The sequence below is a fragment of the Brienomyrus brachyistius genome, chromosome 7, assembly GCF_023856365.1.
Source record: "Brienomyrus brachyistius isolate T26 chromosome 7, BBRACH_0.4, whole genome shotgun sequence".
Taxonomy (NCBI): domain Eukaryota; kingdom Metazoa; phylum Chordata; class Actinopteri; order Osteoglossiformes; family Mormyridae; genus Brienomyrus; species Brienomyrus brachyistius.
In genome coordinates this window covers 21816072-21955171 of record NC_064539.1, presented here as the reverse complement: position 1 = coordinate 21955171, position 139100 = coordinate 21816072, and the positions used below count along the sequence as shown (strand labels likewise).

Here is a 139100-nt window from a genome sequence, read left to right as displayed (position 1 = left end):
AGTAATTTAAAGTGCCCTTTTCACGGCTTGATGGTCAGAATTAATCTACCGAGTCAGTGTGTCTGTTGGTAATGAAGAGCTTTGGCTCTCGGGCACTAATGGTGGAGTGTCAACGGAGGATGTGCACGCACACACACACACGCACGCACACACACACGCACACACACACAGGCCTGAGCATGGCCCAGAAGCCCCTCTGCTCATCATGATGACAGGCAGCCCCCTCACCCCCCCAATCACTCACTCACCTGTGTGAGGTACATTTATTGTAGCCTGGTCTGTGCTGGAATCAGTGAGTGCAGAGACCTGCCTGATCCCAGGAGGCGTCTTGCTTTAATGGCCTGCTCTGGTCTCCCCCATTATCAGGCAGTAAAATCATAAAGGATATGAGCGGAGGATTTACTGAGACAAGGTCCCAGAAGCACAATTAAGAGCCGTGATTGTGCAGAAAAGTGTCCCCAGGTGGGTATTTCCAGTCACATGACCAAGATGGCCGCCCAACACAGAAACAGAGCCTGCCCTTTACTTGCACAGCTACCATTGTTCGTCCCCATCAGCTTTGCCCAGATGGGGCTGAACTGCGAGGAGAGGGGCAGGGCCCCACCAGCCACGCCCGACCGTAGAGGCTGTGACAGTTGACAGATGGCTTTCTGTAAGGATTTGTTCCTGTAGAGGACCCGGTCGTGCCGCTCCGCTCCCCTGGGAAACGGGCCGAAGCTCTGAACAGCCCCTTCACGGCACAACGGGCTGCGTTAACCAAACAGTGTGGGCCTGGCACAGGCAAGGGATGGCAGTGAGAGCGCCCCAGCCTGATGAGTCTACAGACCGCGCTGGCATGTGAATAGACGGCTGGACCGTGATTTTCTACAATGCCATACCTGTGCACTCAAACACTGGGGTGCCACTAGAGATTTTGAGTTTATCATATCCAACCCAGACTAATCCAATTATGTTCCAAAGTTTTACTTGCCCCTGTCGCTCATTCTAACCCCCCCCCACCTCCCCTCTTATGCTGCCTGTGCTCAAAAAAACTCATCAGAGCAGTGCAGTCATACATAGCTTCAGGTTTGGGGAAGAAAGTCACTGGGCTTGCGTGGTGGAACCTGGGATAAATGCGGACACTCCTGGCAGAGGACGTCGTCCGCCGGTCCGACAGGAAGACCAAGACCAGCCAAAGTAAAGAGAGCATCTCATCAATATATGATTAATAGCTGCAGGCAAAGTGATTAATTAGTGTTTGTGACAGTAAACTTTTAACGAGCCAGAATGTCTTCCCCTATAATGCCTGCTCTCTCTCTCTCTCTCTCGCTATTTTTTTTCAGCCAGACCCCCCCCCCCCCCCCCCCCACACACACACACACCCTTCCTACATCTCGTTTCTAGGAGCCGACAACTTTGCATATTCTAGTCTTGTCTGATTCCATTCCCCCACTCCCTGAGCGCTGGGCAGGACAGACGGCCCTCCAGCATGATTGATTGCTTTGCTTTTTATTTGCAAGTTGAAAATCCGGAGCAGTTCTTCCTTCCTTTTTACCCTCTACTTGTTTTTTTTTTTCTCCGCCTCGTCTCCTCACCCCTTTCCTGTTTGTCCTCATCTGGCTGGGGTCTCTCCCGGTCTGCCCCGGCACAGCGGTGCCCCCGACGTTGACGACGGATCGTTGTGTGTCTGTGTTTTTCTCGCTGCCTCTCGCCCCCCATACACACACGCTCACAGGAACACGCAAGGCGACTCTCATCACTGATACAGGAGTGCTGCGTATCTCTGCAATGGATGCTTTGAACAGGGTTTTGCAGTAGACGCTAGCTTTTATGGCTGATTGTAGCGGGTGCCTTGGTCAGTATACTATAAAGGCTAATGTTTCCCGTAACCATGGTCATAATGCTAACGTTTACCCTAACCATAGCCATAATGTGAAGCCTAACTACAGGCACAATGCTAACACTTTACCTAGCCACTATAGCTGGCGGCATTGGAGGGGCAGAGGGCCCAGAATTTCTAGCTATGCCCCTGATCATGGCAATAATGCTAACGTTTACGCTAACACTACAACTAATCATAACCATAATACTAATGCTAACCCTAACCATAGCAATAATGCTAAAGCTTACCGTAATCTTATACCTAATCATATACATAATGCTAATGCTAACCCCAACTGCAACATAATGCTAATGATAAGCCTAAGCCTAACTATAGCTGGGAGTGTTGGTGAGGTGAGGGCAGAGGGCCCAGAAATTCTAGCTACGCCCTTGACCATAGCCAAAAATGCTAACACTTACCCTACATCTAATCATAGCCATAATGCCAAACCTAACCCTAGACCTAACCATAGGTATAATGTACATTTTCAGTCAGAATAATTAAAAAGCAAGATGAGTTTATGTCAGGATTTACTTTCGGTGGCCTTCTTATGTCTTGCAAATGTTGCAGTCTGCCACTCGTGAGGCCTGCTGTAGCCCTGGAAAGGACCTCCTGGGCTGCCTGGGTGGGAGTGGGGGTGCTTCAGCATGGCTGCCGGGGCGGCAGACGGCCGTTAGCACTAACGGTTTCGCAGGGCTGTCCCTTTAACAGATGGGCCTGCCGGTGCAGGACGCTTGTAAGGCCTCCGCTCCCCACGCTCTTCATAAAGCGCCCGCATTCGCAGGGCTCTCTGCTGCACAGTAAAGCCGGCACGGTAAATCAGCCCTTTAATAGCTACGTCTGCTCCATTAAGAGCTGCCCGTTAATCGTCGCCTCCGCGTCAGAGGACCAGCTGGGATCTCTGTCTCCGTAGAGCTGCGGCTGAATCCTCGGAGGGGCTCAGAATCTTCCGGTACGCCGGGTCTTAAAGGGGACGGGTCACGTCTCCGTGGCGGACAGCGTTGATAACGGGCTGAACGCTGCTGGGCACCGTGACAACTGAACATCTTATCAAGTTGTTACTGAGATAACAGGAGCCCTGGCGACCAAACCCGGCACAGCGGAGCCATCTCAACAATCGGCTACTTGCTTGGACAACAGCTTCAATAAAAGCTGATGCAGTCTGGAATGGGGGTTCTGCTCCATGCTTGCCTGCTGAGATGACCTCCCTACCCACTATAAAAACTGAGGGGAGGGGTCCTCTTTTCCATCTGTATGTGCCCTGGGAGAGGCCAACCCCCCCCCCACTCCTGCCACCGTCCTTTACCCAGGACTCTGGCTAGAATGTCAACTTTAAGAAAAACTAGAATTAATCAGAATATATGTGGTCTAATGGCAGAGCCCATCCTCCATGATATCCCTGTTATTGAGTTTGCTGCATGATGGCGCTGGCCAGGGGTCGGGGGTCAATGCAGGGCCACTCATACAGAGCGGCCAGCTCACGCTTGCTTATATAATAAAAAGCCTTTTCTGGGAATTTGTTCAAAAAGGCGGGAAGTGTTTCCATTGTGCTCTGGCCCAGACTAACTTTTCCTTACAATGTCCTTAGAGTCGATAATCTCTTTAACTGTCATGCTGAGTCTCTACGGCTGAATCACCCAAACGATGGCTGCCATTGCTGCCCCACACGGAACGCTAATCCCATCATTCCTCTGTATATGCTCGGTGCCCAGTGCCATCCCACCTGGTCTCTCAGCCAATCGCCTGTGCCACCGGGAGCATGGTGGGCGGAGGGCACGTTTACAGATGCACTCTTCCACTGCAGTGCGCTGGTTCACCTCTGGTTTTGAACTGAGGAGTAGGAGACCATTAAGGAAGCAGAGCGTCCAATGCATGGGAGAAGAGAGACTGCTGTCATGAGAAAGAAGGGTTTACCCATAATGCAACGTGGTAATCAATATGTTTGGTTAGTGTTACAAATGAACATAAACAATTACTTTTTTTTAATTCACACAGAATGGCCCAGCAGCGGCTGACAGGGGACAGAAGGGAACCAAAGTAAGACAGAAGCACAGGTGAGCCTGCGTCAGAGTCAGCGGGGCAGGGCTAGGCGACTGTGTTTGGCTGAAAGGGGAAACACGCAGGGGGGGGCAGCATCCTTCCTCATCATGTATTCTAAATAGGGCCCGCGGAAAATAATGGGGAGTTAATCAGATCAGCGGCGCTCTAATTCACTTGATATCGATCCGGGCTCGGATTCTAATGGGACTGCCGACCCATTCGAAATTACAGTAAACCCAACTGGTGCTGGAATACCAATGACGGGCGGGGGATGGGCATGGGAGAGGGGCTTAGCATGAATATGTAATGGCAGGCAGTCGTTAGCTAATTAATAGAAAAAGGCTGAGTGCGGCACTTCTGCTGGGGGTGCCGGCCGGACCTGCGCTCTGTCTCGCTGTCAATATTGTGTCCTTATTATTGCCATCATTATCATATAAACAAAACTGCAGCTGGAGCAGCCCTGCCGGCTTTACGGCCGCAAATGGCCCCCCCATCCGGGGGAGGGGGGGGGCACGGCTATTAATATGGCCTTTACGGCACGGCAGAGCGTGCCCGTTTAAACTCTCTGACAGCAATATCCTTTCATTGCTCTCTAATGCAGCACCCCCCCACCCACCCATGCCCCCACTGAACACAGACACACAGTCAGGCTAGCATGGGGAAGGCTCCCCCCCCCCAGCCACTGCAGATCGATGACACTGGACAGAGGCGGGACAGCGTGGCATGGGCCACAGACACATTGGGGGGGCATGCATATGAGCTGTTGCACCCCCCCATCCCCATTCTAGACCCTAATAGGCAGAGTATATCACTCTCAAGGACAGCAGGGGGCATCGCGGTTAAGGTACAGGATCTGCATTGCATGTGTGGGCACGTGTGTCCATTGGGCCAAGTTGGGGGGGGGGGCAATAGGAGTGTTTCAAAGGATGATTTGTTATAACGATCATGAGAAGCAAATGATAAGTACTGTGAGTCTGCATCTGTTCTGATTAGTGAGAGAAGAGAGCTTTCATTCCATCAGAATACTGGGGTGGGGGGAGGCAGGGTTTAAGCCTCACCCGCTATGGTAATTAAACGTAACAGGACACAGCTGTTTTTGGGAGCTGGGGGTGCCCAGAGACTCTCACCCAGTGGCTGGCTCCCAGTACAGCCTCTTCCCGTGTGTCTGCTGGCAGGTCAGCTCCACGCCGAACAACTTCATCAGGCAGACGTCTTCAGGTTCAGCCGTCTGCAGACGACTCAATATCACAAAAAAAGATTAATGAGCATCTCCGTCAGCGACGGGGCCCCACGTGTGACTAAGTATGAGGATTTCCATATATATTGTGGAATACATTTATTTCATGCAGACCCGGTGTAGTCCGATGACTTGGTCCCTTGGTTTAGCCTGCAGAACACTGAGGACACAGGGGCCTGGGGTTCAAGGGTAATCGAGGAGAACAGGGTAACTCAGTTTAATCAGGCCCTTCGGCTAAACGGGATGGCGGCGAGGTGTGGGATGAGGCGGGGGGCGAGCGGCTATCGGCAGCAGGTGTGTCGCTTCTGGAGAAACTATTCATTTAGCCCGTTTACTGGGGCAGAATTAAACACACACACACAGCCAGGGAAGTTTGAAATGGGCTCCTTTCCTCAAATGAAAGGAAGGGGAGGGAGCTGGATTTTTAATAATAAACTTGACATCAGAGCCACGTAATTCCGGCCGGAATGCGACGCTGAGGCTTTTACCAGGGGGCCTCAGATTGCATCGTTCCCACTCCGAGATCATATTCAGGCCTCGGCATGCGTCTGAGTGGGACAGGCCCGGCTGGCATGCTCCATGCAAATCGAAAGGCTTGATTTATGCACCTTTCCTGCGGGCGGGCGGAACATTAAATTTAATTTTGGCGCCAGAGCCGGTGCCGGCCCGCTCGCGGCTGACATGTTGAACCCGGGACTGACGAAGCCGGGGGAATTCATTACTTCTCCCACAATATGCGAGAGCAACATTTGAATGAAACATTTGTCTTTTGTCAGAAAAGCACAGCATCTACTCTCTTTATAGGGATATATTAAAAACGGGGGGGGGGTGTCAATGAGGGAGGGGGGTGGGGGGTTTGCACACACCTGGCAGATCTTTATACGGCTTGCTGTATGCGAGTCTGGGGACAATCTGATTCCCGCAGCAAAGTCGCATTGCTGTAGCCGATGCAAAAGGGGGCGGAGACCAGGGGAATGAGACGTATAAGGATACAGTTTTTTTCAGCTTGCCCCCCCCCCCCCTTAGGAATTTGCGAGGCAGGAGCTGTAGCTGGTAATGGGGTCGCGGTGCCATTGAAGGAAGCAGCACGCCAATGATGCACTTTATGTTAATGAAGATGCAGGCCGGCCGGGCGGCACCTTCAACCACTCGGATGTTCCTGCAAAGTCCGGGAAGTTTCCTAAGAAACTAATCAAAGCTAATGCTATGGGTTCAGAGGCCTGCCCAGAATATGGGGAATAACTATGTCATCATGGCTTGTTCGAGTACTGAACCCAAATTAAAATGTGAAAATGCAATGATTCTGTTTTCTCTGGTTTTCATTTAAGCCAAAAGGTTATAAACCCCTGCCCCTACTGGGGAAACTGGAATATCCCTCCTGACGGCCAGCCTCTTGCTTTCTTCTTGTGATCACTGTCTTCGTCCCCCAACAGCCAGGATGAGGTGATACCTGTTTCTGATTGGTCGGTCCTCAGGAGCCATCCAAACCCTAATCTTTACGATCTTTGCATCCAACTGGCGGAGGTCTCTTAGCCGCCGTGACATCCTGCTGACAGCTGCCTCATCAGCCTGCACGTTAGGGAAGCCATCGGGCAGATGGGCGAGAGGAACTCCCAGTGCCTCGTGGGAAATGTAGTTCTTGCACAGCTTTCGCCTTTCAGGTGTTGCTTTTGTCTGGGCTAGTGGCATTGCTAAACTATGATCAAGCTATTCTCCCCAACAGCATTGTAAAAGCCATTGAATTACTTTGGCACCTTTTAATTCTGCAAAATGATGATCCTGGATTGGGAGTGGAGAAAACCTCACAGTCTGTCAATACTCCTAATGGCTCTTATTAATATTAATATCCATAAATACTGGTGCCAGTAGGAGCTAACAAATTTTATTATTGGCAGAAGGACAATGTTCTGAAAATGATGCTGGAATCCCCCTGGTCTGCTGAGGAGGTCTGTCTGAAGGTCTCGTGTTTTTGTATTGAAAAGCTGCTCAGCCTTGCAGGCTGGTTCCGCACTCCACTGCACCAGTGCGGCAGAACCGGCACTAATCTGCCTAAACATGTTCCAGGGCACCAAGGCTCGTGGCCGTCGTGTTAAGGAGGTGACTGATGGTGTTCATACAGGGAGGCCGATTGGGGTGCGGGACATACTCCGCTGGTAGTCCAGGGCCAGTGGGTGGTCTTACGGTAACATAGGTGCGGTCTGCGTTGATTAGATGCATCTAGAACAGCCATGCATAGCGAATATCGATGTCACCAGAAAGGAATGGGCGGTGACTCAGGGATTTGTTCCCAGTGGCTTGACTCAGGCTGCGGCTGCGTTCCCCGGTGACAGTGGGATGCGTGCCGGGTCGGGTCGGACCGCAGCCAGAGCCCAGCGGAGGGCTGAGCCCAGGGCAGGCGGTGCTGTCCCCGTGCTAATGCCTTTCCAAGGTCCTTGTGGCTCCTCATTAGGTTTCCACGGGCAGAAGTCCTAACTTTATTATTGACTTCACAGAATACACAATACACTGACCTCTGCCACATGCAACTAAATCTCTCCCTGCCGATCTATCGCTCTCCGCTCTGTAGCCGCCTGCTGTGCCGCAGCCAGTAACACGGTCACCTTCGGCGTTTAGGCCACACCCCCTGACCCTGCCGCCCTGTCCTCTGCACGCCAATCAACACCCCTACTGACCTCCCCCCCAGTCGCTTAGCCAGAAAGCGGCTGTTCAATTTGCTGCACTCCATTGCTGTGTCATTCACAGCAACCAGAGTTAAGAGTTAAGCGAGTTAAGAGAAACACTGTAAAGAAAGATGATGGAGGACATGGATGTGATGGACAATGAATGTCCAGCCAGGCTCTGGTGAGCAAGCAGGGTGTCCTCACAGCTTCACAGGCGCATGAGATGGAGGAAAGGTCACAGGTCAGTAAGTGTATTAACAGCTGAGAAAGGCTCCATTGCCTAAAAATTGGAGATGGGTTATGTTTTTTTCAGTTATTTAATTTTCTTTGAAGTGCTGTAAATGCCAAGCTGCTTTCCAGGTGAGTGTTTATGAATTTAAGACGTTAGAAGCACTTTTCGGGAGGTGTCGGGTGACTGTGTGTGCTGCTAAATGCACCCTGCCCCAGACGGCGCCGATGCTGATCTTGCACGCTCCTCTATCGCCCGATTCTACGCCCGCGCCTGTCCTGAGAGACCCCGTCCCATTGGGCAGGGGCAGGCCAGGTCTCACTGAGCTAATGCAGATTACAGATGGTGATCCACATATTAAAAGCGCCTGACATTTGTCCTGATATATTGAATCATTAATGTGACAGAATCACTTAGGCGGGATCTGCTAACATCAGGTTTCCTTCCGTTATTGACCCCTGCAGGCCGACCCTGACAAGTGGCAGCGCGGCAAAGTTCATTAATAACGTGGAATAAATCAATTGGTTGGAATAAAGGCTGTTGCAGTGGGGTCTCTAAGTGCCCCGAACGGTTCCAGGCCACTATGCTTAAGTTCAGGGCCTAGTCCATGTGTGTCAGCTCATATGATTGTATTAAATACAAGAACATGCATGTAAACACACCTGATTAAGGGACCCTTCTTTGCAACCTCTGTTGGTCAGTGCTTGCCACAATGCTGGTTGCACACTCATATTTGACCATCTGGGATTTGTAGTCCAGTCCTGGTGGATTGTAGTTTTTTTTTCCCTCATAAGGAATTGAGGAGCCATAATCATTAATCTGCTTAGGACAAAACAAACAAACTAAAAAAATTAGAAAGAAGAACCAGACAGTTGTGGCAGATGCCAAAGGGGAAAGCAATGGTGAGGATATCCAATCCATAACGTGGTAAACGGATGGCGAGTCAATGTGTGTGAAGTCAATGTGGAATAAATTGAATAGCGAGGAATGGTGAGGTAGATGGAGGGACTGGTCTTTAGAAATGTGGAGCTGTCAGAAGGGAGAGTTTTCTGCAGTGGAAGAGCAGAGTCTTCCAGGGAGTAGAGATGGAGGGACCACGCTGAACTGGAGCCAGGCCAAAGAGCAGCTTAGCGTCGAGCAGATTCATCAGTCAGCTCTCCTGCACGCAAGCTAACAGCATTATTGTGATGTTTCTCCACTGGAAAAATATCAGTCATTTGTAAATAACATTGATCTGATGATCCACGAAGCACAACTGCAGGTTACGCGTTCGGCACCCCCCCACCCCAGCAAAAAAAAAAAACAAACAAACCACAGAGAGTCAGAATAGAAAGGGGCACCCATCAGAGTCAAATCAGGAAAAATGGAAGCAGCTGAGATGTTTATTCAGCAGCACCCAAAGAGAGGGGGCCCCTGGGTAATCTGATTAACAAATGGAGATCATTATTCACAGCGATTACAAATCTGGTAACGTTATTGCACATAAAGAGAGAGCTTCAGATAGCATTCCTCTGATTACAAAAGAAAATCAATGGCCAGTATTTCAAGTCACAGTAATGACAATGGTGTGTAATTAAGGGGGCTGTATTAAACTGTTAATGTCAACGTTAAATGAATGTCCTACACAGGGCTCCAAAACAGGGTCAGAGACATAAAAGTTAAGCAGAAAAGACGGATTTCTCTAGGATTGGAAACAAAAATCAAATTCATCCTGTTCTAGAGCATAATCATTAATTGGAAACCAGATAACTGTGTTACATTCCAAATGCACCTTGGGTAATAAACTCTGAATTTTATTCCCTTGTCTTTTGGATAAGAACCTTCCAGACAGCAGAACCTTGTTAATATCCATCCAGGACAGGCCTTTAGAAGCCATATGGGTGTTTTCTTACGTGATCCTGCAGCCAGTTCCAAACTTTAGACAGAAATGAAGAGATGATTTAGCCTCTCGGGTAAAAATGAGTTTTCTTGCTGCCCCCCGGTGCTGGCGGGCCTTGTGGGACCTGCCGTCGGGCTAATGAGGCCTGCCTGCTGCTTTGTTTAGTGGCAGCGTTTTCGCCATCGATCCGGCCCGCTTTTCCTCCCCTCCGCATTTTAATTCGGCCCTTTCTCCTCGCCGGCATTTGCTTTCCGGGCCGCTCCTCTGCCTCCTTCTCTTCTTCATCATTCCTCGCTCCATCGATTCTGTTTCTTCATCAAGGGCCGCGTGCCGGCCGACCGCTCAGACCTTGGCGGCGGGAGCGGAGGCACGGTGTCAGCTGGCCGGGGCAGGGCGGGGCGGGGCGGTGGTGAAGGGGAGGGATCTGGGGTACAGCAGGCGCCAAAGTCAGATCTGCTGACGGGAAACGCGGTGAAAGGAAAAGGACACGGCAGGCGGTAGAGGGGCAGATCATGTGACACAGCAAACAGGCCCTGGGCCTCACGGAGAGAGAGTACCATACAGGGAACATTATTAAGTGCGGAAGAATGCTATGGGTTTAGCGAGTTTTAGCAATTTAATTGCCATCGGTAGTAACGCATGGCTCAACACTTCACGAGCCAGCAGACGCATCTTCCTGAGAGTGATTTTCAGGGGTGATCTGGACAGGAGGCCGGGCCGTGTGTATGTGTCAGTGCAGCCCTTGGGGTGATGAATGACAAATCTCCATCCTAACAGCACCTGGCCACGCTGGTGATGCTGACGTCCCCACAGAGTCTGGTCCCCAACCCACTGCCCCCCCCCCCCACGTCCGTCAGGGATGTTCCAGCAATCGACTCAGACGAGTTCTGTGACAGCTCAGCAGAGACCAGTCCCAGGTGGGCTGGGGGGGGCACAGACCATCGCGAGTGCCCTCTAATAGGTAGCTCCACTCGATTAAGGAGAGCGGATCCTTAACCCAAAAAAAGCCACAAGTAATCAGAGGCCCTATGCACTCAAGGCTGATCGCACAGCAGGGGCTTATGGGAAGGGACAGGGGTAGAACGTTCCGGAGCACCCTGATACTCTCGTGGCTTCCTGGAGGAGTCAGTAGACAGAATGAGTTGTGAAGGAGGTGAGCGGGAGCAGTGATGGCTTCAGGGAGGAGGTCCTCACTGCCTGTCTGTTCAGCACAGGGCAACTATTGTAAGTGTTGCTTCTCCATGGAGTGGTAGCCCATTGTTTCTGCATTATCATTACTGAGAAAAACTCACATTTTGTAAAATGCTGCTTGGGCACCACATTCATATGTACTAAATTAATCTGCACTACATTCATATGTACTAAATTAATCTATACTACATTCATCCATCCATTCATCTCCCTACCACACACACCATATGGCCAAAAGCATGTGGACACTAATTCAACATCTCATTCTGAAACCAAGAGTATTAATATGACATTGGCCCACCCATTGTTGCTATAATTGTCTGTGGTCTTCTGAGAAGTCTTTCCATTAGATGTTTGAATGTCGCTTGTGGGATTTTCTGCCATTCTGGTAGGTTATTGATGTCGGCTATCACAGTAGGTCACTTTTCCCTTATGATACCCTTTGTAACCCCCCCCCCCCCCACCCCCCCACCACCTATATAACTGGCCACCCGATCAGCCAAACAACCTGCCCTCATGTTTTTAACTTATTGACATAACATCACAAACATTGTAAAAATGTGCATTGTGAAAATAAGAATTCTCCACATATTATAAGTAAATAGTGTAAACTGAGCAGGATTGTGGATGCACAACATTCATTAGTACGGCAATCAGCAACATCAAATTCCCCATGCTAACCTAATCTGTACTACATTCACATATTTTACATTCATCAGTACTACAATCATCTGCGAGAAGTTCATGTGTACTAACTTAATCTGTACTACATTAACATGTTCTACGTTCATCTGCACTACATTCATTTCTGCTACTTTTCTCCATTGACAGACAACACAAATGTGACCTCAGATGTAAATGTCCCTCTCCAAAGGCACGGTCAGGCTTTGCTGATGGTGAAAGCGGGGGAGTATGAACAGATGCCCTGGAGGTGTATGTAAGAACAGAGATAACCATTATTGCCACCCCCACTCCCCCTCGCCACACACACACCCACACCCACACACATACACTGCTGGAGTTGACTCAGAAGGAAAGACAGCAGTGATGAATAAGGGAGTGCTATCTGACAAGCGTACGGGCTGTTCCCGCACACCCCCATGCCCCCCTCCCCCACCACTATTAATTAATCTTGATTGTTGCCACGGCGGCAGAGACCGCCACCCGTGTGAATGGGGCTGTTTACGGTCCATTTAGCTGGCCCTCTCTTATCAGGTGACTTCTGACACCGCCCTGGTTTTCAGAGACCTAATTAGCTGTAAAATACATGACAAGTCAATTGTGGCTGGGAAGGGGGAGCAGGATGAGGCAGCTGAGGATGAGTGGGGGGTGACTGTCTGCCTGAAAGAGGGACCTTCGTGGGGGCCTAGATTGGCCTCGGTGACTCTGGATACCAAGCAGCTGTTGGGTTTGGAAGAGCTAGTTTCTGGATGCTGTGGTGGAGGAGTCAAGGCCTGCTTCTCCTTACGGTGTTTCTCAATTGGCACTACTGAACGTTTCCTTGTAATTTTGAGTATTTCAGAGTTTATTCAGCTATTTCTAAACTGTTTGATGGTTCGGTTGAATGCACGACCTCCATAATGTGTTGTGGGGGGCAGCGGCTAATCTTCCTCAGCTCTCTCGCCTCTCGGGTCCTCGTGGGGGTCACACAGTATAAACTCCATCTGCAGATTTCAGACTGAAAACACGGGGCAACTTGGCCGAACCTTCAAAGTGGCTTCGGGGGTCCTGGGATATTGAGACCCACCGCAGACGGCTTTTACGGGGGCCAAGGGCACTACCGCTGCTGGGCTGCCCCAAGGTGCCGGTGGAAACAAAACAGGAAAGGCCGAGGCTTGGGTAGGCCCCTGTTTGCTCCAGCAGGTGCGGTAGGCCCCCTAGTCCTTGCTACATCTGTCAGCCATATAAAACACCGGGACTCTATCAACCATTTACGCACATCAGTGAGGTGGAAAGGCAAACATCTGACCGAGAAGCCAACGCGGGACTGATTCTGACACTATGTTAAGCCTCGCAGAAACTTTGAAGATGTCTGACAACGAAGGATACCCGGCTAGAGGAACTCGGCTGTCATGCCTGATGTTCTTGACCGCCTGGAGGTGTCTCGTGCCCGCCGTTGTCCAGCGAGCCCGCTGGCGGCTCTGCCGAGCATTCAGCAGAATTCCGTGCCTCGTCGGTATCACTGGGTGGGTGCAGCTGGCATCAATCGCGGTCGGCTCACAAATAAAAGCTTTACTGCCCTTATTGAAGCACGTTGGCAATGCCAGAGCGGAAATGCGGGGCGCGGCTCCATCCGTCACGGTGCTGAATAGGGGGCAAGCGAGCGCGCTGCGGGACCGTGGACTGTAGACCGGTGGTCTTGCTTTGTCCTGCCGCCTGGTCTGGCAGCCGGCGCAGATTTATGTGGCAGCGGATGTGTGCAGTGGCCCAGCCCATCTGCGCAAAATGGCTGCCGCTGGCAGCCGGCTCAGCCAGCCGCAGACTGTTAATGTGACACCAAACAATAAATGGAGAAATAGTATTTCATCAGCGAGCACATGGCCGCCAGCGGGACGCCTCTCCTGGTTTGTGGGAGACTTCTCTGGGTCTCCCCGCCAGAAATACCACAACTGCATACATCTGGGTAGACAACAAAGGAGAGCTTTACATTTGAGGTTATTTTAAGAGATGGGTGGGCATCTTACCTGGGGGAGCAGGTCTGCACCACGTCACTTGTGAGGGCAGGTCCGCATATGCAGAATAAGTGCAACCCAAATGTGAATATTTCCCCCATCCTGGCTGACAGCCCCCCGCTTCCCAGATACTCTGGGGTAAGAGAATGTGGGGCCGGTTGGCCCGGTGCTGATGCCCCGCTGGGGAGCATATTATCTCACCCCCTACCCCACCTAGAACGTCTGCTGGATCGACATATGCTTACTGTCCCGGGTTTATTTGTATTACACCGTGTGCAGCTGTGTCGAGTCCAGACCGGCACCAACATGGCTGCCCCCTCACTCTCCACAACCGTCTCCTGGGGAAATTCGTTTAGGTCTTTAACAAGTTCCCCTCTCTCGAGCCGTGTCGGTGTATGACAGATGGCAGCTAGGGTTTGTATATTTGCATTGGAAGGACGGGACATAGAGTTGGGGGTCAGGGTCTGTAGTAGATGGACCAACTCTCCAATGAAGTTACCTAAAACAGTGTCACGGAAATTGACTTTGACCAAGTGGTGTGTGAGCAAGATCCCAGATCCTTCTGCTGTTCATTAAGACTTGCTGGTGCTCATTATGGCCTCCGGCTTGCAGATCCAACCAGTGGGGAAGTTCTACAGGTCCCCTGGACCTGCCTGGCCTCTTACATAGGGGCAATGTAAACACAAGGACTTGGAACTGGGTGAGGTCCCCACCCATATCGCTGTTGCAGAATCATCATGGAAGAGCTCCTCATGACTGAAGCTCAGGAAAGGGTCAGGTCCTGCAGAAGATCCATCTGAAACCTTCAGGGGCAGCGAAGATGGAGGCAGTGACTGGGTCCCCTTCCAGCAGACCTGGAGTAGTAAAGCCAGGTGTGATAATGTCTGTTACCTCCTGACCCCCTCCAGGCTATACACTGCTCCAGGAAGGTCCTGTTAAGTGGAGAGCCTCACTCCAGCAAGCGCCGGCTGAGTAATCCTATTAATAGGTGTTCTCTCTCCACCGGGATGACGGGTGACATAATGAGGGCAGAGTCTCTATTTCAACCTTGGGCAAAATTCCAGTAATGAAGACGGATGAAACCTTAATGTAGCTTAATGTAGCAGGTGCCATATACATAATGTACAGAAGCTCTTTCTTACGCATTATATTCATTTCTACTACCTTAAAAGCTACTAAATCTTGTGGGCTAAGTTAGTCCAGCCGTGATTCTGCTCATGAATCGATAGTGAAATAGTTCACACACCGAAGCGGGATCCATTAGCTCGATCCTGGGCTATAAACGTCCCGGTGGTGCCCGTCGGGGGCTGTGAGCGGACAGCCGCTCTCAGGTTAATGGCTGAAGTTGGGCTGAACGACCACTAAATCTCCAAGGACGGCTCCTCTGCTCTCCTCCATCACCGCCGCGGCTCGTCACGCGCTCCCAGAAACGAGGGACAGAGAGGACGCAGGAAGTTCTCTGGTCATCGCGGGGCACTGGGCCTATCTCCGTGGTGATACTGTTGCCATGGGTACCTGTCCATTCTGCGTTTGAGCACCTGAAGTCCAAGGGTCTCAGGATTGGAGATTCTGAAAACTTCCAAATAACTTCCTCAGAAGCCCATACCCCTCCTTACTCAATCCCGACTGGCTGCTGGGCAGCGTGCATAACCTGACAGTCATGAGTCAGCGGTGATGCGTCACGGACCGCGAGACCGCCCCCCCCCCCCCCCCCCCAACCCCGCCCCCGGGACGCCACACTGTGCTCAATCGGAGCCCGTGCACCGAATCAGCACCAAAATTAGATCAGGAGAAAAGTGTATCTGACGAGAGGTGATTAAGTCATGTCAGGCAGCCGGAGCTGACGGTGAGGAGAGTGAAAACGTCCACGCTAATTGCATTTACTTCATCTTGTAACGTGGCCCTCATAAGCGCTAATTCAATTGTACAATTCTTTCTGCCAACTCCTGCCCATTAAGCTCACACTTAATTGCTTCCATAAAGCATTTAATATGCATGCCGCAACACGAAGACGTGACACCCTCACCGTTAAAGCGTCACGGACCCGTCCGCCCACCCCCCACGCCGATACCTTATTATCAGATGAACCTCTCCCTTGGTTGCAATTGGACACGGCCAGAGAAGGAGCGTGTTGAACCCTGGCCGAAATGGGCGTGACACCCCCCCCTCTCCCACCGGGCCCTCATCTCTTGTGAGAAGCACCTTATCTTGTACTTGGGAGGAGTCTCAGAATCACTCCACTCGGCTGGATCTCCTGATAAGGGGCCAGAGCGAGCGAGCGAGCGAGAGAGAGGGAGTGGGGGTGGATCCCCTCTGGGCTCCATGCGTGACGGGTCCGGTACACGTATGAGCGCCACAAGGCCGTCATGGACACAGACCATCAATTTCAGAGACGTACACAGTCGTTATTGTGGTGAAACAAAAGGCGTGTCAGTCGGGCCGCCAGCGCCACGCAGTCTCTCAAATTAAAGCCGTGTCCCACACAGCCCGCCGCGGCGCCCCTATTTAGCGGCCATATTTTACAGGCAGCCAATGAAAAGCAATAACTGTTTTATTTAATGTATCTGCTCCAGGCAGCTGCTCTGGAGGGACCTTAATAGAGGCTGTCCATCAACGTCAGGCCCGGCCAATGGCAGAGGCCCCCCGCAATAAACATGAAGAGGCGATAAGGGACGCCACGCCTGATCAGGTCTCGTTAACCCCCCCCCACCCCACCCCCCCCACGGCTCCGCCGCCTGCTTGTCATTTTATTTTGTTACGCTCATAATTTGTCACGGTGGATGGTTATCAGAGGGCTGTTCCTGTCGTGTTCCTGTCTTCCCCCCGCCTTGTCGTTTCACATCCAACCCTGAAAAGGAGAGGTGAAAAACGGAGAAAGGCTGGGGGAGGGGGGCTGTAAATAATGTGTATAGTGGATCGGGGCCATGATCAGGACTGGTGAAAGGTATGGGGGGGGGGGGGAACAGGAGGGTATCTGTTGATCCAGGAGCAGGAGAAATTGTTTACATCCCTGAGGACAGCAAGAGGAACGCAGTGTCCGGTCATGAATACTGAATGGAGGAGCGTGTCTCTCCTTTAAAACTCTGATGCGTCAGAATGGGGGGTTTGGGAGAGGACAGCCTGGGTGGATGAGGACAGCTTGGGGGGGGGGGGGCAGGGGACAGGATGGCCTGAAGGGAAGTGAGGACACCCTGGGCGGAACAGGTCAGCCTGAGGGGGATAGAGGACAGTCCTCCCTCACTCAGTGTGTGTGTATGGGGGGTCATATTTAATCGGTCATAATGTCTTATGCAGCTTTAGATAGTGTTTGTTTTTTGAAGGGAGGTTAAGACCGAAGAGATGACCGTACTGTTAATTCACCCCCGGGCCATCTGAAAATTCAATACTTACACCATTAGGCAATGGTGGCCTGATGGTTCCGGAAGTGTGCTTGTGATTGGAAGGTTGTTGGTTTCAACCCCTGACCCTCAGCAGGTACCGCCTCATGCACTGCCCTGTGGGCGCTGAATGGGTTAAATGCTTTGTTGTTGTGTGCCAACAATGACAGTTTTCACTATTCATTCAGTGTATCAGAACTTACAGACACGCAGACACTGCATTTCACAGTATTAATAGTGCAGTATTGATAATGATGTCTGTCATTATTGGCTTTACCCTGCAACTCCGATTCCTTGCAAACACTTGTGTTTTTGCACTTCGTCTAAACTGCATTTTTGCATCCTGAATATTGCAGTATCCTATTCAGTATTTTATCATTTTATTCCAATTTATTTAATTTCATCTTATATTATTCTGTTATCGTATTGTATTGTAATTGTGTTGTTTAGTTTAAGTGTACCTGGCTGATATGACAACTTTATCTATCTATCTATCTATCTATCTATCTATCTATCTATCTATCTATCTATCTATCGTGATCTACAGCAACTCACTACTGCCCCCTAGGATTTCAGATCCATGAATCACACCCGTCCTCTTGCATCCGAATGGCCTTTGTAAGAGCAGCAGTGATTTCAGTATTCAGTCGTGATGATGCGTGGTCTTTCTGCAGATGGTTACTCTGTATTTTAGCCTTTATCAGCAGCCCTCTGAAAGTCCAAACACATGGTGCACCTTTTCACGCTCTGCTCCCAAGGTTCAGGTCAGAGCCGCCTTATTGTCTCAAAGTCGATCTGCACTTTGGAGATAATTTGTACCCCAGACCTGTTAGTCCAGTATCACCCTGCAGGTTTGACCAGATGTAGTGTGGTGGCGAATCGGGCCCAGCTCCCGGAGGGGGGGGCGATGTCTCACCTACCCGCAGGCTGACGGGACCTGGGGGGGCTGGGGGGGGCAGATCCTCCAGCTTCGATTTGGACGCAGAGCTCCGGCCGAGCACGGCGGCAGGGAGATTAAGCGCTTCTGCACATTAGTGATGTCAGCACAAAATGATTATCTCCGCTGAATAATTTATCCAGGCATGGTACAGCCTCCCAGGTTTGGCCCCTCAAGTGTGGGGGGGGAGGGGGGAACAGAAAGGGACCAGCAGTTTTCACAAAACCCATGGATTGTCTGGTCCATCAATCAATTAAAAAACACTTACCTCACACTCAACATGATTTATATCTCGTTAATAGAATTGTCCCACGATATCCCTATATTATTGTACCCTTAATTCCATTAGCTGTTTGCTTGATGCTATTTTTAAGTCTGACCTCGAAGGGGAGAAAGAGAGAGAGATAGGGGTATTAGACTAACAACGACAGACTGGACTGGACTGGACTGGACTGGGCTGCATGGGCCAGGCCTTTCTCGGAATGGGTTGAGGCCGGGGCTCAGGTGATTGGTCAAAACACACGTCAATCAGAAAACAACATCCTATGAGTGGACAGGTAACATAAGTGACTAGAACAGGAGAAAAAGAAGGCAGCTTGCCAATTGCTGTGAAGAAAGATGAGATGAGAGTTTGACAGCGAAGCACTCTTTGGATAGGAGGGGATCACGCCAGTCTGAGAAATGTCTAGTGAAAAATGTCCTTAAGGTTCTTGTCTGTCTGCCCTGGCTACCGGTCAGCCTGTCCGGCAGTAGACCCATTGGCCCCTTGCAGCTCCCCATGCTCGGTGGGAGTCCGCCCATCGCTTGCTCCAGGCTGTGGCCTCCAGCCGTGCTCATACATCCCAACACAGGATGCCTTTGCTGAGGTTTTGTGCTGCCTGTGTTTAAGTACTCATCGGATGGGACCTTGAGGAAGCCCATGCGATTGGCTGGCTAGCACTCCAGAGGCCTGAAAAGGATGGCTTAAACATGGCCAAAATGTCCTCAAATAATCAATCTCGCGCCTCGGCCCTGATCGCGTTCAGCTGCGTCAAGGGAGCCACACGGAGGGCTGCAGCGGGCAGGTGTCATCGACGGGTCTCTCTGGGATGCCACGACAACGAGGAGCTCTGCCAGTGCTGATGCCTGAGCTCCCGGAAGGGGAAACGGCCCCCCCCCTCCCGCGCCCCCCAACCCCCACCTCGCACAATAAGGAAATAAGAATGTCTGAGGTGGAGAGAATAAATGAATTCTGCAGGGTCAGGGTGACATGTAAGCACATGGAGATGACAACAGGAGGAAATCAACGGATGCAAATATCTCAGGGCGAGGGGGGGGGGGGGGGGTCACTGGCAGACAAGCCCAACCCTCCCTGATAATTAAAGGTGGCTACAATGAAAAAGCAGGGCTCAGTTAGTACTTGTGTTACCAGCGCAGGTGTCCTCAAACCTGCTGGAGGATTCTGGGTGGGGATGCTGTCACAGACATTACGCCATCCATCCATCCATCTATCCATCCATCCATCCATCAATCCATCCATCCATCTCCCGTACTGCTCATCCAGTACTGAGCAACAGTGTATTTCCCGACTTTTAGACGATAAAGGAGCCCAGCTGTCAGGGTTTCTAACGTGACCCTTGAATCACAAGCAGAGTTTTTCCCACATTTTTTCAGGGTCCCGCTATCCTCCGTGTCCATGAAAGTTAATGATTCAAAGGGCAGAATATGGCAAAATGAGCCGCGTGCGTCAGAGTGACGGTGACACCGTCTGTTTACAGGTGGATCGAGACTCTGATGACCTTTTAAAGAGTCGTGTCAAGCCACCATAATGGGAATCACCCTGGGATGTGAAGGACGTTTTATCTAACACATTCATGCCGGCGGGAGGGGGGGATATAATCTGTTTATCACAGACATCTACACACAGGGCTCTTTGGGAACCTGACCTTCCTTTCGGTCTTCTTATTAGCCCCCTCCGCCCCACCCAAACACAAAGTAAGTGAGCCATAAAGCGACACATCTGTGCACATCACTGTGAGTTTTTAACGTCGTGCTTCCTGGACACTGAGCCGTTGTATACTGCATGCCATTGTCTGCTTTACATCGACGCAAATGGACCTCGGTGTACTTTTGAATTTCATCCGACGAGCAGGACTAAAGACTCCTGGGGGGATTATACACCCCCTGAATAATAAACACAGCAGGAGGGGGGGTAGGGGGTCGAACGGGGCCTCCTGACGCCACCCCCTCACAGGTGGCTGTCGGCTGTCACATGCCATTGCTGTCATTCTCAGTCCCCTCGTCCCGCCCGTGTGAGCGCTGCGCTTCCCCCAAAACGCCAGAAGGAGGAGCCATCACAATAACTCACCGCTGCCATGACGCGCTGCTCGCTATTCATCCAGACTTTAGTTCCACTGAAACGTGCATCATTTGTCTTCCTTACTGTTCTTCTGCTCTCTTGCGGGGGGGGGGGGGGGGGGGAGAATATTTGGCAATAGATAAAACCACAAATGTCCAGGAACAAGGAAATTAGTGCCATCAGTTAAAAGAAAGTGAGTCCTTTGCTGCAGCAATCTGTTTACGAATAAGCCGAAGAACTATTTACAAAAAAACCTGGAAATGTCATTTGTGATCAGTGATCTGTCGGAGGTGCTTCTCTGAGTGGGATGTGTCGACAAGCATAAGCGCCCTCCAGATAAACATGTTTAGTGCATTATGCCACAAGAACACACCTAAACAGGCCCTAAAATCCCACCAGCAGAGACAGGAATCAGTGTGGACTTCACCCGCCAGACGATCGGCGCTTCTAGGGAGGGTGGGGCGCAGGCTTCCAAGGCCCGCTGGACTGATTATTACATTAGCCCTCGAGTCTCTATGGCCTGATCAATGTCAATGTGTTTATTTACCGCACACTGTTATTCATTAGGCGCTCAGGCGGCCCTAAAGAGCCTCATTAGGCCTCGGCTTGCTGTGACTCCCAAAGACATATAGGTTCATCGCACAATGGCGGAGAAAGGCCAGCGTGGCTGGGGAGGGGGCGAAATACCACCCCCCAGTCTGAGGGTCTGACGGGGGCATAACTGTGTGTGGGGACATGTCTGAGAGGGTGGAAGGCACAGGCCACACACACACACACACACACACACACAGGTTTGTGGGGACTCTCCATTCATTTCCATGGGCATAACCCTAATCCTGGCTATGATGGCCTTAACCCCCAGCCAGCCCTAATCTTAACCATAAGTAACCAAACAAAAAAATGAGACGTTTGGCGTTTTTAGGGCCAGGCTATCAATCAAAAAATGGTCCCCACAATGTCAAAAAAATCAGGTTTGTATTACACTGTGGGGAACATTTATTGTGGGGGACCTATCTATGTGGGGACTGCTCATTAATTTCTATGGGGAAAAATGCTAACGCTAACTACGGCAACCATAACCAAAAGTAACCAGCAAAATACAAGAGTTTTTGCATCTTTAGTTTTAGATTGAGGTCACAGATTTTTAGAAAATTGAGGAAACTGGTCCCCATAAGGTAAAAAATTGGGTATTTATAACATTGTAGGGACATTTGGTCCACACGAGATAAGGTATATATATTTCTCTCTCTCTCTCTCTCTCTCTCTCTCTCTCTCTCTCTCTCACACACACACACACACACACAGACACACTCACAGGTAATGTCGACTCTGGGACTGAAGCACACTAGGAAAAAACAAACAGGCCTCAGCTTTGGTAAATCCCCCTTTTAGGATGGGGGGGGGGGGGGTGAAACACATGATCAAAACATGAAAAAAGACAAACAAGCAGAAAAAGACTTACTTTGGGGGCAGGGTGTGGGGGGGCAGCAGAGGTAGCACAGGGATATTCTGACTGACCTTCCTGGGACGGACAGCCAAGCGGAGGCACCCAGAGCTGATGGGACGGAGCCTACAGCAACACCTCACGGTTTATTCTCCGTGTTGGGGGGGGGGCTGTATTCTGAGGTTTGGGGATGTCTGCGATCCCCAACCTCCGATCCTTCAGTATGTGAATGTCCCAGTTTAGAGCGCACCTTGTCCTCATTTACAACGTTAATGCCTGCTCTCTGAGCCAGCTGGTGGCAATGAACACCCTGGAGGAGGGGCTTGTCCCTGCCTCTCCCACCCCAGCCACACCATTGGCTAGCCTCACTGTCTGTCAGCTGCTTTTAAAGAGAGCCTAGTGGGAGGAGGGCTTACACTGGTAAAAAGGCTGTTTACTAAGCCTGACACATCGGGCGGGGAGGGGGGCTTTATCTTCCTCCTTTCCATTTCAGTACACCTCAGTGAATTGATGGAATGACCTGGACTTGATCTCCGGGGGCATGGGGGGCTGATGGGGCCTGCAGATTGATAAATTGATTCAAAACTATTACCATGGTAAAAAAGCAATAAGGTCATAAAAATTGCATTGGTCCAAACTAAGTAAATCCCAGTGTTTGGACCAGGGAGCATCCCAGGCAGAGCGGCCTGGGTGGGGGGGCCCCGGGGAAGGGGCCGGGGCATGAGTCGGAATGAAAGAGCAAGAAATGACTTTGAAGAGCTCATCATTTCCAATCTATTCTTCCTGCCTGAGCTCCATGTCTCCGCATAGAGGTACTTCATTACAGGGCAATAACTGTACACATGCTGGGGGTCCAGCCTGCCCCCCGGCCAGGGACCCGCCGCCCCCGGGGGTTCAGCTGGTTAATACCTCATCATGGGCTTCATTGAACGCTTTAATCTGCTCTCTCGTGATCAATAGGATACCGCTGTAAATTAAAAGGGGGCCATTTCGTGTAATCAAGCCTGCTAATGCTCGTTGTGAAAACCATTATTTGTGGAAGGCGTTTGTGTGTGTGTGGGGGGGGGGGGGGCATGCCGACAAGCCTTCACGCTCACGGAGATTATCAGGGGACGAGGATTTGGAGGAGAGTGCAGAAGAGCCTCATGTGGAGGGACTGAGGAGGGGTAGGAGAAGTGCGACGAGGAAGAGAAAAAAGAATGGATGAAAGAGAGAGTGAGGACACACACACGCGCGCGCGCGCACACACACACACACACACACACACACACACACACACACACACACACACACACACACACACAAGCTGCAGGAGAAAATGAAATTTTCCAGGCTGCTATTTCTGCGGCAAATTCAATTACTGCAGCCGCTCTCACAAAGAGCTTCCCGGTTCTGAAATTGGAAAAAGCTGACGGCAGATGAGCTGCTGAGTGACTGGGGACAGGCAGAGAGCCCCCACTGCAGCGGCCCCTTCCTGGGGGGGGCTCCCTGTCTGACCTCATCCCAACTTTAGGGGCAAGAGGCCACATTTACTCAGTGCTTGATATGATACGTTAGGATGCACTCTGGCACCTGACGGGCTGCTCAGTGGCTGGTACTCTTCCCAGCTGTTTCAGGGTGTACAGGTACCATACTGGATGTGTACAGGTACCGTACTGGGCGTGTACAGGTACCGTACTGGGCGTGTACAGGTACCGTACTGGATGTATACAGGTACCGTACTGGGCGTGTACAGGTACCGTACTGGGCGTGTACAGGTACCGTACTGGATGTGTACAGGTACCGTACTGGGCGTTTATATAAAGGCATAGGTTGACACCTATGCCGTACTGCGTTTATATATGTGATGGCTGCGCCATACTGTGTGTGTGCAGGTGATGCCTGTACTGTATTGTGTGTGTACAAAGCACACCGGTGCCATTCTGTGTGTACAGGTAACTTCTGTGCAAAACGTACGGGTGACGACTATGCCATACTGTGCTTATACAGGTGATGCCTGTGTTGTACTGTGTTGCACAGGTTATGCCTGTGCCAGTGGTGAAACAAATGTACACTTGGCCCTGGGATAAAAATGGACCACAGCCCCCCCCCCTTTCCAAATTCACACCTAGGGCCTACTTATGGCAATCGCAGCAGTTGTGGATGATGAAATTTAAATAGCCTCCAAATATCATACCCATCATGCACTGCAGTAGTTAGCAAATTCCACAAACATGCTTTTTTCCTTAAATACATACTTCAACAACATAGTTTGACTACAAAACTATTACATTTAAAAATTGTAATGTTTTAAGTATAGCAAAATATATTTTTTTATGACTTCCACAATAATACATAAAATGAGAGATATAAAAGTAGCATGTCAGGAAATTATACAAGATGCATGACATCAGTGCCTTAATCCACTCCAATATTTTGCATATTTGCATAGGGTTGTGGTACTCAAGACCGGCCTTGGTCTTCACACCACTTTTTGTGGGCAATTGGAATTGACTTTATTTCGACTCAATATTGTCTTGGTCTTGGACACAGAGGACTCAAGGTTTTATTTCAAGACCAGTTAAGACCACTCATCAAACCACCTCAATATTTATCACAATGGTTTAATATTCATCTGTTTAACACAGTACTGTGTGGGACGAAACATCCTGCTTCAAAGTTCAAATGCAACCAATAAGGTCTTATTTGAAAAAACATTACTTTTGTACAGAAACATTTATATTGAAATTTTAAGAAGAAACGTCCACAAATTTTACTCCATACTGCCCAGCCCCAAGATGATGCTTATGCTCCACATTTTATCGTGTATTGTGTCATGTAGTTTGTTTCTGATCTTGACTTGGTCTTGCCCTGCCTTGGTCTTGGTCTTGACTCGATCTAGTCCTGCCCTGGGCTTGATCTCACCCTGCATTAGTCTAGATCTTGTCTTGGTCTCGATACACTCTGGTCTTGACCAATGACTTGATCTCAGTTTAGGTGGTCCTGACTACATCACTATTTATGTGAGATTTACAGTCAGGGGGGAGGGCCAGTTTCACCAGGGGGGCCTGGGCCCTGGAACAGCTGCCCTAGCTGCCCCACCTACCAGTCTGGCCCGGGCCTGTTCCATACTATCCGTAATATAGGTGATGCATATGCTATATTGTGTTTGAACACGTGACACTGTGTGCTACAGACCCGTCTGTGAAATGTGAATAACAGCGTGCTTTCATGTTTTTGGCAGAAAAGCCAGAGCCTAGTCAAACAGCAAAATGCACAGCTATTGTGCATCTAGTGTGAGTATTATTGCACATCCTGCCTCGATGACCTAAATCACGAAGGGGCGCTTGTTTATTATCTTAGCATATTTTCATTCTCTCCTGTGTTCTTTCTACCTGATCTGTCACGATCGCATCCCAATCTGGTCAATTTTGGTCCGTGGCTGCGACACGACTCACATCACTGTGACCCTGCCCCTGCTTGTGGTGTCATTTAACCCTCCCCTCTCAAAGTGATGGAAAGCCTGGAATTATGGGAAAGGGCTGACAGAGGTAAGCCGTCTGATTCCCATTCAAACAGCAGCTGGGGGGGGTGGGGGGGTCTGAGACGCGGCTGGTGGCTGGAGGAAAAGCTGTTAAAGTTGTATTTTAAAAGGTCAATAGCGGGCGCCGTTTAATGACTTGGGCCGTTTAATCCGAGCGCGCGGGCAGGCCGCTAAACACCTGACATTGATAGACTTGAGTGACAGTCAGGATCTTCTGCTGGCAGAATGCCGGCCCGGGGGGGTAATGGGAAGCGACACTGGAGCGGGGGACCGCCGTCAGCGTGGCTGGGAGGGTGTCCGGCTCGCCGGCACCCTCGGCAGGAGATGGGCGGAAATGACCGCTGGCCTCGTCTGGGCGAGCGATGCGGGGTAGCAGTGGCGTCCCTCTCCAGTAGGGCGAGCCTCCCGCAGCCCCCGATCCAGTGTCACCGACAGCATCTCATCTGCGACGTGGGACAATTTCCGCAGATGTGAAGAGACGCTGCCTCATGTCAATAGACTACAAATTGCACCTGGAAATGAGATCACTGGAAATAAAGGCGGCCCGCTCTCCCCCGCGATGGGCCGGCCCCGCAGGGCACCCCGCCTTTTTTAATAATTTGTGTGTTTAGCTGGGTGCTCCATTTACGGCACCTGTAACATCTCCCGGGCCAGGCTATCAATCAAAACCAGGGTGACAAAACTCCAATGCCGCAGTATTTTGCGTTACTGGGGGGGGGGTCCAGCCTCCCTTTCCAAGCACACCCCTTTTGTGCACCCAGTGATTTATCTTTCCCACCATATCAACAAGTGTTCCAGATCATCCACCCCCACCCATCCACCCAGCAATGAGCTCCCCTTATCTCATCTGCCCCTTTACCTCTGCCTGTCTATAATTGCCTCAAGGCTGGCTTTACCACAAGGCTAACAATAACAGCCCCTCAATTAATGATGTGTGTGTGATCGCTTAGTCAAAGTAAAGCATTCTATTCCCAAGGGACCTTACCGAGTCCCAAAAGGGTCGCTTCTTCTGCCAGCCCTTGCCTAGACATCATACTCACATCTTCCCAAGGTATCGATCAGTGCCGTGGTCTGCAGGCTCACCTGGCTAAGCCCCCCCCCTCCCCCCTCTTCGCGATGACGTCGTCTGAATCAAATCGAATTTCACCATACGTCCGTTTTATGCCGACTCCGTTGCGGAATATATTTTGCAGTTGACTTTATTTGGAAACGCTAGAGAAAGCTACCATCCGCGTGAGCTGTGACTTTCCCCAGACCTGGAACCCCGACGATTCCGTTTGGAACACAATGGCATTTCGATCACCACCATGTCCGACACGGATAGGCACATGAGAGGCTCTCCATAAATTTTGAGGTTTTGTTTCAAGCCAATTGCGCACATGAAAGGTCATTTAGAAATGGCTGCAATTAGAGTTAATGAAGAAATCAATCAGTAATTAAATTTTTCCACCTCATAAATGATCGCGTTTTTTTACACGGTGGAGAAAAGAGATGAAAAGCTTTAGAGGGACGAACTCCCCAATGATCTATTGTAGCAGTTTTTTTGGAAGATTGATGGAGAAGCTTCCAGAGATTTGATTAAAGCTTAGCAAAAATTAGTTTGATTAGTCAGCATTAAAACCTGAAAGAAAATTGATCACTTTGGCTGCATTGAAATAAAATGTTATCATTTGGTATTTAAATATGACGAATGGCGGCACGGATAATGTCACGGTTCTGCGTCCGTGCTGGACTTAGCGTTAATGCTAACTCCTCTGTCATTATGCAGGATATTAATAAAGGAATCGTTTCTGAATTATTGCATGTGGTTATTAAACATTTCGGGGCGGGGAGATATGAAATGACGGTTTATCTGAAGTGCATCGTTGTAGTGCCATTGAAAGGGAATTTGCAGGCGCTCTTGCGGCTCATGACAGCCCGAGTATGACAGGAAAGGTCTGATGTTTAGGTGTCATTAGTGCTTACTAATCTCATGCATCATTCAGTTTAATGCTGGCTCCACAAACGCCGTCGTGCTCTACCGCTGCCGAACAGCTCAGTGCCGATGAACCGGGCTGATTATGAACATGGTCGGGTTCTCAGAGAAGATCAACCCGCTCCTTCTTTCCCGGTCAACCCCAATCTCCTCATCACTGGTCGAACTCTTGCGTGATGCAGGTTCTTCTCCATTCACTGCCGTTTTCGTCCCGCCTCCGCCTTATTCACTACAGATTGATGACGCCCAGCTGGCTCATTTAGGAATAACCGCGCAGACTGGGGGCCAGCTGGTCACAAAACAAGGTGTTGAGACGTAGGGCTGCTCGGCTTGTACTGATGCACACCAGGCTCAATTCCGATCCTACCTTAAAGAGGGCACCTGCCTGCAGTGGCTGCCGTTCACCCGCCCCACGCCCACAGCAATGACCCCACCGGCGGCGCCATCCCGCGCATATGGACGCCTTTTATTTATTCAGACGGTACTAATGAATTGGAGGAAAATTAAAAAATAAGAAAGAGGCATCATTTTAAGATCATTAAGTTAATTATTTATGGTTAATGAGCACAGAGAAAGAAAAGAACCAATTACTAATTATGTCCCATCGCTACATTAGAATAAATGTGCATTATGCAGCTACATCGCTTTCATGTTGTTGCATATTTATAACATTTAATTAATTTCTGATTCCCCTTATAAATCATGCAAATTTATGAACTAGAGGTTTTGTTTTATTACAGCATATGAAGTCGTGTTCGATGTGGGAGGCGGATGTAAAGGTTAGGCTTCGTTATTTATTGCTTTCCTGTCAGGTACCGGCGACGCACGTGTGCAGTAGTGGCAGGAACAGTGGTGATGGGGACCGTGGTGACAAGGCTAGGGATCATTAGAGTGGCTAGGGACCATCTTCCTTCTTATTTCATGGTAACCAACACAACCAAAAAAGTTTTTTTAACTTAATCAAATAAAAGAGAGCTCGGTACGTCGAGTCTCTGTTTAAGGATGGCACTCCCAACATAAACAGTTGGGGCATCTCTGTGTACGCAGAGTGAACTCATCTCTGTGTTAGGTTTTTCCGAACCAGAACCACAAACAAGATTCTTTGCTACGATAACCAGACCCCAGGGCTGCCAGTTAGTGCTTGCAATTGCTGTAGTTTGGACTGAGCTAGCGGAACGGCCAGTGAACCAGAGACCCACAATGGAGGCCCTTAATTAAACCCCGTGGTACGTCCCAGCTGACCGCAGTCGGACTGGTCCCTGGTCAGCTGGGGGCCGCAGGGGGAGCGACAGAGAACAGGTCTCCCGTCAGTGGGAGGGTAGGGATTTGTTCCGTGCTTTCGCTGATTTCCGTAGTTTCTCGTAAAGAGGCCACGCCCACATTGATCACACTCATTTTTGATCACACATCTCAATCCTGTGCAATTTTCACATATTCAGCTCTGGGTGTATGTGTGCAGATAAAAACTGCAACTTAACTGGGTAAAACTATAACGAACTAACTAAATGCACCCATGTACTGTACTGTATACAGGTTTCACTGATCTAATTGTGCCCTGAGGGATTTATACAAATAACCCTCCCAGAATCTCCCCTTCTAACCCCACTGGCAGTGTGGTATTTGGTTCCTGGGCTGGTGGATGTTGTACGGATCGTGTCAGCCCCCCCGGCTCCCATGTTCGTCACCCTCCCCTGACATGTAAGTGGTCCCCGCGTGTCGGTCGCAGCCACCCAATTGTTCTTAACGAGTGTGGGTGGCGTGCGGCAGAGGGGTCGCGTCCCCCTCATTATTGAGCCTTTGCTCGCTTCCCCGTCGGCCACTCGTGGCAATTTGCCGCCATTAATAGAGAGGGGTCAGTACGGGTCACTTTCAATTTCCACCCCGAGGGAAGGAAAATGGAAGCGACTCATCTGCAAAAATTTAAATAATTTGCCCCATCAAAAAAAAAGAAAAAGAAAAGGTGGAAGCGGGAAAAAGGGAAGAAAGGATGAAGATGGGAGGGGGGCAGGACGGTGTTGCACCCGCACAATAACACAATTGCATAAAGGGCGTAATGAATGTGACAGCAGATATGAATCCAGATGTAGGAATAAAGCCCCCTTTTCTGCGGTCGGACTCACCAGGGACCAGCCTCTGCCTCCAGCGGGCTTTTAAACGTATCACAAATGTATTAAGATTGCACAGGGCCATGAAACAGCTGTAGACAATTAATCTTCCGCAAATCTTATCCCAAGAATTGGTTTCCGCGGAGTAACATCTGCTGTGGGGAGGGGGGTGATTATTCATGAGCCAGGCGCGCCGCGCACTTTTATGCATAGGGCGCGATCGGTGCCAATGAAGTAAAAATTTATAGTTTTCCCTGTTCAGTAAGAATAACAGCGCTCGGCATTAAAGCCCCATCCATCAGACTCCCTGCGCTGCCCCAGACGCAGAAATTAAAAAAGTATTCATTTTAATGCGAGCGCGTAGAGCACGCCGCTTCGCCGCTTTCAGCTGCCGCCGGCTCTTTATTCATTTAACCCTCTTTGCTCTCCTGCTCACTTTATTTATTTTTATTTGTTTCGTAATGGAAGCGCGGTCTTTCCCGGATCACAGAGCTGCCGAGGCATCTTACCCGACATCCCATCTTACCTTACCTTTTTTTGTAAGGTGTATTTTTCCAGAGAAGTGCGGAAGATTTGGATTTGCAATGGGATTAGGTGGGGTTAGGATTGCGTTAGGATTAGACAGCGCTGGGTGCCGGAATATCGTTACAGTCGCATTGAGTAATGGCCAACGAGGTGTGTGTTTGGGGGGGGGGGGGCACACAGACGTGATGATTAATGTGAATAACAGCAATAAATTTCCAAGGTTACTGTCCTCGTTGATGAGTCAAGGAATCCTGTCTATCGGAGCACCGTATTGTGGTGGGACTCTCTGTCTGGATGTTTTATCTGATTTATAAAAGGCTTTAGCTGGACTGAATATGGGCTCCGAATAACATCAGCGCGATTTAAGCACCACTGGTCATTTTGTGTCGTTTATCACCCCGAGGATGTTCAGGCACTCATATCCCGATCTCCTCTACCGAGCAATATTTCTACCCCTAGAGTTCCTTAGAATAGCACTTTTCGCCTTCCACAGGTGTGAGTCTGTCCTGACAGGTAGCCGTTGCTCTGGCACCCATTACACAATACATTTGAGACCCTGCCTTGCCCCCCCTCCCCGTTACTCGCTCTGCATTAATTACTTCTCTGTGACTTTTCATCTCCCGACTGTCACAGGCATGCAGATGGCAATATTATTTACAATATAGACCTCGCCTGGAGTCCAGCCAGATGTGGCTTTAACAGGAGTTTGATCAGCTATGACTTTGGCTGCCTGTCAATTAGTTTGTTTGGAATTAAATAAACAAACAATATGCCCTTTTCCCTTTGAATGCAACTGTGATTTGTTTTGTCTTATGGGCAAGACTTTGTCTTGGCGCTTGTGTGTTTGTTTGGGTCTTTTTGCATAATTGTACATAAACAGGAACCGGAAAATATAACCCAAATGTATGAAATGCTGAACCCAAGGGGTGAAACAGCAACACTTATGCATGGGTGAGGAACATGCCGATGCTTCCTAATCAGAAGGAGTGGCAATATTAAACATAAACGGCAAAGCAAATAGTGCTTCCTGTAACCCAGACTAAGCTCCATACAGCTGTGGTATTCAGAAGGGGAGTGCTTAGCAAACTATAGCTTAAAATGAAAGTGCACAGAGGGCAAAGGGTTGAGATCAGAAGGTTGTAGGTTTGAGTCCCAGGTGGGACACGGGCATAACTGCTTCAGTAAGCATGCAGCTGTATAGATGGGAATTTGATTGGCTAACTTGGCACAGGTAGCAGAATGTAATTAAAGGGGAGCTGCTTGTGCATCTATTCATTTAGATCCCAAGCTGATTCTTAAATTATGGTCTGTCTATTAATAGTAAACAAAAAGTGTGAGCAGATGCTGTACTAGGAGTGGAGGTGGAAGTGAGCAGTATAGCTATGGGGGGAGGGGGGTGAAGGTGGACACTGTAGCTAACAGGAGTGAAGGTGAGCACTGTAGCTAAGGGGGTGAAAGTGGGCACTGTAGCTAAGGGGGTTGAGGATGGACCCTGTAGGTAAGTGGAGGTTGGCGGTGAGCACTGTAGCTAAGTGGGGTGAAGGTGGACACTGTAGCTAAGAGGGGTGAAGGTAGACACTGTAGCTAAGGGGAGGTTGGAGGTGAGCACTGTAGCTAAGGAGGGTGAAGGTGGACACTGTAGCTAAGAGGGGTGAAGATGGACCCTGTAGCTAAGGGGAGGTTGGAGGTGAGCACTGTAGCTAAGGGGGGTGAAGGTGGACACTGTAGCTAAGGGGAGGTTGGAGGTGAGCACTGTAGCTAAGGGGAGGTTGGAGGTGAGCACTGTAACTCAATGATGGGTGTAGGTGGATACTAGGTGGGGGGGTGAAGATGGACACTGTAGTGCTATGAAGGATGGAGACAGACACTGTAGAGTAATGAATAGTGGAGGTGGATGCGATAGCTAAGAGGAGGTTGAAGGTGGACACTGTAGCTAAGAGGGTGTAGGTGGAGACTCTGAAGCCCAGTGAAGGGTGGAAGTGAAACCACTGAAGCTAGGGGGTGAAGGTGGAGACTCTGGACCTCAGTGAAGGGTGGAGGTGAACATACTGCAGCTAACGGGGGAGATGCCGTTTACCTTAAACTCTTCCACCCAGGGTTGTCCCCAGCTCCTCTCTCACATTATGGCCAGATGGAGACCTTGTGTCCTAGTCAGCAGCCCCGGAGGTCAGGCTGCCTTTGCAACGGCCATTTTCTGAGGGGGCTTCACGCTGATTTGTGTGTCAACCTACAAATGAAATCTCACAAGTGAGGTGTTGGCTGAAGCTTTGGCGTCCCATGCGTTGTATTACAGAAAGGGTTTGAAACGTAATCAAACGAAGGACCTAGACCTCCGAGCGCAGACCATTGCAAGCACTGGCCCTAATGGAGCTGTATAGGGTCGGTTTGTTTGCTGGAAAAAAACCTGTTCTTTAATTTTCGCTATATAATCGGATTTGTTGTGCGTTTATTAAATATGAGTCTTGAATGAAGTCCTAATCCAGTATTGAATAAAAGGCAAAATGTATGTTTACACAACGACATTTAGAAATACGCGGGGGTCTGGTGTTGTACGGTCGTTCAATTATTTTTGTGAAGATGAAACGACGTTGAAGTCAGTGGAAAATGCATCTGAGAGCTGTTAACAGCTCCGTTAGGGTGAGCTACCTGCCGTCGCGCATTACAGCCTAGAGGCTGAGATTATGTTTAAATCCCGACATGTATTGTTCAATGTGACATGCTCAATTTATCATTAGTTGTGAAGTGAGAACGGATGAGTACACTTTCAATTTAGTTCGGATGCTTTCTTCATTCGTCTTTCTTCTTCATCATCCATCATCTGCCCCCGTTTGATTTGTACGAAAGCACGCTTTCATAAGTTTAATGCAATTAATCATGAAGCTAAGATAATTTTATATTAATGGAGCGGGACATTTATTTTATCATTCGTTTGATGAACTTACACGGAGATTTTGATGGAATCCATTTCATACAGGAGATCATCCTCCTCTCAGCGGCTCTTTAAATGTTTTTCTCCGCTTTGTTATCGTCAGTGTCTCACCATCCGTAGTATTATTTTCTTTTATATTAAAATCTCCCAACGAAGTGAAAAGCGTGCGTGTTCTTGATAAGCGAAGGAACTGAAAACATGTTTACCGGGAGCAACATGGACCAAACGAAAGTTGGAAGCCAGACATTTGTCTTTGATAACCCAAAGAAAAAAATACTTTACATTGATGATAATATTATACGATACAGAATATCTTCAAATCTACAAATGCTTGTATCCGTGTTTCCTCTAAATTTGTGTAATTAAGTACATTGAAATCAGGCCTGCTTCAAATGAAAACACGATATTGTGTGTCTTGCAGTTCCAGGGCCGAAGATTTGTGTGCTACATAAAACTGTCCTTCACACCTGTGAACGACCAGAGATTTTTCGTCATGCTTGCATTAGTGAAGATGACACAGATTGACTGACCTTCAAGGCTCTGCGGCTGTTGTACTAACTTTATGAATCTTTTTTTTACCCTTTCCGTCACCCAAACGGTGCAAATGTGACCGTGGTTATATAGCAGTAAAGCCAATCTAATTATATCCGAAAAAAACCTATCCGATTTAACGTTCCTAATCGAATGTCCTAAATTAGTCTACTGCGAAAATGAGTTTTTTGCGGAAAAACCTATTTCTTAATATTTAACAGAAGAAAGTGTCTAGTAAACATAAACTGTTAGTTGGTGTTTTATCTATAGACTTATACAACAAACGCCTGCGGAGTTATCGAGATCGTCATAACTGCTAAAATTATGCGAGGCAAATATTTCAGTATTGATCAATGTACAATTAGGCCTATATTTTAATAAAACTGCACAGTGAAAGAGAACAGCCATTATAAATCGCTATGAAAGTAAAGCTTCCCCCAAAATCCCACTTAACATCATTGGTGTGTACGCCTATGTGCAGTACACATTAATGTCCATGTTGGTAAGACATAAAAACATCAACGATTATTAAAATTAATGTAAGAACCTAATTATAATTTGTCTTCCATTGCATTGGTAAACTACTATTTGGAATATCAGAACACATTTTAAAAAATAAAATTTCTATTAAATTAACGATTCATACTGTGAAATGTGACCCATCACCACAAAATGAGTCTTACGGGTGTATTGCCACCAGTGCGACTTAAGACTCATTTCGTGGTGATGGGTCACAAATGTTTTGCGCATACTTCTATGTCTACTTCCTGCTATTTCTGTTTAAAAATTGTGGATTGAGGATAACGTATTTTATGAGAAGTGCACATGTGATGCACACTGATGACCTCATTCGTATCGCGGCCAGGTGGGATGAGTGTATCTGAGGTGACTCGCATAAGGGGGCTCAGGGGCTACGTGATGCCCGAACTTCCCAGAAATTCTATGGGTCACTGATGCATCACCGATACCAAAAAGGAAAACACACTGGCAGTCCGCTCAGAACCTAGCTGTCCAGAAACTTTGCAAAAAAAAAAAAAGTTCACATTTATCAAGCGAAAGCAAAACAAATACAACGTTAACTGTGAGTCCAGTAAAAACATTTCTGTTATACAGAATAACATTTTAACATCTGCAAAGGCCTGACATTTCTCTGACCTCCATATTGACGGCAATGTAAACGGAAATGACGTTTCTTCGAATGGGTTATGATGACGTATTAAAGCGGCGAACGGGGGCATCTGGCGATAACTTAATAAAAACATAATTATTTCGAAAAGTGAATGGTCTTGAATCTCTCCACAAATCAATCGGTCCTCCACTCTAAGAGAATCGCAGTCCAGTGTAACTCAATCAAATAAATAGGTAAATAATTAAACAAAATTTTTTAAATGAAATTAAAGAATCAATCAATATATTATTTCATTAGTGAATGCAAATGAGCTAGCGTTGTAAATGAGGTTCCCTCCCACCCCCCGCACACCCACTATATAGTGGACGTCCGTACCGGCTTCTGGTTGTTATAAATGGCATTAATTTAATTCGGGGGCCGAAGTGATCCCTACTGGCCCATATCCCTCACCCCTCATTAGTGCAAGATACCCTCTATAGCGAAAATGTACGATCCTTCGGATTTTAGGATGCATCTTTGATGCAAAGGGTTCCAGATTAACAGAGACTTTTGAAATATCAGCCACTTTCGCTGCACGGCTGTAAACTGTTAATTAAAACATGGTTTTGAGATACAGGGTTCGGTGACAAGGCTAAGAAACCACTTAATGTGCATTTTAATAGTATATTATCGTGATTATCGTCAGCAGTTTCGAGCACAATTTTACATACCGCCTTGGCACAAAAGTTTGTAAACGTCTGCATTGTTATTCAGGTAAGAGGTCATGACAGACTATAACTATACTTTATAGTATAAGACATGGTGTAGCTAGGCTACTGCATCTGCATTCACTTCTTACACGTCACTGTTCAGTTCATGATAATTTGTTGTGACATCCTTGACTTTCCAGCACTGTTTGAAGAGTATTAAAACCTTTAAACAGCCTTTTGTAGTTTTGTGCGCTTAATTGTATTTTTTTTTCTACAGCTTCGAAGACCTGCTTGAAATAAAATTCTCGAAAAGGCATTGGAGCGTAACAAATAATGATTTGCAAAAATCTTTAAAAACATCCGAGCAAAAATTCATTAGTGAGATTCATTAGTCAGGGTCACTTTTTAAAATATCGGTACCGGTCGGTTTTTAGTCAGGTTCCCATTGGTTAGTTGGATACTTGAACTTTCGCCGTTATCAGTAATGCGAGTAATATCATTCAATGATTATGGTCAAAATTCACAAACAGGATTAATCGAGACAAATAATAATAATAAAAAAACATCCATAAATTTACTGCACGAATTATCGCGAACAATCAAAGTATAAAAAGAGACATGTCTTGATTTATAGATTGTCTTTTGTTCAAATATTTTCTTTTGTCTAATGATCTCTGTATTTAAAACACATCTAATCCAGCAGTCAAGAAAATTGGTCAGGAATATTATAATTAGGCCTGTGATTATAGCCTATGGGGTGAGACACACAGAGAGATGAAAACTGAATTTATACAGCTGTATAAACAAAAAAAAACATTGCAGGACGCATTAGATTAAAGTGTCAGCCGAGGAACATTAAACCGAAGAAACGGACGGTTATCAAGGTATGTATTTGTGCTTCAGCAGGGCCTTAGTGCCCGGAATACTGTCACCGTACTAGGTGCCGAGACGCCAGGAGCTCCATCGCGATCGTGGGATGGGTTTGGGGATGATGTATTCAAGACCGGTGAGGCCAAGACAAAGTCCCAGTCATTTTGATTGGGCAAGTGCTTCGCTTCCAAGCAAATTGGGATTTAAAATGATGTCTTGCTTGAACTACATTCTCCGGGAAAATGATTTAATTTAGCCATTTATTCATATTTACTGAGTGTACCTACATTGCATTTGTATAGATCACATCGGAGTAAAAACAGAAATCGAGAAAATCTAATCAAACTATGGAGACATGGGCGATCGCGCAGTATGTGCCTCCCGAAGCCCAGCAGGGTCACTTCCCCGCTTTTCATGATGTCTTTTTGAAATCTATCCGAATCACATTAGATTGGACATAAAGATGTGGGGACACATACATCTCAGTAAAAGGTCCGCAGGACTGCCGTTCGAGGAGAATCCCGCCTCAACAATTGGGTTATAAAATCGTCTTCAGATCCGATTAATAATTCACAATCCTGTTAGGGGAGAACAAACATTTCTGTTCAAGCAATTTAGGCTGCGGGATTGTTATTAGAGCCGGGCGCTTATACGGGCTGGGGGGCGGGACGGATCCGTGAGGCGGAGAGGCTGAGAGGCGTGTGTCGGCTGCGGTGCTCTGTGCGGGAGAATAACTCAGCGCTATTTCACACTCCCTGCTTTCTTTATTAAAGTCCCGTCACAGTAAACATGTATTGCTCACGCTTATCTTTTCAAGGTTTTTATTCAAGATCATGCCACCCATCCCCATCCATCTCCTTTCTGCACCCCCCCCCCCCTTGGTTCCCAGAACAAACAGAATGACTTTCCCGCAGTGTGGCGACCACGCACCGAAAGGTCGACCATGGGGAAATAATCCTGGATGTTGCTATCAAATTATTATAAAACTGGAGTCGGTCTTATTCTGATAAAGCAGTAAATTACCCCCTTAACCCCCAGAACAATGGTATTACAGACTAGAGAATTTGCAACCGGAATGGCGTAGAGAGTGATTATTACTGTTACACAGGCCAGGCTGGTCAAGGTCAGGAAGATTCACTAAAGATGTCTAAATACGTTTAACCACTGTAACGTGTACCTGTGAAGTGTTTTGCTCTCCGTTTCCCTAAAGCTGATTAACAGTCAAACGATTGCCCTACACACCAGTTTAAAATCTGAAATGATGTTAAGTTAAAAGCAGTTTGTCTCTAGCATGCCCATATTGATTGGGTCTTAGACACAAGCGACTTTGATTTGTGCAAAACATCAGTTGGAAGATTTAGGGCGGTTGCCATTTGAATTGTCTTGGGTATTTAAAATGTAATTTAAAATTTGTAAGCAATCATTAGCAATTACTGGAAGCGGTTTATCAGAAACCACGCGAAAAACATGTTCAAGAGCGGAAAAAATACACAGTAATACAGGTTTGTATTTTTACTTATCGGTTACCAAATGCAGGCCTAGTGCTTGTTGTATGCCATGTCCGCGTCAGTAATCGTTTTTGTAAAAATCGATTTGAGTCAATACAACCACAAACAGAAAAATATATAAATATAACATGACTGCCTATTGGTTTATACAAGTTCATTTCATGGCTACTTACATTAGCTCGGACATGATAGATGACAAACGGTCTAATATCTATTAACCTGTTATACACAGTAAAACTTTCGTTCCAGTCAGCATCGATGTGGAATAACTCAGGTCAGTTCAACGGAATTTAACGAAGGTGGCGCTGTTTGTCCAATACTGCCCCCAGGTGTCCGGTACAAAATAGGCAGAATATTTCATTTTTGAATTAATATTTAGGTCAATTCTTCACGGTTTCGATTTAATCATTAAAAAACTAAATATTTTTTTTCCACTTTTAGTACATTTAAATCAGGTCTGTACATCAAGGCAGAAGGCATTAAAAAACTAAAATATCTGAATATATTTAATGAGACATTTAAAAACACCTTTAGATGATTACACAAAGCTTTTATGTCTATCAGCAGCGACACCTACAAACCTGGGGACGCAACTTAACCATACCCACTCAGAAACCATACCCACTTAACCATACCCCATACAGAAAGAATAAAAGAGGACTGAAGGCTATGAAAAAGGTGAGAGGTGAGAGTTATTGTACTCCAGTGTCGCTCTGGCCTCAATCATGGGAACACGGAGCAGGATTAAAGAGCTGCATCATGAGTGAGTCACCAGCTCTGGCCATTGGCTTCCCTGTGTTACAAAGAGAGACAGCAAGTCCAGCAGCCAGCCATCTCCTCCAAAACCAGCACCAGGGGAAGTTCATCAAGGCTGTATTCTGGCCTGGTTGCTCTTGGCAGAGAACTCCATTTTGAGGCAGAGCATATAAAAAAATCTACATTTCTGCAGAAATATCCAGTCTCTGGGTGAGTGCACTGCTCCTACGTACCTGGAATCCCCATCAGCTGCTGCTCTTGTGCCCTACGATCCCGCTGGTGTTGTCCACTACGATCCCGCTGCTGTCGTCCCCTATGATCCCGCTGCTGTCGTCCCCTACGATCCCGCTGCTGTCGTCCCCTACGATCCCGCTGCTGTCGTCCCCTACGATCCCGCTGCTGTCGTCCCCTACGATCATGCTGCTGTACTTCTTCTGCTCTTGCTCTCTGTAGGTGTCCTTCACCTTGGCCCGTTTCAGCCCACCGTCCCTGTAAGCACAGACAGGCTTTTACAGACTGGCATCACTCTGCCACACCCTCCTCTGGTGCCCAGGTTATGGAGTGTGAATGCAGGTCCAGGCAGAAACTGATGTCCCTCCCAAATAAAGATCCCCTATGATCCCCCAGACTCAAAAGCCAATAAGACCCGCTGAAGCTGTCCTGTTTCCTCCTCTAATATTCAACAGAATTCTTGAACAGCTTGTCCTGCCATGACTATGACTAGGAAAAGCGCTTGCACAAAAGATGAATCATACTACATTTCCTGGGTGAAAGTGTATCTCAGAAGATAAGCTTTTATCAATACATGTGCAGTCTATGGAAAGATGTTAAGCTCCATGACCATGTCCTTAATCCAGACAGGAACTAAATAATTGGCAATCCTTCGCTATTTACAAACTTTTTAAGCGGCAGTTGTATTTGAATTGGAGGCATACGCCACATAGTAGGACACCCGGGTAATATTTAGCACAACAGCACCACCAAGTGGTGAGACAGTGAAACCTCCAGCAAAACGCGAAAATACATAGAGTACATCTGGCAGATTTTTTGCTAGCTACACGGTAGGAAACTTCACCACGACCTTAAGACTCTTACCAGGACAGGTCCACCAGCCCCCCCTGATGGGCGATGGCTGCTTTTACTCGGCTTGCAAAATGAACGGCATCTTCTCCTTCCTGCAGAGATTTGAAACAGGTAGTGAATCTTCTATGCAACCGATGAAGACAGCAAAAACAGAACAGTCTGGAGGTACATACAGTGTCTTTTGGTTCCAGCATTCATTTTATTTAACAGGTGCAGGTTAGAAATAAGACTCTATACAGGGGAGCAAGATAAATGCGATCTCTTGGACGCAAGAGTGTCGGTGTGGCACCCCCTTCCTGCCCCCCCCCCCCCCCCCATGTTCCTACCTGGCGTTCCATGGGGGGCAGGTACCACACGTTACACACAATGGCCCAGCTGGTCATCATCCGCAGCAGGTAGCTCACCATGTTGTATTTACCACTGTTCCAGAAGGCATCTCCAAACTGTGGGTCATACTGTAAAGAAAAGCCGAGATACAGCAGGTCCCATCAGAGAAGCAGAGGTCCTGCACACCGTGGGCCAGGTCCACAACACCTCTCCAAAACGCTCCATCCGGCGACTGAGGAAGCGTCACCTTTATGGCCACTGGGTAGATGGTCCCTCCAATTTCAAAACTCCCCTTTTTGAACATCATGACCGATGTGTTGTTGATGCAGGTCCCTGGAGGGAAAGACACACACAGGCTGTCAGGACCCACACAGACCACACCTCTGCAGGAGCCCCCGACGAGGGCAGCTGCCCGGCTACCACACTTACCCTCAGGAAAGATGAGTATGGGAAGCTTGGTCTTATCTGCCACGTGATCCCTCAGCCTGTGGAAGAGTCAGAGAACCGGCCAATGGTCATCACCGTGGGAAATCATGTGATGTACAACAGGAAAAAAAAAATCCATAATAGCTGAACTACTGCTTGGGATTCGACCGTGATGGGCATCCAGAAATCCAACAAATCACAAACTATAGGGCAGAGGCGAGAGTGAGGCGTAGTGCTGGGCGTTCACCTCTTTGCCACTAGGTGGCGATCTTTCATCTCGGACCTCTCAAACCAAACATGAGGACAGGCTCTCACCGCCGACCTTTGTATGATTCCCATCAGGCCCCCGTGTACTTGGCCCACCTGGGAATTGTATATGTAAGCTGATGTCATAGTAAATTCACTGAAAGCCCTGTTCTGATGGGATTAGTTTTAACTGGTTCATAAAGTGAGAAACACGTCATTTCCCCAAATTACCAGACAACAGAGATAAAATTCATCTCATCTGGATGATAGAAATGAAAATAGAATCTCCATTTTTAGGACACCTATCCATTTAACGTAATAATCCAGCACAAAAACAGAACTTTTTTTGTTTCCTCCCAACTGTACAGTATCGTACAAATCGGTGTCCTCGGAGAAGTGCTGTGCTGCTTCGCGCCTACTGAAAACTGCAGAAGAGGCTGTGAGTGGAGATCGTCAGAGCTATATGTGGAAAACTCATTCAAGCTCCATTTTTAGCAGGCAAATGCTTTTTCGGTTTTACACAGAGAGGCATGTATTACAGATACGACCTTATTACCGCGATGACAGTTTGGACAGGGCTGCTACTGGTCTGTGTTTGCTGAAATACAGAAAGTAATTTGCGCCTGAATATTTACTCGGGAGGCTTGTAATAGTTACCGACATGGCAGATTCAGACCGTATTAAAATTATGGATGTCGGTAAAAGCTTCATTGCATTACATCCCCAGGTAAACCTAATCCCAGCCAAATAGGGCTTAAGACGGATCAGCCAGTGATGTAAATATGCATGTATGAAAACTGTATGGGAAGCATCGATCAATCACTGAATGAATGTTGCCATGAAACATTAGCAGGCGGCTCTTACGTATGCTGGGACTTACCATAGCATAGCATCTGTCATTAGCCAGGATAACTATATCAATTGGTGAGGTATGGTTGGCTACACATATGCCTCCATTCTTGGGTATATTTTCTCTGAAAGAGAGGAAATGATAACTTCTTTGGCAGGACAGACTGACTGTCGTTTTGTCCTGTGACGCTTCTGCTCGATGCATTCATCCAGCGGTTGCCCAATATACATTTCAGCAATATCACAGTTAGTAGAACATGTTGCAACAGAAATTTCAGATTCATTTCAGCCAGTGCTCTCTGGTGCAAAGCAGCGGTGAAGGAATGGGCCGGCTCGCCGAGAAAGGGGAAGGTAGCCGTGAAGCTGCTCATTCACACACCAACAATCAGTCACAAATCACCCGTTTTTGCACTCAGATTTGGAGGAACGGAGAACATTCTGGGTTAAAGACCAAGAATAGCAGCGCAGAAACTTCCATTCTAAGAAAGCATAGATGCAAATTTTGATATTCTTCCTTGAAAAGATGAGCCTTTTGAATATATCCATGCCTCATATAACACAATCTTTGCTATTTATCTGTATGATGCATACATGCTATTGGTGTTGCCGTCACCCTGGTTCTGGCTTCTGTTATATAACTGGCAAAATTATTTTGAATACTGGCAGATATTTTAGCTGTTTTTGTGTCACACCACTCTACTACCCCTCCTGTGTCATTTTCATGCTGCCCACTAGGTGGAGTCCCCAGTGAAGGGTCATTATGATCCTTATAATTTCACTCTTCCTTGTTAATATTGTTAAATAACACCAGGAGCGATGCTTGTAGTCAGGCTATATATTTAGCTGTGTACAAATCAGGGGTGGATCTTTCTCAGTCATACTTTTGTTAGCTTTGAGGCTGTAAAATTCTACCATTCTAGGTGTGGCTTCATTTCCGTATCCAGGGGACTGTTCAAAGGTTAAGTTGAAGAATTATATGTGACTCAACCCTGTTATTTCCTCCAAAGGGTATAGACATACCGTTAGGCACCACCATATAGACACCACCATAGCCTGACACAGACGGTCAGTCACCTGCTAATGTCACTAGCAGCGAGTAGCCGAGCCTGACGCAGGCTGCTAGACATCTAGTAATGTCGCTGTCAGCAAGTAGCATAGCATGACACAGACTGTTAGCTACCTGCTAATGTCACTGTCAGAAAGTAACAAAGCCTGACAGAGACTGTTAGCCACCTGTTAATGTCACTGTCAGCAAGTAACAAATCCTGACATAGACTATTAGCCACCCAGCTACTAGCTACCAGGACCAAGGCTGATGGACTGGACAGTCAGCAAGGTAAAGCAGATGTAGATTAGCAGTATAGGGCAGGGCTATATAGAAAGAAAGTAAGCGGTAAAACACAGAAAGGACCGTCTGGAATTAGGGCCAAATCGTGGGCAAAGTGGGAGCATCAGTAACACTGATAAGGCACTGTGGGCAGGGCAGGATTCAGCAGCGGGGTGGTCTCACTTGTTGTGGTAGCGGATGGTGGCAGACAGGCCCCGGGCACAGATCCGGTAGCACATGAGATGGACCAGCTCACTCAGCCAGCTCTTCACACTGAAAGGGGTCACATGATCATTTTAGTGCTTGGCACACATGGACAGGATGGGCACATGGACGGCACTGATGAAATGTTATATGTACTCTTCCCCTTTAGCTCGTTAGGGTTTGACGGGGTTCTCAAAGTCTTTTAAAGCACGCAAAACCAAAATGTCTCTCTGTGCGGTCAGGCGTGCACAGCTGGCATTCCTGCTTTCAGAAGAGCACGGATCTTCCGCTGTCAGGCAAGGAGCGGGAGGATCCACCTGAGGGCGACATTCCGCGCCACTCAGGGCTGTAAGGCTGTGGTTCAGACTCGTCTTGCCCCGGGCCTGCAACCGGCACTTACACAATCAGGGAGGGACTGCTGCTCCTCAAGCTCTCAGCTGTGTTAGCTAATCACGACTGCATCTCATAAGAGCAGGATTTTACAACTGATAACCCCCCTCCCTCCCCCGAGCAGTAACTCCACCCCCACTGGAGTATTATTACACACAAACTGTGGATTTTTCCCGTTTGCTGAGCTCCACACATCCATCATGTGTGTCAGGGTGTGAACACCAGAGTGGCTGGCAGGGGCGTGACTGCTGTTTGTCTACAGCAGGATGGGGTGTGTGAAATGCCCGAAGGAGTCCACGCCCTTGAGAGTTCGAGGCCTGAATCCCACCTCTGCTCTCCCCAAGGGTCAGAGTATCACAGCTGTACAGATGATTGAAGAGAATCACCTGATGTCAGGCAGCAGCCCCACCAAGGAGGTCCCTGTCACCAGCCAGGTTATCCCAATAAATGCCAAGGTGATCCTATGGTGGAAAGCAGAGTCACATGACCAAGATATCATATGGAGAACTGGGTCACATGACCATGTCATTTGATGGAGTGTAGAGGAAGCCACTGTCAGACAGTCGAATGGAGAGTGGAATACATAAGCCTCGTTAACCATGATTGCACGCTGGCCATGCTCTCCATTGGTTGGATCTGTGTTCACTAACCACAGCTATATCATGTATGTGACACAAATGGCCGTAATTTTTCAAGCACAGCAGCAGGGGGCCTACCGGAGCGGGGCCAGGACACAGTAGCGGATGACCACGCCCAGCCCCCATATGACGGTTAGCCTCAGGCTGATGTAGTGGAAGTTGTTGTTGGTCCTTGTGAGTAGGTTCCAGGACACCAGCTCCTCGGAGGAGAAGCGCTGGGTGACCTCGTCGTCCACGATGCTCTCGATGCCTTTCCGGGTGAAATAGAAGACGTCACACAGCGTGAACTTGCCCCTAGAAAGGGACGTGGGCCTGCTCTGGCGCAGCGCTCCGATCTCCTGCTCCATGGAGCCGTCGTCCCTCTGGATGATTCCTTATAAGAAAACACAGCATGGATTAGCTTTAGTCACACTCACTTTGGACTCAGGTCACCGCAGGTTGGAACATGTAGGCTGAGTCACCTTTACCCTTTTGGAAGAACAACAACAGACTTTCGTCTGACCAAAGTTCCCATAAATTACTACAATAAAATCAGAAGCTACTTTGATCCACTTCATCAAACCATAAAACCTTTTGACCAGTAGTGGTTAGCGGGATGTTTAGGACATTTTGAAGACTTTTATTAATTTTGAAGACCAAAATTAATTCCATATTTCAGCAGTGATATTTCTCTTTTAGTCAAAATCAGTTTTTTCTGCTATCATTTCCTCACAATTTGCAAAGGATTTATGTACATTAGGCAAATTACAATGTCACTTAAAATATGGCCATAGTTGGAAATGACTCCTGCGGGTCAATTTGGAAACCAAGGGTCACAAAATAGGTGACAGATAATATGGCCCCAATATGAAAGGAGAATCTTTATCACAAGGTCACAGCCTGGGATAGCTTTAGTAGCTACAGCAGGGGGTACATGGACTATAAATACCCTCAGGGCATCAGCCGAAAGATGGCCTTGGCAGGAGATTGCGGGACCGGGTTGTGTAACAGCCAGCCTTGCAACAGAGCTGTGTCCTTTGTTACGGCCTTTGCTGTCACAATGTCTGCCCAGCCGTCACTGTGAACGCCATGAAATCCTCTGCAGTTTAACTATCAGGAGGTTGTGAGGACCTGTCGGTACCAGTGGAAGACATCCCTTTTGTGTTGACACAGTTAAAATAAGGTCATGGAGTACGACGGCCACCCCATCATTTTTGACTGACAGCCAGCCAATCAGGTCCTCACAAAACCCCTACAGACATGGATGTAAAAAGAGAAACTCAGGATTTATTGAACAAATAAGAGAATACAATAGGGCGGGCAGGCAGACCAAACACATCACAGTGAAAACAGCAGGGCAGCTCACTGGGAGAGCAGGTAGGTCCAAAGCAACCCATCCAATAAGGGGAACCCAGCGAAATCCTAAGTGAAAGTAAAATTCAGCCCACGAGAAATTCGCAGAGGATTCAGAAATGTGAGCTGTGGCATTTTGCTAGCGCTGACAGTCAGCACTAACAGAACCACAGTGTTTCGAGAATAGACAGCATATGCACAACACGCACAGCAAGGTTAACCGAGTTAACGGAACATGCTGCTGTTCTGGTAAAACACATGAATCATGGGAGAGGAAACTTTGGCGTCCGTGTCAGCAGTCCTTTAAAAAGGAGATATTGCAGAGAAACCACGTAAAAAGATGCGGGTGGATTGGCGGAGCCTGTGACAGACAGCACACTGGGCTGCGTATGTAATCTCTGCAGAAAACTTGTGCCCACTAAACTGGAAATACTAGAAATATATTTCACCCCTCAAAGGACTAGTAAAATGCAACATGCAAGCACTTACAGTCACAGACACCAGCAATTAGTGCTGCAACTTTCAGTCGTGTCACACATTGGTAAAAAACAGGACACTACATTTTATTTTTCAACACCATGCCGATGGAGAACTCTACCGCCAATATAACATCCATCCCCTGTAACGAGCAGTGAGGCAGTCAGAAACAGAAGCTAGCAATAAACCATACTATCGACGTACCACTAGTGTTAAGCTTTAGGGTAAAAATGTTATTGCATTATTTATTTATTAACATTCGATTTCATTTTGCAGTCCGTTCAACATGTAATCTTTAAAATGTCCTGTTTGAGGGGAACCTGTTTAATGGGAATCCTGATAGAATTTTAAGCATAAATGGAGCCTCAAAGCAAAGAAGTACTGAATTATCATTGAAAATAATGATTTATGAATTACATCGTGATCATTATCGATATCGACTGATATGAAACAAATATTGTTATAAAATATTTTGCCATGTGGCCTGGCCCTAATGTCATAGGTTATCAAAGAAGCATCTGAAGAAAGAGCCTCGTTCATTGGCTGAAGCGGAGGCACACAGCAGCTCATTGACCAAGGTCCGCCATAGGAGGGCCTTCGGCAGCAATGCTTGTGAAATCAGAAATGACCTCTGGGCATGCACAGCAGGGACACCACCAGCGCCAACCTCAGTTGCCCTGCTCTAAATCCACACATGGATGCCCCCCAGGCTCAAAACAAAAGGCCCAGAAGATTCTGACATGCCAACTAGAGCCTGGGGTGCAGACATGCCTGAATACACTGCGGGGCTGTCATCCGCACAAAAAGCTAGGCATCCGTTAGTCCAAGATGGCTGCACATACCTGCCAATATCAGCATGATCATACAACACAAAACTGGACACAGACAGTGAAAACCTGCCTCCATACACACATACACACACTCCTCAGAAGGGTGCATGCAGAGGAGAAATCATGATGCCACCATAAAACAAAAAAAGAAAGATAAAGGTGATAACACCACTAGGTCATAAATCTCTCTAAAATCTGGCTGATCACAGGCATGCAGTGTACAATGCCAGTGGGCTGTCTGCTGTAACTCATTTTATTGGAAGGTGAAAATCAATCTGCTGACAAAAGCACAAATAATATAGGCTATTTGAGGTGATATACAACCCCCCCCAAGGACACTCACCATTGGTGACAGTGGCCTTGATTAGGTCCTGTCTCCTGTTGTGCTTCTGGATCCGCAGTGTTGCCCACTGTCCATGGAAACAGGATATTCACAGGTCTGACTCCAGGAAGCATTCCTGACAGTGTAGGTATAGTGTAGGTACAGGTGACTGCCTGACTCCGGGGGGCATTCCTGACAGTGTAGGTATAGTGTAGGTACAGGTGACTGCCTGACCCCGGGGGGCATTTCTGACAGTGTAGGTACAGTGTAGGTACAGGTGACTGCCTGACTCTGGGGGGCATTCCTCAGTGTAAGTACAGGTGAATGCCTGACCCTGTGGAGCATTCCTGACAGTGTAGGTACACTGTAGGTACAGTGTAGGTACAGGTGACTGCTGGACTCCGGGGAGCATTCCTGACAGTGTAGATACAGTGTAAGTGCAGGTGACTGCCTGACTCCAGGGGACATTTCTGACAGTGTAAGTATAGGTGACTGCCTGACTCCGGGGGGCATTCCTGACAGTGTAGGTATAGATGACTGCTGGACTCCGGGGAGCATTCCTGGCAGAGTAGGGACAGGTGACTGCAGGACTCTGGGGAGCATTTCTGACAGTGAAGGTACAGTGTAGGTACACTGTAGGTACAGTGTAGGTAAAGGTGACTGCCTGACTCCAGGGGGCATTCCTGACAGTGTACGTAGCACTGACTGGGGACCTGTTGAGGGGAGGGAAGGACTGGAAAGGTCATCAGTGAAAATGGGCCATAGATGTTTTTGGACAGGAGAATGGACGACAGCATGGTCCTACTTCGCAGGCTTTCCAACTTTGGTCAACTGGCTGGAGTGAGATTTTCAATGTGAGACAAGCCTGCACACTGATTTACACACATGTAAGAGTTTTATTAGCTTATAAATAGCCTGCAGGGTTTACAAACTGTCCCAGTGCTTGATGTAGCTAATTTCTGGCTTATAATGCAATAATATAGATTTGCCAGTAGATTGCTTGAGCGTGACAGTCTGAAAGCTTCAGAGTCACACCAGATGTCTGGCAACTCTGGCTTCGTCAGTCCACCCCACCGAAGGATCATAGACTCACCTCCAGAGTCTTCACCAGGATCTTCATGTAGACCTCCGTGATCCCCAGGGAGATGCCGAACATGGCTGGCAGCATGATAAGGAGCACCACTGCCGTGAACCACACCCTGAGCAGTACCAAGATGGTACCCCAAACCTCTTCCATGATGCTGTCCCACTGTCAATCTGCTCCTGTGGGTCATGGCAAGAGGGCGCGTTAGCATACCCACTTCCAGCCGCAGTGTTTACCACTCAAACCACGCAACTCACTTTCTGAGCAGGCTGCCAAAAACAACAATGCGGCCCCGACTCAGCTGGCACTGTCATGGCACGAGTATTTACCCCCTGTTGGTCCTGGGGTCTCTGCTCATAACCGCCGCTAAAATGCTGTACATCGACCGTCGAATTACACCGTTGTGATAAATACCGGTCGCCTAGCTGATCCTACTCTGTCTTTCTTTCACAGCAATTATATCCTGGACAGGTGTGTCCACCTATTCCTGTAAACTATTTGTAACTCAAAAACTGGGAATGCGCTAAACTCCTGTGTCCCTACGCACATCTGTTTCAAATAAAAGGGACAAACTGTTACAATGTGAACAAGATACGATGCCTAGCATTATTAGAAACACACATAATGTGGGCATACAGTAAAATAAAATGACATCGTATGACTGCGGCCAGATCGGTCAACTCCAGATCATCCAAAGACATTAAATTGTCCCGCAATGACTAGTTTGCCCAACAACTACAATTTCGAAAATATGAAGTTTTACCATATTCGTAAAATACTACGGCGGAATCTGCAACAATTACAGAAACTGTAAAACCAAAGAGTTAAAACCATGTTCATATTAAATAATGTGGATGTTTTATTCTCCGACTTATTCCCAGAATTAAGTAACAAAAGGCGATATAAATCCTACAAAGTATTCTCTGAAGTAGTTCAAACTTGGCGATACAGAGAAACAAACCTGGACAGTCTGTCAGAGGGAACATGCCTCTCCGGGGCTGACGGGATCCTAGCAAATCCTAAATCCGTGTGTGTATAAAACCCCTCTTCCAGCGTTGTAGGGCGACTTTAAACGTGTCCACGAAAAATCCCTGTACGAGGTTTCAAAGTCCGATCAAATTGGACGAATGCCTGTTATGCGGACCAAAAGCGACGCCTTGTGGTCGACTAGGGAACGCTGTAAAGCGCAAACCATGATGCAATAGTGCCTAAATACATATAATATTGCCATGCCTTCTTCCAAAATCAGTTTGGTTTGTTCCAAAATATTTGTTTTTATACTTCATGACATTTTATTGTGAGAAGACACCACGCAGCTCTCATGAGGACTAAATAAGGCGAGGCTGTTGAACTCATGCTTTGATTTGAAATTTGTTAATAGGCAATAACATTTTACAAAACTGGGATTTGAAATGCTAATATGAAAATACGTATTATTGGGTAAAAATATAAACGACTGACCAGAAGGTTTACCTATATTTTAGAATTTGAACTACATCATATATAGACGTTGTAATTCTGAAATGCACTAATTTTGTTTTTGTCGAGGGTTAAGAATGAACAGGGTACTTGTAATTTTTTGCACGGTGCATCAATCGCAAAATAGCAGGTCGATATTGGAGATACATGTGGGTTAAAGGGTACGAGCTGAGGACCACCGGGGGCGTGGGCGGAGTCCCACTCGCAACACAGCCGACATCGACGTCGCCCGCCTTTGACGTTGCACAGCAGCATAGCGTCACTTCCGCTCTCATTTTCGCCAGCCGTTTGTATAGTTTCGATCTGTTTGATCTGTAGTTTGTGCTCCTCGGTTTGGGTGTTCCGCCGCGGACATGGCGGAACTTCACACGACCGTCCGTGTATCCGGATTCGTGCTGGGGTCGCTCATGTTTCAGCATTTTAATAGTGACTCGGATGCGGTAAGTCCAGAACAGCAGTTGCCGATTCGGAGTCTTCAGCATGGGTGTGCAGAGGGCCGGGTGGAGCCCCGTGTCGGAGGTGTAGGTGTGACAGGTGGAGCCCCATGTCAGTCACGCCTGGTCCTCATCTAGCTGCTTTGTTCTGCAGGAGGGATTCATTCTGGGGGAGACCAAGTCAGAGGAGAGGTGTAAGATAACGGACTCCCATATGGACCACGTTCAGTATGAATATACAATACGTGCGTACCCCCAGCCTGCCAGTCACCTCTCGCCATTAAACAAGGAACCCATATGCTGTTGATATATCTGGTCTTACTGCATCAGCAAAAGACTAAAAATAAAATTTATGCACTTCTGCTGTACATATTTACATTTGTACGCTTGTATCGATTTCAGACATTCAGAAACATGTTTCCTGCTGCAGACTCGGCAGGTAAGTTATGCACTGCATTTGTTGCTTGACTCCCGTGGCGAGGTGAAATGGTGATTCCAAGCACAAGGTGCTGCCTGCTGCTCATCACCTCTGTGGGACCCTGGGTCCTGCTGCTGCTGCTTTGTTCCCCATCAGTTTTTACGACAGTGCCGGTGAAGTGAGACCAGAAGAAGTCAGGCGTATCCTGGCCTCTGAGAAAACGGTAAGAGTTGAGAAGATCTTCCGAAGGTAATTACAATCTTACTGGCCTTGCAGCGGTTGTCTGTCTGCCTCCCGCCAGGAGAACGTGCTCGGATGGTACAAGCAAAGGAGGAACACAGATCAGAGAATGACCTTCAAGGAGCAGGTGCTCCACCGTAACCTGAGGAGAGCTTTACACAACCACGAGCTGGTGTTCCTCCTGCTGACGTCCACGGACGCCTCGGCCATCAGCTCCACCCACTGTCTGGAGTACTCTGTGTTCATGTCGCATGGAAGGTTGGAGCCTGCGTGAGGGTGACATTTATGAGGGCGCATTCTGTGTCTCAAGCTTGATCACCCCACTCTGCTGTTCTTACAGCCAGTACCACAAAATCCCAGTGCTGGTGGGCAACCTGGGCATGCTGGAACAGCAGGACTACTGGAGAACGTCCACGTGCTGCCTGTCTTCCAGCTACAGCCAGGCTGTAAAGAAGCACAGGTGTGGAGCTTGCTCTCCTGCAGTCCACCACGCTGACCCCCCCCCCCCCCCCATATCTCACTTTCTGTATCCCGCTGCAGCTTCCGGTTCTTCACCTCAGATGGGTCCCTGAAGGAGGTCAGCAAGGTCAGCAGCATGAATGACACACTGCAGGCGCAGCTGAGGGTGAGTTGGGAGCATGTGTACACCAGGTGTCGTCCCCCTCCGTTGGGCTGGGGGGGGGTCACTGAGGGGGTGGCGGACCAGCCAGTGTCAGCAGTGGTGTGTGTCTGTGCGAAAGTCAGGAGCATTAGGTACTATTTTTCAGATAATGACCAGCGTGTTATGAATTAAGGAATGATTTGTTATCTGAACAAGTGCTGGTTGTGAGCACCAGGTCTCCTGTTTGCCATGCCTGCAGTCGACCTGCAAGGACCTGGAGCAGAGTGAGCGCTCGCTGGAAAGGCTGCTGATGGAAGTCTCTGCTCTCCAGAAGGCTGTGGCGGAGAAGAGGGCACAGACAGCACAGTGTCCTGGTGAGCCCCAGGGCATGTAGGTCTGTGGGCAGACCTTAGAGTGCCTGGGCTCCACAGCACTGAACTGCCACCCACTGCAGTCTGGTTGAACACGACAAAGCATTTATCTGTGTCTATTCAACACTGAACGTCATTTGACTGTTGTCTTGCATGAGTGATTAATTGTGCTGTGGTTTGTCAACAATGACAACAAAGAAATGCATTCTCTGCATCTAACCCATATGTGACATTGTGACATAGCAATTGGCAGCTATTATTTTACCTGGGGATTCAAACCAACAACCTTTTGATCAGAAGTACATTTTCCTAATTATTAGGCCACCACCAGATATGTCATCCTCTTTGATCCAATCCACCTGTATGTCATCTCGATGTGTAGTTCTTGTCGTTTGCATTATGCATGTTGTCCCGATCCATTTGTGTAGCATGTTCTCGTACACAGTCACTCAAAATGCTTTACAAAATTAAAATGCAAGATAAAATAAGGAATATGGAGTATAAAAGAAAGAAATAGGGCATGTGCCTGTAATACAGGTAAGAATCTTAACCTGATTTTGACAGAAGTAGCCTTTGTGGTTTGCCGAATACATATAAAAATGCAAAAGTACAGAATGATACAGAACTACATGCAAAACAACACAAGACGACACTTCAGGACAATATGTATAACGACACAAATGAAGAGGAGAATGACACAGAGGAAGACATTTGATTTGCTAAGACGACAGAAGAACAGTTCAGAAATTATTAGAGACAGACAAATGTTTTGTTGCATGTTCAGTGCACGTTGACATTTTTGGCAGAAATGGGACCCCATACCCCCTCATGTGGGCAGAGAAGCTTGGAGATCGTTATGACCAGTCGGCACCACATTGGTGTTGCCGCCCACCTGTGCATTATGGGTAGTCTCCATGGTTATTAAAGCACTAAACTCGGTTGCTTCTTATTTACAGCTGTTTAAACCTGTTTGCCACGCACACATTACCGGACACGTGTTTGCTTACTGTTGTTTCAGAGAGTCAGTATCTGAACTCACGCCTGCCCCAGGAGAACGTACTGCTTTGCACAGCTATGAAGGTGCTCTTCCCAGATTCCCCTCTGCTCCGGACACGAGTGCTGAATCACCAAGGTGTCCCGCTGCCAGAATTCTGCAACAATGACCATGATATTGATGTGTCTGGTGTGCTGCCCCCGATTCTGGCCTACCGGGATGCTCAGTCCAGGAGGAGGAAGAGGAGGGAAGCTTTGGAGACTAACACTGAAGGAGTCCTAACAGTCAGTGGCTCAGACACAGAGGATGAGCTTTTGGCCTCTCAGAATGGAAATTTGGACAGATCAAACTCTCCAGTCTTCTAACACACTGAATAACATTCTTTGCAATTGGCACAGTGATTATTCTTTAGAGACTCCTAGCTTTCATAATATTCAGTTATTTTCAGTTTTATTCTGTTTCTCAGGAATCCTTCTGGCCTTTTCTTCTGTAATTGAAGCCATGTTACCTTAAAGCCGCACTGGAATCTGGGCTAGCTAGCATAGCATGCTCGTGAGAGTTTTACTTGCACAAAAATGTTGTGAGCGCTGAAGGAAAAATTATTGGTTATCAGACTGCCAAGGAGGTGGGTCCAAGCAACCAGAGGAGGTATGACCAGCCAATCAGATGTCCTGATCCTGCCTTCTCTAATTACTGGATCCACCTCTTCAGCACCTCCTGCGATTGGTTATCTCTCTGAACCCATCAGTTTTCCTTTTTCTCTCAGAACATTTTTGTGTAAGAAAATAAAGTACAGAAAACCCAGATTCCCACAAAAAAAATAGCATAAGAGCTCTTCAGCTGCATCTATGGTGCTTCTAAGCTAACTGAAAGTGCCCTTGCTTATACCAAGCTGGAAAAAAGCCACGATTTCTGAAGCAGTGTGTAGCTCTGTTGTATTTGTATAAATTTTGAACGTTTGTTAAATGACTTTTCACAAGTAAAATATTTGTTACCGGTTAAAGTTTATGTCATTATAATTCGTCATAGGCAACAAGAAAAATGTTTATTGAAGTTCATATGACCGGTGAGGGATCCACGGTGTCTGAATGTGGCTGCTCAGTACCAGCCACTGGCCGGACGTGTCCCCCATCTACTCCATGTGCTTGATGTGACAGATGTTTGGGTCCTTCATGAATGATGGGTCTTTTAATGTCACAGACATGAAACCTAGAGAGGGGAAACACTACACCTCAACGCAAAACTCACTGTCATCACATTTGCGATTGTTTGCTTGTGACATGCAGCTAAATTTGGAATTAGGTGAATGTGTGTTCCTCCATGCATTGGAGATGCATGGAATCCAATCGACTGAATGTACTTCTTGATATACTTTAACAGTTAAATAAACTTACCCATATGGTGGGCCTTCTTAATGGCTTTAGAAACCTCCCTCTGCTTCCTACCACACAGACCTGAAAAAAGCAGGGCTTGACAAACGACCAACAGGATGCTCTGCCATGCTACATAACCGTAACTCCATAATGACGTCTCACCTGTTATGTGTCTGCCATAAATGCACCCGGTATGCGGAGACACGAACTGCGACAAAAGCTGTGGTCCAAAAATATAAAACGCAAGTCAGTGAGTGAACTAAACAGCGCTGTGCTATTATATATTATGCATTTACGCTCCGACTCACCTGTACGTTTTTGTGATCTACCGTAACGTTGCAGAGTATACAGCCTTTCGGTGGTTCCTTGTATGGATTTTCCATAGTTATTGGCTGTTTATCCATAGAATAAAAACATAAATGAGCTTTTTCTGCAAAAATATACGAATAAGGGTCTGAACAACAGTCACAAGGCCCTGTCTTACCATGTCATCATTACTTCTGCTAATTTCAGCCGACTTGTCGTACAGCCCTCTAACAACGCGATCTAGGACACAAAGAAATGCAAGCCATACAGTAATGTTATGATCCACATGTGGATCTCCGTGGAGGTGAAATGGTCTCAAGTTCGCAGTGTAATAACGTGCAATTTAGTCTAAACGCTACGGCTACAATTCAATGGCAACTTTATTCAACACATTTCTCGATCAATGAAGTTACATATAAATTAGGCAGACATAATACCGAGTAATCACAACGTAGCAACCCCATCACGATTCTGGTACATTAAAAGCAGCAATCCAGTTGACATGGAAAATGACACATATATTTATTTACCTGTAGTATTGTATCTCGCCGCATTTTTACAGAGGAAATGATGAATAAATCGAAATTCCCTGATCGCCAACATTGCAATTTTAAATAACAACGATTTTAGGCATGCGAAGAATAACTTGTAACACACCTCCGCCTTCTAACCCAGGGGTGCATCGCGATATGTTATCCGCAAGCAACATTGACTTGTAAGAAAGCTTCCTAGAGCTAAGAAGGACACACGCTTTTTCTGGTATACGTGTATATGTATGTTCGACTGTACTCTCTTTGAAACAAAAGAGTGAACAAAAACAAGTAACAAAACTTTTATTATAATATCAATAACAAATATATGATGTATACGTGTAATGTTGAATATGTAAGAGGAACGTTTTCAACAAGCGCATTTCATCGGTCGTCATTTACAGTGACAATATCTCCTTGTCGCTGATTGGTTATTGCCGATATTCAAGCGTTGTCCGGTGATACTGGCAAGACTTGCAGGTTTACGTTTGTTTAATAGCATACTTTTTTATGTTTTTCATCTTCGTTTGGTTGTACTTTTGAGTTTATTCGGATTGCAGGATAAACAAAGGCAAACACATAGCAGCATTTATCCCGCATTTTAGATAGATTTGAGAGTCGGGTATGCCGCCATCGAGCTGTCAGATAATGTTTTGGTTATGTGCAGGTCGGTAGTTGGACACGGGATTTACTAAAGTCTAGCATGTGCACATATTTGAAGCTACATTTTAAATGGTTAATTAGATATTATGAGGTACAACATTAATATATGCATGCCCAAGCTACAGCCGAGCTATTTTAGTTAACAACGCTGAGAGCTGGTCCAAAATGGACTCGTAAATAAGATGTTAGCGATAGAGGCACCACACAGCACTGCGGTTCGGTGACAGAATGAACACCGACCACCAAGGAATCAAAGTAAAACGTGTAGCTTCACGGAAGAGGTCGAGAGACGGTCTGAGAAGTCATCTTACACCTGCCAAGAAAAAAACTGGCAGCCCAGAGGAGCCGGAGGCTGGCCAAGAGGTGCTTATGATGGAGGAGAAGCTGGAGGATGTAAGCGTGATGGCCCTAGATGGTCCCGTCAAAGACCTCTATGGCATCAATTACAACATGTTTATTTTCTGTTAATATTTCACTTTTTGGATATGCCCAGTGGGCTTGTATGGAGAAAAAAAACATTTGTATTGTATCAAATAACTAGACAAGCGGTCATTATCCAGGCAACTAATTTAAAGTTTCATTGCTTATTTTTGATATTTTGCCATGCCATACTTTTTAATTATTGTGTACTTAGAACTTACCAGAAAGTCTGTTTAAATGCTTTGTCTTTTTATACAGTTTGAACATCATTTGAACTACAAAATGTACAACAGCAGCTCTCTCCGTGCAGTGAAAAATTTCCCAGTGCAGCGACAATTTTCCCCATAAAGAGAGCATAGCTGATGTTTGTTTGCCCATCTTTCACAGGACTGTAGTGACCAAGAGGACCTGTTTGGGGACTATGACAGCATCCTTGGGGACCGCTCTTTCTTGGCCAGGCTGGAGGAGGTGGAGCTCGACATGGGATGTGATAATGGAGTTGCAAGTCATCCAGGATTTGAGGGTGCTCCACATAGCCCTGAGGATGGTTACATGGCCCTGAGGACAGGGGGCAGCAAGGACTGTAGCAGTGCTGATGTGGTGTCCTCCCTGAGGGACACATTCATGGAGGAGCTCCCGAGCTCCCAGCTTGCGTTTCAGCAAGAGTTGCTAAAAAAAGGAGCGTGGAGCACAAATGGCTCTGCTTCCCCACAAAGAGATGATGCCCCCGATTCTACTGGGAGAGCCACCAGAGGGCGCCCCAGCTCCAGAAACAGAAAGGATGAGAAGGATGCTGAAGCCCAAACTAAAAGTAGTGTGACTGACCGGTTGAAGAGTGCCATGCGAGGGAACGCCACTGTGTCTTCCCTGGGCATCTCCACCAGTGCTGCTCGGAAGGAGGCTGCCCTGACTGAGGAGATAGGTGCAGCTATGGAGGCCAGAGAGGCTGGGCCAGCAGGGATTGACCTTGGTCCCTTCTACGGCCTCCCCAGCAAAGTGAAGGAGCTGATCAGCAAGCAGCGAGGGATCAAGGACCTCTACGGTGATCGAGACTGGACTGGGATTGAAAATCATCTTAAAAAGCGGCTTTGTATTTTGTTGCAAGACTTGCTATTAATGAATTAACGTTTTGTTTTGACAAAAATCCTATTATTAGCCTATTATTTGAGCTTGTTTGCAAAAATGAAATATTGCCTGCATGCACATTTGTTGCATGTTTTTCCACGCTACTGCAAATTCACCCGCAACTGATGGTGCTATATATCATAAATTCGTAGCCTAATCACCTCAGGGGTCATGTGAGGTCAAAGGCAGTCACATCAAATTTATATGTAGTCTTGTTACCTCAGGGGTCATGTAAGGTCAAAGATGGTAGACTAATCACACATCAAGTTTATATATTGGTCAATATTATCTTTATCATTTTAGATCTTACAGTAAAAATGGGATTTTTAACAGCATTTAAAACTTTTATTCATATCTCGCAACCCCCACTTTGAGAACCACTGCTCTATGATAATCTTCTAGAGTAATTAATAACATGATTTGTTCTTTGAATGTTGCCACTTTCTACCACTGTACCTGACAGCTGACTACAGAGCAATGACCTGGAGTGTCTGAAATGGGGACCCTCGTTTTCTTGTCATGTTTAGATTGGCAGAAGGCGTGTCTGACGCTGGAATCAGTACAGCAGCGTAGAAACCTCATCTACTCACTGCCCACCAGCGGTGGGAAGACCCTGGTGGCAGAGATTCTCATTCTCAGAGAGCTGCTGTGCAGGAGCATGAACGCTCTGCTCATTCTGCCGTACATCTCTCTTGTCCAGGAGAAGGTATAGCTGCCCTGAACGTCCACGGAGCCCCTCCATTCTCACGCTCCTCCGCTCACGCCTACCTGTCTTCACGCAGGTCCGAGGTCTGGCCAGGCTAGGCCTGGAGCTGGACTTCCTGGTGGAGGAATACGCAGGCAGCAAGGGACGCTTCCCCCCAGTGAAGCGCAGGAGGAAGAAGTCCCTGTTTGTGGCCACCATCGAGAAGGGCCACAGTCTGGTCAACTCGCTGGTGGAGGCAGGCCGCCTGCAGGGACTGGGGCTGGTGGTGGTGGACGAGGTAGGATGGTGGAGCAGATGACATTGTAGCTGTGTCCCTTTACACGGGCTCCCTCAAATGCGGCCTAGAAATGCATCATTTTCCAGGCCTGGCTTTTGTTTTTAATCTCCCGATTATGGAGCTGGTCATGTAGATGGAGTAATCGGTTTCTAAAAACACCTGTAATCGTAATCGGGTTATTGCATGTTAAGGTGGTCATATTCAGCTGACTCACACGCACACACAAAACGGATCTCCCTCGCTTCGTGACATTGTGTAAACCTCAAAGGCTATGCTGACTGCATCCTTCAAAGGATGCAGCCCCAAACTGAGACACTGCTCGCATGTGCCATGAGGTGGATTGTAGAACATCGGCTATGCGGTTTGTGGCCTGAGGTAATGGTGGCCAGGTGTCAGCATAAGGTGTGTGGCCTATGGGATGGGTGGCGGGATCTTGGCCCTTTGCGGGCTAATTTTCTCTCTTTCTGTGTCTGTGTTCCAGCTCCATATGTTGGGGGAGGGCAAGCGCGGGGCCGTGCTGGAGATGACTCTGGCCAAGGTGCTCTATGTCAGCAGTGAGTACATTTATGCTACCCCATCTCTGTCCTTCCGCCCGGCAGTGGCTCAGAGGGGGACATTGTTGTGTCACGCCTGCAGGGCTGCGTGTTGGATTCCTTCCCTGGCTTTGTGTATGTAGAGTCTGTAGCGATGTTGCTGACACATTTCTAACCTTAACCTTCCTTCTGCAGGTTTTCCAGCATATTACATTAATCCTTCATTTCCACAGGCTCAACACAGATTATTGGCATGAGTGCAACTCTGAGCAACACGGAAGATCTGCAGAAGTTCCTCAAAGCTGATAACTTCACAAGCGATTTCCGACCTGTAGGTCATTCACGTTTCGGTCATGGAGGTGTTTCGTAGAAGGAATAGCGTAGTAGGGTGCGTCCCTCCTTGCAGGTCCAGCTGATGGAGTACGTGAAGATGAGGGACACCATCTACGAGATCCACCCGAAGGAGGACGAGTGCTTCAAGTTCTCTCGCGTGTTGAATTTTAAGGTGCGTCCTCTGTTCAAGGACGGCCGGCATACTCGCCAGCCTCGCTCTGCTGCTCGCCCCTAATGCTCAGCCTCTTCAGTATTCCAGCTCCATGCAGAAGGTGGATCCTGACCACATCATAGCCCTGGTGACAGAGGTCATCCCTGCACACTCCTGCTTGGTCTTCTGTCCCAGCAAGAAGAACTGTGAGAACGTGGCAGATATGATCTGTAAATACTTGAAGAAGTATGTGGTTGCAGCCCCCCCCCCCACTTCCTCAGCAAGTGCTTAGCATGCTGTGAAAAGCCACATAGAAATTAATATCATTTTTGAATAACGCTAATACTGTTCTTGTGATGAATGAATGAATCAATGATGACTGAATGTATTAATGACTGATATGCATTATTTACCACGTGTACAAATATGAGTTTGGGTGCATTGTAATGCTGTTTTTCCCCACATGTCCCATCTTACTCTCCTTTAGACACAGGGGGTTACCAGAGAAATTAAAGCTTTCATATGATGAAGCTGTCTCTGAATTCTTGGGCTGCATCCTTTGAAGGACACGGTCTACAGTAGGCTGCGTTCTTCAAAGGTCAAACAGAAAGCGTTGTCAGATGGGACAGTCAGGCTGTCACCATTTGTTCGTGCCCTTACCCTTGAGTCATGGCTCCTATTGAATAGCCGGGGCACACACAGTTTACCTCTGCGCATTGAGTCTTGGGATATGTTGGGCTGCAAAGGATCCATCGAGTGGCTTGGAAGGAGGCAGCCCCTGAATTGGGACACGGCCTCGTGTGTATTTTGTTCTGCTGTGATAATATGATGAAAAGTTCTGTGTCCATCCGGCTCCCTCCAGGGGCTTCCTGAAGCACAGGGAGGAGGAGAAGAAGCGTCTCCTGCAGGAGCTGAGGGAGAGCGGGGCTGGGGCTCTGTGCCCGGTTCTGTGTCGCACGGTGCCCTTCGGCCTGGCTTACCATCACGGCGGACTGACCGGCGAGGAGCGCCGGCTGCTGGAGGAGGCCTATTCTGCCGGCACGCTCTGCCTGCTCACCTGCACCTCCACACTGGCCGCCGGAATCAACCTGCCAGCCCGCAGGCGAGTTGCCAGGGCCCAGGACCGCTGCACTGTTAGCGTTGCTAGCTAGTGTCTTTCCTGGAAAGCTTTCCTTTGTGCTCTTAATCATGACACTGTTCATCTGCTGCCCGCTCCCACAGGGTGATCCTTCGCTCACCCTACGTGGCGACGGACTTCCTCAAGAGGAGCCAGTACAAGCAGATGGTGGGCCGGGCAGGGCGGGCAGGCATCGACAGCCTGGGGGAGAGCATCCTCATCCTGCAGGAGAAAGACAGGCTCTCTGTAAGCCCCACTGTCCTGTGGAGCCACTGGGTGGCGTGTCCTTTGTATCCTGTTCCTCAGCCTCCCCTGCTCTCCGTTCCCAGGCCAAGCAGCTGCTGTCCTCCCCTTTGGAGAGCTGCAACAGCCACCTGATGGATGCCAATGGCCAAGGTGTCCGCAGCCTCATCCTGTCGCTCGTCGGGTTAAAGGTGAGCGCCCACGGCCATCAGCTAACGACCGTCACCCTCGCAGCTTAGCCTGTCACTCAGGAGCTGTCAGGCCTCATCCGTGCAAGTCTGCCTGCTACTCCACTGCTCATAGGTTGTAACCCGCAATGCTACATCTAACATAAACCTCCATAATTACCAGCAGTAGACTCGCATAGCTGCGTAAGTGTAGCCTAATAAGATATCTGACCTGTTAGTCAATAGCTGCTTGGTTAACAACGGCCAGACTGATGCCCGAAGCCCGTTTGTCTCTCAGATTACGAGGACACTGGAGCAGATCAGGGACTTTGTGTCAGGCACCCTGCTGAGTGTGCAGCAGAGTCACAGCTGCCAAGAGAAGAGTCTGTGGGAGGTTGCCCAGGATTCTGTGGAGTTCCTCAGACACAAAGGACTCATCAGCGTCTCCACGGACTGTGAGAACAACACAGTGCTGCTGGTGACCGACCTGGGCAGAGCCACTTACAAAGGTGAGGGGGTCCTGCGCTGACTCGCTCCACGTGGAAGGGTTTTTCAGCCCTGGTGGATTAGATGGGACATATGCTAGCAGTTCAAATAAAAGCTGCGACATTCAGATCGGTATCGGCGCTGATCCAGACCTATTTGACGGATCGGGTATCGGCCGTGTGACAGATCCGCAGCCGATACTTACGTGGTTTTTGACACTCTGACTCATGTTTCATGGGAAGTCTATTTGTACAATCAATCGCATAACAGCTCTTTCCCGTCTTAGATTTTTTGCGGCATTTAGGCTGAACGCAAACGCTGCCTTGGTTTTTTATCGCGCAGTGACTTCCCTGCTATGTCATCATGATCATACCCTTTGCAGTGTGATGAGCGTTAGCACATCCAATAAGAGGATGACAATCTGGGTGTGTTTCACACTTTAAACAACAACTAGTAGCACACCGATTTGCAATCTTAGTAAAAACAAAGTTTTGAGAGGTGAGAGTAGCGTTCAGTGGAAAACGATTTTGCGAGATAACGGCGGTAATATGATCAAAGCAGTGGAAGATTTGGGAGTTGCTGGCTTGGGCTGTTTTGCACACTCACTACAACTTGTGATGCAGGGGGGGCTGCTGTCGTAGTGACACTGTTGCCAGAAGGAGAAAAACTGTAGAGCATTTTAAGCATTTGCCACTTGTGTGTCCTTGTTTGGAAGATTCCAAATATTCCCTCCAAAATGCTTAAAAGAAGAGACGGTGAAGTCTGGAGTCGGGGCCAATCCAGGCATTTTTTAATTCATCGGTATCGGCCTCCGCAGCCTGATCCAAAGGCTGATGTATTTAATTTCCCGCATCCGCCTGATTTACACCAGTTGCCCAGATCGTAAGGATCTGTCATGCTGCAGTAACCCTGAGACACTTGGCTTGAACCTACGAACTATAAGCCGTGTGGAAATTCTTTAATATGGAAGCTCAAAGCAGCTCAGCAGCTACCTGTAATGCTTGTAAGTCCATTCTTTCGAGACGAGGTAGCAGAACGTCATTTAAGACAACAAATGTAATTGGCACTTGCAGAGACATCGTACGGAGAAACACTATGAAAGCTTACTCAGACGAAGAATGCAGCAACGCCCTCTGTACGTGTATCTGTACTTAAACGTTTGTTAAAAGATCAGGGGCACGATTCCCAGAAGCTTCCGTTGGCAGCTTACTTAGTTGGAGCCATTCAGTTGCATGGTTCCAACTATGTAAGTTACTAATGTAGTTAGCAAATATGTTTTTTGGGAAATGTACCTCGGATTTGGCAGATATAAATATTAAATGGATGGAATCGGATCACTGCTGATTGTTTCTCTTACTACTCCTCAGGCTGCATAGATCTGACCTACTGTGACGTCCTGTACCGTGACCTCTCAAAAGGCCTGGATGGTCTAATGCTCAGCAGCCTCCTGCACCTGGTCTACCTGGTTACTCCGTACGACTTGGTCTCCCAGTGCAAACCTGACTGGATGGTCTACTTTCGACAGGTGAGGCGTGGCACGTATTTGAAACCTACAATAAGAGGTTGGGAGTCCTTCCTCGCCCTCTCACAACACACACAGACACAAACGTCTGTTTGCCGAGTGGAGCGTCTCCCTTTTCAGCATGGCAGGCTGACATGTGTCTTGTCCTAAAGCTCACGTCCATGACCGCCACTGAACTGAAGATGGCGTCGGTCTTGGGGGTGCCGGAAAGCTTTGTGGCCAGGAAGGCGGCAGGGCAAAGCGTGAGGAAGGTGTGTGCAGAGATGTATGTCGCTGTGTCAAATGCCGTCGATGTTGGGGGTCAGTGGTCGCTGTGACACTGAGCCCGGTGTACCCTGGTCCCTCAGCCAGCAGACCCCGAGGTGGTGGGCCGGCTCTACCTGGCGCTGGTCCTCCTGTCCATGCTGAAGGAGACCAACCTGTGGGGCGTGGCCGACCGCTTCCGGCTGACCCGTGGCTTCGTCCAAAGTCTGCTAAGCTCAGCCTCGGCCTTCTGCTCCTGCGTACTGCACTTCACGGAGGTGGGAGCCTTAGCGCCGCCCTGCAGAGCGCCACCTGCTGGTGACACTAGTGCCACCATCTGTTCTCAAACATGACCATTTAGATGTTCACTTTTCATCCTTCATCTGTATTAAAGTACAGGTTGAAAGTGTGCTGTATATAACCCCTTAATTATTATGATTGCTTCTCTGCCAGTGATCCACAGGGTCTTCTGGTTCGTTCTCGGGAAGGTCCACATCTCTGCTAATTACATCCTTAAGGAGCTGCTTCCTGAACAGAATGAAGCCAGTTACAATAATCTGCAGACCAGCTTAACGTTTCAAAGCATATTAATGCCAAAAGCACAGAGGTCCCTGACGGGATGGTGTCTCCCTGTCCTCACCCTCACCCATCAGGAGCTGGAGGAGTTCTGGGCCTACAAGGCCCTGCTGATGGAGCTGACGCGGCGGCTCACCTACTGCGTGAAGGCGGAGCTGATCCCGCTGATGGAGGTGGCTGGAGTGCAGGAGGTCGGTGCCCCCCTACCTGTGCGATGCCCCACCTGGCCATCTGGTGACCTCACACACAAGCTGCCCTTCAGTCAGGCCCCTATCACCCTCACAGTCGTCCATACCCTAACCTATAGCAGGTGTGTAATATTGAACACAGTCCCCCCTCCCCAGTTCTCAGCATGGAAGAAACCAGGAGGAACTGTATTGTTTGTCCCTCTATGATGCTGTTAACAGGTTACCTGCACTTGGGCCATAAGCCTGATCTCTGAATGGTAGCTCAGACAGCGCCAAGCTGATTTCAGTTCCATTACGTTTCACCTGCTCTGGCTTCAGGTCTGGGTGAAGTTAATGAGAAATGCATCAAGTTGAATGCTCTGTACCTTGGTAGCTGTCAGTCTGTTCACCCCTGCGTGTATTCATGATTTCCTTAGGCCAGAGCTAAGCAGCTGTATGGTGCTGGTTACAAGACACTGTCTCACCTCGCAAACGCAGATCCTTCACTACTGGTCCAGACTGTGCCGAACCTCTCCAAGAGGCAAGCCAATCAGATTGTGGCTTCTGCCAAGGTAGGTCACTCCAGCAGATGGACCAATCAGGTTGTGTTATATGACACAGTTGTCTAGCCTTTTGTAGCCTATGCTAAATCTCTACTTCTCACCTGAATAAATAATGTACAATTTAGTCACCAATTTGATGCTGCAACTGAAAATTTTAGGTTGGTGACAGTTAACTGGAACAATAAGAGCCCCCCCCCCCAAAAGATCACACCTGTCAGTCAGCTCTCAGGGTTATAGCCAACAGATGACCCCTCCCCCGGGTCCTGGTTGGTACTGCAGTTTTTCAACACCCACACCATCCACCTTCGAGGATTTTTCAACCAGCCCACAGGGGGTCATTTCTTGAGCTCTATTAATGTGATAGCAGCACTGTAAACTTCTGTTTACTGGTTATGGGTTAATGTCTGATTTTACAAGCCTGTCCCAAGGCATGGGAGACATTGGACAGGATCCCAGTCAGCCACAGGGCACGTGCACACACACACACACACACACACACACGCACACACACACACACGCACGCACGCACGCTCTCTGCGGAAGGACACCCTCAGCTTTGGAGATGCAGTGCTCACAGAAAGTCTTTGAATGCCTTCTTTAATTAAGTAATTTTATGTAAAAAAATGCATTACTTCCTTGATTTACAAAAATATGTATCTATCTCACATTAGAAACAACCAGTAGTTTGAAGAAAAATACAAGTCGTGTAGTAATAAATCAAAACCCAAATTATAGCTCTTAGAGCTGTTCTGAGTTAAAAAGTTCACTGACAAGCAGTTTCACTGGGTGATTTTTAATTAGTAACATCTTTGCAATAATATGAAACGCCAAAAATTTGTGTTTAGTGTCACTTTGGGAACCAGTGGCTACAGCTGCAATTAATAGCAAAATGGGAAGAACGGAACTGAATAGTCAGTCAAAAAAGTATGTCACTTAAAAAGAAAATAGGTGGAAGACTTGTAGATATTTGCATGTTGTTTGTCAATGGGAATTTGTTATGAAACCAATTCATTTACAGCATTTTTGCAGATTTAAGCAAATGCCCCAAGACCTTCTGTGAGCCCTGTTTGTGGCTATAGTGCATGCTACTGTACCAAACTTACAATTCAGTATGCATTATACATTATATAGAAATTGAATCATTAAAATAAGTGAAAATAACTAAAATAAGTCCGTAAAATGAATTTGACTACGGGATTTGTGTGAAATGTGTGCGAATGTGCAGTTGGACCTGGCACAGGTGAGGACAATCTGTATTAGTGATGATTATTGAGTTTAGATTAAGTAATGTCATAATATCTGACCAGGGTGCAACTGGGAAACTATACTGATCTAAGGAACCTGGTCTTCCATGCTCATATTGCAGATGCTGCTGATGGAGAAGGCAGAGTCTCTACAGGAAGAAGTCAATGAACTTTTGAGCCTGCCTGCCGACCTCCCCTCCTCCTGAATGTGTCTTTTTAGTCTCTGATATGTATTCACCACTACCCCAATAAAGCTTTTGGAGTCATCATCTGACTTACTCCATAATTGTGTTTCCCGGACAGGGTAATGCATATGGTTTTAGGACTGTTTCACCACAGAAGATACTTATCTCATTATTGTGATAACTCAAAAAGCATTTGATGGGTCTTTTCAAAGTTCACAGTGAGTTCATATGAAACTGATTTCATTTTGAGACAAATTGCACCAAAAACAGAGCAATGCCCTTTAGTGGCAGCAAAGGCAAGGGTGACTGCGGAAGACACTTGACCTGGTGAATGTAATAATGCAAAAGTATTTCATAGATCTTATTAGTAATTCACAAAAACATTATATAGGTTAAATATATGCCCAATTTTGAGAGAACTCACACCAAAATTGAAGCAGCAGTGCTAGGAAAGAAATGGTGACAGCAGAAGACATCTTGTGAAGGCAGTAACAAGTGTCAGTTCTTTAGCATCTGACAGCCGAGTCCAAGACTTTCCCGGGGGCACAGGTAGGGATCAATGATCTCCCCTGCTATGGTGCCAACTCAGGCACTAACTCTAAAAGTATTTGATGGATGTTTTTCAAACATCCCAGGGGCATTGGTGGCACATGAAAGGACAAATGCGGATCTGGTGAACCAGATGCCATTGAGACGAGTTACACAAGGTTGAGCTTTTAATATAGATTTTTTTAGAGGGGTGGGGAGAGTGTGTAGGGGCTATAGAGATTATAAAAGTAGTGAGGAGTATAAGGAATATGGATTAGATGGAGCGAGGGGCTGTGCAGGGATTGCATTGCCATCATTCTAAAAGCAGGTTTCCAGTATTTCACAAGATTTTTATTCGTATAATTCTTGTCTTCTTATAATTCTTGTAGTGCTGTAATGTAATTGTACACCAGCAGTGAAATGAAAATGCCGCTACTCCAGAAAGTGCAGTAAACAAGGTAGAAGGATAACAAAATTAACATGTTAACAAAATAAGTACTGCAAATATAGATATATATAAAAAGTAAAGACAAAAAAATTACAAAGAAATAATATATAAATATATACATCTAAATTATGTAAAAATATATATACGGTGGTGCTTTGGTATAAGTCCGCTTTGGAATAAGTCCAACTTGGTATACGTCCTGTGTGGACGCGAAAATGTTTGCTTTTTATACCACCTTTGTTTGAAATACTGCTCGCGTGCTAGAACTTGTATGGGTCAAAATGAGTCAGGACACCGCGCGCTACCCTTGTTTACCTCTCACGAGACAAAGCCACGACTGCCCATGAGCGTCAGTACGCCAGTTGCTACCATTCAGTGAACACACCGCGTTATGACTCTTTTCATTTGTTTCATCTAATTGCTTTTGTATTCATGTATTTTAGTATTAGGCAGTGTTTAAATTATTTTATACAACCCCATCAATATGCCAATAACAATAGGATTTTTACATGGGACCGGATTAATCGTTTTCCCTTTATTTCTTATGGGGAAAAAATGGTATACGTCCTGTTTGGTATAGTCCAAGGATCTGGAACGGATTAAAGACGTAAATCGAGGTACTACTGTATGTCCATTTCTCAGACCCATAAAATGTATGTTTTATGACGGGGCTATTCGCTACCTGCAGGGCCGTAGCCAGTTGTGAGGTCACCGAGGTCCGGACCTCAGTAATGTTATTAAAATAAAATTTGAAGCTAAATAAGCAACTGAATTATATATTTATGAATTAAGAAACCACCTGGAAACCTTTTCAGCTGCTGATATATATATATATATATATATATATATATATATATATATATATATATATATATATATATATATATATATATATATATGTGTGTGGTTTCTTAATTCAGTTCGAATGTGTTATTAATAGTGTCCGCTCTGTGAGACGGACGGCTATAGCATTCAGTATCAGCACGATAGATGCACCGCTGCATGCAGCATTGTGAATGTTCCAGAAGAGCGACCTGGCATAGTGTCCGGGGCAAAGACAATTGTATGAACCATGTTAAATATAAACGTAGGATAGGCTACTCTTGTCATGTTAAAGACTGAGTTTCTTTCATATTATGCCTAATGAGCTCGATTAGGCTAATTAACGTTTCACATAAGGTGATTAATTAAAAATAATAATAAACGGCTTATGAAAGGGACGGTGTCAGTAATAGTATCCATTGAGACGTTTCAAAGTCAAATTTGGATATCACAACAAGTATTTGATGTTAGCTTGTAACGGTGTGTTAATATCAAACACTTCTCTTACATGTATGGTTACAAATAACCTTAAATTATATGCCCAATTCGGATCAGGGCTCGTCGATACATACAATACCCATGATATTTAACTGCTGTATAATTTTCTTTATGACATAGACCTAAATTCATTCAGTAAGCCACACTGTAAGGAGCTGTCAGTGAATTTTAAATTAACCTTATGTGGTTTGACTTCTTGTATTGGCTGAGTGTTCGCTAGTTTTGCGATAAGCATTTGCAGATCCAAGACCCGTTTATATAGGTTGGGGCAGGGAAATCTGATTGTGGATCAGCATGGGAATTGCTGGTGTTAAAATGCTTGCATTTCCAACTTTGCTTCACGACCCTTTCAGAACTTGCCTCGATCCAAATTTGGGTTGCGACCCATGGGTTGAGAATTGCTGATCTAAGGCATCTTCTCTCTCCCATTTCTTTGAGATGAACAGGCCAGCCGCAAATCGTGCGCTCTGGGTGCTCCTCCCCCCGCGGAGCGCTCACAGGTTGCCTCACTGCCCGGGAAGCTGATCGCTTTGATTGACACTCCGTTGGGGTTTAATATTCAGCAGCAGCAGCAGCAGCAGCATCTGGTTGGAGATGTGAGATGAGTGCTCAATAGCTACTGCTCCGTTCTCCGACCTGCTCGTTTTACATTCGCTTTCGAAAGTTGACTACTGATCCCCCCCCCCATTAGTACTCGGGATGCTGCTGCTCCGAGCAGGTGTCACGATGCTGGTGGCTCTGATCTTCCTGGCTGTGCTCCGGGAAGCTGACCTGGGAGGACACGAAGCCCAGGTTGTACATATCAGTGCCGACTTTTCCCGTGTGCGGGCAAAAGTCAACCAGCGCTTTCTCTCCGTCGCCATCGACTCAAATTTGGCTACGGAAGAGAAGTTCATGAAACTTTTACGGTTAGTTGTTTTACGATATTTGGTTTCACTTTAGGGTGAGTTGTTTTACGGTATTCAGTGTTGCCTTCCTTAAATACTAATTAGTAGTGATTTCTGGAGTAGAACATGTTTTATTAGTCCCCTAAACGCTGAATGTTAATGCAGAAAACTAGCGAGGTTTAAGCATTACACTCATTGTTTATTATGTAATATGTTTAATTAGTGAGCACTGTGTATTGATATGCTGTCTTCTTAATAACATGCAGGTCGCAGAAGCTCCGGACCCTGGCACAGGCGCTGTCTCCTGCCTTTCTGCGGTTCGGTGGTAACAAGCAGGACTTCATGGTTTTCAACCCCGATGAAGCCCCGCTAGACACGCCGGACTTCCCAAGAGGCGGACCATCTGCAGGAGGTAGTCGGGGATTTTATCTGACAAATGTGTAGTCCAATGGGTTCACCTTCAGCAGACGGACTGTTTGTCCCTGCCGAAGAATGCGGGCCCCGTTGATTTCACGGCTCCGAAGGTCCTTCGATATAACAGCAAACAGTTATAGTTGTTGCGTTCTTTGGCGTTGGACCATTAGGGTGCTCTATACATGTTCCACCTGAATAGAAAATAATGGTTATGAGACATACGGTTTAATTTAACAAATCACAGAGAGGTTTCACAAGTGCCAAAGCACAGGATATGTGTAGGTTTACTCATGTTCTTTGACAACAAGCTGAAATTTAGGATGCCCTGTGTTCCATCTGCATACAAAAATAATGGACATGTTAGCATATACCGTTATTTAGTTTCACGAGTGTTAGTGGGTCCTGTATGTGCTTGCGATTTGGTGTACGTACGTAACACATTTGATTGGAGTTTCAAAGGCTTGTATGTGTTCAGTACTAACCATTTAAGAAATTCCTTGTTTTTCCATTTGGGACTTTTATTTTGAAACTTCGTGGACTGTCAAAAGTCAAGCGAATGCGTTAATTCACGGGAGCCGCATTATTTTGCATTTTCACAATTGATTGGATGGAGTAATTGAAAAACCAAGGTATGTATGCAATTTCACACACACGAATTTGTGAATGTGGAGTTTCCTTGTTTTTGTGATGTTTTAATGGAGTAAATACATAGAACATCTGTGAATGTCTGGCGAATGTGGCACCCACTGTCAAGAAATTAAAAAGTATTTTGTTGAATATATATATAGCGTGCTGTACTAATAATGTCATTCTGTTATAAATATAGTGATGTGATTTTGTTGTAATAAATATTGGGATATTTATAAAACAAAAAAGGATTTAATAAATTTCTCACAAATCGACAAGAATCGGCAAGAATGAAAATGATTAGATCTCGGAGAAGGCATGCAGCGCTCATGCAAAAGCAGCGGAGGTTAACTTTAAATTGATTTTTAAACATATAAAAATCTATAAAAGGAATAATAATTAAAATTGCTAAGTTTTTTTTCCTATGTGCAAAGTATCAGAGTACAAATATTTTAGCAAAACTTTAACCCCCAGTATAATGTTCGTACAGAATTTAAAGTAAGAAAAAACCTTATTTTAATATATGACTAGCGATGTAAGCATTGTATGTGCATAACATGCGATATTGGTGTTAGTAGGGCTAAGCTATTGCACACCGCCAAGCCGTATAATATTATACAGCAACTTTTCAATTTCAGTACAACCCCCACCCTCGCTTTGTGACGTCATTCGGCGCCGATACCCCTTTTAACGCCAGTTGAAAACCAGCACCTTGAAGTACTGTACTTTTAGTACTTTCTCAAAGTATCAGAAGTACGGTACCTGATGCAATGGAAAAACGCTCAGATGTTCCAAATTATACGGAAAGAAAATTCAGATCTAAATATTTAGATTGCGATTATATTTTTTACCGTATTCTAATATGAGGAACGTAATACTTGCATGAAATTAGCATAATCGCAAAACGACAAAAAAATCACACAAGATTTTGTAAAATCTGCTTCTTTCCACTTGGCTCCCATTTCAAACCCATTTAAGAGGTAATTTTTGTAGGGTGATGATGTAACTCCAGTTTTATTAACTTATCTTATTACCAAAGATTAAGCCTTTTGATGGTTTTGAAAATGATTTTGAACATTTGAATTTGATTTGATTTGATTTGATGGGCTGATATTTTACTCTGGTGGCTTTAGAGTCCTGGAAAGAGCAGGGTGATTTCCCCACCATTACCCCAGCAGTGTCCGGAACCTTCCCCAGTAGGGCCGTTCTGTCTAATACCCGCTAACCATAATCATTGGATTGCTTTCGATAGGATGGGCATGAGGCACATTATCACATGTGCTAATGAGTGTCTTTGGTTGTCTGTCAGCTGCACACCCGTGTGATGGGCTGGTCCTGCCTGCGGACCTGGAGGAGAGTCTGAAGCAAGATTGGCCTCGACAGCAGTTGCTTCTCCAGGAAGAGGAAACCGTGAGCAGCTATGGAAATATCAAGTTCTCAGGTAGTGTTTGCGAGAATGTGCCTCAATGGCCCTGTGATGAGGTTAGTAAGATCTGCGAACAATTGCTGTCAGTGTGTGTGTAGCCAGGGGTGAATCTCAATATGTGTACTTGACCATACTTGTGTTCTCATGTACTCCTTTTACATCATCTTCCATTGCCAAAGACCAGTTCTAATACTAAGAACACAAGTTCACCAGGACGGTAAAAATCCCTGGATGTTGGTCTTGCTCCGCCCTGAATGGCAAGGATGCATCGGTCGCATCCTTACCAAACGAGACCAATCCCATGATTCATTGAGCCCCAAGTTCATTCTAAGAAGGTAGGTTAGCAAGACTGGTCTTGCCAAGACCTCAAGTACGGTCTTTGTGTTCTTGGTATTGGACATGGGTTAAGATTGTGGCTAATTTTGTCGTGAGGATTTCAAAATATTGTGGTACACCTTATTACTGTAATACTGCCCAAGTCATTACTAAAAACTTTTCATGACAATTTCCCTGTTAGACTGCACTGCTTGTATTTGTGTTTGTTGCAACACACCTGCCCTCTCCTGCGCCGGTGGAATATCACTGCTGTATCGCAATCATCCAAACCCGCAGCCAAATGTAGTATGAACACAAGCTGCCGCACCCATGACCGTCCTCAGCCTGAAAGCGCACATTTAAAAGTAAAGTACGAACTAGGTTTAAAGTTTCTAAGTTCATCCCCATTAACATAAAGCTACCTGTTAGATTTACTTCCTATTTAATGATGCCGGCTAACCCATAACTAGTCAAGTCTAACTTTTGCAAAGACAAATGAATGTAAAAAGATTCATCGTTGCCAGGAGATGCGATGGACCTGCTGTACACTTTTGCAAACTGCTCGGGCTTCGACCTCATCTTCGGGCTCAATGCTGTTCTCCGGACCAAAGCCAATGAGTGGGACAGCCGCAACGCAGAGACACTGCTAGCCTACTGTGAGCAGAAGGGGTACAACATGTCCTGGGAGCTGGGCAATGGTAGGACTTCCAGAGTGGGCGCCACAGGAAACGATCAGTATCTTTTGTTTTGGAGGAAATGCAGGAAACTAAAGGAGGAGTCACAGGACCACATTTACAGTCTTGTCCCTCCCAAACCCTAACCCTCCTTTGTCTCTCACCTCTCCCAGAGCCCAACAGTTATTTGAAGAAAGCTGGTATTCGCTTGGATGGACACCAGCTGGGTGAGGACTTCATGCATCTCCACAGGATCCTGCAGGCATCTAGACTGTACCGTGATGCCAGGCTGTATGGGCCGGATATCAGCCAGCCCCGTGGCCATCGGATGGACCTCCTGGAGAAGTATTCATGTCTCAGCAGATACACAATAAACACTCCACAAATCTCACCAATCATTTCATCATATCCTGTCCCGTGAGTGCCATTTTTAATAAGTCTGTGCTTCTTAAATTGCTGCCTCAGGTTTTTGAAGAGTGGAGCAGAGGCCATCAATGCATGTACCTGGCACCAGTAAGTCGACATTGGTCACCCATGACAGAAGCGCGCACACACACACACACGGGTGCGCACACACCACGCGCACACGCATGCACATGTGCGTGGCTTGATGCTTTAGCTAATCTTGTGATATTTCACTCTTAAAAAATTGGGGAGCAGGTGCAGGAGATCAGTTTTTAATCCTAAGCACTGTGTACAGAAGTAGTGTAGTTATTTATTTTCATCACATGATTGTACAAACACCAAAACACTGTTTGGTTGTATCAGTTTGATTGTATTATAAAAACTGTGAGGCTCGCCTTAAAGTCCTTCAGAAGGTACAGCATGATGACAGACACCCTCCGGAGTCTTGGGTAGTGTAACAAGAGTCCGTCGTTGCATGCATGTGGTACGCACCATGCTTTCTGCGCAGATGAAGAAGTCCTTAGGTCACTTCCTCTTTCAAATGACACGCGACTCCAGCATTAGACTAGCCTGTGGACGTCTTAAAGGAAAAGGCACCTTCTGGAATTTTCTTTTAGGAATTTCTTCCAGATTTGCATAGACATACAATGGCTGTCCTGGGAACTGTTTGACTGTGCGTGCTGGCTTGCTCTCCTGTTACCACAGGCCAGGAACATCCAGGAACTGAATCAGAACCTTTCCTGGGCCAGGGTTACAGACTTGGCACACTACCAGTTCTGGAGTCAATGCTCTACATGATTGCTCGATTACTGATTGCTGAATTTCTATGTTAAAACAGAGCCAGCTGTGATATAACTATTTGAGTGTCTTATTTGAACCTGCATGAACTGTGTCTTCATGGTTAATTCTACCTGACACCCGTAATGTCTCTCTGGCTTCTTAGCTACTACGTAAATGGCAAAGAGACGTCACTGCAAGATTTCCTTGATCCAAATGTGCTGGACAGTCTGATGGCAAAAACCAATGAAGTCCTTCAGGTAATGGGCAACAGTGTCGCCTTTGCTCCATCTTCCATGGGTTCTTAGTTAGCTCGGGTCCTCGTATCATGAGCACAGTAGGCTTCATCCATGAGGAACAGTTAATGCGCAGATCTATTGCTGTCTCGTTTTTAGGTGACCGTTCCTTCACACCTATTCCATGCTGGTGATTTTTTTCCCCACGTGTCCACAGATCGTTGACCACGTGTCCCCAGGAAAGAAGGTGTGGCTTGGGGAAACGAGTTCAGCCTATGGAGGCGGGGCTACCGGCTTGTCAGATAGGTTCCTTGCAGGATTCATGTGAGTGACAGACCGCACTGGGCTAGCTCCCTCTCTGTGCTTCTGGTGAACTTTGTGCAACAGGAGTCACATCCCAGAAAGACCAACAAGCCTGAGAACTTGAGTGCAGTGTTGGAGTGAGTCTCTGTCGAATTATTTAATTTCAACAGGTGGCTGGACAAGCTGGGCCTGGCTGCAAAGCTGGGCTTAGATGTGGTCATCAGGCAGGTTCTCATTGGCGCGGGGAAGTACCATCTGGTGGACAACAATCTGGACCCCGTTCCTGTAAGTGTCTGACAGCTCCACCTCTGACTGAATGCCATTGGATGAGACAGCTGTCCATCTCCTGTGGGGAAGCAAGCATTGGTAGCTGTGTTTGCCTGGCACGCTACACATTGCCCCATTCACGGATGACGTAGAGCCTTTTTTAAAAATGGCATTTTTCTTGCCGCTTGCATGTAGACCATGACGGTTACAGACAGCCTGTGCTGTACTTTGACAGGATTATTGGCTGTCGGTTCTGCACAAAAGGCTGGTTGGCTCGGAGGTATTAGATGCAGCCTTCAGCTCAGGGGTCCAGAATGGTCGACTGCGGGTCTACCTGCACTGCACCAGGAGGGACAGGTAAGGCTTATGAACCTGGACCTGACAGCTCGTGCTGGGTTGAGATGTCAGTCGGATGACCTGAACATGCCCTTCGCCTGCAGGCCGGACTTCAGGAGTGGCTCCGTCACCCTATTCGCCCTGAACCTGGATGAGGCCATGGTCCAGCTCGCCTTGCCTCATCACGTGGCTAACAGCAGCGCTCAGGCCTTTGTGTTAGAGGCAGGTGGGTCCAATCCAGGGAAGCTGCAGTCCAGGTACTTCCAAGAATCAGGGACTCACCAGCATGGAGCCCTGGCTCTTACTCTCGATTTACACACTTGCAGTAGCAATGTTGGAGAAACTGCCCCAAATATGTCCTGGTGTCTTCCAGGTCGGTACGGCTGAATGGAAAGGTGCTGAAGATGGTGAATGATACTACCCTCCCCCCACTGCTGGGCACCACCCTACCTCCCGGCCAGCCCCTCCGGCTTCCTGGCTACTCCTTCGCCTTCTGGGTGCTGAAGGATGCGGGAGCCCCAGCCTGCTCCTGAACAGGCAGCTCAGTTCCCCCAGACCTCAGCCAAAGAACAGATGTTCTTTAGACTGATATGCAGAAAAATGCTTTGTGTCTCCCTCCTGGCTTGTCACATGGTTATTAAGCACCAATCAGCAAACGCCTTCCGTTTAAGATCAACAAACAGCCACGCAGCCATTTTGTCATTTAGTGATAAGTCAGATTTATTTCCCTTTGCCAGCAGTCTTAGGAGATGGTCCCAGCTCAGGGCACTATGCAAAAACAGTAATGTCTCAGTGCTAGAATCAATCTCTGCATTTCATATGGTCACAGCCGGGGGGGGGACATGGGACACTGTGAGGGGTGCGTCTGCTTTAATACAAAAACCAAGGTCTTACCAAACTTTTATTTCCCTTATTGTTGAAGGTCTGCGTTCTAGTGCAAAGTGCAGTTTTGAATCAGGTGTGTTGAAAGTGTATCGTAATGGATTGTCCCCTGGTAATGTTTACATTTTTTACCACTTTGATTTTTGTGATAACTGAGCAATCTTTATGTACTTTTACAGGCACAGCTTAAGCAATGACAGTGATTGTTATGTAAAAGATTGGTAAAATGATAAAAGCAATTCACGCACTTTTAAGCACGCAGTATTTCATCATGGCGGTCAGATACACATCCAGGCAGCTGCACTTAAACTTTCTGTTTACCAGCAGCCCGCATCAGATTTATAAAAAAAAAAAAAAAAAAAACTCTTTATTGACTTGCAGCCCTCGATGGCAGGAGAGGTCAGGGGTCAGTGACATTGCGTGCAGAGCATAGATGGCCGGAACACTTGACACCTGCGGCCCCCTCACTCTTGCTCCTCTCCATGCGTGATGATGTAACAAAGGGATTTGTAGTCTAAGTTTCCTGATGTGTCTATGTTGGAGGACTGGAACATCTGGTTGACCTGTAGGTGGTGGCGGGGAGAGTCAGAGTGAAAGAATGCAGAGCTGCCATTAAAGTGAGAAGGATAGGTACTGCTAGGGACGTACTTCCTCAGCCGTGAACTTATCGGCCTGTGTCATCAGGAGGTGCTGCAATCTGCGGAACAACAGTAGTCAGAGGCATTGGACAGGGATGATGTCAGTGCACTTATTGAATTTTCATGAGTCTAACTGAAAATTGTGGAAGGATTTCTGAGGGAAATAGGTGTGGGGTAGCTTGGGTGGGCTCTTAGTGGGGTTCACTACAGATTCACACCGGAAACCTCAGAAACTCACTGGAGGGATACAAATATAAGTCTCACCCCAAGAAGTGCAGTGCATGGCAGTGTACATTGCAGTGTATACTCAGGATGCAATGCTGAACCGTCTCAACAAAGCCTTTGCTGAAAAGTAGGAAATCTGCCATGGCAGTGAGTTTCACGGCTAGCAGAGCCTGCTTAGCTTAGCGGGTCTCTCTGTACGCAGCCTGTTAGAGAAATAGGTACTTTTTTTATTGTCATTTTGCTAGATGCCATTTCTTAGAAATAACGCCCTGCAGCAGCTTGATCTTAATTTAGCAATAACTCTTCTTAAGAACTGTCGCTTGAATATCTCCACCCCATACATGGTGATAAACAATGTTGAATGTTATTTGCATATCCTGTTTGTGTACCTCAATAAAAGACACTGCGAGGGGAGTTCCTCTTTCGAAGTTGGCTGAGTTCGACTGAGAGGCTGACACCTCGAAGTCAGGACCAGACTTCCCTTGCAGCAAGTAAAAAATCATCACAGCTGTCTGTGTTGTTCTGTGTTCAAAGACTGGTTGGTTTCCAGCGTATCTTTAGAAGAAGATAACCCACACACACAACCCACTTACACATCTTTGTGTATGTGCCCCTTGGCCTCAGGATCAAACATTCTGAACGCATTGAGGATGGTTTCCTCTGGATCGGTCCCTGCGGAGAAACACACACATTTTATTTGCCACCAACTTTCCAGACTGAGCGACAGCTCATCATCGGCCGAGCAGCAGAATGGGATGATGATGCTTTATTAATCTCTGTAGGGAAATTCTCCTTTGGCCTACCATGTCATGCTCTCCATGAGAGATTCAGACACCCACACAGGTGAGAGCAAACTTGACGGTACAGGGTCAGACAGTATGCAGCGCCTCTGAAGACTGAAGAGTTAATGGCCTTGCTCAAGGGCCCACAGACATGTGACTATTCTGCTGGGACTCAAACTGAACACATTCTGATCCCAGGCACAGAGGCTTAGCCCACTGAGCCACCCCCAAGTAAATAGGTGAGACAGGGTTTAAAACTCTCTGTGCTTATTTGTTGGAGGGCATACCCCATCGACAGCCATCATTTACTGGGCTGAACTAGCGTGGAGATTGTCCTGAATGTAATAAAGACCCGCGCAGCCGCCCTGAAGGACAAGGATCTCACCGTGTAACTTTTCCCCGAACAGGTTGAGGAACATGGTGAAGTTGATGGGCCCGCTCGCCTCCTTCAGCATGTCCTCCAGTTCATTGTCTTTGACGTTCAGCTTTCCTGTTTGCAAAGAGGGGTTGTCGATAAGCAGACAGACTGCACCCCCTCCGAGTAGCCCACGCACAACCCATCGCCCGGGTGAGCACACTGACCCAGCGAGGCGTAGGTGTCCTTCAGGTCCTCCTTATCGACGAAGCCGTCCCGGTTCTGGTCAATCAGCGTGAAAGCCTGTGGAAAGTGAAGACCGTGCGGTCCACATGAGGATCTCAAAGCACAGGGAGTTTCCTTCATTCCCACGAGAACCCACCATCTCTGTCACTAGGTCACATGGTTGCTGATTGTGTAGTAGGACGATGTCCCACCTCTTTGAACTCCTGGATCTGCGTCTGCTCAAACATGGAGAAGACGTTGGAGGAGGCTCGCTGGGCGCGCTTTGCTCCACCCTCCTTCTTCTTGGTCTTCCGGCTGGCCTGTAAGAGAGAGGAACCGGGCGTCGTGAGGATCCGCTCCCACCGCTCGAGTGTCACACAATTATTAGGAGACCATTGTGCATCGTGACCATGACGACATGAAGCACGCTTACCTCTTAGAGTGACATTTATAACAATGGTTCATTTCTTTATGGTAGGCTTTAGACGACACATACAGCTACTCACCATGTGTGATGGAGGGTGATGCTCTTCCTTAAGACTATGCTAGACAGTTGGCTGAGTGGGTAGCTTAAATACACCAGCTGTCCGAAACACAGAGATGTCTTCCACTGCGTAGGACCCTCTGGAGGTAATGCTGATCCAGCTGGGACCCCCTGTCCAGGCAAAACACTCCATACATGGGCATGACTTTAGCCGAGATCCAGGCTCTCCGGAGGCTTAACAAATGCTTTTCATAATGTAACCCTTTTAAAGCGTTTTGAGTTGCCATACGACTGTAGGAAGATGAGCTAAAATTACAGAATGGTGATGCCTTCTTCCATTGCCATTTACTGGGGGGAAACTCTTGGCCATGTTCTGTTCAAAACTACCAACCCATCTGAAGAATCACACCATCGCAGACAGGAAACTATGGGATTGGTGTGTATTACAGCTTGATCTGGAGTCAGTTATTTTCTGCTATTGGAGTGATCTTATCGTATTTTATACAAAAAAAACTGCAGTGTTCCTGGTTTCAGCTCTCTGGAAGCAGTGGACGTTAGCTTCTGTCAGTGACACCTGTTCAGTTTCTTGTTAAATTGCTCGATGACCAGTGGTTACCTCCTCATTCTGGTGACATTTGTATGTAAGTGCAAGCATGTTAGACTCAGGACCACAAGGGCTGCGTGCTTGATGTGGGATCACATTAAGTGTTTTTTGGTTATTATTACATAAATATGGTTTTATTTGAAAAGCTGTTCACTGACATGTTTAATCAGCTTTCTGTCTGTGCTGCAGCCCTGCTCAGTGATAAATACAGACTGTATTGAGCTCCCGTCTACAACGGGACCACCAGCGGCCCCATTAGCAGGAGAACCTTCCCATGCTCTTTACCACTAGCTTGGACAAAGCACTCATCAGCATTCTATGCAGTTCCAAGCCTGAGGAGTGGGGTGGTCCAACCGGACCAAGGTGGCTACAGAGAAATCTGGGCCCAAATCTTTGATGAACCAAAGAACAATATGATAAAGTCTCACAAAATTCTCGAGGTGGATTCGCACTTAGACGTAGAGCAGAATGAGAATCACCGTGTGAACAGGTGACCGTCTGAAAACCAACAAGCTTGACCTGCTCCTCAGCCAAAGAGAACCTCATGACGGCTTACACCCCACCCAGACAGATGCTGGAATCGTGTGTCCTGAACCCTTCCCTCCTGTCACTCTGCACAAAGCCGGGCAGCCCCAGCCGTGTGAGTGACGTAGACTGAAACCTTGTGTGTGAGTCTCGGTGACACGTTCCTTCTGGCATTCTGGCAACACCCAGAATGACGTGTCAACATTTCACAGCTAATATGTCGTAAGCGGTATTTACCTCTGAAATATTAATATCTGTTTTTGTCATGAATCCGGGCGGGTGTAGTGCGAGGACGAGGCATCGTGCAGGCGGGGAACAGACACGGACGACCCACTGGCGGCTCACGGGACAAACGGGGATTTATTGAACAAACAGAAAAACACAAGAAACCGATACAAAATAAAAAGACCACGAGGGGGGAAAAAATAAATGGGGATGAACAAAGACTAATTACCAAAAACGGGGCAGATAAGCAGGACATACATCTAACGTGTAATTTTCGGGATCAAACATACGAAACAATGAACCACTAAGGGAGAGAACTCAGGCAGGGACTTAAATACTAAAACTGAACTGAGTAAGGAGACAGCAGGAGTGAGACAGACAATTATCCATTCGGGGAGGTCGCAAGACAACAAGCAATCATTTAAACACACAAGTGCAGGCAACAGGTGAGACGAATTAACTCAGGCAACTGGGAAGGGAAAAACTAAGACACTGATGGAAAAAAGGAAACAGAATCTACACTAAGGGAATAACAGATAGAAACATAAGCACAGATGCAAAGAATTTTTGTGAAATTTTGTGCAAACTTTTTTTCAACTTTTTTTTTTATTTATAAAAGTAGCACACCACCAAATAGTCCAAATGAATGAAGTCAACAAACGCTCACAGCAGCTTTACTGGCAATGAGTAGATGAGTGCATGCCGGTTAAAACACACATGACCAAACCTGACTGGTACCGTCTGTAGTGTTAGTGTCACATGACCTGGATACTTGTGCTAAAGTGAATGCTGCCCTCTTCAGTTTGATTCCTGCCCCACGCAGGGCTCAGGGTGTCATTCGCTGAGCCCTGACCTGCCATTTCATTAATGAATCTCAGAGAGGTTCCCATAGCTAATTACTACGTTACATCTAACGGCCCTCTGCTCCAGGGTGAGGCCGGGGAATCCTGGGAAAATCACCTTTCTTATCTGTCCCTCCGTTTCTGTACCCGCTTGTCCTACAGGTGAATATGAAAGCTGGTGAAACCAGATTAAAATGGAGACACGCTGATTACATACAGCCCCAACGGCGTGTGTGTGTGTGTGTGAAGGTTGCAAACTGTGTTTAGATGGTGCTATTCTGGTCACACACATGCTTCTTATGTGGTGAATCTGATCCAGTCTTAAGTGTCCTATGTATTTATTTCTTTATTCAAGCTGTGTACAACAAGGTCATTATTTTTCATTCTCTTTTGTCTTGTGTTTATTGCTCTTTTGCACAACCTGTTGTGTTTATCACTCAGTATTCTTGATGATTCCATTGTCTGCTGTATCTATTGTCCTTCCTACATATATATGCTTTTATAATTAGGTTATTTTCTTTTTTTTCATTCTTGTGACTGCACTGATATTCCATGCTGTATTCCTTTTACGCACAAATGTACTTGGAGATAACAAAACTGATTCTGATCTTAGTTGTGTGTGTCAGAAGAGTGCTGGACCACATACTGCCACGGATTTTATTTAAAGGCTTTTAGAAGTTTTAATTTGCACAATTGAGAACACTCTAATATAATACATCAGTGGTTGCTAAAAAAAGAAACCAAAATGTTTTAGTCTCAAGCAAGCTATGAAATCAAACTTGACTGACCGGTCAGACAGGCTTAAGTCTCAGTTCAGCTTTTATTTATTTTTTCAGTGAGTACAATAACTGACCTAGGCCTTCTTATTTACTTTGGAAAACGTGTCTTCCCATCTTAATATAATGTGATCAGTCCTATTTGTATTGCACATGGACTTTGGTATATCGACTAATAACTACAGAACTAGCGGTTCATTGGCCACCCCGACCACCCCTTTAAAAACCACGGAAGTGTCCAAGTGCCTACAAGAAGACGACTAACATTTCAAGATGAGCATATAATATTGATACCAATTATTATTTTTAAAAATCTCGATTAATCGTGTTTTTAGTCTGTATATTTAGTATAGAAATTAATTTCTAAATATCAGCGGTGATGCTTGCCTAGGGGACAACATGGGCTAGTATTGGCCCTGCATATAAATACTACAAATACAATATGTGACGGCTATACAATAAGCAGAAGTTTAAAGTGTACATCCGCTCTTGGTGCGTTTACTTGTGACATCTTGTGATATTTTTTTACTCCACGTGTGATTTATACCATAAGTCGCAAGTTATCAACCGAAAAACAAACACTGTAAGTACGACATGAGCAAAAGCAGTCGCACAAATTTCCTTGCCGAAATGTAAATGATACGGCCATGAGTGCCGCCGTGGGTAGGGCTGCTCGGTCCGCCCAGCACTGTGCAGAGGCTCGTCACGTCCAACCCCCGAGCCGACGGCAATCTGTCCGGCGACTGGCGTCCAGCGTGCTGGCCGGAGCTGCTGCAGCCGGAGAGGCTTTGATGTGGCGGCGTAAACATGTTCGGTTGCCCGTTCACCTTTCGTTGACCGCAGGATCAAGTGAAGGAAACTGGAGCTGAAAGCCATGCAGAGGACGGCTGCCTTGGGACTGCTGCTTATTATAGGAACGGGTAAGGTAGGACTACGTCTGCAAGAACGTAAAGGAAAAACACGTAATATACGTAAAAATGCAGCTCGACTTCAGCGCATGTTTATGTACGTAATGGTATGATAGGAATCGCTCGTTTATGCGGTAATAATCTGTACATATTTCAGAATATTTTTTAACACGAGCCCCGCCGGACAAATTTGTGGAAACTTTTGCGTTATGTCCGTACAGAAGCAGTGAAGGATCCGTGTTCCCTGTCCGCCATCAAATCTATTTTTAAAAGTGTATAAAGAGATCCGGCTGAAGATTGAGAGTTTGTGGCGTGGTTACTGTAATGTTACTGTTAACGTGTGCTTATTAAAGTTATTAACACAGAAGGTTATTAGTACAGAAAAATCGACGGGAGAATGTGAACTGTTTAGTACGAGACACATGTTTTTAACGTTATTTTAATACTAATATACTGTATATGAGAGTGGACAAAACGGACCGGACAATTGCGGTGTGGAGACACACGCACCAATTGTTAGATCCGGAAAGCCTCCATGGCCACCTGAGATGCCACCTGAGAAATATTAAATTTAGGGCGAAAGTATTCAGCTTACACCTGTGTGTAATTTGTATGAATATCAAATAGCCGCGTCTCATAAAAGGCCTTTTGTGTCACATGTGGGGCACTGCTACCGTGAGCAATTAACACAGTGTTACTGAAAGTATTTCAGCTTCCTTGAAACTTCTCACACCCTAGATACCGAGAGAAGTATTGCGCTAAGTTAGCACGACATGCTGAACTGTGTGCTGTGCGCTGGTGTGGATCGGGAGTCTGGGATAGCGGTTCGCAGCCGCGCCCGAGTCCGTGGGGTATGAACACGAATTTGCGGATCCAGCGGTTAAGAACCATTTTTCCGGTTTGCGGGGTTGTTGAGGGCAAATGTGGACTTAAGGAGATGCAAGCCTAAGGAAAGGTGCGTGTGTGTACAGAACCACGTGATCCACGAAGCACTTTTGAGATCATGTCTGCCACAAACCATCTCAACGTGCATATCCAATAAGTCTGCTGACCTCTCAGTATAAGTAGATGATTCCTGACTGTAAATCCCCCAGATTACTAACAGATAAACAGAATCAGAAGCGCTGGACCCCTAATAAGGACCTTTTGACCAGTGCTCTGATTTCTGCCCCCACGGTGTGTTTTGATTCCCAGCCTCCCTGCAGATCGTTGGCCTGTCCGCACGCCGTGTCTCAGCGTGGTCCTCTTTGTTTTATTGTTCTAGCTGGAGCCCTGCGCAAACACGCGCAGGCCAAGTGGAACGCCACGGACGCCCGAGCCAATGACAGCGTGCTTTGCAGTCCCTATGGCAACGACAGCCAGTGCACAGGTATGGCGGCAGAGAGGTATTGCAGCGGCTAGTCGGAATGAGATTCCCCGTCGTGGTTTTAAGGGAAGAGGAGCAAAGTAATTGGGCTCTTAACGATGGTTAACGAATGAACAGCTCTGGCATCTTGCAGCCTAAAATGCACGAGGAGCGTCAGCAAGCGCGTCACTCATTGTGCGTCCTCATTCATCTGCTCGCCCTGCGATTTTACCTGGCAGTTCCCAGTCCGGCATGGCGGCCCATGTGGGCAGAGTGGTGGATGGAGGTTTTGCGTGTCTGAGGGCTGTGGCCACATAAACTGGACTGATCCCAGGCCATTCCCACCAAAGGAACCAGGAACTTTTGTAGCTCCCGACCACTTTAGTGTGTCGCTTTCCCCAGCCCACAACAGGAACCTTTATGGGACCTTCATGCTAAATAAGCACGGGAGACAAATAAACTCATAGGTTAAACTTCACACATGATTTCAAACGAAATTACGCGATCACGCCAAAACAATGGAGGAAGTTGTTGTGTTAGTTAGGGGGGAGAGGGGTGTTCTATTGCATGGTCCATGGTGTCCTCTATTGGTTCAAGTTGGAACACAGCATTTTATTTTATAATATGGGATGATCCAGGGGGGGCGTGGTGGTGCAGTGATTAGCACTGATGCCTCACACCTCTCAGAGTTTCTGCCAGGGTTCCATGTGTGTGGAGTCTGCATGTCCCCCCCATGTCATCGTGGGGTTTCCTCTGGTTTCCCCCCACAGTCCAAAAACATACTGAGGCTAATGGGAGATACCAAATTGCCCAAAGGTGTGTGTGTGCGTGCCCTGTGATGGGTTGGCACCCCATCCTAGGTTGTTCCCTACCTTGTTCCCATAGGCTCCGGACCCCTGTGACCCTGACTTGGACAAGGGGTTTCCGAAAATGGATGGAATATGGGATGGTCCCATCAAATACAGGACAGATGTTAACTCTACTTGGAGGTCTCAAAGTATTGGTCCACGATGCGGTTTTATACAACCCGCAGCATGTTTATGATTCATTTCTTAGTGAGGCCTGCAGATCCATCTTTTGTTTTCCACAGAATAAAAATAACAAATTCAAATTTTCACCATACCAATCATACGCAGTATGTGACTTGCCGTGAAATGACACTTCAATGATCCCTGGGGGGGAAATTCTCTTTTTGCCTACCTCATCTTGCTCTCCATGACACACTTCTGGTGAGAGCAAGCTTGGAAGCGAAGGGCAGCCACCTGCAGTGGTGCTCATGGAGCTGGAGGTTAAGGGGCCTTGCTCTAGGGCCCACAGATGTGACTGTTTTGCTAAGGTCAGGTCAGGACCTTCTATACCCTGCAATACGGAGTTCCTCCGGTGGAATGTGGTTCCTGAAAAAAGTTCCTGCGGTGGGAAAGGGCCTCCTGGGAGGGTCTGGTGCAAATTCTCTTAGCTTAATGTTGATTGCATCTGTTTATTTGCTTGGACCTCACTGAAAATGATGGCCGTTGAGAGTACACCTGTTTCCACAGACCAATGACTCTGAAGCTAGTTTAAATAAAATCTTTTCATTGTGATATATAATGTCCTGAATTACGCTGCCTTGTTGCTATAATGACATGGGCATTTTTCTCCATCTGCTGGTGTTTTAAGCTGCATTGTGAATTGGAGGTGACCAAACCCGGATCATTCACACATGTCACATTTGCCGACGTTTGTTTCGACCACTTGGCAATTTTGCATATGCAAATGATGATGCCGTGTGCCTGAGTGGATGTGAGGCTTCAGAGTCACAGTGGGAGGGACGACAGTATTCTGTCAATCAGTGTGTGTTTCCAAGGCAATTGGAGGAAATATAGATTGACAGCGCATGATAATCCCTCTGTCTCCCAAGATTAGATGATGTGTTTAGAGATGCTCTGTGTTTTTTTTGTTGTTTGGCATTTATGTATATTTCCATGTCTTACTGCCTCCTCTCTTCCCCCCACAGACCAGGCTGCTTCGCCCGGGTGGGGTGGTCATTTCACCAAATGCCCTAAGGATTATCTTCACTTCTGCATTCATGGCCAGTGTCGCTTTGTGGTGGAGCAGAAGTCGCCGTCCTGCAAGTGAGTCCCGTCTGGAGGGGCTGGGGGCTGCATGTGGGTGTGAGATGGGGTGCCGCACCCCCTCTGAGGCCTTGAGCATCTCACAAGCTGAAATGCACGGTTTAATCTGCGTAATTATCTCATGGAAGTAGGGGGTAGCTAGAGGTGTTAAGGTGGCCGGCGTTCTTCAAACGACATCTGGACAAAACAAAATCAGAGACATCAGAACAGTCCGGCCGCATACGGAAAACGATGCTACCACCTTCTACATCTCGCCAGAGACCCTAGAGAACGCAGAGTGTTTTCCAGTAGCAGACCCAGAGGGCACATGAATGTATTGTGCCCTGTGTGTGAGTCATTTTGATAAAGGAGATGACAGCCCTTTTAAAATGGAAATTGCTCTGTTTATTAACAGCCACTAGTGGTTATCATGGCTCATAGAATCACTAAAACAACGTCAATCCCGTTGATTTCGTTTGAAGTATATTGCCTCCTTTCGACTGAGGTACCTCTCTGCAACTTCAACATTACCCCCCCTCCCCCCCCCCCCCCACCCAGATGTGAGCCTGGGTTCACCGGCATTCGCTGTGAGTACCTCCTCTACGGCTCGCAGATTGACGACAAGAACCAGATTATTTTTGCCGGTGTCATCGCAGCCTTCATCCTCCTCATCATCCTCATCGCCATCGTCTGCATCTGTGCGCAGTGAGTGAACGGGCGGGGAGCTGGTCGCGTGTCAGGCCCGAGGGGGCACAGTCAGAGGGGCAGACACGCGGTAGGCACAGGCGGGGCCTGTGTCATATGAATTGCCTTATTCGCAGTTTTGCTGAAACCAGAGTAGGGAATTGAGGCAAGGAGGCCATCACCTGCCAACTCTGACATCACTGTCACGGTCGTGGCAGCTGGGGCTAAAGAGCGGCACCTCTCTGCATATACTGGGCCCCAAGCTCAGGAGTGCCACTGCTGTGCATTTACAGGGCCCCCAGCTGTGCATATACGGGTCTAACAGCTGCCACCCTTTGTGTCTTTCACAGTCGACCAAAACTCTATCGCAGGAAGGTCAGGAAACGGGAAGAAGGAACGGAAGCAGCTGAGAAGCTCAACATGGAGACACCGGCTGGCTCCGGGGGGGCTGCAGCCAACCACGTTGAAAGAGGGGACAGCAACGCAGTCTGACGGGCATGCCGCACACTGTGCTCAACCCAGAGCTTTCGGAAGCCGTCACATGCACAGCAAAGATCATAACTGCGTTTCCAGACCTTATATGGGCGTCCGTGAAGCAGCTCAGAGGTGGACGATGAACAGTGTGCCAGGGCCAGTTAAGGCCTTTCCAGAGCTGATTATATGGGGGGGTTAGAGGTAAAGGATCTGAGCTCTTTACACACATCTAGCTGTGTTCTGCATGGAGACTTTGCACCTGCAGGCTGGAGTTCCCGACTCCCACTTTTTCACCACCCTCTTGATTTGTGGATTGGCCAAGTGAAGGACTGAACTCTGCAGGGCAGTGACTCGTGGAAAAGGGCTTAACTCTTTGGCCAGGAGGGTAGGGGGTTGCCATGACCCCCCACTCTTATGGCTTCTTCTGGAGGGACGTGGACCCGCCCAGAGTGGCTCTGCATGAGGTTCCAGGTCCTTGAACCTGTACATCCAGGCCCTTGTAGTTTTGAGCTAATGGCTTAAGCTTGTATTTGAGGTGCTCTGAGTTTCTGATGATCCTGATATGTGCAGCAGTCCTATATTGCCTCTGACGGAGTATCCTGTGACACTCTGAGGTCCCGATCGAGTTCGTCATCTCTACCCCTAATCTTTCACAAAGTTGGATTAAACACAATAAAAATCCAGAATTGTCATATATGATGTTTGAGGCATTAGACATTACAGGTGTGCACTTCAGGAGGGTCTAGCAAATCACATCCACGCATTTATGAATGGGCTTGATGGTTGGTTGGCTGGTTAGTTAGTTGCCACCCTGTGGAGAAATCTGGTCCCAGCAGCCACATGATGAATGGCACTGGTAATCAGAACCCGGTGTGTTCCTGTTGGTTACCACATGGGTTGACCCAGGCAAAACCTCCCATTAACTTGCCACCTCACTCTGAAGTTTAGATGTCTTTATTGTAGTGGACAGCGCTTGTTGCATCGTGTTAGTCCGCAGAAGCATGGTCGGTTTGTGCATACTGTAGGTTTGTCCCGTATGAATACAACATTGATGTGGATGGAGTCGGGAATCACACAACATGAATATCACGTGCTGCCAATCATTGTCTGGCCAATGAGGAGCTAGATCAGCCACACAATCCCACCCACTGATTTCTCTCATAAGATCTCATCAGATAGAGAACCATGATGATGTCTCTTTCCAGAAAGTGAGGGAGGACCTTGCTTTCTGTGGGGTCCATCTCACTGTGATGGCACTACTGCCTACTGTGTGTCAATTGACCTACAGGGGGAGCTCTCGTGTAATCTTGCTTCCCCTAGTCCATGGTGTAATTTGTCTTTTTCTCTAAGCACCTATTGTGAACCTCCCCGATCATCTTTGTGCATGAGAGGGATGCTGTTCTCACTTTCACAGAGAGCCACTCCACTGTGTCTTGGGTAGCACGCGTGACCAAGAGTACTCTGCTCACCCAGGAAAGCGTGCATTTTACAGTTTTATTTCTGCCACAGAGTTATTAACTGGGTTTTTTTTCATGTTCTGCTGCTGGAAGTGGGTGAAGGTTGTGTGTGTGCATGCGCACGTGAACGAGTGCGCATATACCACGCACTCAGCAGCGATGATAGAATCCGCAGTGCTCAGTTAAACCTTCACCTGGTGGGATCCCGTTTCTGGGCACCGCCCGCCCCTCTTCAAAGCCGGTGCGCACTGAGGCCCGGCGAGCCGGCCAGGAAAGGCTTTGAACCTCGGCGATCCCGAGGTTTTTATTGCACATCAAAAGGCAGCGGCTGCCCTTGTGCCAACAGAAACCCGCCGCTGATACTGGATCAGGCGTTCCCTGCCGGCCGTAAATAGCTTTTTGTGACCTGGGAGCTGTAGGAACGTAGCGTCTCCCCGGCAGCGCTCACGTGACCACTGTGTGTCCCACCGTTGCCACGAGACAGGCTCTTTGTGTTACACCGCTATATGTTCTTGTCGTATTACTACTCAGTCTTTCACATTTTTAATTATGGTATATTTGCAGCAAGAAAATGACACCTTATGCGTAGAATAACTGAAAATTAAGCTCGGTATTTGTATTGCACATGGTACAGAGTCAGTTGACGTAACAGGCATCCAAGAATTTGTCAAGAGACTGTGAAGTGTGAAGTGGCCGCTACCGTGTAGTCCAGGTGGATTACAGAGAAGGCAGTATTGTCTAGAATATGAGTGACCTGTGGCAGATAAAAGAATGTTACTGATTATTTGATTAAACTTGCATTTGATTAAATTTTAAAACACGTGCACACAAGTAATCACGGTTTATGTGCAAATGACTGCTGCTAATGTTAGTACTGAAGGATAAACGTCTGATATGCCGCCATCTAGTGGTGAGTTTATGTGACGTATCGCCGATATGTCCGCGTATGTTTCGCTAAACTTTAACGTTTTTAACGCAGGGGTAGACCGTGGATAGGTGTGACATTATTTATTTGACACTTGTAAGATAAGATAGCATAACCTTATTCTCACTCGCTGAAGTCTGCAGGTCCAAGTATATTAATATTGACCTAAACTGCGGTCTGACTACCATCGGTTAACAAATAGACAGTCTACGTGAAGTCATGTTTTTCAGGCAAGAAAAGCCACTGTTTAGTTTTCCTGAAGTCCATCCAAAATGCTTGTCATTCAGTTGTGTTTGTTTGCCAGCTGACAACCAGTTTTATAATTTGTAAATGGCTGTGAGAACTGCTCCTGATCGTTATCCTTAATTAAAGTTAAAATTAATTACAGTACTAACCACCAGCAAACCCTACAGCTAAACAAAGCTTATAAACATGAACACAAAACGGGACAATTTCGCTTTCATTTCGGTGATTTCACCTGAGATTTCAAAGGCAACTAGAAATTTCCATCCATCTTCCACTTATCCTGTGCAGGGTCAGGATGAGCTTAGAGCCTACAAGACTAAGCACTTAATCACAGTGCCGCCCAAACGGAAATTCAAAGATAATTAAAAACCTGGAGAGCAACTATTCTGCCTATAAGATTGATGTGGATATCTTTCTTCGTCCATCTTTATTAAATCAGGGATTCGGCACGACGGGGCATTTTCAGCCTATCTCTGATGGGCAAGGAGTAAAAAAAGACAAATGTTACAGGTGGAGTTAAATTATCTTTTAAGCTTTAAAGTTCCTGTAATTCTGATAGTTGGCCTGTAGATGGCGGCGATTTTTCACTCCGTGATATTCTGTCGTGAAATAAGACTAAATGAAATCAGAATAAATGAGTTAAATGAGTTTGCGATGTTTCTGGACAGTTATACAATTACACCAGCCGTATAGGGGACAGTGTCAGATGAAGTGCAGTTAGAGTGATCTTCCCAATTGATGATAATAAGGGAATCCATAAAATGACTGCAATGAACTCAGCCAGGTAGGCCTTCTGCCGGACACAAAGGTGGTAAAATCAGCCAGGGTGAATTTCTGCTCCGGTCTGGCAGCTTCGATGCGATGTGTTCAGGTCCTGTATTGCTGCAAGATTAATGGAATCTTATTAAAATATTCCCGAACTCTCAAAATGAAAATTCCCCTCCAGTTTTCATCAAATGTCATGCACACGAACTGTACAGTATATCATATTCATATCAATCATATTTAGACCTGCATATTGACAGAAGTGTGGATTAACACAAATGCGGTTGAGGGGTCATGGCAAATTTGGGCTCTGGAGGTGAGAAGAAGCCGAGACACAAGGAACGTTTGGAGTACAAGTCATTGGACATTTGCTGGGAGCCTGCAACATCCTGTATGGTGAAATAAAACAGGCGATCGACTCTGGGATGGCTGGCGTTCATTTTGGTTGAACTGCACAATGTGGGGCCCTGACATCAGAACATAAGCAGAAACTTCCCACATATTCTCACTGGAAGGGAGCGGTTAGCTAAAAACGCACACGCACACCTGACCCTCCTGGTCTTAAGGACATGTGTTTACTGCGGATCATACCTTGCACTCCTGTTTCATCTGATATCCATCTTGACGCACCCCTGCGCTTCCTATCACTTGATATTTTCAGTCTTAGAAGCCCCATATACTTTATGACAGGAGTACAAGCCTCTTCTCAATCAATGACCCATGGATGTTGAAGTGAAATTTGGAGAATATTTAAATGCTAATGTATTTACGCGGCTGCACTAGAACATTATTTGTTTAACAGTATCCACCATCTACACTGTTGCACCAGAATCTTCTGTAAGAGTTTTTCTCAATCCGGTCCTTGGGGACACACAGCCGGTCCAGGTTTTTGCTCCCGCTGTGCTCCCTGCCTGACAGTCCACAGTCCACATTTGCTGGGTTGTATAAAACCTAATAATGGGCTGAGGTGAATCCCCTATGGTGGTTACTGTCACAGGCTTGTCCACTGACAGACACAAAAAATTCTCTGGGGATCAGGTCAGGCCTCCATGAAATCATGTGTTACCTTGCTGCTGAGTGCATTTAATCACTGGCAGATTTTCGAGCGAAATCTTTCTCAAACATGCAGCGCTATTGGTAAAATCAGATAGGCCGCAAAACAGATTAGGGAATCTTTTCTGCTGTCTGTAATGAATTTAGGGCTGTCATCAGTGAGTATGTGGGAAAACCTGTTAAGTGACACTTTCTGTTTAATTAGGTCTGCGGGCAAATAGACACTAATGGAATTATTGCCACTTTTGCTGCTGGAACACATTAGAATCTGAAAAACAGTGATAAACTGAGCATTTTGCTTGGTGTAATTTAAAAATGGCCCTCGCTCTACTCTTGTGACTCTCGTAAACCCCCAATAGAGGCAAGGCAACGAGGTGGCTATTATTGGCAGTAGAAACACGGCTTGTGATGCTCTGATCTCCTCACCTGCTTTTTGCTAATTTAACCTGACCGGTTAAAGGAGGACACCTGTGTCCAAAATATTGGGCTATATCTGAAAAAGGACACCTTTGTCCAAAATGGAGGAGTAAGGTTGAAAAAGCTTTTGGAAGCTTTAGACTCATGAAAAGCTGCTGATTGTGGGGGGGGGGGGGGGGGGGGGGGAGGGGGTTATATCACACGCATACTGCGAAAGCCATGGACAGTATATCTATAGAGATAATTATCTTGTTATCTCAACAGAACAGCATAAAAAATACTTGAAAGCATAGTCATTCCTGGCTTTTGTAGTATGTGTATGCGGGTGTTTCACGTGTCTTGTGTGACTCGGGGTGGAAGAGAGTGGCATTAGTTGTTGACAGGGAGGCGGGTAGGGGGGAGGGAGAAAGGAGGGCGAGGGGGCTAAAAGGAGGACACCCTACAGCAGACTGGACAGAGGGCTGGAGAACCAGAGTGTCTGGACAAAATCCAGACGAGTGGCTACCCTAGTGACTGCCTTGTCATATTGTGCCTGTGTTTCTCTGTGTTTCTCTGTGTTTCTCTGTGCTCCCACTGAATAAATCCCATTATAAAGATTTATGGGATGCCGTAGCTCAGCCAGGTAATGGGATGCAGACAGAGGTCCATTTGATTTGTAATTTAGACGAGCATTTTGCATTTGAGCCATGCTCAACACAAAGAGCTACATACAATGATTGACTCTGACTGGGATCTGAGCCCATGGTGACTCCAGCCTTTTGAATCAAACTGCTGTACCTTCTGGCCACATGGACATATGGTCCGATCCGCGAGGCTCTGTCTGACTGGTGGTTCTTGTAGCACTCTCAGTCCTGTCTATATACCCAGACTGAGCTTCTGCTCGGTGGTAGTTGGATCCACAATCACTTCCCAAAGTCCGTGGTCCCCTGAGCAGTTCAAACCGGCTGTTTCCAGCATGGCCCAGGTGTTGATTAAATCTCATGTAACAGCCTGAAGAATGGCAAGCAGGTTAGGGGAACATTCCCCCTGCATCAGGTACCACATGGAGGAAATGTGCTTTTGGGTAAATCCCGGGGGGTCTGATGAACTAAACGACAGACACATCGCTCTGTTACCCCTGTCTCCAGCATTCCACAGGGGGATGGATCTTTCTGCATATCAGTGGAGCTCTATAGGCAGATTTCTTGTAAAAATGACCACAGCTTTATTATTTAAATGGATGAAACGTATTGTGATAATATTCTCATTTTTTATTGGGATAATATGCTAGCAGTGTGGCTACAGTGAGTTAGCGCACATGATAATGAATGAAGTTAGTGGTTGACTCATTTAAGGCACTCTGCATCACCGCACCTTGACATTTCATTAAGATCCCTTAGTTGTTGCTGTCCCAGAATGCACCGCATTGCTGGTATCATTTTTCAGGACGTTCCCTACCCACAAACCTATAACACAATGCTGATCTACCCCAAAGCTTCAAAACTCCTGTGGAATTGAATCTTAGCTGTTCCGTTAATTAACCCACCCCCTCCCCATCTCCTGCTAATTGGCTGGTTATCTAACCCTAACCCTGACCCAGTTTCTCCGGCCTAGAGATAATAACCTGATCCACACAGTGAATAATCCAATTCCTGCTGAAGTCTTGCATTTGGCTAACCTCGTGAAGATAGAGGCTTTCCTCTGAAAGCCCCGTAAAAGGTTCTAAGGTATGTCACCTTTTGGAGACAAGCTGCGCTAACAGGCTAATCAATCACGCGACTGCCGGCCTGTTCACTTCACTCCCTCCTAAACGCACGCCTGAGCACTGAACCCAAGCCCTAATTCAGGAATCCTCGATGCCTCCCACGGCTGCAGACCCTTTCCCACTGATGTCTGCTTTGCACACAGCGTTAATTACCCAGCAACCCTCCAGGCTGCCGACAGGGGGCGCTGTTTACCTTTGCCCACGTACCCAAAATACATCCACCTGCCATCCTCAGAGAGGCCTCTGCTGATACTTTCATTCTGTGATTCACTCCCAGAAGCTCCGACTTCCTATCTGTCAGCCTCCCTAATGGCTGAGGTGACCGCGGCCTGTTCTGCTCTCGCATGGTCACCGTTCCCCTTTATCTTAGGCTCTGTTTGGTTCCCCTAATTAATTCTGCGGAGCTGCCTGTTCAGACAGCAGCAGGTCAGCGAGGGGCAGCTTTTCAGCTCAGGAACGATAAGTGCAGCCACTGGGTCCTCTCGCCCTTGACGAAAGAGCAGAACACTCACAGGACTGTTCAGGAGAATAGCAGAACTGGCCAACAGGGCACCCCTGCCCCCCCCCCCCACAAGAAAGATAGATGAAAGATTGGTAAGTGTAGACTGCAGGGCCAGCCCTAGACGATGTGGCGCCCTGGGCAAACATCACCACAGGGGTTCCTGTCAGAAGTAAAATGACGGGCATGTCAAAATGATGAATATCAGATGTAAGATCCATCCCACATCTATGTATTCATATGACACTGTAGTGTACCAAAAGCCAATCCATTACTTACTATTTAACCGGAAGCTTTTGAAAGCTAGTTTAGATGAAGCTTTGACACTCGTCACGGTTTATGTAAGCAAACATCTGTTTAGCAAAACGTACCTGGGATCTATATTTTGCCGACCAGCCGTGAGGGGTTGCCAAGGGAACAGGGAAGATTCCTTCAGCTCATCTGAATGACTTTTGTTATGATGAATCTACTGCTTACATACAAATGATTCAGCTGATGGTGTTGGGGGGTCTATTCAAGGGGCCCCGTCTGAGGAAAAACCGAAATCGGTATGGGGAGGTTGTGACGTCACCCCAAGTCGGGTAGAAGCAGCCAATGAGATCTTCACATGGCTGGGCAGTTGGCGCAGAGTGAATAAAGGCTGGCAGAAGTTCTTGAGAAGATGTCCAGCTGGGCAAATGCTGGGATGACGAGACTCGCTTCCATGTTGCAGATGATCGTCAGGGGGGTTGGAGGCAGGAGATCCTGCGGGTCCCTGGGAGATGGGGGTGTAGGTGGGAACCATTGCAGCGAGCACCTCCCCCCTCTGGTTTTTGTAGGTCAGCTCACACCTGAGCAATGACTGGTTACCATGACGACTTCAGGAGGAGCTTGGAAACGTTATGAAGTAACTGCAGTTCATGATGTAAATCACTCTGTCCTTCCACAAAGCATTTACAAAGTAAGGAGTGAATAGTAGTAGTGAACACTGACACCGACTGGGCTGTGTCACAACTTCCTGAGCTGGGATCGCATTTGTGATGCATCTTCGGTCACATGCTGAACTGAAATCGCATGTGCATTGCAACCTTGGTCACATGCGAAGCTGGGATTGCATGTGCGATGCATCTTCGGTCACATGCTGAATCGGGATCGTGTGTGTTATGCATCCTCGGCCACGTGCTGAGCCAGGATAGCGTGTGCGATGGATCCTCAGTCACATGCTGAGGTACTCATTAATGCTTCTGGATAAATCAGCTCCTCCACTAGGGACACGTCACTTCCTCCTGGGTCTTCATCAAGATGAAGACATATAATAACATAGAATGCAGATGCTTTATCAGAATAGAGCTAATATCAAATTTATTGGATAATAGAGCTGGCAAAATGGAGCTGTGAGACACTGGGCTGGGGTTCAGTACTCAACCTGTTCATTTGTGTCTATTAACCATGAACCTCTTTGCACCTCCCTTTAGCAATCCTGAAATAGGCCCTCCTTTGTGAAGCTCTGTGTTCTGACAGTCAGAAGTGTAAACAATGCATTTCTGCAGGATACGTGGCCATTAATTCTCCATATGAAACAGAGCTGATAATCCAGCCGGTAGTAACCTAGGCTGCGATTGGCGTCTCCTATCAGCGCCATCCTGTAAAGGCTCTGGCTGTGAGCTGCCAGCTGAGAGGTCAGATCCTTCTGTACAGCTAGACAGAGTCTAGCTTCCAGTCTTACGATTGTATAATAAAACAAAGCATGTCATCACAATCGTTTGTAAAGGATGGATTTACCTGGCAACAGGCTTCTTTACGTCCTGGATCAGCTGGGTCACAAACTCAGTCAGGAATGTACCCAGAGTCGCCTCTGATAACCAGAAGCTCCAGTTGTCCAGTGAGGAGACCCTTCAAGCAACAGGAAGTTGGATGTGTCTGGCACAGACCAGGGCCGATACTGCAGGGACAGAGACTTGCCTCTCCCCTTTTTTTCCTGCATTTGTTAATGAAATATCTCTGTTTTTCGCAGTTTGGTTTTGATTTGCGTACATGAATGTGCGCTTAAATACCTTGTGTCGTTTTCAGAGGCGCTCAGAGCCAGTCATGAACTCATAATTGGTGTGTTTGTGAATGAAAGGCCTTTCTGGGTCCAGCTGGTGTGGGTGGGATGGTTGAGCACTGATGCCAGAAGAAATGGGGTTTAGGAAATAAAAGGCGGAGAAGTGAACCTTTGTGTCAGACACGCTCACTCAGACACTACATGGCAGCGGGAAATCGTGTTAGGGCTGTCATCTCTGCTCGCTCTGGCTTTTGGTATATGCTTGTAAACGGGCAGGGAGCCCGTCATGCAGTCTTAGTTATGGCAGGTAAGGTGGAGTAGAGCTGGTCAGCTAGTAGCCATGACTGTACAGTAATTGAAATGTTTTGGTGTAATGTGATCACACGGCGCAGGTTAATCCTAACGGATTGTCTTCCATCCATTTCAAAAACAACGAGGGAGTAGAAAGGTCCAGGACACCTACAGAGCAGACCTTACTCACTCTGTACACAGCAGAAACTCGCACACAGCCATGACATTCGCCCCCTTAACTGGCAGTTTGGCCATCGGTCTGAGCAAGGACCCTGACCCCCAGCTGCAGAGGTGCTGTGTGTTCGTTGACCCTGCTCTGTAACTCCCAAGCTATGGAGAACAAGATGGGACAGTAAAAGAGAGGAATTCCAATGTACATGTACTCATACGCAAAGGATAAAGGATGTATCATTGACTGAGAGGGAAAAGCTCTTTAAAAATGATATATTTGCTGATAGTCACCTTCGGGGCAGGAGGATAACTGTCAGGTTTAAAGGGGTGTAATTAAAGGGCGTCTGTGTGTCGGAGGTGCGGCTGCTATTAGAAATCTGAAAGGGATGATTTACATAATTATGCATCTTAAATTGGACACAGCTGGATTGGGAAATACTGACCGTCAGGAGGCTGTGCCTGAGGAGTCAGGGATTTACACACTACATACAATTTCAATGTCACCGCAACCTGATTCAGGGGTGTGTGTGACGGCTTCTCTCTGTGCAGGCCGGCAGAATTCTGAATGACAAGCTAACTTGTCGAGATGTCAGTGCGGGACGGCATTCCACCGAAAAAATCTAAATAAATCTGGCCTGTTTGTTTGTTTACTGACTTAGTCATTCGTTTGTTTGTTTACATACTTACTTACTTTCTTCTTTCTTATCCACCCATCCCACCAAAAAAACTCATTTCGAAATGTAAGTCTTGGCAGGTTTGATCTCCGCGGAACAAATCCCGTGGGGCCGAGTCTATTTCGTCAAGTGGGAGGGGCAATGTCGAGTAGGAGGGTTTTAGGGTATCGGACGATGATAGTTATAAACCCCTCCCACATTATCCCTCCTACTTGATCTCCTGGCTGCAGCGATATGCTTCTCCCCAGGGCTGCACACCAAAGCCTTCCTGCGTGTAACACATTGTGGGATGAATCCTTAACGAATCAGGCTTATGCCGTAAGAATTTGATTAGTGTCCAGTCTCGGTTCTGTGAACCAATTCTGTGAACCAAAAATAAGATTCAGGAAAACAGCAATTAAATGTAGTCAGAGCAGAAGAGACAGTGACTCTCATACCACAGTAAATCAATTGCCTGCCGCTTAAATGTGCTCTTGTAACATCCCCCTAATTTTTTTGGCCAGGTGTCGATCTGGAGTATATATAGGCCGAGGAAACCCTTCATATTCAATCAGAGTATTTGCCCTGATGCTTGCTGTGAGCAGATATGATCATCCAGGTCAGCACTCACAGTCATTGATGGAGAATTGGCACTTAACAGTCTGTGTCATGCGCTGCCCATCTGACCCTCATGTTTTCTCCGTAACGTAATCAGCCACGCCTGTTCCTTCTTTGACTCACCTCTCATTCCTGCCCTTATTTCTAGCTGTTGTTATTTTGAGTTTAATAAAACCCTTTTTGCTTCATGACCTCGTCTATCCCCACATCCTTTGTCCTTGAGGTCATTATAACACAACAAATGTCACCTTACTGTGAACATCATGTAAACAGAACTGTAATCACTGTCAGCGGGGTGGGGGTGCTAGATGGGGGGAGTACCCCCATCTGGCCTTTAAGAGGACACAGAGTTTTATTGTGATATGATTTACGCAAACAAGCAGTTGATAATGAAGTTTAAGGATGCGAGTGTAAGGCCAGCTGCTTATCCGCTTTGGGGGTGGGGGGGTGGGGGGGGCAAAGGGCCTTGCTTAATGGAGATATTACCATTCTGCTAAGGAAGGGATTCACACCCACAGCCTTCCACTCACAGGCACACAGGCATTGCCTTCTAAGCCACACTCCGCCCTCTAAGCTGGGTTTGTTAAAAGCGGTAACAGATCATGTGCATCAAGTCCTGTCCAGAAGATGGTCCTCATGAGATGGGTAGATGGTTCCCTGCGCTACCTTAGGCCTAAGGTCCTGCTCTACCATATTTCCTGATGAGTCTTTAAAAAATACAGACTTACCCCAGGATTTTGTGCTTGTGTCAGAATAATTTGGGCCTCCATCGTTAAGTGATGGGAGCCTGCAGCTCCCCCGAGTAGGCGGGCTGACAGGGTGCCTCTCCTGCATTCAGTGAACCTCACTGCCTTGATGGGACTCGGAATATTCTGACAGATCTGAGACGGGGGTAGAGAAATCCTCCAGTACCAAGCGTGTGGCAGCCGCTGGAAGAGAAGTGAATTTCATGCTGGTTGTGTGTATCTGCCCCAGTGCTACCAACGGTCCATGACCCAGATCCCACCCGCTTACCGTCACACACCATTAGGACCCTCAACACCCTGAGTGTGGTGTTTGTCTCTTTCTTCACAATTAACATAGATCAGATACCCAGTGATTTTGAAAGAGGGGCATTTAGTAGCCGGTAAGCTATACCTGGGGGCTGTGCTGTACTCAGGATTCTCAATGTACTGCTCTTAGTGAGATACTCTGTAGTCTGGTGTTTCGAGATGATGTGAATCTGGAGCTCTATCTTCAGCATGGGGTTTAAAACCAATATTGAAGTGTGGCGTCACCCTGCATTAATGTACTGGGAGCACAACAGGCCGCGAAAAATCATGACAGACTATGAGAGAAACCACAAAAAACACAAGTGAGAAAACAACAAGACACACCGGTCCTCAACCACAACAGACCGAGATAAATGTTACTAAAACTTGAGAGACCTCAGGAAAAAAGTGGCAAATTGTGACAAACCACAATGACAGCAACAAGGCAGTACGGACCACGGTGACTTCCAGAGAAGGTAAGGCAGAGACAGTCAGTGAGGGCCCAGCTGTGACAAAATCAGCCCAGTCAGCCACCCCTCTGGTATCAACAATGGGGCTGAGTATGACAACATAAGATCTGCAGAGGTAGAGAGTTCAGGTCCAGAAAGTAAAGATACAGACCAAGATTTTGTTTCACCCAGACAGTTTTGCATAAAGAGTCACAATCACAGAGTACTTAGCTGGTTGGTCGAAACGAAATCTTGATCTGGATTTTCACTTTCATGATCTCAGCTTTTTGTGGCTGCTGGCTCACAGAGAGATTCATTTTAATTTGATAACAATGTTCAGATCTGTAGATTTAATTAGACAGGTTTCACGCTGATAGACACCAACAGGGTGAACACCACATCAGGTTATAAAATTAAACCAATGAGTTTAATAATATACCAGTAAGTTTAATACTGTAAAAAAATAAGCAATCCTCAGCCTGCTCCTGTTAATGAAATCCCATCTCCTTATTCGAATTCTGGTTTCCCTGTGGTTCTCTGGTGGAGGTAACATCAGCTATTCCGTATTATTTATAATTCATCTTATGGACTTATTGAGCTCCTTTGGGCCAGATGAAGGTGCTCGAACCCTTGGGCCACCTTTTTAGATTTCTCATGAAGCGGCAATCTGAGGCCTGGCCGACCCCCTTGGCACTGAGGTATCTGCAGACGAGGCTGAAAGTCAATGTTTCAAATACCTTCATTAAAGCCTGAAATGAGATCATAAAGAATCTACACACTTTGCGTACGAAAGTCTGTTCCCAGTTTGCTGTACTTTTCCCACAAATTACCGAACCCTTTGTAGACCCTGAGCAAGGTCTCAGTGTTCACCATAGAGCGTCCTGTCATCAAGAGGACGTCCTTCCTTAAAAATCGAAATGGGTCTTCAAACGATCGGTGATGTGTGTCACAAAGTGGCCTGAATGGAAGAAGATACCGAAAGGAAGAAACGTATAAACGGTGGGGCTAACAAACCATGTGTGAGACGCCCTTCGATCTCCCTCTGAAAAGCACGAAATAACGGAACATTCTGGCCATGTCTGATAGAAGAGGCTGAGGGAGAGGGCAGCTTAGAGCACTGTAAGACTTCCAAAAGTCCAGAAAGTTTTGTCTACCCCTGTCATGTTAAAGGAGAGTTTTGGAGAATTTTTCAGCATACGCTGCTGATGTTATACATGCAGTGAAGATTGCGACCTGTTCGGCAAATGCCTGCATGAAGGCGTAACGTGCTCCTCCCTGGGGACAGCTTCTCTGATCACTGCCACGCCATTTACATGGCTACACTGTGTCACACGCCTGCCATTTGAGAGGATGCTTTCAGTCCACGTCTCAGATGTGTGTGACTGAAGTCTGAGCTGTGAGTGACGACCTAACTTAGCTGCTCCAGGTTTATCCTGAAAAAAGTGCTGATGGATTCAAGTAAATCATCCCCGGTGACACAGATGGTGAAATCGCAAAGTCGGGAAGCTCTTTTCATTAGCTTGGCTCAGCATCCAGGGACAACGTCGCCTCCCTTATATTAGAATGTAAAAGAAAGTGTGGAAGTTCCGAATGCCTTCGACCCCCACAGTGAACAGCCATCCACAGCAGGACCGCACCCCCAGAACCCAAATGAAGCCTCTCAGTTTGCGTAGCAGGTGTACAATAGCACAAATAATTATGCATTACCCTGATCCTCCGTCTCCAGTGGGGAAACCCTATGGGAATGTGGGAGAAAGTGGGTCGGCATGGAAATCCATCGAGGACTGTAATTCTGGTCCAGTCCCACACCTGGCTCACTCTCACAAACTCATTACCGTAACACATCATTTTTTTTTTTTTTTATTAGTTTGAACACAGTGTCCAATTATACGACTTCATTGTCTAAACTGTTAGTTTTGCCTCTGGGGTAGCTAATCAATTTTATTATATTACCATTTATTTCTAAAATAAAAGTATTAATACAATCCAGGTCAAGATTAATTGGAAATGATAAAAAAAATTAGAAAACTGACAAAAAAAATGAGTAAAACACAGACATCTTATTGTATAGGTTGACTGTTTCTTGCAGGGGTGCTGCTAGTGATTTTGAACCCCATGACAGAATATTGGAATCATCCTAATGTTCTCCCCTCTTTCCTGTGACCCTGGTTTCTTGTGTGTTACATGCAATAAAGTCGAAAAAGACTTCAAAACATTTTATGTGATTTAGTGTTGTGTGACATTAAAATTGTTTCAGTGTTTAGATATTTGGCTACCAATTTGGGGAACATGATTTAAAAAAATCATTAAATCAGAACACCAAATGACAATTTAATATACCTAACAAGTTAGATTATGTTAATTGCTCTAAACACATAAAACAAATATTAATTCAGTGTAACATTTTTTCATTTGTGAGATAGACTTATCTGTCTGTTCTGCATCTTTATACTCAACTGGTAAGTTGAAACAAAATCTTGGTCTGAACCTAAACTTTACACCTTTGTCTGTGGTCAGCAATTAATTCTTACCACAAACTGTGTTTAAGACTCTCGCTATAATATTACACATTTGTAGAGGTACATTTAGGGCACTTAGTCTCTGATCCAAGTAATACAGAGCAGCGTTAAGAAGATGTTCTTCATTCTGATCACGTCGATTAAAACCTTAAAAGTGAGAGACGATGCCCTGTGTCGTCGTATGGTTTCCACCAAGTTCTCCAGGTTCCCTATGCAGTCCAAAAACATGCTAAGGTGAACTGCAGCAGCCAAATTGGCCATTGGTGTGTGTGTGTGTGTGTGTGTGTGTGTGTGTGTGCGCCTTGCCCATGTCTTGGGTTATTCTCTGCCTTGCGCTCACCCAAAGGAAAATGATGATTTTATATCTTTATATGTAGATCCTAGATGTGACACAGCCCTGAGAAAAGACAAAATAGACAGAGCTGAGACGTGAATTATATCACCGAGACGAATTTCTGATATCCTGCAAGCTCATTTATAAGCCAGTGAAGTTTCCTTTTATTACTGTTATCTCAAGAATAGATTATTTCGGACAAATAAAGATCAGTGCAGTGAGAGAGAGAAAAAGAGCATTTTAAGATCTTGAATTGGGATCAGGCTGAAATGAGAGGAAGCCCATTTCTCTGCTGCTGATATTAAGAAGTATGAAAAATTGCTCAAAATCTCGTATTGATGTTAAACTGAGCTCTATTTTCAGGAAAAATAGGCTGGACAAAGAAGGGATCTTATTCTGAATTTTCTTTTCCTGTGGGTACAGCCAATAGAGAGGTTTGATATTGGGGGGGGGCACAAGTTACTAATTAAAATATAAAGGTCTGTTAATTGAAGGGATCAATGACGCCAAATTTAGTTTTGGGGGGAACACGTCCCCCTCCCCCCCCCGAGTGCTTACATCCTTGCCCATAGCTTCCAGGATCGGCTCTAGACCCCCGCGACCCAGCATAGGACAAGAGGGTATGGGCAATGAATGAATGAATGAATGAAAGGTAACGATAGACCTTTTGCGTGTTATAGCTAAGCTACTAACTCTGTCACAAAAAATGGTTTATTTTTGATAGACACAGAACTAAAGCAGCTTCCTTTCCTCAGAATCTTTCAGCTTTATCAAATATTAGCAAACTATAGCGCAAAATCTGATTCAAGAAATATATTACCCACTCTCTGAATTCATATCTAGGACAGGGAAGCAGTCCCGTCAATGGACACCACACCGACGCAGTGCCATGTGCCATCATGCAAAATGCTACAGTCGCAGCATGCAGCAAAGCCCATGGGGCTGCAGTCCATTTCGCACTGTCTGTCTGCGCAGCTGCTGCGTAGGTGAGCATTCGCTGCGTCACCATATGCCGATCTCCCTCCATTAGGCACCGTGCAGACTGCAGCTTCTGACACCCCCACAATGAACAGTAGGTCCGAGTTTAGCTAATAGCTGTAAGCTATTAAATCATCGGAATCAAGATGTTTTACATGAGATGAAGTCCTGTGCATACAGAGTGCGTGTTTTAAGGCGCCTTTGTAAATTTGCAATTTGTAAACGATAAACACTCAGCTGTTGGGTGTCAGACGGCTACCTGGAATGGATCCACAAAGCTTTCACCTTCTCCCCTAACATTCTGGGTTTTGTTGTGGTCACTCCTCTGTATGGGTTTGACGAATACAAAGCGACGCAGAATAGCTTTCCAGAGAAGCCAGCTAGCAGAAAAATTGCCTAATTTCCATCTGACTGGCACATTCAGAAAGTGTCAGAAATGGACGAGATGGAAATCGCAATCTTTTATTATAGCCAGAAAGGCCATTCCCAGTTCTCCTCTGTTGATTGCGTGTTTTCTCATTTTTGAATAGACAGACTGACCAGAGCACAAAGGGCATGATTAACTTCCAGTCTTTTGTTCTGGAACTTTCTGATTTAATCTTTCTAAACTCAAACACCCTCACAGTGCTGCATTGTAGCTGTGCTTTCTTGGGTATAATTCCTGACTGTGTGAATTCGTCCTGGCCAATGGCTGGTGACTGTCACCCTCTGGACCACATCCCTCCACTGCCCCCAGCACAACACTGAGCTGTTTCTGAACACCTTTCAGATGTCAAACAGACCGCCATCTCTGCTGAGTTATTACCACATCAACAGAAAATTAACCGTCTGTTATAATACATAAGTACCACTATTGCAAATTAATAATTCTGCTTCCTTTATATGCACAATTTTCATACGAAACTGTTACACTTTTTAATCTCCACGATCGTGATGGAAATGTGTCCCACCACCACTGTTAGATTATAACTGCAATTTATTTTTCTCTGTAATATGTTTAGAAGAGTCAATACTGTACAATCGGCTAACAATTCCACAGTGTATGAACTACTTCAGGTAAGACGTAACGTCTTAGCCCCTTGAAACCACAATACCCACAATGCACTATGTCGGCAATGTCATCAGCATGCGTAGAACAAAACTCTCAGGCGGCGTGAGTCGATGTAAAGTGACAGCGGGGACAAACGCTGGATATAAACAGTAGAAAGGTATGGGCTTACGTGTTTTAAATTCACTGAAATTGTGCGTAGGCGAAGGCGTGCATAATTATAGATAAATACCAGAGTCGCGATGCTTCAGGCAGTAGTTAATTTGAGGCAGTTCTGCAAAGTTTGAACTTTGACCAGGCTGGAAACTTCGCGGTGGTCGCGACCTGTAGAGGTCTAGTCGTCCTTCATTGTCATTGTTTTCATCAATGTCAGTGACACGTTATACATTTCCCCAGATTTCCATAGCGTCTTGCTAATCTCTTACTAACTAATGACCACCGTCTTGCACAACAATAGTACGAGGCTGTCCGTGGCACCGTGACACCGTCTTGTAACTACAGGAGTCAAATTGTCTCTTCAGCAGAGGTGTGTCTCTCAATATATAGAGGTCTCTGTTTAAAATTCTTCACAATCCCTTGGTTGTATACTGTTCATCTGTTCCTCTAACCCTACGCTAACTGTACTTTCAGGCATGGCGCTGGTGGGGATTCGTGTCATCGAGCTGGCTGGGTTGGCCCCGGCACCCTTCTGTGGCATGGTGCTGTCTGACTTTGGGGCCAGGGTGATCCGTGTGGACCGGACCAAGGTCGCCATGGCAATGGACTCACAGGCTCGTGGCAAGCAGTCGGTGGCGATCAATTTGAAAAACCCGCAGGGGGTGGCTGTGCTCCGGCGTCTCTGTGTCCAGTCCGACGTGGTCATCGAGCCATTTCGCAAAGGTCTGGACTTACCCTCCACCTCCCCCGGCATACATTGGCAGTGCCTTTATGTGTCTGTGTCTGTCTGGGGGCTTATTAATGCGTCAGCCAGTCTATATTCAATTTAATTATAATAAATTCTACAGCAGAGTTGGACATTTCCAGTCCAGAAAGTAAAAATCCAGACCAAGATTTTGTTTCATTTACATTTACAGTATTTGGCAGACGCCCTTAGCCAGGGCGACTTACATAAGTGCTTTGAGACTCTGCGATGAATTTTTCCGATACTAGCTCAATAAGGCTATGAATACCATCTATCTGAATACTCTGTTGAGAAAGTGCATGTGCATTTTTTTGTATTTTTTTTATACACACACACACAAGGAAAAGAGCTGAGTAAGAATACAGAAATACTACTTCAGGTATTTCTGAAAAAGGAATGTTTTCAGTTGTCGCTTGAAGACAGTCAAAGATTCAGCTGTTCGGACATCAAGGGGGAGTTCATTCCACCAACGAGGTGCCAGGACAGAGAAGAACCGAGATGTGTGTCGTCCTTGTGCCTTGAGGGGTGGTGGGACCAGTCGAGCAGTGCTGGAGGATCGGAGAGATCGGGGTGCAGTACGGGGTGTGATGAGGTCTTTTAGATAGGATGGTGCCAGACCATTTTTGGCTTTGTATGCGAGCATCAGTGTTTTGAATCTGATGCGGGCAGCTACAGGAAGCCAGTGGAGAGATCGCAGCAAAGGAGTGGTGTGGGAGAACTTGGGAAGGTTGAAAACAAGCCGAGCAGCTGCATTCTGAGTCAACCAACCATATTGGACAACCAATATTTCAACCAACCAGTTGAATATTAAGAGTCACAGTCACAGAGTACTCAACTGGTTGGTTAAAACAAAATCTTGGCCTGGATTATTAATTTCTGGACCTGAAACATCCAGCACCTCTGTTCACATGCACAGTTTGTTTCTCAGATAAAATCAAGTTAAAGCTTGTTAAAGCTGCATCTGAATCTCTCAGGACCACCAGACAGACCAGTTCAGATACTTTGAAAACCAATTTATACCAGTTAAGCTCTGCTGGTTACTCTTAAAAAAAAGCTTAACACATTTGTTTTTGTCCAAGGTAATGGAAAGTGTCAAAAATGAAATAATACTCTTTTGCATGAGGCATTTTGTTGACTCTTCAAATGTGTCCTGTCCTTTGTCTCCAGTTTACTAATATGTGTGACTTTATGGGTTTTCATCTGAGGTGCCATTTAACTGCTCTGGAAGAATTTGTCACCGATCGGTTGAGCCTGGAAGCTCACAGTTTACTAGACGAACGGTGAAATGGAAATCTGTATCGGAAAGGAGGAAGAGAGAAGCTGCTCTCTGTATGTTTGTGTGGCCTGGGGGGGTGGGGGGGGCATGACTGAGCCCATTCCTGTGTCCTAGAGGCACCATATTTTTTCCAGAATAAATGGCACCTTTCTTCCAGACATATGCAGACATCACGCTTTAAGAACACCGATGATTTACGCTCCAGAAGACTTCAGTGATGCCTCATGAGACTGAAAGGGCCAGTGTTACACTGGATGTAATGAGGCAGCTACTTGCTTCCTTTGAGTCTTTCCGCTGCTATTTTAAAACCCGCAACACGGCTGATAGACACATTTTCCAAAAATCTGAAAGATTGTCTCCTTTCAGAAATGCCCAGTGTGTGTTCTGACGATTAAGCGCTGTAAGAAGCTCTTACCACTTCAGATCACACCTCCCTTCCATCAGGTGGAGATCAGGTGGGGACTGTCTTTGGCCTTTTCACGCCTCTTCACTTTAGTCCAGCTTGATGACCCTTTTTTGGGTTGTTAGTGGAGGCGTATGTTCCATATACCCAGGAGCAGGTAGGAACCCCATGTTTCCGTCTGGCACCAGACTGGGATGTGTGGCTGGTGCCCAGTGCTGCAGGAGTGAGGATAATATTCAGCTTACGAACTTCCCCAAGACCCCTGACTGCAGATTTTTTGCTTATCCTTGGATGTGTGGGGGGGGCTCCTCCATTAATCAGTCCCACCTCTCAAGGTGTTGATTTTGACTAGTAAGCTGTTAAGCCAATTAAGAGAGACACCCTGTGATTATCTCTTTAGACGGGCCTCTTTTAGAGGCTGCTTGGGAGGGGGTGAAGTCCGGTGAGTGAATCTGAGGTTCGATATGTGTCTCCCCCAGGGGTGATGGAGAAGCTGGGTCTGGGCCCTCAGGATCTGCTGCTGGAGAATCCCCGCCTGATCTACGCCCGCCTGACAGGCTTTGGGCAGAACGGACCCTGTGCCGCATCCGCTGGCCACGACATCAACTTCCTGGCCATGTCGGGTAACTGTCAGCAGGGTCTGGCTACTGTGGAATTGGGCGTTAGTGAAGCTGGGGGGGGGGGTCGCACGATCCGGCCCAGTGGTGTCGCGCCCCTCTGTCTGCATTGTCTGTCACTACCAGCTGAAGAAGAATTGGAGTGTTTACAGAAATTTCTAATAGCTGGGCTCTGCTTTGCAGCCAAGAGTCTTTGACGTTTGAGCCGACGGCTAAAAACAGCTCCCCCCGCAGTCGAGGAGGCTTGTCAGCTAGGACACTACAATAAATGGCTGCCGCCAGTTCTGGGATTTTTAATAGACTATCTTTTTATTCAATAGGTGTGATTAATAATATATTCATATGACAACTTGGTTTCCCATAATAACAGTTAGGGTTAGGTAGAGTAACCTGCCAGACAGTGCAGGGTGGGGGGCGGCTGATGATTTAATACTATGCCTCCCCGCCCCCCTCCTGCCAGGCCTGCTCTCCATGCTGGGCCGCAGCTCTGACAAGCCCTACGCGCCGCTCAACCTGGTGGCGGACTTCGCTGGGGGTGGCCTGATGTGTGCCCTGGGCATCGTGGTGGCGCTGCTGGAGCGGAGCCGCTCAGGGAAGGGTCAGGTCATCGACGCCAGCATGGTGAGCTTCGGCTTTCTTTGGTCCCGCCTCCGCGCTCACGGCGCCCCCTGCGTGCAAAGTGGCTTCGGTCCAGATGTAGCCCCACTGCTTGGCACCCCTGCTCATGGACCAGTGCATCACTCTTGTTGATTGCCCCTAAAGGCTCTCTGGGCGGCAAGGAGGCTGATTTGGTTTCTCGGGGCCCACCCTGCGTTTATGGTTCATCGTCATCCTGTCACATGGGCCCCGCTGTCAGCATGCCTCAGGCTGAATCGCCGGCGGGCCCGCCTGTTATACCCTTGATTCGGCGTGTAGCCTGAACAGCACTGTTATGATATTTGATCGTGTTATGGTGTTATCGCAGCATATCTGGAGAAGCTGACAGGAGGATCTGCTCGCCCTGCTCCGCCCACAAGGGGCTGGTCATGTGACCGTCGGCTGTTGTCCCGCAGGTGGAAGGCGCCGCCTACCTGGGCTCTTTCATGTGGAAGTCGCGGAGCCTGGGCCTGTGGAACCGGCCTCGTGGGCAGAACCTTCTGGACAGCGGGGCGCCATTCTACGACACGTACCGCACGGCCGATGGCGAGCATGTGGCCGTGGGGGCCCTGGAACCGCAGTTCTACAGCCAGCTGCTGCAAGGTGCTGGGGCACAGCCTGCTCATCTGGGGGGGTCAGGGTCAGCCGCTGGCTCAGCCGGGCCCAGATGGGCTTGCTCTGGCCAGCTTGCCACCATAATCCCTCTGCCTGTTTGTTTGTCTGTTTGTTTTTCTTCATCTCTCTCTCTCTCTCTCCCTCTCTCCCGTCTTCGGTCCCACATGCGTGCACACAAAGGCACCACTTGATTTTCTAGAGATCACCATCACATCACATCCTGCCCTCCCCCCCCCCACTCAGATGCCAGTCGGCTCGTAATGAGTCTCTCTCTCTCTCTCTCTCTCTCTCTCTCTCTCTCTCTCTCACACACACACACACCCCTCTCAGGTCTACACTGTCCTGTCATTGTCGTAGACACACTGCTGTTCTTGTCTTGTGTTTCACTTTCCTCATGCTTATGACGCAGGATGTTGTTTTGCGTGATGTCAGCAGATCACCCCCTGACCCCCTCCCCCTCCCTCTTTCTCCCCCTCCAGGGCTGGGATTGGATCCCAGCACGCTACCACCCCAGATGAGTGTCTCTGATTGGCCAGAGTTGAGGCAAGTCTTCACGGAGAGGTTCGCTACCAAGACGCGGGAGGAGTGGGTGCGAGTGTTTGAGGGCACAGACGCCTGCGTGACCCCCGTGCTCTCGCTGGACGAGGTGGACCGCCACCCCCACAACCGGGAGAGAGGTTCCTTCCTGCGGGACAGCCAGGGCGAGGAAAGCCCGCGGCCTGCCCCGGTCCTGAGCCGCACCCCTGCCACACCCTCCTCAGGCCGCGACCCCTTCGTCGGCGAACACACTCGCGAGGTCCTACAGGAGTTCGGCTATAGGCCAGAGGAGGTGGAGGGGCTACTGGCTGCAGGGGTGGTGGAGTGTGGCAAAGCCAGGTCTCGATTGTAGGCTGGGGGTGTGGCCTGTGGAGGTGGCTGGAGCCTGTGGAGGTGGGCGGGCTTAAACATTTTCAAATGTTTCACTTAAACTTTCAACCCAACAGGACCCCCATGTATAAGTGTGGGAGACCCTGTTGAGGGTTTTAAGGGGGTCGAGGATGCTCGTCCCGAACTGAGGACTATTCCGTGCCATTATGTTCTTCTTTTCCATGGACTGGCCCATCCCTCTGCCCCGTGGTCCCAGGCTGCCTGTTTCCGTTGCTCCCAGAAAGACTGAGCGGGTGATCAGCTCGCAGACAGACTGCACGATTCGGCAGAGAGGCGACACACCCACTTGATCCTATGATGTGTGACACATGTGACCTCAGGGGTGATGTGGAGGAGAGGGGAGTCTCGGCACAGGAGACGTGTCTTTTTATCAGAATAAAGTCCCTTTAGATTGAAACACTTTGGTTCACTTTCTTTCAGTCTCTTCACCGAGCAATTTACACGCAGCATGGACGGTGGGAGGGCAGATTCCGTGAATTCTGTCCTTTGTCAGCTGACCAACAGAGCTCCCTCTCCCTTGTTAACCCTGGTGACATTATCTCTATTATCTCTGTATGTGACTCCCTGTGTCATGTGGCTTTTGAAAGGGAGGGGGAAACAAGGAGGGTCTCATTTGTAGGGAGTGACTCTTACACACTAAGGCAGCTTTCACGCCGTTCGGGGTGAACTGTGAACACCATTTCTGTCTCTGGGGAGCTGAGTGGCGACTCGCAGCCTCGCGTCACGCTGCCATGAGCAACACATTCCACTCAGATGTTCCATTCTGAAGCTGCACTAAAAGTTCAACCAAATTCACCTTTGACCCATCTGCTGGGCAGCCAGGAGGAAACAGCTGCCTGTGATGTGAGCCAAGGCCGTTCTGGGAGTTTTCCTTACGCAAAAATGTTCTAAAGGTTGAAAGAAAAATGATTGGTTCAGAGGTATAACCAATCAGTTTGAAGAGGAGGTGGGACCAACCAATGAGATATCTTGATTATGCTTCCTCTAGTTGTGTGTACCCACGTCCTCTACAACCCGATTGGCTGTCGTTCTGAATCAGTAATTTTTCCTTCTGCCCTCAGGACTTTTTTGAGTAAGTGAAAGTCCTATGAGCAGCGAAAGCAGCACAAAAACCCAGCAACAGACGGCGGAGAAGCTCACAGCCCCGGTGGAGCTTTAATCACGGTCTAGGACAGGAGCTCCCAACGTGGGAATGGTGGGATGATATCCAGAACTTCTGAAAAAAATTTTTAAATGTAAAATATTTTTACTGTAAGTGTTAAAAAAGATAAAAATTATTTTAAAAAATGTGTGTGCCGGCATTAGCATACTAATGCTACCTAGTGGAGGCTCTCTGGCTAAAAAGTGGCGAAATGCCGGCAGTCAGGCAGGGGGATCCAGTCTGCAAACGGCTTTAATGACTGAACTGAGAGGTCAGCATCAGGGTTAGTTGCACCGATGTTCAGCCCCAGAGAGAGACCTCATCTACCACTACTAATGTTCTGCGAACAATCAATTTTTAATAGTGATTCAATAAACAGCAAACCGATGTCATCATTGCGTCTTGGTGCTTGATTCGGAGCCCAGTGCGACGCTCACTGTGTGTTAGGTCATCATGCAGAAGTGGTCTAAGAGCCTCAGGAGAAGACAGCAGACTCCAAACCTGCAGAGCGTCAAGCTCATTGTACAAAATTATTCTTTAGATATTTTCCCGTGAGCGCCCCCTTCAGCTTACTGCCTTTATCCCCGTGCTGTGGTGTCACGCTGTACAGACCCCTGGCTGCCTTCTAGACAATAGGAATGTACCCTTTTAATCCGCTGGGCCCCTTCGCTTGCAGACTCGCCGTATGAGGGATCACATGACCATGCATGGAGGTGTCACATGACGTCACATGGTCCCGGAAGGCAACAGTGAATGAAAAATGGAAGATGTGTCTTTATAGCTTATTTTTTAGCTCTTGTTTTTGTGATTAATGTGAATGCTTGGATGCTAAATCTTGGAGCAGTGTGGTCCATTTACACACACACACACACACAACCTCCAGATTACAGCCCAATCCAGTGTGGAATCATGTGCTAGGTGACCTGGTGCCCCATTCTGCTCCCATGGAGGCTGCTCACATGACCTGAGGCAGTAGCAGAGGGGGGGGGGGGTGGCTATGCAGGCTGCCTGATCTGGCTGTTAGTAACACCCTTTCTCAGAGTTCTTATGGCTTGAAGAGGCTTCCCCTGCAATAGAGTGCTCTTCGGTCTTCGGGTTTTAGCAGAGGGACTAAAGGAGGTCTTTGTCTTGGGCTTTAGGGTTCGGCTGGGTGTGGCTTCATTACCCCTGGAGCGAGCCAGGATAAAAGCACGGGTTTGGCAGCCTACAACCCCGCCCCCAGGACGGGACGCTGCTCTCCGTCCCCCAGTCTGCCGTCCACGGACCCACCGAGCGCCTGCCTCCCTGTTCCACACCTCCTGCTATGACCCTGCTGCCACAGAGCCAGCTGGACCCCCCCCAAGAACCGGCGGACGGACCGGAGCCACCCCCGTTCGCCGAGGCTGAGCCGGTCCGGCACCCCCGATGGCGCCTGCTGATGCATGCGGCGGTGATGTTTGGCCGCGAGCTGTGCTACGCGGTAGAGGCGGCCTTCGTCACGCCGGTGCTGCTGAGCGTGGGACTCCCACGTGGCCTCTACAGTCTAGTGTGGCTCATCAGCCCTGCGCTGGGCTTTGTGCTGCAGCCGCTGGCTGGCTCCTTCAGCGACCGCTGCCGCTCACCGTGGGGGCGCCGGCGGCCCTACATCCTGGGCCTGGGCATTATGATGCTGGTGGGGCTCACGCTCTTCCTCAACGGGGACGCCATTGTTTCCGGTAAGCACGCAGGGGGGGGGGGGGGCGCGGGGGTTTACCATGTGCTACATTAAAGTGTGTGTGTGTGGCGCGGGTCAGAATTTCTATTATGTTTTTCATGGAAAGAGGTCAAGTGTCATTTATGTCAGTGTGTGGGGTGGTTCAGCACTTTGTGTCCTGCATGCCGTGTCTCCAGATTAACGTCACCATGCCCTTTGTGCTGTGTTTGTGGGACATTGGATTAGCAGTGAGTCCTACATGCCGTGTCTCTGGATTAGTGATCTGTCATGCGTCCTGCTGTGTTCCTGGATTATCAGTGTGTTGCGTGTCCTACTTGCAGTGTCCCTGGATTAGTGGTGCGTTGTGTTTCCTACGTGCAGTGTCCCTGGATTAGCAGTGTGTTGCGTGTCTTACGTGCAGTGTCCCTGGATTAGCAGTGTGTTGTGTGTCCTACATGCTGTGTTCCTGGATTACCAGTGTTGTCCTGCATGCTATGCAGCATGTTGCTTGATGATCCACAGCATTAATTTCCCAGCCGCCCCGCTGCGAAGCTGCCGCACGCCTCCGCGCCGCCGGGCGGCGGTGAATCACACTGGGCGGCATGTGGGCCTCACTTGTGATCGCAGGCTTCCTGCTGGCTCCTGAACGAGCTGCTTCCAGAAGCAGAGGCCTTCACAGGCAAGCCTCTCTAAAGGGGCTGTGGGTCATGCAGGGGGAGGGGAGGCAGGCCCGAGGCACAGCTGGTTTCCTCCCATTTTTAGCAGTTTGCCACACTGGGAGGCTGCATCAGCTACTTGAGAGTGAAAACTAAATGTGCCACAAGTTCTGGGTTTGTCTCGCCCCCGCTGGCTCTATTGGAGCAGTCAGGGGGAATTATTATACAGTGTTTACCCCCTGGGGAGGGGGGGGGGGGTTTGGGATTCCTGCTCTGCGGACATGAACAAGGTTACTGTTGTGGGGATGTTTGTTTGGAGGAAGATAATAATTCAAGATTAAAGGAAATTGTACTGCCTGGGAAATACATTGATTTTCATGAGGGGAATTTTTCCTGAACATACGCGCTCCATTCAAAGCCACCCCACAATTCCCAAGTTCAAACCCAATTACTCCCCTTTCCCAGTTCCGTGGATTCGCCTCACTCTGAAGTGAAGGTCAGGACTGTTGCTATTGTTGAGTTCTCTGTGATCAGACAGAGAAGTAGGGAGCATGTGTGTGACGGGCCGGGAAATGATGTTCAGGACCTTCTTCCCTGCAGCCGCTCTGTGGGCAGGGCTGCCGACTTAGCTCAGCTGGCCGGCGTGAGATTTTCAATTCGAGACGAGTCTTATTACCAAGTTTTATTACCTTGTTAATAATCTGTAGGGTTTGCAAACTTCCCTGACACTTTTGATGTCATTAATTTTAGGTTTATAATGATATAAAACATATTTGCCATAAGATTGCTGTGTTTCTGCCCCACGTCTCTGCCTGGGGTGGGGGGAAGCAGATGTTGCAGTTATGCCTTTTGTGGGCAGCCATCATTTTGTACTGCAGGAGTCCGGGCTGCAGGTGACTGGTATCAGCTGGTATCATTTGAACCTGCTTTGAGAGAGTAGAGCAAAACCAGGCTTGTTTTTTTTGACAAGTAGGAAAATGTGACCATTTCATTCGTCTCCCGGAACCACCACCAGCTTCATTCCCCTGAGCTGTTTTAATAATCATGCCACTTTATTGATCCCCATGTAGGAGAGAGCAAGCTTGGCAGCGAAGGGCAGCCACCTGCATCAGCGCCCATGGAGCTGAGGGTTAAGGGGCCTTGCTCAAGGGCCCACAGATGTGATTAGGACTCGAACCAGCAACATTCCGATCACAGGCACAGCGGCTTAGCCCCCTGAATTACACGTTGCTGATTCAGCTCTTTCAGACTGTGCGATCGTGGTTTTGATAAGCCTCATGGTCCTTGTGTCCTTCCTGCAGCCATGGTAACGGACAGGAACGTGAAGAGAATCTGGGCCATCTTGGTGGTGATGGCGGGCGTGGTGGTCTTTGACTTCTCGGCGGACTTCATCGACGGGCCTGTGAAAGCGTACCTGTTTGACGTGTGCTCCTACCAGGACAAGGAGAGGGGCCTTCACTACCATGCCCTCCTGACAGGTAACACCTTCAATATCCCCCAGAGCTACGCTTTCAGTGCCCCCTTCTCTGCTAGAGAGGCTCACACAGGTCGTGCTGGGTTTGATTGCTGGTGCTTGCTATCTATGGCTGAGTGCATTTGTGATGGGAACAGGGAGCTGCTGAGAACCTTTGAGGGCAACGGGAGCCAAACTAGCACCTTCTCCATAGGAGATAAATCAGGAGGACTGTCGGGTTTCTCAGCAAAAAGAGCTGAGTTCTCTGGCTCCCCTGCCTTGTGGAGGCAGTAAGATGGTCATGAGAGTTTTACTTACACAAAAATGTTATGAGGGAAGAAGGAGAAATGATCAGAGAGATAACCAATCAGATTATAGAGGATTTAGGTCCAAGCAACTAGAAGACGCAGGATCAAGATCTCTGATTGGTTGGTCCCACCTCCTCTACAATGTGATTGGTTATCTCTCCAACCATTTTTGTTCTTCTCTCAGAACATTTTTTGTGTAAGTAAAACTCCCGTGAGCCAGGGGAATGTGACTGGAGCTCAACTCCTGTCTGATATCTTACAGTCTGCTGGAAGTTAACTCATCATCCTTTTAATAAAACTCGGGTTGAAAGTTCAAACGCTGCCCTGCTTTTTCTGTTAAGTGAGACAGAAAGCAGTCCGCTCTTCGAGGCGGCTTCCTGGCAGTGCAGATTGCAATGTCAAAGATGGTCCGGGAATGAATTGATTCTCAGACCGTCTGATTGTTAAGCTCCCTGGCAGCTGCTGGATTTTGGCGCTTGCTCTTACATTCTGTCTCTTCGCTTAAGGACACTCATTTGTCTTTCTTTTGCTCTGTCTAACATTAGTAACTGCTACAAAGCAAACCTGATGTTTCTGACAGAATGTAATCCAGGACTAAACAGTTTCACATAAAACTGTGAGATTTTATAACAGGCCTCATACAGTACATGAGGCAGCCCACAGCGAGGACCCGACATGCCCCGAACGAGGACCCGACATGACCCGAAATAAAAAAAATATATAAAAAATAAAAGTGGCAAGCCACGTAAAATCACAGAGCGGGTGCAACATGTGCCGAGACGCACAGTGTGCAGACGTCACCAACTGTCTAGCTACAGACCTCTAAATTCGTGTGGCCTTCAGATTAGCTCAAGATCAGTGCATAGAGAACTTCATAGAATGGGTTTCCTTGGCTGAGCAACTGCATCCAAGTCTTACATTTAATTCCACATGAAATATTTGCAAAGTACCCCGGTGCCTGTGGTCATGCTGACAAAGATGTGCAGATCTTGTTTGCGTGAAATTACTGCTGTATCCGTATTTAATGTGTCTGTCTGAAATGCAAAGCAAGTCCGGCTGTTTCTAATTATGCTCTTTCATCAGTTGAAACACTTAGAAAACTGCTGTACGGAGTATCTGATGGAAGGGACACGGTCTCGCCTTGGCCTTCCAAGCTCACACCGATTCGTACTGGCTCACACCGGTTTCTGCTGGATCATGCCGGCTCAGACTAGATCCTGCCGGCTCACACTCACTCAGCCTGGCCTGCACTTCCTGACCCACGTTTGTCTGACTCGTGCGCTGCTTCCTCAGGTCTGGGCGGAGCCAGTGGCTACCTGATCGGTGCCATGGACTGGGGGCACTCGGCGCTGGGCGCGCTGCTGGGCTCCGAGTACCAGGTCATCTACTTCTTTGCGGTGCTGTCCATGAGCGTCCTTCTGGTCGTGCATCTCTTTAGCATCCCGGAGACACCGCTGAGCGGTGACAGTGACTCGGACCACGATACCGAAGCCGGCGCACTCCTGCCCGGTTGCAATGCCGACGCACCGGGCTATGGAACCATGCCGACGGAGGCTTCCTGTTCCCACGAGGTCCGGTCACGGTCCTTCTCGGCCTTGAAAGAGTCTAACTGCATCACCCCCACCGTTAAGCAGCCCAGCAAGAAGGTTAGTGATACCAGACGCTTCCTGAGCATTCAGGATCAGTGGGAGATAAGAGGCGCAAACTAATGCGGTTGCTGCCGCACGTGAATCCCTCACGCAAGGTGGATGTGCTCAGGTCAGGGTCTCTCAATGCAGTAAGAGCCCATTAAGAGTCATGTCCAGCAGCTTGGGTTTCAAGACGCAGTGATTCTTATCGCATATGCTTGAAAAATGAATATTTCACCTGTGGGCTCATAGCAAGACCTGTTAAATAATCCATGACGTGTTGCTGGAATTATTGTTCATCTGTCTGACAGACTAGTCTGCAAGGCACCAGATTAACAATGATGGTATTTATAAAAGAAAGAGAGAGAGAGAGAGAGAGATTATGGGGTTTGGGTCCATGTGCTTATCTTTCTTTGTAGATTTATTGTTAAATGGCAAAAGCCGTAACCCCGTAGAGATAACGTGTCAAAACCCGGATAGCACACAAAAGTTTCTATATTATTTACTATTAATGAATTAGCAGCTGCTTCCGGTCTGAAAAGGAGTTTCTCTCATCAGCTGAGATCAAGGCAAAATTAAACGCCTTTAGCCGCCTGATAGAGATGTGGCTGGGATCTCACTGTGAGGGTGAGAGGTGCTGACATTGCCTGAATGAACGAAATAATGTGAATCATACACTGCCTAGCCAAAAAAAAGGGTCGCCATTTGAATTTATATCAGCAGATACTTAAGAGCCAATGACTGGATCATTATTACAGCTCAGCAATGTTATGCAGGAATAAAGTGAAGTCAGCTGAGTACCTGAATCTACTGGCCAGGTTACACCCCCATCCATCATGAATGGGTTGTTTTCTTCTCTGTTGACATGGACATATTCCAGGGCAAGGACGCCAAGATTCATTGGGTTCGAATTGTCAAAGAGAGGTTCAGGGGGCATGAGGAATCATTTTCACGCCTGACTTGGTCACCACAGAGTTGTGACCTTAACCTCATTGAAGGTCTTTGGGATGTGCTGAAGGAGGTTCTATGGAGGTTCAACTCACTTGTCAATGCAGGATCTTGATGAGAAATTAATGCAAATCAGGATGAAAATATAGGGTGAGATGTTTCATAAGCCTGTGGAAACAGCGGCATGACAGATGTCTGCCATAATCAAAGCTAAAGGTGATCCAACGAAAAATTCTAATGGTGACTTTTTTTGGCCAGGCTGTGTGTCCTATTAAAGGTGACGTAATCGTGCTCTTCCATTCAGCTGTCTGGAATAGGACCTGCATTACTGGAGATTACCCAGAGTGCCACGGGGCAGCATTAATTCCCTATTATGTAAATATACCATAAATATATAAACTGCTTTGGCTTCGGCTGTTAATCTGCCACTCCACCATGTCCGTCCACAGTCTGGGGAGGGTGGGCGACACCTTTCAGCTCAACAAAGGCAGGGCTGCTTACCATCCATACTTCCTGAGATTCTCATTATAGTCTCCTGGCATTAATTGTGGATACTTCCTATTGTCTTGGGCACCGGCTGGCAAGTGGATGATTAGAATAGTCAGGACAGCGTATGACTGTGCTGTGGCTCCACTCAGTAACAGGTTCCGGACGATATCTGTTAATCTGAAATATCAGTCCGTCGTCTTCCTGCGCTTTGTTGCTTCTGACGAGGGTCACGTCGCCGGTGTCCAGGTTACGTCTGTGCTTTTCCAAAACTCTCAGTTTATTCTCACACACTAATGCCAGTCCTTTGCTCATCGATTCTTATTTATTTATGTACTCTTATGAATTCATAGGTGGTCAGTGAATGATTAATGCTGTTTATCTTGCCAATAAGTGCGTATTTGCTCAGAAAGAAAACACAATTAATCATTAGAACAAACACAGTTTTAAGAGTAATACAACAATTATTCTTGTTGGATGGATAGAGGAGCACTGCTTCAGCTCCTTAAACTCTCCTCTGGGCAGTGGTGTACTTGAGTAACTGCACTTCATTGCTGAACTTAAGTATTATTTTGGCAACTTTGTACTTGGACTGAGTATTGTCGATATTAGCAGCTTTCACTTACCACTTAGCTACTATTCTCAAGAGTTTCTGTACTTTTTGCTGTGTGATATATTTCCATTGACAATGGTCATTACATTTTGCATTGCCAGCCTAATTTTGTCTGCAGTGCCATAATAAAACACAGGTAAAACACAGGTAAAACACAGGTAATAACAGGCAGGTGTTATTTCAGTGGGTGACTTAACTATTATCCAAATAACTTTCCTAGTAAGGTATCTTTACTTTTACTCAAGCATGGTTTTCAAATACAATACTCAATATCCACCCCTGCCTCAGGTGCACCCTAGCCATTCCACCACCAGCTCTCTTAATTAATTAACTTTATTAGTCAAATAACTCAATGAGGTATTGATTAGCCGTACAAGGTGGGCTACTGTTCAAGTCAATAAACACACGGTTGTGTTCCGGCACATCTTGTGGTGACTTTAGGAGAAAAAATGAATGGCTAAGCTGACACACTTTGACAGGCATAATATCATAGTTTCACACCTACATGAAGATCATTTAAACACCTTTTTCTTTGGCTGCTACAGTTCTGTACATGCAGAGGTGGGGAAATGGTTCCGTTATTTTCAGAGAGGTTACCTAAGTGTTTGAGTCGACTGCCCACACACCCATCAGACAGCGACTTTACTGCAGTGTTTGAGTTGACTGCGCACACACCCATCAGACAGCGACTTTACTGCAGTGTTTGAGTCGACTGCGCACACACCCATCAGACAGCGACTTTACTGCAGCGCTTGAGTTGTCTGCGCACACACCCATCAGACGGCGACTTTACTGCAGTGTTTGAGTCGACTGCGCACACACCCATCAGACAGCGACTTTACTGCAGCGCTTGAGTTGTCTGCGCACACACCCATCAGACAGCGACTTTACTGCAGCGCTTGAGTTGTCTGCGCACACACCCATCAGACAGCGACTTTACTGCAGCGCTTGAGTTGTCTGCGCACACACCCATCAGACGGCGACTTTACTGCAGTGTTTGAGTCGACTGCGCACACACCCATCAGACGGCGACTTTACTGCAGTGTTTGAGTCGACTGCGCACAGACCCATCAGACGGCGACCTTACTGCAGTGTTTGAGTTGTCTGCACACACAGTCATCAGACGGCGACTTTACTGCAGCATTTTCTGTCACAGGATGGGCAGCTTTCTCTGCTTTTGCCTCCCCTTCATCACTGTCGGACCCTAACTGCCCCCCTCCCCGCTGGGCTCTCTTGGTGTTTGGGGCAGCGCTGACAGTGGGAGGCCTTTAAGGGTCATGCTCCAGTCAGGGTTTCAGACAGCAGCATTTTGACGATAAGCTGTTTATAATCTCCAGAGAGCTGTTTCATTTTGAAATGTCTGTACTGTACGGCACTTCTGTTTCTGAAAAAATCAGCCAGGAAAATTGGGATGAGCCCAGAAGCAGCACTGAGCACAGCAGGCTGGCATGGGTCACGTGGGCCACCAGAACCCAGGTGTCACTTCTCATATTTCTGAACTTTTCCCTGTGTTTCTTACATTCGCAGGTAATTTTCCAGTCCAGGCTTGCATCCAATAGATGTGCACTGGGATCATTTGACATTTTCCTGGGTTTATTAAGCTAGTGGATTTGCAGCCCAGGCGGAGCTGTGTGTGAATTTTACCTGTTCTGCTGTGATTCAGGCCACTGTTGTACAGATAACAAGGCTATTATCTGATTTCTGCGCTGTGTGTCTGCGCTGCGTCGTGACAAGTTATAGAGTGGGAGTGTAGGGCGGTCAGTAGCTGGCGAAGGGAGGGGGCTGATGCTTATTTGAACAGACCAGATCCATACAAAGGGAGGGAGGGAGACACTTCGACATGAGTGATACTGTCCGTTTGCCTTGAGGAACGGTATGGAGGTCCTGGGGGAGTGATGGAGAGCTGCCTAAATTATTTTCACCTTTAAAAATACATTTTGCAATAAGATTGCAAAGGATTGCAATAAATTGGAATTCTTGTTTTGTCTTATGGTTGTCTCTGCAGACCACTGACTCTTTTACTGAAGAGTTATCTTTCTAATATTTGGCCCCTAGCAGCTACAGGGATCACAATTGTTGCAGAAATTTCAGCCGGATACTTGCTTCTTATATGAAGAGAATACTTTATTTTCAACTTAGGGTTAGGGAAACTTCAGAAATTCAGCTCTACATGCAGTCTCCCCATGCAGGGCACAGCTGATATTCGCTAGTCGGGAGGGGACCTAGGGATCTGCTCCAGCTGCGCTGCCTGTCTGAGCTGCTTCTCTGTGTCCTGCCTCTGTCTGCATGTGCCTGTCCATTGCAGGCCCAGAAGCGAATGTCCTTGAAGTCGGTGCTGCTGGCGATGGTCACCATGCCCAGTCATTACCGCTGCCTGTGCATCTGTCACCTGCTGGGCTGGACCGCGTTCCTCTGCAACATGCTTTTCTTCACGGACTTCATGGGACAGGTGACCGCGTGCTTGCATGTGGGACAGGGTGGCGTGGGACTGGAGCACGACGCGGTTGGGACAGGCGCGGTACGGTTAGATGCGTGCTGCACCATCATTGGTTTGGCTGATGGTTTTCTCTCTGCGCTTTGGAAGGGAGCTGGAGAAGCCAGAGATCAAACTGGGAAACACTGTGAATGACAGTGAGATAAGGGAGGGGTGTCATCTCATTAAAGTCATCTAACCTTCTGCTGAAAAAGACAATTCATCAGAGATTCATCAACTGCTCACATCGTTGAATGACTTTAGCATTTAAATGTAATTTTGTTTGTGATCCTGTCCGCGCCGTGACCTGCATACCCTGGCTAATGTGACGAACGGCTTAGGGGACATGGTGACTGTGACACTCCAGATGAGTGACGGACTGGGCTGTCAGTGTCATTTTCCCGGTCTGAGCTTTAATTAAGACCTCAGATTTATTTCACACCGATGGAGTGGGAAATGTGTCGCCGTGATTAAGTGCTGAAAATGAGGTCAGGCTGAGAAGTACTCTTCCTAAAAGCTAAGGCAGCTTGTGGTGAATCGGGGGCAGACATCTAAACTGTAAGCATTTGGGTTTGTGCTTAACATGCCGCAGAACTGCTAAATCTGTCCGTCTGCAGTCGGTCGGAGCTTTGTGGGAATAGAGCCAAAGCTCCATCGCCTGAACCCTCCAGCCATTTACCCAATGTGACGACTCTCTGACAGTGCGGAACCTCCACTTTCGCTCAGATTGTTTACAGGGGGAACCCCTACGCTGAGCACAACTCCACGGCCTACCTGACCTACGAGCGTGGTGTGGAGGTGGGCTGCTGGGGTCTCTGCATCAACGCCGCCTCCTCTGCGCTCTACTCATGTAGGTATCCTCTGTGACCTACTCCTGACTGTGTCCTTGGGGATCTACTCATGTCTGTGTCCTCTGTGACCTACTCCTGACTGCGTCCTTGGGGATCTACTCATGTCTGTGTCCTCTGTGACCTACTCCTGACTGCGTCCTTGGGGATCTACCCATGTCTGTGTCCTCTGTGACCTACTCCTGACTGTGTCCTTGGGGATCTACTCATGTCTGTGTCCTCTGTGACCTACTCTTGACTGCGTCCTTGGGGATCTACTCATGTCTGTGTCCTCTGTGACCTACTCCTGACTGCGTCCTTGGGGATCTACTCATGTCTGTGTCCTCTGTGACCTACTCCTGACTGCGTCCTTGGGGATCTACTCATGTCTGTGTCCTCTGTGACCTACTCCTGACTGTGTCCTTGGGGATCTACTCATGTCTGTGTCCTCTGTGACCTACTCCTGACTGTGTCCTTGGGGATCTACTCATGTCTGTGTCCTCTGTGACCTAACTTGTGTCAGTATCCATGGTGATCTACTCATGTCTGTGTCTTCAGTGATCTACTTGTTTGTCTCTTTGGTGATCTACACATTATTTTATATTCCCAGTGGTTTGATGCCAGCAACATAATAATAATAAAAAAAAAAAACTTAGGACATGTTTACCGCTGTGTTGCATCACCTCTTCTTTTAACAACACTCTGTAAACGTTTGGGAGCTGAGGAGACCAGTTGCTGGAGTTTTTAAAGTGAAATGTTGTCCCATTCTTGCCTGATATAGGATTTCAGCTACTCAACTATTCAGGGTCTCCTTTGTCATATTTTTATTTCATGATACGCCGAATGTTTTCAGTGGGTGACAGGTCTACATTGCAGGTAGGTCAGTCTAGCAGCCGGACTCTTCTACTACTCCCTGTTTTTCTAATAAAAGGAAAAGATGATTTTGGTTCCCTGTCCTCAGTGTTGAGTAGGTCACCGGGAGGCCGGCTTTCAGTCAGTACGTTTACATGCAGACCTAAGTCAAGCTTTGGTTACAGCTCGACTATGGCATTTAATTGGACTACTGTCCTTGTACATGCATGGGAGGAGAATCGATTTATTGACCAAAGTATGTCCGACTCCTCTACAATAGGTGGCGATATGGCTCCTTTCAGCTTGTTAGTATTCCGGTTGACCTATTACACCACAGATGTAAAGAATAATAAAATTAACAGTAATGGATGTGTGGACAAATGATGTGACTCCGGTTTTAATTGCGATCTGGTCAGAAGAACAGATACAACAAGATCAGGATAACATAACAAGTATTTTGTATAATATTCTCTGACAGCACAGTATTGGAAAATTTTCAAATATTACAGTGTGGTTTCATTGTAATAAATATTGGGGTATTTAAGAAACAAAAAAGGAGGTCAAAATAAATTTCTCACAAACTCGTCTATAGGAGTGATTTAAACAGCAAGGATGAAAATGATTATGATTGTCTCGGAGAACGCATGCAGCACAGTTTAGGTAAACTTTAAACTAGATAATCTTGAAAATAGATAATATACCAGTTAATCTTGAAAATAAATAATAATTAAAATTACTAAATTTACTAGGGTTTCTTTTTTCCTACGACAGAGTAAAAATGTTTTAGTGAGACTGTGCTATAAAAATTGTACCAAATTGAACTGATCTTAATCTAGCTGACCAGTGATGTCAGAATTGGATGTGCAGAACATGCAATGTTGGTATTAATATTGCAAATCATCCAGCTCTATAATATACGACAGCCATTTTTTGAATTTAGTACATAATACCCCGCCTCACCTTGTGATGTCATTCGGCGCGATCACCTTTAAGTACCGTACTTTTTGTACCTTCTTGAAGTACCGAAAGTATGGTACCTGGTGCGGTGGAAAAGCACCATTTAGTTGAGTGGTGAATTGGACAGTTTTTCAGCACTACACATGTCATATGTGCTGTACGTCCTCTGCTATGCTCAAAGCTTCTTCTTTGTACCAGCTTGTGCCAAGTTTTTCGAACCAGGGTGCAAGGGAGCAGAAGTGGGCGTGGCTAATGGTCCCACGCCACTTTGACTTGCGCTCTTTTCTCCACAGATGTGCAGCGCTTCCTCTTGCCCTATATCGGCCTGAAGGGTCTGTACTTCATGGGCTACTTCATGTTCGGCCTGGGCACGGGGCTCATCGGCCTGTTCCCCAGCCTGGGCACCACACTGGCTCTCTGCACCGTCTTCGGGATCATGTCCAGCACGCTGTACACTGTGCCTTTCCACCTGATCTCCGAGTACCACCGCGAGGAGAAGGCGCAGGTCAGACGGTCCCAGCCGGCTTCCCCCTACACCTCCCCATCTGCGTGTTTCCCATGAAAACCGTGAAGCGTGTGCATTTCATGAATAAATAAGCTTTCGCAATTTTATATAATTCCAGTCTGCAGATCTGCAATTGCTTGAGAATCCTTTGATGCTTTTGGAAAAGGAGACAGGGTAGAGTAATGACAGGTGTGATTATACAGACCTGTTTGTCTGTTTGTGTTCATTTGCACGCCAGCGGGTGTTTTCCGCTGTTTCCTTAGAGTTTGTATTTTGTCCACAAGTGCAATTAATGGACAACGAGGTGTCTTGGTGCTTTAAACATGTGTTTTCTCTGTAATCTGTATCTGACGGCCTTAATTAGGGCCTCAGCTGTGGTCTGTATGCTGGTAATGTTGGCTTTGCTCATCTTCATTTCTGTATTTCTCTGTTCAGTACGGTTCAGTGATCTTCAGAAATGCCCTTCAGGCACCTACCTGCATGCTCATAGAGGACCACTGAGAGTCCCGGGTTCCACTGAACCACACTAGGGAGGGCAGGCCAAGAGCTGGGGCCCGGGTTTGAATGAGACACATGCCCTCTTTGCTTGGAAGCCAGGATCATTTTGAGTTTCTCACACTGTGCAGAGGTGGCTGTCAGTCCACTGCAGGAAATGTTATTAAGTGGGTAACAGTGTTAAGACAGCAGGGGGAGCTACATTTAAGTGACACTTTGAATATGAGGAACAGTCAGGATTCTCCCTGGAGAAGACAGGACATTCCTCCCGCCCCCATTGACTCAGAAACAGGAAGGGGTCAAGATCTTACTTTATCACAAATTAATCCTGCTCATTTCTGGAACTTGAGAAGCCATGGTGAGATCCCAGTTTCAGTCTGGAGGCCTAGAGTCCTGGGGACATGCTGGGGGAGGTGGAGAGGAGACACTCTCCAGTAAAAAACCCACAGATGTGCTACTCAGATGATACTACCCCATATCTGTCGCCCTGATGAAAAATACTGACTTACATGTTTCCCCTCTTTGTCCCCCCAGAATGATGGAAGCTCAAGCCAGGCAGCACGTGGCATGGGTGCAGACTGCGCCGCCCTCACCTGCATGGTGCAGCTGGCCCAGATCCTAGTGGGGGCGGGGCTAGGCGCGCTCGTCAATGCCGTGGGCAGCGTCGTCGTTGTGGTGCTCTCTGCATCCACGGTCTCACTGATTGGCTGCCTCTTTATTGCCCTCTTCATACGCCATGTGGGATGACCCCCTGCCATTCAAACACTCCCCGTTTTTCTAATAAAAGGAAAAGACGATTTTGGTTCCCTATCCTCAGTGTTGAGTAGGTCACCGGGAGGCTGGCTTTCAGCATTTTACTGGAAATAGTACCAGTCAGCTTTGAACAACATCCAGATTCTATTGTGTTTATAAATTTCTGTTAAGAAATACAGTTTCTGCCTTGTCTGTCTGGAAGACGTGATGGGTAATGAGTCTGCCATCTCTGCCTGTTTGTTATAATGTATGCTGTGATACCTGCATACTTTCCTGGCTGTGGGCAAACACAGTGGCTGTGATCCATGTGATCCAGGACTAGCATCCCCCAGAATCCAAGCTGAACCCTCCCTGACAGTTTTCTTGGACACATCTGATGGGGCTTCTTTGATAAGATTTTTCCAGCGCGTTCATTGGAGTTTTATTATTATATTATATTTTATATTAAGAAAAATTATTGTTTCAGTCAGATAACCAATAAGATTGTAGAGGAGATAGGTCCAAGCAATTGGAAGAGGCAGGGCGAACCAATCAGATGTCTTGTTCCCGCCTCCTCCAGGTGCTTGGATCCACCTCCTCTACAATATGATTGGATATCTATCTGAACCAATCATTTTTGTTTCTGCCCTCAGAACATTTTTTTTTTTGTGTATGTAGAACTCCTATGAGCTTCTGGCTCCAGCCCTGGTGCGAGCGTCCTGCCCTTTGCAGGTAAGCTGGGCTTTTCTGAAGCCCACAGGCTCCTTTTCTGGGTTCACATCCCAATGTGAATGTCACTGTGAGTGCCTCCTCAGCCCCCGCCGCTATATCCCACGCTGCTCCCTTTTTCTACAGTATTTTTGTCCACTATTTTCCTCTGCAAAAGGTCATGCTGCAATTCAAATACTGAGCAGAGTCTGAGACAAGAACACCTTGCAGTTTTTGGAGAGAGACCGGAGCTGTTTAAACAGCTCGAGTTCATGCGTGTATTTCCCTGCGTTCCTGTTTCTGTGATCTGCCATAACAGATGTGTTTTTGTGCCACAATTTTAAGGGGATTCTCAGAGCATTTGCCCTCAGTCATGCATTATCCCCTACAAGTATAAAGCCAGGCCCCTTGCTTCCTTTGTTCACTGCTGCGCCATAACTGTTACACCCCATCCTGTATCTCTGTCCCCGAGTTAGGGTTGATGTTAGCGGTGCAACGCTAACCCGCCAAGCGACTCAGGAGCCTGGCACAACTTTCATGTTTTCCACGACCCTCGAGGAATTTCACACCTCTGTAGTCACATCAGAAGACCTCAGACGGAGGGTTACTTTGACAAACGCAAAGCCAAGGATGCATGGTCCATCTGGATGAGAATTTATTTCAAAGAGCTGCTTGTTCAGCCACTAAGAGGAGCTTTAAGAAGATGTGAAATGAATTGGTAATTTACTGTGTCAATAAACATTATTCAAAAACGTGCCGCTTAACTTCCAGAATGTCAAATAAAGCTACAATAATCTATTCGGTGAATTTTTATCTCAGACGGTCAGGGAAAGAGCTGCTGTGCAAGATAAGAGGCCTCATTTAATCAGCAGATACTGTCGTCCAAAGTGATGTACAATTACGGAAAGCTAGGGGTCGGGGACCAGGCTCAGGCAGCTCCCTCATGGCTGTGCTGTGAATACTTTGCTAGACATGGGTTAACTATGTCGGAAACGTTGATTTGTAGGAAACGTTTTCATATGAAATTGCTCTTCTGTTTCTGTCATTCGGACGTGTGATTACTCTTACACACCTGGACTGTATCTGAAGCATTAAGGTTAAGCGTTCCACTGTACAAGCGTAAAGTCCTTAACCACAGCGCCACCTGATGCCCTGTGCTGTTCTTACTTGTGCGTTTACCTCAGACCAGAGAAAACATCAGGGCCCAGCCTAGCCTTACTCATCAATCATGTCTGTGTCCATCAAACACGGACCGAGCGGTTCTGCCAATGTCAGCCCCCCTAATGGATTAGTACCGGCAGTTAGACCTTTGATTTGATGTAGACGTTATTCTGTACTCCATCCGGGGGTGGGGGGTGGGGAGAGGCTGAAATGGCCGATGAGCTTAATCAGAATTCCCAAAACCGGGGCTGCCTCATTTAAACGAGTGCGGCCACTTAGCCGGTAAGCGTGACCCCTGGCACCGTGGACTGACCCCCTTCTACAGTTTTGTGTTGAGCTCTGCAGCTACACAGTGAACGGAGGCTGCATTGATTTTAAGGCCAACAAGGTGACAGATTTGCACAAAGGCAATTGTCTAAAAACCACAGAAGTAATAAGCCTGATGGCGTTTGAAGCCTGTGTGAGTCTGACCACGGAGGGCTCAGCGACGTCTGGAGGGCCAGCAGACAGCTCCTTCTCCACGCCCCTCCTCCACGGAATCAGCTCTCCAAGGTCCTGGAGTGTCAGCAGGCTTGTGCTGGTGGGGGACAGTTATAGCTCTCACTTTCCCTGGCTCACGATGTTCACTCTTCCCTGTTTTTCTTGCTCATTTCATCTGTCAGGAATTGCACAGCAGTATTTTATGAATGAATGTGCTCGACCTTAAAACGTAGGCCATTCAAACAGATTTCTTTTTACGTTAAATGGGGCAGCGGAGAGTATGTTGGTTAAAGAAAAAGATGGGACCCTGTAAGCATGCAGTCCCACGGAGCAGGAAGGTGAACCTGAGTTGATTTCATTAAACGTCTTATTGTATGAAAGGTAACGCGCACTTCGGATAAAAACATTAGCTGACGATACGTGTGCCCTGACTTTACACCAAGAGGACACACAGATGGGAATAATGAATCATTGATAAAAGATACATGGCCAATAAAAAATTGTTTCCGAAATAGTTGAATTTACCTGTTTAAACTGTTTACACTAAATGCGTAATGTACATATGTAACGCACGTGTAACATTACCGTCTATCTGATTAACGCGCACACAAGGGCGAGCGCGTTATTATAGGATGATCCCGGTTCCTGGATTTTCTTATCGTCTCACGATCCAAACTAGCCAACAAATTCCAGTTCCAGTTTCATTAACACGCCAAACAATTATTGGTAACTATTAAATCATCAGTAATCGATAAAAGTATTTTCGTGTGCTAGCCGCCGCGACCAACGCTGCTGTCATTGCACCGATTTAAAATGTGCAGCTGAAAATAGTCAATGATCTTAATTACAAACAATTAGTGGACATGGAATTGTTCGTAGTTTAATATCAACCGGAAACGTATTTACAAATACAAAGCTAAGTAAGTGCCTCCCAACTAACAAAAATAATGAAATATTTATTTATGTTGGGTGAATTCATAATGATATTGTTAAATGATCTGTAAATTATTGTATGTAACAATTGGCGTATGTTTGTAATTCAAGCACATTTCAACCCGGCAACCTAAACGTACATGGCAAAATGTGTTATTTGAGGCTGTTTTGAATAGTCTATGTCGGTGGTAAAAATACAATTTTAATAAAAATGCCAATGACCCCTAGGCTTATATAAAATAATACAGCCTAAAGTTTATTTATATGACGGACTTCCTACAAACGCTGTTTGATTCCCGAATGTCTTATAACTGTGGACGGTTATGTGATGTAACACTGACCCGATTAAATCCCAGGCAGCGCCATGCATGCTGGGTCCTCGCAAGTTAGAAGTAAACACAAGGAGAGTGAAATTCCGGAATATTTCAGCACACTTACTCTCAATTGCGATGCCTACGGGTGTACCACGGATTGGTACTATACCACGGTTAAAACTTAAACATTCTTCGTACAAAATTAATTCTAAGACAGTTTAATTCATCTTTAATTTAACAGAATTCAGCACATTATATCTCAGCAGTGATACCAGTGGGTGACCGATTTTATATACATACATGGGCTGAAATGAAATCTACATATGTACATGTCATAAAGATTTGAGTTTTTCCGCGGAATTTCTGGATCGGGAACGGATGCTTCGTCCTTCTTCAGGACGAGCAGAATCATAATCCAGTAAAGTAAGAAGGTAAAAAGCTGAACAGATCCAACATGAAACGGGACATTGCTGACACGCGTGTCAGCAGTCTGTCATGTGCTGTTTGGCAAAAGGTCGTTCCTCCCGTTGTACATCACCACACCAGGCGGGTAAAACATCACATCGGACTCCGGTGGGTTTACTGGGACCACAGCGTTTCCTTGATCGTCCTGTTCTGGCTTTGTTGTGGCCGTAAAAGGCCGCATATTGGTAATTGAGGGTGAAGTGATCTTCCAAAAAAGCTTCTTTAGAGCTTTCCTGAACTCCCTTCGCATCAAGCAGTAGAGTACTGGGTTTAGGCAGCTGTTGGAGTGCGCTAAGCACACGGTCACAGGGAAGATGTACGCCTGGGTGGTGTAGTACTCGTAGCTGAAATGGACCACGTTGAGCTTGATCAGGATTCCCCACGCCGTGAGCGCTTGGTTCGGCAGCCAGCAGAGGAAAAACGAGAGGACGACTATGGTCACAGATCGGGTCACTTTGGAGCGCCTTTTTGCGCTGGAGGTATTTACGTGCTTGTTAGTTATGAAGCGCAGGAGAAGCAAGTAACACACGGAGATAACCCCCAGCGGGATGAGGAAACCCAGCAGAACTTTTTGCGCATGGTAGATCCCCAGCCAGAACTGCGCATCACCACTGTTGTCCGGAAACTTCACCAGACAGAGCTCCTCGCTAGACACCACGGCCGTAGTGGAGAACACGGCGTTGGGCAGGGCGGCTATCACGGCGGAGACCCACACCAGCAGACTCATCCACTTGGCGGAGTAGCACGGCCGACGTCTCTTGCTCTTCAGGGCGGAGGCGACAGACCAGTATCGAGCCACACTCATGGCAGTGAGGAAGAAGACGCTAGCGTACATATTCATCGCCGTCACGTAGGAGACGATCTTGCACATAGCTTTACCGAACAGCCAGGTGAAGTCCAGGGCATTCTCCACCGCCCAGAAGGGCAGGGTCAACACGAACTGGAAGTCTGTAACCGCCAGGCTTGTCACGAACAGATTGATGGAGGACTTGTTCCATACCTGTTTAGACTTCATCAGGTACAAGACCAGAATATTCCCGATCAGTCCTAAAGCACACACCACCGAGTATATGATAGAAATAATTATTCTTACAACCGCGGAACCGTCCGCAATGAAATCGGCTCTGTCCAAATCCAGCAAACTGAACAGGTCCGACCAAGACTTATTGGTCTTGTTGAACATGAAAGTGGAGTTGTACGCAGCGAAGGGGAAGAGTTCAAACGCGTCCCCGTCTAGCCTCGCCGCTGCATCGCTGCCGTTCAAGACATCCATCCCATGGTCGGTCAGATTGGCTTCGACGCAGGAATTATTACAGCCAGCGATATCTTCGGTGTAATCCTCGGAAATTAAGCCTCAGACCTCAGACCCCACTGATTTCCATTTCAGGCACGTTTGCGCGTGGCCGAGGTGTTTGAAAAACTACTGACAAACTTCATCTTGCCATTTCCTATGCATTTACATGTTTTTTTTTTTTTTTTTGCTGTTACTGTCAATTTAAAGTTTTCCTCCTTCCAGTCTGAATTTTGCACGATTCTTCGTGGCTTCACTCTCCAGTTTGGAGTGAAGCGCCGGTGCGCCTTTTTATCCGACGGAGCGGACCGGGATTGGACGCCGGCCGCCCTGTGCGGGGGGCGTTTATTGCCATCTGGGCATCGTCACGGAATTGGCTGTGGAGAAAGGGGGGGGGGAAGCGTGCATCTTTTCGAGTTGGACTAACACTTTATTTTGTGTTTCTGCGCCCCCACGCAGTGTCTTTCATACTCCCCCATCTAAGGTACAGTATTGCATATAAATACAACGCGGTTCGTATTTGCGCGTGAATAAAATTTATGATGTAGACGGTCATTATGGCGCACTTAGTAGCAAGGATACGGCGGAAACAAACAAAACAGGCAGCCCCAAACGTCATTATTTTGCTCCCTACGGGTTTCCAAGGCCAGGCATAAGTATGGCCATGTAAGATTTATTCTAGACACTATAATTTGTTTTCTTGTCTGAGATGGTGCTCATTAGGACGGAAAGTCTGAGCAATAAGGGTGAACACGTTTCACTTATTAAATTAGCTACCTATTTAAATTAATTTGCTGTTCCGCTGTCCACATGCCCGTCGTTACCTCCACTGGGGACATGCTTAACATTAGTTAATGTTCATAATGAATAGATTATTATCAAGGTAATGTTGGATCTTGTTGTTGGGCAGTAAATATTGAACAAGATGGCTGTTTGATGTTTTATATAGGGCTTTTCCCTAGCAGAAGTCTGTTTCTGGAATATAGAGGGATATAATGTAAGCGTACACAATTTTCAGCCCGGGTAAAACACCCGTTTCTTAAGGACCGCGATTACGCATTGTATTAAGAGTGCACCTACACTATGGTACCAGTAGGTGGCAATACTTGTTAACTTGGAGCTGCCATTCAGATGCCATCTGTTTGAAATGTCCTAAGTGAATATTAAAACCATGGAAATATGAAAAAAGAAAAAGTAAACATAGTAGCAAATAAAAAGATGTATTTGGTTTGTATGCGCTCTTACCCAAAGTATTTTAGAATACAGCTTTAACTCGGCGAAAGTGTGTGTGATACCCTGCCTTTGCTCAAACAAGCACTGCCGGCTGTTGCAGTGAATAAGAAGCCCTCTTAATACGCACAGGTCCCCAGATTAATAACTAAAACACAACTTTATGGCAACCTTTAGTGTTTCTCAGCTGACTGTTCCCACCTGCCTCACCGCCAGTCTTCAAATTGCATCGTCCCAGTGGCCAGGAGGGCATACTGTTCTAATTGGCCTGAAGGGGGTGTCCTTGTGTTCACCTTCAGGATACAGAGGATGTCTTGCTGAAGGTGAAAAGAAAGATTATTTTCCATCACTGCTGTTTGATTTGTTCCATTTTGGACACGAGCAGTTTCCAAATTTGCCAAATAAATTAATATGCAAATAGAAGATATGTTAGCTGTGTCTGTGTCGCTTGGGGCTTCCTGGACTGTGTTAAAACAGAAGTCTCTGGAACAGCATCTCAATGTCTGCATCGGACATCCAAAAACAAGCAAGAGGGAGGGGTCACAGTTCCCGGAAAAGCCTCGACCAGACCCGGCCCCCAGCCCAATCTGTGCCACCATCCACGGTCATCTAGCAGATGTTCAAACATCATCTCTGCAGGTGCTGACAAAGGGCTAAGCTCCTGGAACCCTATGAAAGGAGCTCTAGCGTGATGTAAACATGGCCAAAAATGCAAATCACTTATTACAACTTCAGAAAGTGCGAATACAAACAGCAGATTCCTTTCATTTTACTGCAGAATGTAAATTAAGTTCTGGAGGGAGATCATTAGAAGTGTTCAACCCAAAGTTTGATTTTCAGATTTGACCTGAATCCAGAGCAGAATGTAAATGCATTACGGTCCTGACGCTGAAGTTACCATGGAGAGAAATAGTTATATTTAATAAGCTAATGCTTTCATCTGAAACAAGTCCTAACATTAATATTTTGTATTACTGATGATGGATGGATGGATGGATGGATGGATGGATGGATGGATGAAATTTTCATGAGAGTAATCACTGGTGATGTATGGATGGATGGATGGATGGATGACATGTTCATGAGAGTAATCACTGGTGATGATGGATGGATGGATGGATGGATGGATGACATGTTCATGAGAGTAATCACTGGTGATGATGGATGGATGGATGGATGACATGTTCATGAGAGTAATCACTGGTGATGATGGATGGATGGATGGATGGATGACATGTTCATGAGAGTAATCACTGGTGATGATGGATGGATGGATGGATGGATGGATGACATGTTCATGAGAGTAATCACTGGTGATGATGGATGGATGGATGGATGGATGACATGTTCATGAGAGTAATCACTGGTGATGATGGATGGATGGATGGATGGATGGATGACATGTTCATGAGAGTAATCACTGGTGATGATGGATGGATGGATGGATGACATGTTCATGAGAGTAATCACATGGTGATGATGGATGGATGGATGGATGGATGGATGACATGTTCATGAGAGTAATCACTGGTGATGATGGATGGATGGATGGATGACATGTTCATGAGAGTAATCACTGGTGATGGATGGATGGATGGATGACATGTTCATGAGAGTAATCACTGGTGATGATGGATGGATGGATGGATGACATGTTCATGAGAGTAATCACTGGTGATGATGGATGGATGGATGGATGGATGGATGGATGGATGGATGACATGTTCATGAGAGTAATCACTGGTGATGATGGATGGATGGATGGATGGATGGATGACATGTTCATGAGAGTAATCACTGGTGATGATGGATGGATGGATGGATGGATGGATGACATGTTCATGAGAGTAATCACTGGTGATGATGGATGGATGGATGGATGACATGTTCATGAGAGTAATCACTGGTGATGATGGATGGATGGATGGATGGATGACATGTTCATGAGAGTAATCACTGGTGATTATGCAAGTTTTTTTACTGAACACTCATTACATCAGTGTTTCCTGTCCTCAAGGACCCCAGACAGTCCATGTTTTCTGCAATCATGCCCATTATTTTAGTAGTTGTGTTTTTAGCTCTGTTGCTACCATGCATTTTGATAAAGTCAAAATATTATTCAATACTGACACATGGGACTGATGCTAATGTCATGATTCTTAACAAATATCTGCCCCTACTGATGTGGTAACTGGATATACTGTTCATCTCTGAGGCTAACATTACTTTTTACTTAGCTAGCTAGTTAGCTATCTCAGAGTCTTAACCATTGCTAACCTAAGAATGCGCTACAGAACAGGAGTGAGTTTCCAAACGTGTCATAAAGCAAATAGCATCAGGTAGCGCTTCCTTCATGAATATTAATGAATATTCTTTCCTACGTTTTGGTAATTTGCGTGCCGGCGTTGCCGCTCTGCTTGTCTACCTGCAGCATGTGAGCGAGAGAGCAAACTGGAAGGAGGATTCCCCCCCCCCCCCCCCCCCCAATATCGATTATAACAGATTGTGCCGTAACAGATCAATGCAGTTGAATCACCACCTTAATAACCGATTCACCCCGATGCCTCGTTACACCCCTGCATCTAATAGCTGCTGCCAAACCAGCCGTGTCTGAAACTCTCATTAATGCTGTTACACTCTGTTCCGCATTTTACATTTCAGTTACGACACGCAGGCTGCGAGTCTCTGGCTGAAAACGCAGAGGGAGGCCTAAGGGAGCATCATCAGCATGTCAGCCAATTCACTACTTTAAATTTATGGAGCAGACGCAATGATTTCCTGTTAAAAGCTGCTCAGTGTGTGAAATTAAACTGCGAAGGAAATGTTTTGGGATGATTTTAAGAAGCGCTCAACACTCAAAGGTGCCGTCAGATTCCCCCACAGTGTAACCGGCAGTCTCTGTTTATTCTCAGAATCGCGGCCTGTTCTGGAGTTTAAAAAAGGCCAAATGTTCAGACCTGTACAGTTTCATATACCGTCGCAGCGCTATCTGCTTGGAAGAGGCTCAAGGCTTTCATGAGGCTCCGACCGGGATCAACGGCCAGATGGATGAAATGAAACCGACTGGCCGAGGTCAACGGGAAGCTGCTCGCACAACGGTGGGCACAGGTTATTAATCAACTCATGCTGCCCGTCGCCAGGCCCAGCCGGGGATGGGGGTCAGTCTGCCCCTACCTGGGTATCATAGAGGTGGTTTAGCTGTCAGTCAGCAGCAAACCCCCTTTTTGATAATAAAAAAGCGTGATGTGAGAGTGGGTAAATATAAAGGCTGTCCGACCTCATGAATCAGCGCCTAAATGCAGCGAATCTGCTCCTTATTAAACGTCAGTGATGGACATGCTGTCTTCTAAATGAAGACCTAATTGGTGCATGTGTTGGTGGGGCTCCCAGCTGCGGCCGTGACCAGCGAGTGACGGCAGGGTTAGTGTGGCCAGCGCCAGTCCTTTGTGTCGCCCCATGGCTGGGGATTCCCGCTTAGCGGCTCGGCGTTTTAATCATAAATGAAACTAATTGAGGAGTTAATTAGAGGTGGTGCTGGACTGAAAAGTTGGATGCGGGAGGAATGGAGAGGATGTCGAATTCTGCTCAGTGCGTCAGTCTGACAGTATTCGGGGGGAAGTTAATTAAATACACAGCCACGTACGGCTTTATGGGACATTATCTAAAACCCTAATGAGGTGGCGTGTTTTTAATTAGCATTGCATGGTGGGATATTACAAATCATATTTGGTCACATTTATGCCCAATTTTTTTGAAGGAATAAAGAGTGAAAGTGATTTTAATGCACATTTAATGAACATTTCATTAAAAAGGGAGGGACGTGTTTTTGTGAAACCTGATGCTTCATGCATCACTTCCTGTCAGTTTGACACCGGAAGCTTCCTGTTGTTTGACACCTTAAGGTGCGTTTGTCACAGATGGGGGGTACTGTGGAGATGTCAGGCCGTGACTTGCCCCCCCCCCCCCCCCCCGCCTTGCTGAAAGCTATCTGAAGCTTGTGGTTTAAGATGCCGTTAATTAACTTTTTTCTCTAGTATTGTAGCTAGGTACAGTTCTGCTAACAATTTAAGATTTAATAGCGTGGAAGGGGGCTGAAGTCAAAACCAATATATTTGATCAGCTTTGATGTCTAGCAAATCATCAGCCGGCCCTGCGGGCTTCTCCTGCGGCCTCTGCATTACATGCCGGGCTGCCCACCTCCAAACGCAGGCCGCTGGGTGAATCGCTGCCGGTCTGCTGCTTCTGGTGGCTGTGACTTTAATCAGGCGAACCTTGGGAAGCAAACAACTGGCTCCCTGGGGCCTGGCAGGTGGGTCTGCTGGCAGGCAGATTAATCAAGATCTTTTTAAAATTCTGTCAGTCATTAAGATAAGAGTGTGGAGGTGTACCGAGGTCTCGCCAGTGGGGTGGCACAGCTGGACGGGCAAGGCCATGCGCGGGATCCTTGCAGTCTGCAACTGAATGTAACACTAAGCAGTAAATGTTTAAACTGTGTCTGTTCCTCGGTGTAAATCAGAGATAGGAAATATCTTACTTGCTCAAGTTCAAGCAAAGGCCTTCAGACTCGCTGGCCAGCGCTTCATCCTAAACCAAGATAATGATCCCAAGCACACTGCTAAAGTAATAAAGGAGGTTTTCAAAGCTAAACACTGGAGAATTCCTGAATGGTCATGACAGTTACTCTGTCTCAATCCAAACAAGCATACCGTTCAGATGCTGAAGAAAAAAGGTGTGAAATCCAAGGTGATTCTAGGTTGTATGGTTCTAACAGTGGTGGTTCTAGGTCGTATGGCTCTAACAGTGGTGGTTCTAGTTTGTATGTTCTAACGGTGGTGGTTCTAGCTTGTATGGTTCTAACAGTGGTGGTTCTAGCTTGTATGGTGCCCTGGGCAAACCCTCCATTCAGTGCCCATACCTAAATCCGCAAGTGCCTGATAAGTAGGAGCTGCATTGGAGGCTTGGCAGGGCATCACCAGAGAAGATCCTCAGCACCTGAGAATATGCATTTCAATCTTATGTGAGTTGTTTGATTACACGTCTGAAGTTGGAGTACAGAAGCAAATAAAACACTTGACTTTGTCCGAGACATTTTGGAGGGGGTGTAATATCTCATATCACCTAGTCCTGGGGGGGCAGAATCTAACACAGTCTGCAGGCTTTCCTGCTCAAACATACTAAACCTGGTATTTAGCCGATTTAGGTGTATTTGAGTAGGAAAATCTGCAAACTGTGTTGGGTCTTGCCCCCCCCCCCCAGGACTGGAATTGGGCAACCCTGATCTTGACTGACCCTGAAAGCTACTTAATGATCAACCGGAGGTGTCTCGAAATTCCCCACCCCCCCAATGCCTGTGACCTCTGCGGGGGACTGCATAACCTTGCCAGCTTGCCCCTCCGAAGCAGGAGGCCTTGCTGATTGATTGTGTTGCTTTTTCTCGCTGTGCTGGGCACTGTGAGTGGGACTGTTAGCTGCACAAGATTAGCGTGGCTGTCTGTGCATACCTACACTCTCTGGGGGCTCCCTACATCATGCAGTGTACAACATAATCAGCCGGGCGATAAAGAATCAATCAGGCACTTATTTGATCTGGATCCAAGGGGACGTCTCTGCCAAACAGTCAGGCTCATTTCGTCTTTTTGAACGGTGGCTTTGCTGTGGGATGCGGTGTGCTCGGTACACTGAGAGAGCTGGGCTAGGCTGCAGAAGGAGCTCTTTGCCAGTCAGCCAGTGAAGATACTGCTGAAAAGTCGTCTTTGTAACAGATTTAGGTAGCTATCTCTCTGGCCGACTGAGAGCTCTGAGAGCAATTTGTTCAGTTTATTTGAGCTGCACCTCTGGGTCTGGATTCTCTGCAGAATTTCTGGATCCTTCACCAGATACATTTCTGTACCTGTTTCCAGTTTTGGGAAACCTGTCCATCCTGGAAAGTGCAGCAAATGAAGTGAGGTGACTTTACATGACCATGCTGCTCATCACTCACATTTCCTCCCAGTTCACTCCCACCAGTGGAAACCTGCCCAGTGTACTCACACCAACGAACACCCACCCAGTGTACTTCCACCAGCAGACACCCACCCAGTGCACCCCCACCAGCGGAAGCCTGGCCAGTACACTCGCACCAACATACACCCACCTATTGTACCCCCACCAGCGGACACCCACCCAGTGTAATCGCACCAATATACACCCACCCAGTGTACCCCCACCAGCGGACACCCACCCAGTGTAATCGCACCAATATACACCCACCCAGGGTAATCCCACCAGCGGACACCTTTCAAGTTTACCTGCACCAATAAAAACCTCCCCCCCACTGTACCCACACCAGCAGACACTGCCCCCCCCCCCCCCCCCCAAGTGCACCCATATCAGCAAACACCCCTCATCCATCTTCTAACTGTTTATCCTAGTCTGGGCTGCAGCATAAAAGAAATATTAATAAATGTGTCATACAGAGTGAGAGGGAGGGGGTTAATTACATCTAATACTATTTTTCTAGGAAAGGAAGGCGAATATTAGTCTGACTCAAACTGCGCTGTTAAAACACACAAGCCAAATGTCACTTTTGTGTCGTACCCACGCTCTTGCAGTAACTGTTACAAACCTGACCTCCCCCAGAAATGGGGTGTTCGTACAAATTCAGCACACAGTACAACTTAGGAGTGGAGCATCTCCTTGCAATCTGGCTCAAAGACACGTGAGTTTTGTCTGTAGGAATTCTGGACGTCCACTGAGCTGGAGACGCTGCACCTTGATGAATGGAGTGAGAGAGGGCTTGTAGGTCACCACGAGAAGGCCTTTTATGAAGCCTGACGTCTTCAATCCTGGCTACTCAACAGGCTTTATTTTGTAGCGCATGACCTGCCTGGTTCTGAGTATATTATCCTCAGTCCATAGCAGGTGTCTCCAGTAGGCAGAGCCAAACTTCGGGCCCTCAGACCACACATAGCCAAACACACACATGTGTGTGTTTACAGATTATGCTTTTTTGTAAATTGTGTTCGGACGCGGTACAAAGCAACCGGGCCAAGTGTGGGTCATTGAACATTGCAGTGAGCAGAGTGGAAGTCTTGCGACAGGACTGCCTGTCAGTGTGAGCGATTTAAAGGAAGCGAATTTCCTGTCACTTGCCTTTGACTCGTCTTGTGGCCGACTGACGTAGAGCAGCCGTCTATGTTCATAAGATGTTCCGGTGGGGAGGCGTTTCACGACGCGGTGCTCTATTTATTAACAATACAGCGGCATGCAAATGGTGAAGTAATTTGAAATGAACTGACCCAGTTTTTGTTTTTTAAAAAGCGCCATAGAGATGATCAGCGTCGTTTCTGTCGTCATGGACGGAGCGCCACCGATGTGGACGACACAAAGGCCCAGTTAGCAGACTATCTGCTTTTAACGCCGCCCTAGTGGCCTGTCATTGCATCATCCATAAACCAGTGTTCACCGGAAAATGAAAGGCGCCATGGATACAGTAATGAAATTTGTCATTCGTGAGAGTACTAGTCCGCAGGATCACCTCTTCAGGGTCCTGCTGGAGGAAGTATCGGCAGAATGTAATGACGCGCTACTAAATAGCGATGTGCACTAGCTAAGTAAGAGTAGAGTGCTGGAGGAACTATGAGAAAAACAAGATGAACTTGACATGCGGAGCCAAAGTGCCCACTCCTTTTTGAATTTTCTGAATGGCAGCAAGGAAATGGCTTGTGTGAAAATTTTTTGAATGTTTTGTCCTTTTCTAAATC

At 47.1% G+C, this 139100-nt stretch overlaps 10 protein-coding genes across 21 annotated transcripts; 6 read left to right on the top strand and 4 right to left on the bottom strand.

Moving 5' to 3' along the window:
- Nucleotides 1–37628: 37628 nt before the first annotated feature.
- On the bottom strand, nt 37629–49090 carry gpat3 (glycerol-3-phosphate acyltransferase 3). 2 transcript variants are annotated; one of them, XM_049020260.1, is made up of 14 exons: nt 48902–49090; nt 47950–48119; nt 46878–46944; nt 43974–44268; nt 43644–43718; nt 42847–42936; nt 41368–41461; nt 40489–40604; nt 40245–40300; nt 40063–40148; nt 39815–39943; nt 39501–39580; nt 38639–38894; nt 37629–38442 (listed from the first exon to the last, which is right to left on the bottom strand). In XM_049020260.1, the coding sequence occupies exons 2-13, from the start codon at nt 48091–48093 to the stop codon at nt 38651–38653; spliced, it is 1476 nt and encodes a 491-aa protein (XP_048876217.1). In that variant the 5' UTR covers nt 48094–48119; nt 48902–49090; the 3' UTR covers nt 37629–38442; nt 38639–38650. The 2 variants fall into 2 exon arrangements, with proteins under 2 accessions (XP_048876217.1, XP_048876219.1); XM_049020262.1 differs by lacking the exon at nt 48902–49090 and having other exon boundaries at nt 37629–38894; nt 46878–46992; nt 47950–48073.
- A 168-nt stretch (nt 49091–49258) lies between these two features.
- abraxas1 (abraxas 1, BRCA1 A complex subunit) lies at nt 49259–53480 on the top strand. The gene is made up of 9 exons (XM_049020265.1): nt 49259–49859; nt 50008–50098; nt 50256–50292; nt 50428–50494; nt 50573–50769; nt 50852–50971; nt 51052–51136; nt 51372–51486; nt 52502–53480. The coding sequence occupies exons 1-9, from the start codon at nt 49773–49775 to the stop codon at nt 52840–52842; spliced, it is 1140 nt and encodes a 379-aa protein (XP_048876222.1). The 5' UTR covers nt 49259–49772; the 3' UTR covers nt 52843–53480.
- Nucleotides 53463–54848, bottom strand: mrps18c (mitochondrial ribosomal protein S18C). 2 transcript variants are annotated; one of them, XM_049020277.1, is made up of 6 exons: nt 54687–54848; nt 54335–54396; nt 54159–54242; nt 54013–54070; nt 53872–53931; nt 53463–53686 (listed from the first exon to the last, which is right to left on the bottom strand). In XM_049020277.1, exons 1-6 carry the CDS (start codon nt 54757–54759, stop codon nt 53610–53612), a joined length of 414 nt encoding a protein of 137 aa, XP_048876234.1. In that variant the 5' UTR covers nt 54760–54848; the 3' UTR covers nt 53463–53609. The 2 variants fall into 2 exon arrangements, with proteins under 2 accessions (XP_048876234.1, XP_048876235.1); XM_049020278.1 differs by lacking the exon at nt 54335–54396 and having other exon boundaries at nt 54159–54280.
- Nucleotides 54849–55099: 251 nt separating this feature from the next.
- Nucleotides 55100–65491, top strand: helq (helicase, POLQ like). Of its 4 annotated transcripts, none has more exons than XM_049020254.1 (18): nt 55100–55712; nt 56157–56811; nt 57422–57600; nt 57677–57877; nt 58359–58431; nt 58644–58741; nt 58817–58915; nt 58995–59140; nt 59757–59996; nt 60116–60257; nt 60341–60445; nt 60720–60930; nt 62275–62432; nt 62582–62680; nt 62777–62950; nt 63326–63558; nt 63853–63987; nt 65345–65491. In XM_049020254.1, the coding sequence occupies exons 1-18, from the start codon at nt 55578–55580 to the stop codon at nt 65352–65354; spliced, it is 3093 nt and encodes a 1030-aa protein (XP_048876211.1). In that variant the 5' UTR covers nt 55100–55577; the 3' UTR covers nt 65355–65491. The 4 variants fall into 4 exon arrangements, 3 of the variants coding, with proteins under 3 accessions (XP_048876211.1, XP_048876212.1, XP_048876210.1); XM_049020255.1 differs by having other exon boundaries at nt 55100–55742; nt 63326–63439; XM_049020253.1 differs by having other exon boundaries at nt 55100–55742.
- Nucleotides 65492–66751: 1260 nt separating this feature from the next.
- hpse (heparanase) lies at nt 66752–76617 on the top strand. Of its 3 annotated transcripts, none has more exons than XM_049020258.1 (14): nt 66752–67000; nt 68150–68203; nt 68395–68611; nt 68857–69002; nt 70941–71072; nt 71897–72070; nt 72220–72391; nt 72512–72559; nt 73395–73488; nt 73682–73788; nt 73938–74052; nt 74270–74391; nt 74475–74627; nt 74744–76617. In XM_049020258.1, the coding sequence occupies exons 3-14, from the start codon at nt 68403–68405 to the stop codon at nt 74901–74903; spliced, it is 1632 nt and encodes a 543-aa protein (XP_048876215.1). In that variant the 5' UTR covers nt 66752–67000; nt 68150–68203; nt 68395–68402; the 3' UTR covers nt 74904–76617. The 3 variants fall into 3 exon arrangements, with proteins under 3 accessions (XP_048876215.1, XP_048876214.1, XP_048876216.1); XM_049020257.1 differs by having other exon boundaries at nt 68142–68203; XM_049020259.1 differs by lacking the exons at nt 66752–67000; nt 68150–68203 and having other exon boundaries at nt 68232–68611.
- On the bottom strand, nt 75717–78109 carry LOC125746367 (myosin light chain 5-like). The gene is made up of 7 exons (XM_049020279.1): nt 77984–78109; nt 77690–77797; nt 77480–77555; nt 77283–77387; nt 76709–76787; nt 75901–75949; nt 75717–75815 (listed from the first exon to the last, which is right to left on the bottom strand). The coding sequence occupies exons 1-7, from the start codon at nt 77984–77986 to the stop codon at nt 75717–75719; spliced, it is 519 nt and encodes a 172-aa protein (XP_048876236.1). The 5' UTR covers nt 77987–78109.
- A 3058-nt stretch (nt 78110–81167) lies between these two features.
- On the top strand, nt 81168–87128 carry btc (betacellulin, epidermal growth factor family member). Of its 2 annotated transcripts, none has more exons than XM_049020274.1 (5): nt 81168–81853; nt 83106–83210; nt 85180–85297; nt 85835–85981; nt 86311–87128. In XM_049020274.1, exons 1-5 carry the CDS (start codon nt 81808–81810, stop codon nt 86450–86452), a joined length of 558 nt encoding a protein of 185 aa, XP_048876231.1. In that variant the 5' UTR covers nt 81168–81807; the 3' UTR covers nt 86453–87128. The 2 variants fall into 2 exon arrangements, with proteins under 2 accessions (XP_048876231.1, XP_048876232.1); XM_049020275.1 differs by having other exon boundaries at nt 81844–81938.
- Nucleotides 87129–103722: 16594 nt separating this feature from the next.
- On the top strand, nt 103723–109427 carry amacr (alpha-methylacyl-CoA racemase). Of its 3 annotated transcripts, XM_049021062.1 has the most exons (8): nt 103730–103815; nt 104113–104181; nt 104286–104534; nt 106715–106858; nt 107313–107473; nt 107905–108091; nt 108583–109033; nt 109227–109427. In XM_049021062.1, the coding sequence occupies exons 3-7, from the start codon at nt 104288–104290 to the stop codon at nt 108990–108992; spliced, it is 1149 nt and encodes a 382-aa protein (XP_048877019.1). In that variant the 5' UTR covers nt 103730–103815; nt 104113–104181; nt 104286–104287; the 3' UTR covers nt 108993–109033; nt 109227–109427. The 3 variants fall into 3 exon arrangements, with proteins under 3 accessions (XP_048877018.1, XP_048877019.1, XP_048877017.1); XM_049021060.1 differs by having other exon boundaries at nt 108583–109427; XM_049021061.1 differs by lacking the exon at nt 104113–104181 and having other exon boundaries at nt 103723–103815; nt 108583–109427.
- Nucleotides 109428–111231: 1804 nt separating this feature from the next.
- On the top strand, nt 111232–125201 carry slc45a2 (solute carrier family 45 member 2). Of its 2 annotated transcripts, XM_049021525.1 has the most exons (7): nt 111232–111865; nt 113801–113977; nt 115554–115906; nt 120241–120384; nt 121135–121258; nt 123338–123549; nt 124579–125201. In XM_049021525.1, the coding sequence occupies exons 1-7, from the start codon at nt 111475–111477 to the stop codon at nt 124789–124791; spliced, it is 1614 nt and encodes a 537-aa protein (XP_048877482.1). In that variant the 5' UTR covers nt 111232–111474; the 3' UTR covers nt 124792–125201. The 2 variants fall into 2 exon arrangements, with proteins under 2 accessions (XP_048877482.1, XP_048877483.1); XM_049021526.1 differs by lacking the exon at nt 120241–120384.
- A 3373-nt stretch (nt 125202–128574) lies between these two features.
- rxfp3 (relaxin family peptide receptor 3) lies at nt 128575–130435 on the bottom strand. The gene has a single exon (XM_049020059.1). The coding sequence runs from the start codon at nt 130108–130110 to the stop codon at nt 128866–128868; it is 1245 nt and encodes a 414-aa protein (XP_048876016.1). The 5' UTR covers nt 130111–130435; the 3' UTR covers nt 128575–128865.
- Nucleotides 130436–139100: the final 8665 nt, after the last annotated feature.

What these genes read in the sequence shown, in the direction of transcription:
- helq (XM_049020253.1), top strand. Translation starts at nt 55,578, where the DNA reads ATGAACACCGACCACCAAGGAATCAAAGTAAAACGTGTAGCTTCACGG. An exon ending in TCACAAGCGATTTCCGACCT is followed by an intron (nt 58,742 to 58,816) that starts GTAGGTCATTCA and finishes CCCTCCTTGCAG; the next exon opens with GTCCAGCTGATGGAGTACGT. An exon ending in TGTCGCTCGTCGGGTTAAAG is followed by an intron (nt 60,446 to 60,719) that starts GTGAGCGCCCAC and finishes TTTGTCTCTCAG; the next exon opens with ATTACGAGGACACTGGAGCA.
- slc45a2 (XM_049021525.1), top strand. Translation starts at nt 111,475, where the DNA reads ATGACCCTGCTGCCACAGAGCCAGCTGGACCCCCCCCAAGAACCGGCG. An exon ending in TTAAGCAGCCCAGCAAGAAG is followed by an intron (nt 115,907 to 120,240) that starts GTTAGTGATACC and finishes TGTCCATTGCAG; the next exon opens with GCCCAGAAGCGAATGTCCTT. An exon ending in TCACGGACTTCATGGGACAG is followed by an intron (nt 120,385 to 121,134) that starts GTGACCGCGTGC and finishes ACTTTCGCTCAG; the next exon opens with ATTGTTTACAGGGGGAACCC.
- rxfp3 (XM_049020059.1), bottom strand. Translation starts at nt 130,110, where the DNA reads ATGGATGTCTTGAACGGCAGCGATGCAGCGGCGAGGCTAGACGGGGAC.
- amacr (XM_049021061.1), top strand. Translation starts at nt 104,288, where the DNA reads ATGGCGCTGGTGGGGATTCGTGTCATCGAGCTGGCTGGGTTGGCCCCG. An exon ending in CATCGAGCCATTTCGCAAAG is followed by an intron (nt 104,535 to 106,714) that starts GTCTGGACTTAC and finishes TGTCTCCCCCAG; the next exon opens with GGGTGATGGAGAAGCTGGGT. An exon ending in CTACAGCCAGCTGCTGCAAG is followed by an intron (nt 108,092 to 108,582) that starts GTGCTGGGGCAC and finishes CTCCCCCTCCAG; the next exon opens with GGCTGGGATTGGATCCCAGC.
- hpse (XM_049020258.1), top strand. Translation starts at nt 68,403, where the DNA reads ATGCTGCTGCTCCGAGCAGGTGTCACGATGCTGGTGGCTCTGATCTTC. An exon ending in ACAATCTGGACCCCGTTCCT is followed by an intron (nt 74,053 to 74,269) that starts GTAAGTGTCTGA and finishes GTACTTTGACAG; the next exon opens with GATTATTGGCTGTCGGTTCT. An exon ending in CCAGGGAAGCTGCAGTCCAG is followed by an intron (nt 74,628 to 74,743) that starts GTACTTCCAAGA and finishes GGTGTCTTCCAG; the next exon opens with GTCGGTACGGCTGAATGGAA.
- abraxas1 (XM_049020265.1), top strand. Translation starts at nt 49,773, where the DNA reads ATGGCGGAACTTCACACGACCGTCCGTGTATCCGGATTCGTGCTGGGG. An exon ending in CACTGCAGGCGCAGCTGAGG is followed by an intron (nt 51,137 to 51,371) that starts GTGAGTTGGGAG and finishes CCATGCCTGCAG; the next exon opens with TCGACCTGCAAGGACCTGGA. An exon ending in ACAGACAGCACAGTGTCCTG is followed by an intron (nt 51,487 to 52,501) that starts GTGAGCCCCAGG and finishes CTGTTGTTTCAG; the next exon opens with AGAGTCAGTATCTGAACTCA.
- mrps18c (XM_049020277.1), bottom strand. Translation starts at nt 54,759, where the DNA reads ATGTTGGCGATCAGGGAATTTCGATTTATTCATCATTTCCTCTGTAAA. An exon ending in GGCGAGATACAATACTACAG is followed by an intron (nt 54,397 to 54,686) that starts GTAAATAAATAT and finishes TTTGTGTCCTAG; the next exon opens with ATCGCGTTGTTAGAGGGCTG. An exon ending in TTATGGCAGACACATAACAG is followed by an intron (nt 53,932 to 54,012) that starts GTGAGACGTCAT and finishes TGCTTTTTTCAG; the next exon opens with GTCTGTGTGGTAGGAAGCAG.
- LOC125746367 (XM_049020279.1), bottom strand. An exon ending in GGACACCTACGCCTCGCTGG is followed by an intron (nt 77,388 to 77,479) that starts GTCAGTGTGCTC and finishes CTTTGCAAACAG; the next exon opens with GAAAGCTGAACGTCAAAGAC. An exon ending in GTTCGGGGAAAAGTTACACG is followed by an intron (nt 76,788 to 77,282) that starts GTGAGATCCTTG and finishes GTTTCTCCGCAG; the next exon opens with GGACCGATCCAGAGGAAACC.
- gpat3 (XM_049020260.1), bottom strand. Translation starts at nt 48,093, where the DNA reads ATGGAAGAGGTTTGGGGTACCATCTTGGTACTGCTCAGGGTGTGGTTC. An exon ending in CATACTCATCTTTCCTGAGG is followed by an intron (nt 40,149 to 40,244) that starts GTAAGTGTGGTA and finishes CTTTCCCTCCAG; the next exon opens with GGACCTGCATCAACAACACA. An exon ending in GGGCTGGTGGACCTGTCCTG is followed by an intron (nt 38,895 to 39,500) that starts GTAAGAGTCTTA and finishes CTGTGCTTACAG; the next exon opens with GGACGGTGGGCTGAAACGGG.
- btc (XM_049020274.1), top strand. Translation starts at nt 81,808, where the DNA reads ATGCAGAGGACGGCTGCCTTGGGACTGCTGCTTATTATAGGAACGG. An exon ending in GCTGCTTATTATAGGAACGG is followed by an intron (nt 81,854 to 83,105) that starts GTAAGGTAGGAC and finishes TTATTGTTCTAG; the next exon opens with CTGGAGCCCTGCGCAAACAC. An exon ending in ATCGTCTGCATCTGTGCGCA is followed by an intron (nt 85,982 to 86,310) that starts GTGAGTGAACGG and finishes TGTCTTTCACAG; the next exon opens with TCGACCAAAACTCTATCGCA.